Source organism: Copadichromis virginalis, linkage group LG20 (genome assembly GCF_057382275.1).
Source record: "Copadichromis virginalis isolate Kocher_CV1m ecotype Utaka linkage group LG20, C_Virginalis_male_GT1.1, whole genome shotgun sequence".
NCBI lineage: Eukaryota > Metazoa > Chordata > Actinopteri > Cichliformes > Cichlidae > Copadichromis > Copadichromis virginalis.
In genome coordinates, this window is record NC_140637.1 from 1,750,822 (window position 1) to 1,895,000 (window position 144,179).

The window sequence follows — 144,179 nt, forward strand, 5'->3', positions numbered from 1 at the left end:
AAGCTCATTCTGCTCACTCACATTGCACATCTACTGTAAATGACATTTTAAGTGAATGAAGCAGAGTGAAAGGGGATCAGAATAAGGTGTGTCTAGAATGTCTGTAATGTAATTTTAATGGAGCTAACTGTAGTGTAGTTACCGCTAATGAGCTAGACTTATCCAGCGTTCATGCTGCGATGTGAGGCCATCAATTAGGAATGAGGGTGGAGACTGGTCTTTCATGCTCTTCATAGCTTTGAAGGAATTAGTCTGTTTGAACATTTACACCTTTGAGTGAACGAGCGTAACAGACAAGAGGAGAAAGGGTTGAGTTAGTAAGATGCGCCCTGCTGCTCTCTGAGATAAAGGCTCCTCTGCTGAGGGCAGCTCTGTCTGTGATAAGTGATTTGCTGAAACTTTTTTACGCTACAATTCTTAGTTTTCTGAGATGTAAAAGCGCTGCTAGGGGTAAGAAAAAAACGGGTGGAAAAAAGATTCTTCAGCATTTTCAGTTTGAATGCACAGATTTCTGGATTACAGGAAGATTCCTGAAAGTCAGCATAACTCGATTTTTTTGTGCAGACAAAACGGCATATTTGGAGTGTCCAGAAATAATGCAAATATGCTCTATGGAGATTACGCTCATGTGGGACTGTGGAAAGTCATCTTTGGAGGAAAGGAAGAGTATGAGTGATGGACCTAAGGAGGGACAGCAAGAACACAGAAAAACAGCCATCAAAATAGATACCACAGCAAGTAAGAACAACTGCGACAGAGACACCTTCCAGCTGCTGTCTTTCATATGCTAATGCTGGCATGACTGCCTGCCAGTGCAACACAGAAGACAATTTTGTGTATGTGCATGAGTGTTTATTCCATATGAAGGATGCACTCAGCACTCAGTAGTGGTAGTAAGAGTCATTTGAATCTTGCACAGAAGTACAAACATAAAGCTTTAACCTTCATTTTACTGTAAAGAAGTGAACTTTATAGATGCATAAGATGTAATCCACTTTGTGATGACAGAATATATGTAACAGATGGTGTCAGCAGTCTGATCTGATTCTGTTAAACAGTCTTCCTTGACATAGATCGATGCACCGTAGTGTTTTTCTTTCACAAACTTTCACTGATGCCCTAAAACTGGTCAACTTAAATAAGCTACAGCCATGCATGGAGTAACCTGTTCCATCATTCCTTTGAACTTTCTTTTAGCCACATTTTATATTAACTAGCATCATATCAGATGCTTTTAACTTGACAGAGCCAACCATTAATTGCTTGTTTGTCCACTAAAGAGCGATAGTATCATTCACATTAGGAGTTGTGTTTGTATCATTGTGGAAAATGTCGTACTTTTATACTGGTCTTTACCAAATCCAGAGGAAACATCTGTAATGATCTGTAGGTGGACACAGAGGACAAAGGAAGAGAGTTTAAAATAAACAGACTTGAAACTACAAACAAATAAAACACAAATAAAAGCAGCAAAACAGGCAGTGCCAGGCACACAGGAAGACTTACAGTAATAGACGAGTGTAATGACCCATGATACAAGTCGACATGGCAGAGAGGGGGAAACAAACTAAAAACACTCAAAGGGAGGACAGCTACACACGGGCGGAGTAGCTAAAGTCAGGGCAAGAAACACACAGAGGCTGAAAAAAGATCTAAAGAAGAGCAAAGGTCAGAGCACACGCAGAAATGTCGATTAAAAAAAAAAGATAACTCAGGTTGCTCTCATGATTTGGTTCCTTGGCAAATAAAAGCTTCACTTTGCTCACCAGACAGTTGCTCTTTTATCTGCAGTTTGGTGCTGAGCTGCAGTGAAAGGAAACCAAAGCTGCAGGCCGGTCAAAGCTGTTGGAAACAGGCAACCTATGGCTTCAGGAAATAATTCTCTGTAGGTTTATCGCATTAAATGACCATTTTTTAACTATACTTTTTTGAATTGTACACTGTTATGAATTATAAATACTCTAAAGATCCACTTCTTCTGCTGGACCCAATTAGCTGAAGGCTGCAAGCCACAGACATACGCAGGACGTTGAGAAGCAGAGAGACAAACAGCTTATGAACAATAAAATCGTCTTTAAAATCATCGTAAAAAAAATACATTTTCTTTACTGTGAGGTCTTACAAGTGATAAGTGCCAAACGGGACACTGCCGACTATAATTATTGCTCTGATGATTATGAGCAGTACAGAGCCATGTGGCAAACGCCTCATGTCTGCGAGGATTATCTGCTGGTCCTGCAGGATTTGTCTTCTTTTCAGCTGTTTCACTGAGCTGATAGAAGGAAAAGTATGACAAATGAATACGATTAGACTGTTTGGAGCTTTTCGATTATCATGTCCACGTGACTGTGTATGTGTGTGCTCGCATGTTTCATGCCTCGTACACTCACAACATGCAACTTCAAGGCTGTCATGTGATATGTAAAGGAAAGCGAGTATTCTGTGAACAACCACATGCTGAGTTTAACTATGCTGCCAGAACGCAGTACAGAAGACAAATCCCATGGTTGGGCTTTCCAGGTTCCCCGTGATTCACCCGTGTTACTTTAGCGAGCAAGAGAGAAGAAGAGAGAGGAACAAAGAGACAGAGGGAGAATGAGAATTAAGAAGCTAGCATACAAGGGGAGGATTAAAGAATGAGCGATAAAAACAAAAGTTAAAAAGAGGCGAGGAAATAAAAGGAGGGGAGAGGAGTGTTGAAGGTTCAGGAGGGTGACCAGAAAGGAGAGCAGATCAGTAATCTGAACTCTTTGTCAGCGTAACAGATTAGCTCACTGGGTGAAATGATATATGACTGGCAGCAGGCCTCCCCACGTGCACACGTGCACAATCACACCCCCACTATGGATCAATTACCCTGTCATCCATGTGTGCAGCCATACATCATCACCTCGATTACATCTCGCACACACTTGTATGCTCACTCCAATATAAAGTACACACCACCACCAGAACTTCAGTTGTACTTTGTCTCACTAAGTGTTTGTGCGAGTGTAGAGTTTTACTACCAGGTTTCTCCGCCGCCTGATTTCTGTGTCCTTAATACCTATTACTGTCTATCTGTTTCTCCTGCCACCAGAGGGGAAACTGCACACTTTGTGACACACACATACTGTACACATGCACAGTCACACTTTAGAGGGCCAGTGGGGACTACTTCCTCAAATGAACTGCACTGGTCAGAGTGACTGAGTCTGGACAAAGTCATTTGTTGTGAGTAAACTTCTTTTGGCAGTTCAGGTCATTTCGGGCAACGGAACACACATAAAGACGCACACAGACACACACTCGCTCAGGCAGAGAGGCCGGTCAATTTGGACGGTACGGTGTCGATCACCCCTTCGCTCCTTTTGGTGTAGTCTACTGGGAAATGCCCGTAGCTCAGCTAAAGTGAGTTCAATTTAATTTGAACCTCTCACCGTTGAGAGAGGGGCGCGTGTGCACACACAGATACAGACAGAAACATAGACACACACACTGAGACAATAATATTGTTTTGTCCTTCATGAAGTGACACAAACATTTTTGCTGAGACATCTGATGTTGTCTGACTGCACGTGTGCATTGTGTGCATGTGTTTTGTGTCAGGACGCTGGCTGATGCTTCTTTCTGTTTCACTGCCAGCAATAAACCACTAATATCACATATCCAACATGTCTTGGCGCAGCCCATATGGCCCTTCTCCACATTACTGTACAGTATCATTTACATTTGTTGCCCGCACATTGGTGAGCGGTTCTTCCCAAACTAAACCGCTAGGGGGCGCTGCTCCGCTTCAGAGTTTTACACTCTAAAGGCAATCCTCTCCATCTTCCTGGCGGACAAGCAGGAGCGCAGTAACAGTCTGCGTGACTCCCCGGCCGCAACGCATCTCTGTCCCGCCACTGGGCTGTTTTCACACTACATGGTTTAAAGAGGAGAAAAAGAAGGAGACTGCTGCTGCAAAACAGAAGCCAGGTTTCCAAACTGGCTGTTTCTTCCTTCGTGACATGGCTTAATAACTAAGTTTCTGTGCAAAAGCGGAGGACAGGAGCGGAACTTTCAGGAGACCTTTCCTTGCACAGGAGTAGTAGCAGGAGCACCACCCCAGAAGGTCACATCTGCAACCGGCTCCTTTTTTGTGTGTGTCTGCTACCCGGCTTCGGAGGTGGATGGTATGGTATAACTTTTCCGCTCCAGTCGAACTGAGCGGCCGGTGTCACAGAGGAGCTGTTTTCCGCTAGTGGAGTGGGGATGCGAGTCTCTTCTCTGTCTCGGATAGCGGAGCGGCTATGAGGAGAGAGGTTCACCTGCTGGGCTAACAGAACAAGACCACACCGCACCAACAGGTATGGGTCACAGGGTAGCCTTTACACCTGGGCGGAGCTGCTCGGTGTCCCTCACGGTTTTAACGCGCCTTTAGTTAACAGCAGGAGAAGTGAGCGTGATAAAAAAAGACAAAAAACAAAAAAAGTCAATTACTAACCCACCTGACATGCACGGATGCAGCCGTGTCAGTCTACTGGTTAGCACGCCTTAGAAAACCATTTACGCACGAAATGGATTACACTTCATCCGCTCCATTTGTAAAGAAATAGAAAGGGATTGGATTTTAGGAAGGCATTAGAGTTGTGAAAATGATTTCTAGTGGCGCCACCCGTCAGCCTGGTCTGCTTTGGTGTCAGTTTTATTCACGCGGTTGTGATTTTATAGCAAAGACAAATGATTGCGGTTGTTTCAGATATTGCACAGCCTATAGAACCTCTCTCTCTCTCTCTCTCTCTCTCTCTCCCTCTCACACACACACACACACACACACGCACACGCACGCATACGTATGCGCACGCACGCACAAGGGCGCTCAGGTAAAGCTGTGCGTATGCGGGCATTGACGGATTCTGTGCGCTATTTTAGGCAGACCTGCCGTGTGGTGGTTGTCACTTCACGATGATTATTTTTTTGTGATTGATCCTATTAGCTGGATCCACATGTGCCAAATAATTGATAAATTAAAGTAAGAGGTGGCATTCTTAAAGAAAAAGAGCTGATAAGGAACCTTTATGCTTTCCTTATTCTCTATTCCCCATTATTCTCTATTACATGTCTCCTGGTTTAACAGTTGCACTCAGTGTGGAGTGTTTGTAGGCTTAACATGACTGAAATGCAGGCCACTGCTTTTGCATGTTAAACATTGAGAGGCTATGCAGGGGTGGGTGTCTTCTGCACCTGATGTGTGAATATGAAAACTTTACATTGACCATGGCAGCATAAATCATCAGTCTAACAGAGGAGAGGCTGTGAGTTAGGTGTTCCAGGCTCTACTTTTCTTTCCTTCACTGTTAAAAAGAAGAAGGTAGTGCCGGTTTCAAGCCTCTTCATGACCTAGACCTGGTTATAAAGTGTTGTGTGCACACAGGCTTGTTTAATTTAAACAAAGCTGGCCATCCCGACTGTGAATATTTTCGACATGTTACTGCTCCATCTGTCGCTGTCTCTTTCTCTGCTTCCGTTTTCACAAGCCTCCGTGAAGAGCACAGGGGAGGCGAGCCGAGGGGAACTGAGGGAGTTAGAAAATAAGAAGGAAGAGAACTGCCAGCAAGACTTGATGGTAGGAGGAGAAAGATTGCACAGAGGTGATGGTGAGCAAGAGCAACAAGGGAGATTGGTTGGATTGTTGGGGTTTATGGAGCGATACAAGAATGCTCTATAATTTGTGGGCAACGATGGGCCTTAATCTGGCCGCAAATGCTATCTGCATTTATAGTATGCTTTCCATTTTATTGACCACTGACAGATTTGGCAGACTTGGCTTTGGACCTTAAAGCCTGTCATTGCGAAGTTGCCTCTTCACCGTTGCCTATAAGACCCAGTGTTTTGTGGGTTGATGTAGCTCCCAGTCGAGAAATGGTGAGATGGAGACTTTGATGTACTTGTTCTCTGGCTCAGCTGTGTACACTCGGATCTCAGTGAGTGCTCTTCGGTGACGGGAGTAGTACACAACATGTGCAGTCTCTTTATGAGGCTAATTAAACCCATAAAGGCTAATGCTCCAGACACTCAGTCAGATTTCTTCCTTCTTTAAATCAGCAATTCAGCGACGCTTACATATTTGGAAAAAACCCTTTTTTCCCATATTGATGAGTTTTTCTTGTATTAGATAACGCCGTCACAGGTGTGATGGTTGCTGAAAAGGGGCCTCTGCACACCTACATGCCTTAAAAATAAACAATTTAGAAAAAAATCTGTCATTAATCATCATTATTTGCTTGTTATTTGCAAATTCATAATCAGTTTTAATCAAAAACAAATGTGTTCCTCTTTCAAAAGCAAAGACATTTCTAAGTGACCCCAAAACTTTAGGCACTAGTGAACTTTGTTAACATGAAAAGTTTAGTCACAAAATATTCTGGGCTTCTACTCACTTTACTAACTGCAGAGAAATGAAAGATAGAAATGAGGAAAACTAAAGAAAAATGAAGACAGAGCAGAATGAAGTTAAAAGAGGTGGGATTTTTGTTCTGGTTGTCACTTCAAGGAATGCATTTTGTTTGGATTTATGAATCTAAAATAGAAGAACTGTAACCAAGTACCTTCAGGGCTACATAAGTCCCAAAAATGGCACATGAGACTAGCTACAGATGTAAGCCCATCCCAACAGACTTTCGATTTTAGAGCATGATTTTGGTCTCCCCGACTAATTTCCTTCTCCAGATACTCAATCAAGGCTTAAACATAGATGTATGGCAGCTCTGACTGGCAGGAAGATGCTGACAAAGGCATCTGTAGCCACTGGCTGCCTGCTGGGTCTCATTTTAGATAATCTAAGTCGCTGGACTGGACCTCTTGACCAATTTTCTGGTGTTGATGCATCATGGATCACCAACCCGGAGTAAAAAGAGTCTGTGCTTCAGTTTAGGTGTCTGTCTGATGTAAATATGTAATCTATAGATGGACCTTTCTAATGAAATAATGAAAGCTGCTAATCTAACTCTCCAGTGTTTATTTAGATCACGTAAGAATACAAACAAATGGCTGATGCTACAGAGCAGATGTGGACAATTCATTTTCCCAAAGGGTCACATGAAAAACTGGAGCTATTGTGGAGGGACACACCAATAAACTAAACTCGGTTCTGCTCACTAATAATTTTAACTCTCTATAAGCTTATTGGTGCGTGTCTTCATAACTGTCCCCAGGAATTGCCCACCCCTGCCACAGGGGCTATGTGCAACTTTGCACAGAAACCCCCCCAAAACAATGTAAGTGCAGATATGTTTTGCTTAGTCATTTAGGAAACATTTAGTTACTACAGCCTACATCCTGCTACAGGCTGCAGAGCATGCTCAAATTACTTAATATGAATTTCCATCTTGGATGAATCACATTATATCCATTTAATGTGAGGGAGGGAGAGACAGAGAGAGAGGGAGAGAGAGAGTCTCTTCCATGATGTTACAAAGTACCAGATGTTTGCCCTGAGAATATCGTTCCTGGTGAGTTAAATGGTTTGGTTCTGGGTTCAAGGTTATATTAAGTTTAGTCTCCGTGCACTTGATTATTCATTGGTTGGGAAAACAAATGCGTTTTCACAGTCACACTGTTTAGACTGACCTCGCTTGTTTGTGTGTGCATATGCAAATATAAAAATGTGTATGTTTGCGTGTTTTGCATTTTATGTCTTAATTAGTGGGCCAGAGATGCAACAAAGGTCATGGTTGCCATCTTAACTCCTACACCACAGCAGAACCCCAGTGTATATGTGCTTCAGGAAAAATGAATGGCTCAATATGAAGATTAATGTAGGGAATAATGCACTGCTTTACCAAAAAAACAAAAAATCGGTGTCCTGATTTTACTCCTTTTTTAGTATTTTATAAATTCATAACTGAATGTTGCTAGAATATGATTGATGGTATCGGACATGAACACAGTGACAGCAGACTCCTGTCACAGACGTGCCTGAGGTGATTGCAGACTGCAGGACTTGGTCAGATTGGACCATTTTCACCCCGACTTCCTGCAGCCTCATGACCAAAAGCAGATACATACAGATGCTTTCATGTTTCTACATCCCACAATTTTATGTCTCCCTCTGCACCTTTAACACACACTCTACCCTTTCCTGTAGTTTTCTGACTTCTACCAATAAATCCTCTGGGCCACGGGAATAATGTCAGAGCTGTTATCCGGAGAGAGAGAGAGAGAGAGATTGGAAAAGAGAGATAGTTCTAATAAAGACAAAGAGATCAACCAGAGGAAACAAAAAATACACTATGCGGCCTATAAAAGGTGATCTCGTTTTCATTCGTAGCTGCGTGCGATGAGAAGAGAATAGGAGAGATGGGAGGGGGGGTGAACAAGACTGAGAAACAGGAAGGAGTAAGACAGAGACCTAGACAGAGCGAGAGAGAAAAGAAAGCTACAGGGGCTAAATAAAAATAAATAAAAAGCATGTGTCCTATAAAAGAGTGTTCTGTATTTCATTGGCCATCTCCAGTAGCTGTGTGTGGTGAGCTGAGGCCCGGGGGGGGGGGGACAAGTAGCCACTCTAAATGTGTGTAACCCACATAAAGAAATTGTTTCTGGGAGATCGAGCCTCGTAAATTCATTCCTAGCCGTCAGCCCTGTTCTTATCCCACCTCCCAAAGGTGAGCTATAACATCCAAACACATATTCTTTAGATTCTTTTCCCGCTCTGTCGCTACACACTCAGACACACACATGTATTTTTCAGCACAGATCCAGATGCACACATCCGTCAGCAGAACCTCACTTTATCTCTATGCATTTTTTTATTTCCTTCTTTTTGGGGAGGAGGGGGGGGGGGGGTGCACACAGATATACTGTACACACACATCCACTTTTGATAAGCACATTTTTTTTCAACAGAAAATACACATTCACAGAAATGCAGACACACATTGCTTTACTCCCAAATGGCTTGTGTGGGACAGTTACAGTGACAGCTACAACAACATCAGGACCTGCTGTGGAACAAAACAGCGTCAGAGAGAAACAGCACCAGATGCTGAGCTCACAGCTCCAGGATTACCTTAGCCTGAACAAACTCCATTACTGCCTCTATTACGCAGGTATACACAGGCTGGGAAAAAGCACTTTGCAGAACCACTGTTTACCCACCACCTCTCGCCCCCACGCTGCTTCCTTCGACTACAGAGCAAGGAAAGGGTGAAGAGCGGGGGAAGGGGGTGGGTTTCATGGGGGGAAAGCATGAGGTGCATCTTTTCTCCGGCTGTGTGCGTCTAACTCAGGTTAATGTGGAGGGCGGATTCAGTATACACAAGAGGAAAAAAATCATTATTAATCTTTTTGCTAGTCAGTCATTAGGAAAAAGAATCTGTATCAGTGCCAGCATATTTTATAATATTTCATTTACAACGTTTACAATGTTTCTTTTTGTATTTACTGTCACTGTTTATTGACTGTGTCTACATTTTGGCCTTGTTGTCGGACAAAAATTAAAAAATTTTCGACGTTCTCAAAAATGTTTCTGCCGTGTTATGATTACTTTTAAAAAAAATAAAGCTGTATGAAATGAAAATGTCAGCTTCCAGCTTTTCAAAGGTGCTCTTTTATGTGGATTACTGTAAACTCAGCGCCTCTAGGATTTGAAACCAAAGCGCTTTTAGGACAATTTGTCAAAATATCCAACTTCTGCCTGTTCTTATTTTTCATCTGAATCTGTATAAAAAAAATCGTTCAACTCTTGGTCAAAAAAAATCATCAATTTTAAGACAATGTGTTGAACTCGGCTTTTCAGTGAAGGCCATTCCTCATCATTTCTTACATTTTGTGCACTAGCAGGCTGATGAATTCACTGAAAATAACAAGCAGCAGATAGAGACAGTCAGACAGCACGGCGATGACGAAGGAATATTGTGGCAGTGATCGGGGTATGAGATCAGAGCGTTCCTGTGTGTTTGTGCGTGTACATGAGAGCTTTTCCAAGGCTGCTTACGTGATTGCAGGGCCATCAATACAAAGCTGAATGGCTTTTGCAAAACAGCATAAGTGGATGAGCAGAAGGTTAATAAGGGAGAAAAGCAAGTGTGTGATTCTGTGTGAAAATACACTATAAGTATGTGTGCATGTCTGAGGTGAGTGATGAACTGCCATGTATTTGAGCTGAAAGCCATCCATCACCCTCATCAGTGGCTCTTGGGTCCTGTCATTACACGTTTCCCTTCAGTTACACTGTTAATAGCATCTCTCTTGACCAGACTCTGCTGTCTTTCTGTCAGCCTCTCAAATGTTTCTTTTTTTTCCAGCACAAGGCAATGCCATCAACAGATGTAGTACACCAGTAAGTGAATGCACTGATATTTATAATGCTCTGACAGTCAGGAAATATTCGAAGCAAGTATCAAAGTCAGATTACTCATATTACAAGGGCAATATCCAAACCATTATTTAAGTAATGTTTCTGTTGCTTTTGAAAAATAATGAGCCTTTAAATGGGAAATAATGTCGATGCTCCCAGTGGCCAGCGAGGGGAGCTCCGTTCAATCGAGATGTTGTGTTAAAGCCTTGATGCATAATCAAACACTTTGGTTTTAAATGTGCTGAATTTACATGTGAAAATACGAAGAAGTCAGAGCTGGTTATGCAATATAATGATATTATAGTAAACGCCACAAAGGGCATTGTATGGAGCCCTTTTATAATCTCTCACTCTTATCTGGTTTCCAACAACACATTGCTGGTTTTGCCTTGGTGCCGCCAGGCTGCATTTCACAGGTTTAAAAACTGTATGATAGACGCAGTCTTATGTGGTTAAAATTTAAGGAATTTCTAAAGGAAGAAAGTATTGCATACTGCACTTGTGAGTCATTTTTAGTCTTAGCCACCTTTTTGACCTCACCAGTCTTTCTTTAGTGGAAAATGTGATCATTTCTAATTGGGCTCTAAAACGCAGCTACATATTAGTCTGGTATCTCCACAGATGACTGAAAACCACAGACAGCAGTGATGACATACAGATTCAGTGAGTCAGAACGCAGCACAAAAGAAGGCAGGTTGTGCTCTCCACCTGTTAAAGCAGAAACTTCCCGGCATGCTGGGAGAAAGAAGCTGGCTTGTCTGCAAAACATGTACCAAAGACGAAAAACACAGAGCGCTCCTGATCTTGTGTTTGTACATATAAAAGTTCTGAATCATGTCTTACTAAGTAATAACAGGCTGTTCCTGAAACTTGAAGGCTCATTAACAGATAATTGTGATTAATTGAAACATAGTGAAATATAGTGGATGCTCTTGCACCATTGTAGGCAAATCCAGACGGTGCAGGTGAACCATTGTTACTATTTGTGGTAGCCAACTCGCTGTGACATGTTGCATCTTATTAAGGAAGCCGTTTGATTTGTTGATTTTGGCGCCACTATAGCTTCTGCTAATGAGTTTGCAGTGACAGAACTCTCAGCCAGTGTGTGGGCTGGGAGGTGGTATTACTTTCAGCAGCCATTATAAACGAACCGACACAGACACTCTAGCTTTGGCGGTGTCAGAGCTGACTCATTACGGCTGATGGCGAAGAGGAGCTGTTAGCCAGAAGTCTGAACTACACCACACATGCAGCCCTCTGGCAGCTTTCTTCATCAACAACTAGACAGCAATCACTGCGGTCATTAGGCCAGCAAATTAGGCCTTACCTTGTGTGACTGTTTGTGTGTGTGTGTGGGTCTGCTGTCCCTGCTCTCTAGATGTATATTTGTGAGTCTTGTCTTGGTCAGTCTTACGGCGATGATGAGGAGCAAGGTAGGTGGAAAATCACGTCCCCAAAGCTGAGAAATGGAAACCACAGAGACACTTCGAGTCACTGATGAACTGAGCCGCTGTTGATAGATTATAATGAGCGTTGAAAACTCACTTTGTCTTCTTGTTTTAATAATTCTTTTCTTTTTTCTTTTGTCTGGGTGTAGCTCTGGGCTCGTCCTACTGTCTGTCCGTGTTTATCTGTGTGTGCCCTTTTATCTTGTAGTCTTTGATTATGTTCTTATAAGTGGAACCACTAGCTATTTTACAGCTGCCTCATTAGGTTGTCAGGCAAGCCCACAGCACATGCAATTATATCTAATTATGCAATTATGAATTCAGAATGAAGCTTTATATACTGTAGACTGCAATGTTTGAGCTGGAGCACACACACAGCAGTAATTAGTTCAGTTTTGTGGGTATTTGTGCACTATATGGGTATGTGTGTTTGTGTGTGTGTGACACCAATAAAGGCTATAATAACGAAACAGACATGGATGAGCGTGCACGTTTAAATACTTTCTATTACCTTTGAGGACTTCTTTTTACACACTGTGTGTTTAGTCTTAGCATATTTGTCAGTGTAGGGCACACTGTGGGTCAGGGTCCCGGCACAGTAACATTTAGAGGCTGTAACTAAACAACAACACTTCCTTTGACTGTTCAGCTCAGTCTCGTTGCTTATAAAGCAGAAGGATTCGCTAGTAATAAAAAAACAATAACTTAAAGTTAAAAAAAGTTTATATTTAAACTTTAACGTTAACTTAAGCTGAATGTGCGGACATTTCCACCTCCATCTTTAGCTTCCTTTTCTGCTTAATGCTTAAAAGCCAAAAAAGTGTCTGCGTGTTTTAACAAGCAGTGTCGATATAACACAAGAAAAAATGATATATTGATATATAGATATAAGGATTATTTTGTGCAATACAAAGTAAACCCTGCAGCCTACAGTGTAGCATACTGGCCATTCTGCTAAAAGCAACTCCTTCTGCTGGGACCTGTGGAGCTGCTAATGGGTAAAGTGGCGATGGATAGGTTAGTGCTATGCAGGCTGCCATAAATCTGAATAACGTTGGAGCTCTAAATACTGCAATGAGTTTTTGTTTTATCAATAACACAAATATTAGACCTGAGTTAGGACTCAGTCACACAGACCTACAGACTGGTGGGCCACCTGTTAGCAAAAATGTGTGTTCCCTGACCAGGTAGCGACTTAGCGACCATTAGTCACCAGGTGAAAGTAGTTACATATATTGCTGCACTAAAAACCTCATAGCTATTGCTTTGGTTGCTAGCAGATTGCTAGTTTGCATGGAAACTAGCAACTTGGCGAGTAGTTTGAGAACGTCTGCAGACAAGCTGGCGTCTTCCATGCAAACTACTGGCAACAGCTGTAGCCCTACCTGAATGGTCTGCCTGGGGATTCATGCTTGTGAAATCCTGCATTATAAACTAGTTGTTTTCTATGTCACAACCTATGTTGTAACCTGATGTGCACTGTAATTACATGTCCCACTGATGCTGCCATAACTACCGTGATTGGGCTGCTCAGTACCCCCTCCATCAGCTGACGGTGTCAAACCTAGGATCTTCTTGCTATGAGGCAACAATGGTGATGACTGCACTACTGTATTTTCAGATGCATTATGTTCTGAAAATCATAGATTCCGGTCTCCGATAAATCTGCCACTTTTGGCTTCAACCAAAAACGCCACAGTCTGCGCGGTCAGAGGGAACGCTTTGTTAAGAAGCTTGAAAGCAGAGGTCTGCTTCTTCTAATTTGCACGCTTCAGCCTTCCTACACTGCTGCAGCATTTCTGTTTTTCTACCAGACACATTTCACACCAGCACTTCAATAGATGAGATAAAGAAAAAAAAACTCTGGAAGAGGGGAATGAGCTACGGTAGGTGGTGCGCTTCAGTGTGTCATGTTTCTCCACAGATCCTATTGAGGAAAGCAGGCACGGCTGCTCGGCTCCCAATATGTGTGTGAGACGGGCTGACAGTAATACAAGCAGTATCTGGCACCCCCTCCCAGGGATCACATCCTTAAGACGGTTTCTTTTACTAATCCCCTCCTAATATGACTAATATTATGACACTGCCATTAGCTAGAGCCCTCTGAGGGCACATGCAGGAGGACAACTACAGTAGCGAGCGAGTGCATATATACACATGGTGCTTGAGAAAGCTTAATCGGAGGCACTTTATAAATATAGTTATTAATGTTATTAATGAAACAATACGAGAGTGATCTGAACTTTAGATTCACTGTTTTTTTCATCTAAAAAATCAAGTGGTGGTCAGAGGGTTTGGGGGGTGGGCGATGCCGATGCCCTTTATATTTTCTGCCAGCAGCCACAGTTGTTTGTTGAAGAAACTTGTTGCTTAGTTGGATTTATTGATGTTGCCAGAGTCTGGGGAGACCAGGATAAGTGTCAATAGTGAACAAGCAACAGAGAATGGCAGCAGCAACAGCAGAAGCAAAAAGATGATATCTGTTTTCAAATGTAATATCAAGGTGAAGTTACATAATAAAGCTTTTCTGCTCATAAACCTATTAACATATTTTAAAGTGCCATTATTTTGAAGTGTTTTTGTACGATTAAAATCAAATAATGCTTCACACACACGTCTGTCAGTGTATAACACAACATTCTTTCAGGTCGAGCCAGGATAAGACTCAGGCTGTGTGGGAGAGACTGAGAGAGGCTCTGAATGCAGAACAAGAATTCTAATTTTAAAGCCATGAATTACCAAAAGGCTGCTTTCAATTTGATTGAATCCAACTTTATTAGCATTCCGCTTGCCTATTTGTGATGAGGCTGAGCTGGCCTTGTGTCCTCTCCAGGGCTGCAGCTGTGGCAGTGAAGGGCACAAAGAGGAGCTTAATTTGGGATGCTGATGGCTTTAAGGCTTTCGGTGAGAAAGAATTACGTTGTCAATTATTTTTGCCAATATGTTTTCTACATCTTGTCTACTCTTATTGCACACACAGCTTTTGATATGATCGATTGAACATGTCTGTCGTAGTGTGTGAAATTTAGATGGTATGCAGCAGGTTCTCGGTTTAATATGAAGAAGTACAGATGTAGTGAGCAAACTGTGCTATATGACTCTAAATTAAATGGTTCATGTTCTGGTTCTATTAGTATATATGACATTGTTAGATGTAAAATAGCGGTGCAAGGATGATTTTTAATTTTTTGATGAAGTTTGTGTAGTTAAGAAACACAGAAAACAAAAGCCAGATGTCTTGCATTAAATACGATGAGCATTAATTCAGAAACATCTGGCAGATATAAGAATATAAGGATGATATGAGTGTACACAGTCCTTCCTCATACTTCTTCCTCATGATTTGAATCGTTTGTAATCTAAATCTGACAAATGCAATGGACTAAATAGTACACGTCTTGTGTGGATGTACTTTCACTAGTTATTATCAAATTCTATCAATAGCAGTTGACCCATGAATTTGATTGTGCTATCCGATCGTTCAGTCTGACGTCACTAGCCGTGTCTGGGTCTAAACTCCGCTGCAGGTCCATATATCAAACGATCACTGTGGCATTACTGAGAGTTGAAAAACTGTCTAAAGTCTTTCATCTTTAATAAAATGATCAGCGTTCTGCTCTACCAGGTGTAACAACTGAGTTTAACATCCAGGCATCCATGAAAACGGAATTTATGACATTTAACAGAGTTAGAAGTTAGCAGGGAGTTAGCTCGCTAGCTTCTATCTAAATACAATATAGCATGTCCTGACTGCGGGGTTTTGGAAACAAATTCAAACGTACAGCTCTGTTATCACTTCCAGCATAAATGAAGACAGAAAACTAAACAGCAGTGACGTTTGTAGGGTTACTGAAGTTGGGCTAGCTGGTATATAATGATGTGCTACGTGACCGCTAGCGACACAGCTATGTTAGCATAATATAAACAAGCTAACTTTTTTTCCACTCGATAAAAGTTAACGTGAGTGTTCTCGGTGGTCAGGAACAAATGTAATCGCATGGCAGGATGCTGTAAAAGGACCTAACTTCAGCCAGGAGAACAATACGAGGTTAGTCATACTGCTGCATGGGCAACCCGTTCTCACTCCCAAAGCGTAACATTTTACGCTAGGTGACAAATCGTCACCATATTACGTTTCCGGCTACCCACCACGTTCCTAAATGACGACCTCGGAAAAAGAGGAAATATGAGAACCGTCTGGACTGAACCTACACATGTTCGCTCTTTTTCTTCAAATCGCTTAGAAACACGCTATTTAACATCATTAAAGTCCTGGTTAAGGTCAGGAATACGGTTATGGTCAGGGCTAGGGATAAGGTTAGGTTTAGGGCTGGAATACAGGGCTGGAACGTCTACTACCGCGGGAGCGTCATTGCACTGGATTCCAGCCATAACCCGCCGCGTACCATAAGAACGCCGAAGGTCTCCTTTCGCGTTCCTCAGGAACGCCGCGGGACGTGACAAAACGTCGACATGTTACGTCTCGGGAGTGAGAACGCTCTGGCATGGGCTGGGCTGTAGTTACATCCTAAGGTTTTAAAAACTGAGCTTAAATAAATGGTTAGCGGTAATAAAAGCCGAGGGAGGTCAACAGGGATCACTGACTGTTTTAGGAGCTTTTTGAGATTAAATAGAAGAAAATACAAAACATTAAACATGTTAACAACACAAAAGCCATATTAAACGCAGACTACTTTAGACCCGGAAGTAGGATTCGTCACGTCATCACTTAATAATCGGATTGTGATTGTGAGGATAAGAATTAAGTGTCCTCCAGTTCTGCAATAATTTGTGTACTTTAACCATCGCTGGCAGAATGCAACCTGTTTTTCTTGATGTACCCTTAAAAGGAAACATCATGTGATCATGTAACCATCCATGTTGTGTACTGAAGGCATTAGTTGTGTATTGAGCTGATGGGATTCTAGATTAATGCTGTATAAAAAAGTTATTATTATGTTTCCAGTGTGGAGCTGTCTGTGGTGCTGAACACTGCATTGGCGACCACTGATGGAGCTCTCCATGGTGTTGCAAGGGATGACATGCTGCTGGGAACAAATAGCAGAAGCCAAAGACGTTTGAAGTGGTCACTGCTAACCATCCATTTGATTGCGATGTTTTATCAGATTAAATTTATTTTCCCTCTTAGCTGCATGGCCACCCACAAGATGATGGCAGCAGTAGTGCTGAGCTGCTTAAAGAAGAGATATTTTTCCACAGTTACGACTTTCATGTGGAGACATCTTAAGAATCTCTTTGACGCAGCATGGTCCTTCTTACCCCCTAAGGTGTTTGGAAAAGAGAGCTAATGCAGCGAGGCAAGCTGGAGGAAAAATCCACCTGACGTTCATGGGAGGGGGGGTCAGTGCTAAGGGGGAACAGCTGTGGAAAAAAACATTCTTGAAAAGGAAGAACGACATTGGATGGATGGACACTTTTTGCGTGTTCTCTTGGCGATTCATGAAGTATAAATAATCTGCAGAAGGCATGACTTTTGGACCTTTCCTTTAAATGGGAATTCAACATCTTCAAGTGTCATCCTAATTCCATTTCCGCTTTAAAGCATCCTGTTTAAAAATTGAACAACTCCTCTCCGACTTGCTCTCTTTCAGAATCTGCTTGTGAGTTCAAGTGAGCATATGTTACCTATACTGCGAGGACTCTGTATGTGCAAACTTGTGTCCTGCACCTTATTAATAAATCCTACAGAGAGCTGTGCTATGGCACTGGCTGTCCATCCTTCTCGCTCTTTTGTCTCCATGTGTGTCTCTGCTTTGGATTTGGAATAACTGTGAAGACTGAAATGGGAGTTGGGGATAGGGTTGATATGAGGCTCCTGTGTGTGTGCGTTTGTTCACACATGTGTGGGTGTGTGCTTGTGTGTGTGTGCGGGGTAAGCCTAGGGGTAAGCTTTTAGAGGTCTGAGCAGAAGGGTGTGAGTGAGAAGGGGAAGACAGATTTGAGCATTTATCTCTCCCTGCAGACCTCCTGTCCTGCATGCCTACACGTCCACACACAAACACACACACGCACATACAGTACACACAAATATATGTATACCAGTCCCATCTGTAATCATGTTTAGCACAGCTCTCTCACACACATACACAGTCTTGTGTGAATGGACGATCACATCCAGCTAGAAAAGAATGCCTATGCTTACTGAGTTGGCTGCTCTGTATTTGTTGTGCAGCAACAGCAAAATCTCTCCACTGTACCTCCTATTGCTCACCAGAAACAAGCCCTGAGCTGCAAGCAGACAGAACATAGCCTGGGATTGTGGGGTTGATGCTATTTTTACAGCCAGCGTGATGAGAGATGTGCTGAAAGAAAGCTTGGCTCGCTTCCCCCGCTAGATGCTTTAATTAGAAAGCTCGCACTTCTTCCACTCTCACCTGTCTCTTTGTTATGGGAAATAATACATGTTAGGGAGAAAGAAGTAACTGGATAAATGGATAGATACGTTTAACTGAGAATACAATTTGCACCCATTTCTTTATTTTGCAAAGGCGTATTTGCAAGGAAACGGCGCTTCCAGGGAGTTACTGATACACGGCGCAGAGCGTTGCAGTCAAAAGCACAAATCAATGCAGAGAATATAGTGGAAATTACTACAGCAGCCTGCAAGTGAACCTAGTGGAACAAACTAACTAATACATGAATAAATAAGCACAGTGAAATGGAGATGTGTGTGTGTGTGTGTTTGGGAATGTGTGCGTGGCACACAGATCGTGGACAGCGCTGTGCCAGCCAATTAACGAAGTGTGTAAACCGAGCTCATTAAAGAAACACAACATTGGACACACACACTTTCATAAACACGGTCACACACAAACACTTCTTAGTATCCAGCCAGACTCTATTTCAGGTACCGTTCGTGTATCGGAGGAGGAAGTTTTGTTTTTTTCACAGCTGGTATTCTCTGCTTGTTTGAAGACTCTTCTAGTCCTTTTGTTGTGTCCGTGTGTGTGTGTGTCTCTTTGAGTCTGTTTGGACAAGCTGTAAAAGATTGATTTAGAGTTTGTTGCTTTGAACCAACTGCCAAGTGCTGCCTCACTAACACTCCGTGTTCAGAGAACAAAAGCTTTTCAAGGTCCCCCACCTACTAACCGTTCCTCCGTCTCTCTGTCTGTCTCCCTATGACTCGGTGCTTCTTGACTTCTTTTCTTGTCTTACACTCATCTATTCTAATCTGGCTTTGTCTCACTTTGCCCTTCTGTTTTCAAATGTTGGCTGAGCAGCACAAACACAAGCGCTTCGTTTGCTTCTCTGTGTAATAAAAGCGAGTCATGAAGATCCTGTTTTGAAAGTGTTGTGACTGAGTGCAGCATGCCTGTGTCTCCTAACTTTCTCCTGTCAATGAGACTGTGAAAAATAAGCAGCTATGAGATTTAGGGGAAAACATTTTCTCTCACGCTGCTTAATAACCATGATTCATGGAACAGCGTGGACTATTATTAGTCACTCAAATGAGAGGAACCGAAGAGGGACTTAATCAGGCGGTGAGGTATGTGCTATCATTCCAGGGTCTGAGTGTTGAAAGGTGTGTCTGTCTCTCCTGTTTCTGCTCCACGCGTGTCTCAATTTAAATTACGTTAATTCAGTCCATTTTGGCTCAGTGTGAATTAGTGGCATAAATGCTAGTGGAGACAGGTTCCCAAGTTTCAAAATAACATAGCAGTTATCCACGAGATGTACTGTGTCATGGCAGTTTTTTAAATTGGTTTTCTATTAATCATCAGGGTTGGTTTCCAAGAAAAGCCTTTTTTCAAAGATTTTCCTTACTAATTCTGATTAAGATTTTTTGTAATCTACTGATATTAGGTTGTTTTTTAAACTGGAAGTGACATATATAAATATATATAATTTTCATAATAAAAATTTTATATTAAAGTTTGTAGTTTACTTCTGAAAACAAAGTTATATGTTGCTGGTGCGAGTTACAAATACAATTACAAGCTGTGCATTAACCTTTACCTAACTTTACATTAGCAAACAAAAGTAAAAGCAACAGATTTAGATAATAAAAAAAAGGTTACTTAATCATTTTCCAGTATGTTCAAAACATCATCTTATAACAGGACATTCTCTCTCTCTTCTGTTATTGCCATAATTTTCCTTGTAACTGCTTTGATCTTTTTCTAATACCAAGGCTGCTAGCTTGTGGCTCCCTCTGACCTCTGGCTAGCTTTAGCTTTAGCCACTTTGTCTTTGTTAGCGTCTTTAAAATATCGCTAACTAGCTAGGTAATGGGGATTTGTACGTGAATGTGTGTGAATAGGTTTGTTGTTATGTTTTCACAGTTGATTGCATCATGGTTTACTTTGTGCCTCCACTCACAATGAAAAGCTTTCACGCTACCAACATATTAGCGAATGGCCGCAAGTGTGCGTGCAACTGTTTGCCTTCTCATCTTTACATTCATGAAGCGGCTTGTTGTCACTCACACAGCAGGCTGACCAGCTGGTTATTGGTCAGAACACTGCAAAAAATCAGATTCTGGTCCTTGGCTGGTCGATCGGTGGTTATCTAGTGAAAATTGGGCTGTTAAACACATCTGGGTTTTTGTTCGAAGGTCAGATTTTTTCAGAACCACTCAGCATTTTTTTATAATCTGGTAAATCACAAAGGATGAACAGAAAAAAGGGATGTCACATCAATTTTGAACATTTTTCTACTTGTTTTATACTATCAAGTAATGTATCTTTATTTTAATAAATGTTTAAAATATCTCTGGCAGCGTTAAATATTGAATTATAGCTTTTTCTCTCTTTAACAAAAGTACCTCCAATTAGATTTTTTGTTTATTTCACGGATTTTATTCTCTTAAATGTCTAGATTGGATAATTGGTTGTTATTCTGTGAAATGTGACATGTTCATTTAGAGAGAGCTTTAATAGCTGTTATTTTGCTTTGCTAAAAAAGATATTTCAGTGAGCAAATATATTTTAATTAATAAATAATCACGCTAACATTTACTGGTTGTCCTAGTTAAAGTTATGATTCGTGTGGTTAAGTTTATTCACATACATGACCTGAGCACTCACATCAACCCAACATCTGTAGCCTTTTTGATTTATTCATTTATTCTTTTTGCTTGACTGGGTGCAGCGTTTTTCCTGATGTGCAGCCAATCAGAATTGTACACAGTTTACACACATAGATGAACACACACGTATTTGTGCTGGGGAATGAAGCTCAGTGATTCTGTGTGCATATTTTGATTTTTGTGTACTTACAAAGGCCAATCGTGTGCTTAACAAAAGATTTGGAGGATCGGGAAACAAAGCTGCTGTATCCAGAATTTGTCACAGACTCAGCTCGTTTGCAATACCTTCAAGTGCATCCAGTTACACCTCTGTCAGCTGGCTATGCAGAGTACAATCATCACTGCTACACTACGAAACTGAAAAAGGCAAAACATTTCTTTCCTTGTCATTAGCCTCTCTTTGGAGCTGAGTCATAAATGATTAACCTTACACTCCATTCAGAGGCATAAAACAACTTGGCAGCATGCATTAACAACAAGGACAGCCGTGCCAAAGTGCTGAGCCCTCATCCAACAGATGGGGGGATTTGACTACAAGCTACATGTTATATTACTGAAGGGGAATCTAACAGTTGTGTCATTTTGAAAAGCCTGACTGTGAACTGATAATCAAAGACCCGAGAGCAAATCCTCCCCCGAGGCAAATATTCATGTATTCACATGCAGCAGTATAGCTTGTGGGTCACCCACGGCACTAACTGTTCCCAGCACACAGCTGGGCTGATCATAGGGAACGCAGTATATGTGTTCAAAAGGTTTTAAGAGATGGAGGTTCAATGTGAATGCTTCATCCATCCATCCATCCATCCATCCATGTATCTATCCCCAGTTAAGTTCATGTTGAACCCTTCACAATGTGACAGTGGGTTGGCAGATTGCTGGGGCTGCTGGCCTTGGTGTCACGCCAGCAGAGCCAGGTGGTGGGAATCTGTTGCAGATTAAAGTGCTTGGTGACCAGCTAACCAGCTCACCCTGGCTCTGACAGACGTGGCACCCCTAGCTGATTGACCTCTGTGGCAGGTGTCATGGGTATGGGTGGCAGGCTAGAGCTTGGCCTTTTCTCCTGTTCAGGGGAAAACTTTGGCATCCATCTGTAATGCCACATCAAACCTACCTTCTAAAGACTAGACTAAAACGAGTGTTATTACAGTCATATTGTTGCTGACATTCAATCCCTGATCTCCTCATGTCCTAAGGGTTCATTTGCTCATCCTTAAATGTTTATGCCCATACTTGATGCTTTTTTTTTTGCAAACTCACCTAGATCATGGCGATCTCCCAGTTTACAGGTTTCATGTGACGAAGGTGCCCGTTGTGGACTTTTAAACTAGAGTCTCCGATGTATTTGTTTGCCAAGTATGAGCCTTCTTAATCTCTTTCTATCCTAGTTAGAACATATTAGTGCAGTTCTGTGAAGGAAGTAGTACTCACCTTTGTATGAAATCTTCAATTTTCCACATGAAATAACCTTCATTTCTTAGAACACGAATAACAAGTTTCAAAAGAAGAGTTCTTTTTTTGGACATTTTGAGACCACAATTGAAAATATCCAAGCTGGAGCTCCACTCAGCTGCCCAAATGTAATGCTTTTTTAATTGGAAGAAGAGTTCTCAACTTTTGGAAAAGGGAATTTCTAAACATAAAACTTTGCTGTCATTTGGACACTGGAAATGGACTGTTGTGCATCTGTGTAGATATGCAGTTCAAGCTAAAGAAGATGGAGAAGGTGATGTATTCTACTGTCACTTTACTGGAGTGAGAGAGTTAGAAAAAGGCAAAAATAGATGCCCAAGCTTGGGCTTGGGCGTGGGATGGAGTCATTCCTGGGTTGCTCCAATTGGAACCCAGCTTTGGTGCTTGAAGCGCACGCTTTACAGGGTAAGCTACAGGTGGTCCCGTTATACTGACTTTACTGAAGACAAACACTGTCGACTGAATCATCTGTCAAGCAGCCCAGAATCATTGCTTTCACAGATGATGACGAGCGCAGAGAGACAAAAAGACTGCAAGAGAAAATCATTTCAGCTGCTTCCAATGACCTGACAGGAGACTGTGTGTATATGACTGACAGACAAGCTGCACAAACAGAGGATTATTTTTTCCATGCGATTATTTAATTTGGTCCGTATCACGTGACTACTCCTCAACATCCATAATCTAAGTCTGCACATGTGGCTTGTTACAAGAAGGGCTCTACTACTTCCTCCATTTTAATTACACATTAAAATAATGAGGTCATTTGTTAATTACACTATTCAGCAATAGATTCTTGATGTAAAATAGCATTAATGCTGTGGACTATTTTTTTCTGATTAGCTTCTACAGTAATGTGGCAGGATACTTTGAACTTAAGTGTAGTGCCACTAAAGTAAATATACTCTATGAAGCTGGGATGTAGTATGTGCTAAACCTACAGTAACTATGTTATTAAACTTTAATAGAAAAAAGATCGTGTACTAATAAACACACATTTATTAGTGTGTAATTGCATCTCGCAACAGACTGATGTGTTCTCATAAATGTAGAATGAATCCATTAAAACTACACTGGAGTGGGCGGCAGTTTGTGTAAGCCACCACAGCTTCCCACCGTCGTGAACACAGTGGCTGAGTTGGACATTGCCATTCCACTTAACTTTGTTTTATGTATTTAGCACACAGTATGCCTTTTATTTGAAGTTTTATTTGAAAAAGGCCTCAAATAGATCTTTCAAACTGTGTATGACCATTTAACATCTGCACGACTTCTCCTCTTCATTTACCTTCTCCACCACTGCTCTCTCTCCTCCCTGATTTCAAGCCCATCCTCTCCTTACCTCAAGCCTCATTTCCTGAACTGAAGTCAGGGCTCTAACACACGGAGATATGCCTAAACATGAATATTCACTCCCAGTATTGTCGCAGTTACTTATTTCAGTAGATTAGACATGCAACCCTACATCTCAGGACAGATGACAAGAGCTGGCTAAACATTAACAGTACTATAAGCTAGCTTTATGCCTGCTTAGGCTCGAGTGTTTATCTGAAGGAAGAATCACACTCTCCCTCTGATAAACACCTTAATTACAGTCTCGCATCATATGAGAGTTTGCTAAGTGCACAAGTGCAGAGTGAGCCCAACGTCAAAATAAGTTTCACTAACTCCAGCTAACAGCAGCACTTATTCTCAACACCCAGCCTAATGCATACGGGATTATAGTACTGATATAGATGCAGATATTTGGGAATGTAAACATCAAATACATTGGGCAATGCCCTTTTCTTCCAGACACAGAAAAATATCAACAGATTTGTGATATTTATGAGTTCTTACTAAGATAATATTAATTCAATTCAATTTTATTTATATAGCGCCAATTCACAACAAAAGTCGCCTCAAGGCGCTTCATAGATACAGAGAAAATGCAGTTTAAAAAAAAATATTGTGCTTTTGTTACAACAAGTCACAGTTTACTCTGCCCGCCTCCCCTTACATCAGGTGGTTATAAGTGTTTGTGGTGTTCAAAACAGTGTTGCCAGCAGTGAATTTGCTCATCGCCGGTCATCATCGGTCAAAACTCATAACGTGGTTGAAGGTTATTTCTCCCGTCCCTGCTTTACCTTTTAAACTTTTAACTATATATCAGCTGATAGCTAATATTGGCTGGTATATCGGGCAATACTGCTGAAATCTATCAGACGCTAGTTTTGACGAATGGGAGGAGTTCCTTCCCAGAAGCACAAGTAGACGGGGGCATCACAGAAATTCCACTGAGAGATCTGAAAAATAAAATTGAATTAGGTTCGGCTTTTTATTGTTGAGGGCCTCTTCTCAGACCTTTTTGATGGCTGCTCACATTGTGAATGCGTGTTAAATGGTGTCTAGGTTAGGGCAGCGTTTTTATCCTGTTGAGGAGCCTATTGTGTATTTATGAATATAATATATTGAAAACTGTGATACGCAGAATAGTCCAATGCTGATACTCCCAGAGCGTCATACCATTTCAAGCTTTTGCTCAGGTAGTGTCATGGACACAAAGCTCTTTAGAAAAAGATGGGTATCTGAATGAATCCTGAAAGCTGGGTGAGAAACTTACTCTTCTTTGCGGTAAATAGGTTTTTATTCAAGGACTCTCCATTTTTGCCACGGCTCTATCCCCTTCCTCTCTCTCTTTTTCACTCTCGTTCTTCGCTTGCAGTATCAAGTCTATGCAAGTCACTGGGGAGCTGTAGACCTTTACCTGCTCTGGTCTGGCTGTGTTAAAGGTCAGCTATGAGAGGATCTCATATACCGGTCTCAGATGTCAACACCCCCCCCCCCCCCCCCCCCCTGCAGCTTGGATTAAGAGGCAAGGAGACAATGGCTGCCAGGAAATCACTTGTCCTCCATCCTGTCACTAACAGTCTGTGTCTCTGTCAGAGGTGGAGTGTGTGTGCATGTGTGTGTGAAAGAGAAAAGAGAGAGGGGTACTGTATGTGTGTTTGTAATATCAATACCCCGCTGATCCTCTTCTCCCTGCTGTGAGTCTCTACACATCTCTGATTGCCAGATGTGTTTATAGAGAGTACGCGTGTGTAGGTGTGACAACCAGGTGTGTGCCTGAGTCTCTCGCTGGCAGTTAGAGATTTCTGTGTTGACAGCGCTGATGCTGTTTATTTTGGCAATATGCTATCAGGGATGCTGGGACACCAGTGCTGTGTGTGTGTGTGGGTATACAGCAGGGTTTGTATTGCTGGTGTGAAAGTGTGTGTATGTGTGTGCATGTGTGTGTTAAGTTGGACATGTGAACTGCTGTCACGTACAGAAAACAGTCTGTAATCAGGCACAATCAGGTGACGTGAATGGGTGTGTTTGAGTGTGAGTGTTGTTCTTGAAAAACTCAACAGGAATCAGCTTTAATTGTGGACCCGCCTATGCTGACACACACACACACACACACACACACACACACACACACACACACACACACACACACACACACACACACACACACAAAGAAAAGTTTTTGTTCAGCTGCCTCGAACTACATTTGTGGGGATTTTTTCCACTGGCTGACTAACAGATTGTTCTTGTACTTCTTAAATCTCTGTGATCGCTTAATTGTTTGTCCGCTGGTGTTTTTGATGTAGTCCTGTATGTCTGTGACAGCACCCTAGAGCAAACTACAGCTGCTAGATAGTAAAACCAGTGAGGAGGCAAATGTAACACTAGCATTTATTGGTACCACAGGGAATTCCTTAAGGTGTCTGTTGTTTTATGGGTGTCCTTTAGCACAAGTACACAAACACAGCACACATGGTTTTTGCTCTCATAGTCCTGCCTCTCTAAGCTCTCCTTGTTCTGTCTTTTTCCCCTCATCCCCCAACAACTGGTCTCAGTAGATTTCTGCCTCTCCTTGAGCCTGGTTCTGCTGGAGGTTTCTTCCTGTTAAAGGGGAGTTTTTCCTTCTCACTGACGCCTAATTCCTTTTCATAGGGATTGTCTGATTAATGTTGTTTTCTCCGTAATACTGTAGGGTCTTTACCTTGCTGTATAAAGTCCCATGAGATAAGTGTTGTTGGATTTGGAGCTATATATTGTAATTGAACTTGAATTGAAGTGAAGTTTATTGTGTCAGACCCTCTTATTATTCAGGGCTCAGCAATTAAGTTTCCCAAGGGGCTACATAAAAAGCTAAGTCTGCTGTTGAGGTTTGCACCAATAAGTTGAACTCAATTCAATGGAAATATCTCTTTATAAACTGACATTGGTACAAGAAGCTGGTACAAGTAGGCAGTGAAAATGTGAAATAGGCATAGAAAAAGCATACTAATGTCCTCTGCAGGTTTTCTGTCCATTACACTGAGGTTTAGTTCCAGAGGTAGAAATGCGATGGTGGTTCTCCTGACTTAGTTTGAATGACAAGTTGAGAATGTTTGTTCAGATATGAAGGTAGATCCAAAGAGAACCAACATCCTCTGAGCATGTCTCTGTATGCAAGTTTAAATCCAGCGATGATGATGGCTTGAATTGCTCTGCATGTAGTGAGTCATCCAACATCACTGGATGCATTATCCACACTGCAAGTGAAGAAAGATTCAATCGTGTGTATTTCACTCTCAGCTGTTTGGAAGTCTTCAAATGCCCCTGAAAACTCACCAGGCAGGGCGTCAGGTGACGCGATCAGCTGATGGTATGGGCTAAATAATGCACTCCAGTTGGCTCAAAAGAAACAGCAACTTTCTCGTGAAAGTCTCCAGCAAGCTGAACATTTCATGCGCAAATAGGCTCTTGGCTTGTAGTTCAGTTTGCAGTTCATTCATTAGTGCAGTCACATCAACAGTAAACGTGTGATCTGTTTTGCTTTTCTTCTCACAAAACTTTCAATGTTCTGCTCTCAGGTACCTTTTCAGCACTAAGTGCAGCTGTCAGGCTGAGCCACCTGACAGCTGCGTGGTAGCTCATGTCACCATGTTTACCCTCATGCTCCTCCAAAAGTGCAACAAACTGTGCGTAATTTAATTCTTCTGCCCTAATGAAGTTCGGTTCATTTTCAGCACAGCGCCTCCTGTTTTATAATACAAAATACCAATTTCAGTTCAGGGATTATTTCTGTGACATTGTCTTGCATCCTCTTCAGAAGTGTGACATTTTTCAGATTTGGACAGCCATCGGTTGCAGCACCTGCTAGTTTTGTCCTATTAGAGCATGTCGGTACTTTGGTTAACAAATCCATCACAGTTGCATCACCTTTCATTCAGCACAATGCTTCCAACTCCTCCATAATCTCAAACTTTTTCTTTATCCCACGTACAAAGATGAGTAACTGAGCTGTGTCGTGGATGTCACAGCTCTCTTACAAAGCCAAGAGGAAATAGTCAGAACTATCTGCTTTCTTTTTCAACTGACGTTTCAGATTTCCTGCAAGGTCCTCAATCCTGAATGATTGAAGACCTTGGGGGAATCTAAATGCTTCTTTTTTCTCAGGGCATATGGGCAGAGTACACCAAACACTCTTTGATAAACTCCCCATCTGGAAATGGCTTACTGTTTTTTGCAATTTTGTGGGAAATCACAAAGCTGGTCTTAAATGTTCTATCCCTTGATGTGCAAAGCTTAGTAAAAAGAGCTTGTTTCTTTCACTGGAGGAAAGCGCCACCACGTTACTCAAATAATGGCCAAAAGTCAGTGGGAATATACAGAAAAAAACAAGTCACTTGAATCCCACTTTTGTAAGGGCACTTCTTGTTGTTTTCTGTTCTGAATCATTTAATTTGCTTCTTTTTAGGTTTGAGATAATTTAAATGTTCTTTTGACATTTTATTTACATTTGGTATTTCTTCTTTTCAGTGCTACTTTATGAAATTAGAGTCGGAGTTAAACCTAGTCAGGTAACGTTACGTTGACTTCCTTGGACTTTTATATTTGATATATAGCATTGTGATTGGACACCACCAACTGATTTCATCATTTGTTTTAGATATTTTCCAAAGTTGTCTGCCATACCCATATGGAAAAGAAATCGTAAAAACTTATATGTGATTACTCATGAAAGTGGCCGTAAATCATATAAGGCTTACATGATTTACTCATGAAAGTGGCCACTTTCTCATTACTTTCATACATTGTTTTAGGAAGTATCCAAAACATACAAGTTTCATTATATAATTTTTCAAGGGACCTTATATCTGTTTTCACTCTTATATGCTTTTCATACAAGTTTCACACAAGACAGATACAAACTTTATAAGATTTATATATATCTTTTCCATATGGGTAGTACGTGAAGATATAAAATCCATATACGTGACATACGGATATCTATCCACGGTTCTGATTCTTTAGCAGCCCACACCATCCCTCCTCCTATATATGATGAGTAGGAGGGATGCATTCACTGAGTTTTTGAAGACACTTTTCTGAGGCTATTGCTAGCAAAGGCTCCCACCTTATACAGTCTAGTCAGTGCCACTGCCAGTGACTGAAATACAGTCATTTCAATATTAAACAGTGCAATGACTTGTTTGCATTTTATTTCAGGCAAGATACAGTATATGCACCATGTAACCCAGAATATATATTTTGGATCATTTTATAAAAAAATAACTACAGTATTTACCAGCACATCTTTTTAGTGAGTCTCATAATCTTGTAGCCTTAAAAGGAGCAGAATGCCTAATAGTAAGAAATGCCTGAAAAAGTGTAAAAAGTCAGCTGTGTAGGGAAACCGTAACTTTAAGGATGCTTATTATAAATACTGTATTTTTAGTGCTAGCATCCTATTAAACTGTGGGTGGTTGCTTTCAGGCTACACTCACACTCCCTTATATGCCTCCCCATTTCAGGCATGGATTTCAAACAGCTCCGCTGGCACTATTTTTTCACTTTGTTTTCAGTGATAATTATCCATTCTCTCTTCACCCCTTCTCTTTTGGTGCTTTCTCTATTTTAGTAGCACACATCTGCATGTAACAGATAAATTTTTAAATGGTTTTTGACCTGGCTTGAACAAGCCATCATCTCCCGCCTCCGAGTGAAACAGCTTATACGTCTGAAAAAAAAGGAGGTGTTTGAAGTCTGCATCAGAATGTCGAGGCGTTTGACACTGACGCTCGCAGCTATAACCGCTTGATGAAACAAAACCGTGACCTGCGACAAAAGAGAAGAAATAACTAGTTGCTTCAATTACCACACATATCACATGACACAATGTTAAACTATGATGCAAGTGTATCCCTCGGCCTTCTGAGGGATTTCTGCGCTATCTATAGGCAAGACACTCTCAATGCTTTCTGAAAATTAATCCGTGCAAATTTGATTAAAGGGATGTGAAAACAAGTATTTGAACAAGAAGAGCTGTGCATGGCAAGCGTGAAGATGAATAACATGAATACATTACGGATCAGGGGACTGACGCATTTTTGCCTGTGATGTTTGAGAATTATGGATTTAAGTGTTCATCTAATTTATAGGTGCATAGGTGACAGCACAGTCTCTCACAAGAGGTGTCATACCTGCTAATTTTTTCCACTGACTAAAGGCTGCCTGAGATCACAGGGGTGGGCGTGTGTATGTGAACTCGAAGTTTATTCCATTAGTATTTCATTACACTTTTGTTGGCTTGGTTTTGGGAAAGGGTGTTAGTGTTTTTGTGCGACATTTGAATTCCAGTGTGCGTGTGTGTTTGAGTGCTTGCGTGTGTCACACCATGCCATCCTGCGCATGCATGAGGGGCACACGTCAAACCGCTAAACCCCGGAGAGGAGAAGCTGTCACCAGAATGCAAGAGGAAGGGAAGGAAGGATAGATGGATGTGGTAAAGGTAAAGAAGGAAACAAACTTATAGGGTGAGAAATCCCAAGTGAGAAAGCAGGCTGTTCATTAGCAGCACAGGAATGTGTGTGCATGTGTTTGTGCGAGCGTGCAGGCAGTGTATGTTTGTGCGCTGAGCAGCTGGGTATTAACTAGGACACGTTTCCCCAGAATGAAGCAAAGGCAGATTTTGAGCAGGACGCATCTTATCTAAGTCTTTTTCTCATCACTTTTTTACCTCTGCATGAACTGCTCTGTGTGATGCTTTCCTCAGCATATCAGCATGCAGATCTACCTCACTGCTGCAGAAGTGCTGCACTGCTTTGTACCTCATGTACTTTAATTCACTATGCTGCATCACTGGCTTGTCAATTAGATCACTGCTTGAGAGAATCTGTGTGTTTCCTTCTCTGAAACGGATCTGTGGGCTGAAATAGACAAACTCAAACACACCCTTGCAGCCATTTGCTTTTTTCACCCCTCTTACCCCACTACAAATCCTCAAAATGTCGACCTCCTTGCTTTCCCCACTGAATATTACATGTCTTTTTCCTCCCTGGCGCTTTGTATTTGCTGCGGCTTTTTTCCCTTGTCCTTTGTTTTCAATTTTTCTAAGCCAGCAATTGTTTTATCCGTCCCGAGGCAGATTTCCTCTGCTGGTTTTGAGTAAAGGAAAAACTATTATTTATTCATAAGACAGACATACTCACCTCAGATTGTTCCAAATTGTATTCATGTTCTTGGCTGCGCGTGTTTTGGTGTTGCGTTATAAGTTGAAGATTGAATTAGACTCAAGGAAGGGGAATCGCCAGCAGAGAAACATAATGGATGGCTTTCTATGTGTGTGTGTGTGTGTGTGTGTGTGTGTGTGTGGCTACATCGCTGATAGTGTCAGGGAGGGATGTGCTCCATTTGGGGAGACCAGTTTTCTGTGATCACAGCTCTGATAAGAATTGTGGGAAACCACACTCACAACAAGCCACCCTGGAATATCAACTAGTCACACACACACACACACACACACACACACACACACAAATGCAAGCTTATTACGACAGACATTCAAGTCATATATATCTATCTCTATATATATCTATATCTATATCTATATATAAACATCTGATGTGTTCCATGTTTACGTTTCTGCTGGATGTTGCTCTGAATCTGATTAAGCATCTTGACTTGGGTGAGTTTTCCACGGAAAAAGAGAAGTGCGTGTCCTGCAGGCATATGAGTGCATGAGGTGAAGCATTATTAATGATTTACTGTGATCGTACAGGGACATCTGCCCTGATTAAGCGGATATAGAGAACCGCATCATTCTCAAACTTGCAGGAATACTAGTGCATCACTGTGACTTTTTTTGGCAATTTAATTCTGAAAGGAAAACTTTCACATATTCTATATTTATTATACATAAACTGGAATATTTCTAGCTTTTTTATTTTGATTTGAATGATTAAGACTATTTGCTTCTAAAAAAAATAGAAATCAAGCATCTGAAAATCCTAAAATATTTCCTTCAGAAATGTCAAACTGCTGAAAATTATATTAATTACCACACAGCACTTTTTGGGGTCTCATTTAACACGAATTAGTTTAGGTTCCTTTGATAGGAGTCTTCAGGTCATCTGTATTTTTGCTTTGGGTGTTTCTCATCTTCAGGTTGAAAGGCCCATCAAGCTCAGTGATAATGCAGTCACCAACGTGCTTGGTGTTAGTTTTGGGCCTCTGGACAGGCGTTAAGGAAAAGGAAATCAGCATCTTCATAAAGCTTATCAGCAGATGGAAACATGAAGTCCTTTAAAATCTCCTGATAGGTGACTGCATCATAGTTTAACTACCAACACCAGTAGAGGACATGGCAACCTTAATCATTACAGACTGTTAGAACTTCCCACTGGAGTTCAATCACCTTGGATTCTGTACCTTAAATGAAAATTCACTTTCATGTGTCAAGAGGACTTATGATCACTGAGCAACAGTCCAGTTCTTTTTCTCCTTTTTCTCCTTAGTCCAGTTAAAACGCTTCCGATGTTCCTTCCGGTTCAGGTGTGGCTTAATAACAGGAAAGCAGAGGGTCGATACACTGACATGGTCCACTCCTTGCGAAGTTCTTGAATCAAATTTTCTTGACAATTATCTCAAGGCTGCAGTCATCCTCTTGCTTGTGCACATGTTCCTTTCCCTTCATACCACGTTCTATTAACATGCTGTGATACTGCACTCCATGAACGCTAAGCCTTTTCAGCAGTGACCCTCTTGGCTTACACTCCTTGTGGAGGTCTTGATGACACTAACTATCAAGTCAGCAGTCTTCCCCATGATTACGGTTGTATGTAGTGAACTAGACTGAAAAATACATAGTCAAATATTAAACTCAGAATGAAGATTTTAATAATTTGAGATACTCGATTTCTCATTTTAATGTGCTGTAAGCCACAGTTACTACAGTTACTGTAGGCTCTTTACAAAACAAAGCAACTCGAGCCAACTGCTGTTGTGATTTTGCCCTCTATCTAAACGGGCTATGGTTATTTCAAAAGGCCACGGTAATGGTAGCCATCAAGCTAATATGTCTGACTCGTTTACATTAAGGTTAAAAAAAAAGGTAAAGTAAATTAAGTTCAAGTTCTTGTTTTGTTTTCCCTCCCCGAGTGAGGGTGAATATAAATGGTAACAATTTAACCCTCCAGAAAAGCGAAACTGCGTTTGTCCCTCTGTCTGCTTCAGATAATTGCCAGCCCAGCTGCCAATCTGCCTGCCCCAGTGGCTCCAGTTCTCCATTATCATGTCTGATAGACGGTTGTGTGTAGAAGTCAATAGCTCACCCTGATCTGTTGGCAATAACTTCTGATGGGAGTTTTGGTACATGTGCGCCAAATCCTTCATCTGCCGGTTACTGGCAGCAGAAAGCGGTTCCTGCTGGGTGGAATTTGCAATGACAGGATGGACTGTGGACCACGCTCCTCTTTCTCAAATACGAACACAGAAGAGTTTGTGTTACATGCTACATGTTTTGTTGTTGTTGTCGTGTTTTGTTTATTTCTGATTTTGTGTTATTGCAGACTGTGATAAATATTATGTGATATGGTGGATTTGCATGCGTGTGTGTAACTGGAGCCCATCTGTTGTTGTGGATGCTGATATGGCAACTGCACCTGTGGGGAGCTGACTAGCATATTAGAGAAAGAACACACACACACACACACACACACACACACACACACACACACACACACACACACAAACCTGCATGTAGATAGCTAACAGCTCATTTGACACTGTAATTAAGGCCAAGGATCATGGATCCATTCTTCAGCCCTCTTTCTCAGGGTGTCGTCTGACCTCCAACGATATCAGCATAAGATGGATGTAAGAGAGGAAGGACAGAGGGGGGAGAGGAGAAAGAGCGGGGGTGGATAGAAGAAGAAATCAGAGAGGTGAAAAAAGTAATGGTTTGTGAGAAAATACGGGGAGAGTGTGGATGGGGAGTGATATACAGATTGGGAGGGTCCATGTTTATGTGCCTGGAGGTGGGGATAGATTCAGACAGTGTGTACGTGTGTGTGTGTGTGTGAGTGTTTGGTGTATCCAGACATTTCGCTTTCCGTTCAGTCTCTTATGTTGACCTTACTGGCTGCTTCACCGTTGCATTATTAGGATGGCTTATATTTGTTGCCATCTACAGCTGTTGGCTGCAAATGCACACACGTGTACAGACACACAGTGAGTGTGCGCACAGATAACACATCAAATGCATGCATAAGTTATATGCACCAGGCTGGGAGGTGAAATAGGAACAATATGATGAGTTTTCTGGGGAGAAAAACAACAAGTTTTCATTAATTTCCTGCTATTTGCCATAGAGAATGAAATTAACACCCCTGTAAGAATAAATTCCATCATCCACACGCTGTAGGGAAATTAGCTTCATTTTGGAAATATGGCAAAAATCTCTATAAAGCCCACACACATTAACTTAGGCAGAAATTAAATAAGAAATTTCACAGTAACACTAACTACCTCTATAAAAACAAACGAATGAGGAATTTAGTGAAAGACTTGGCAGTGAAAGTATGATGCAGGTGAGTGATTGTCATTCTTATTGGAAGCAGTGTTTGGAATAAAGGACCCAGTTGTCATTTCTATAGTCTCTTGGTAAGAAGAAAGAAAGTGTGGTGTTTGTTTGCATGTCCATAGCCGCTGAGTCAGTGAGACGAATTATGGAGAGAGAAAGGGCAGCAGCAGCAGCAGCAGCAGCAGCAGCAGCGTGTGGCAGTGAAGAGCTTTCGGAAGTTGCCTGGCAATGGAGAAATACGATGAGAGAGCTTTTTATTGGCGACAACAAAGAATCCATAAAGTTGCGTTCCAGCAGCTGCTTTTTATAGGCAAAATTTTCAAGGGACATCCTGACCAGGAGACGAGCGTGCTTGTCAGCAGAGGGCATCGTCGGTGCTGACTTCCCTCCCTAGACACGCCCATCGAGGTGTCAGAGAATGCTCAGGGAAATGGTGGCTTTGGAGGCGACTTTTAAAGCAACTGAAAAATAAATGGAACTATGATTTAAGTAATAATCCCTGGGATTTGGTGATTCACAAGGATGACATCATGGTATTGAGATAATATTCTATGAAGTATTTTAACAGAAAAAAACCTTTAAAGCTACTTTAAATACAGCAAAGCAAAAAAAGAAAAAAAAGCAAACTTCTTTACTTTTAAAAACTGTGAATCGAAGCAGAAGGTTGAATTAAATGAAGATGGAACAAAGATCATTAAGTATTTTTATTACTTTAAACAGACTGAAATTAGTTTCATACTGAAAGAGTTTGAAAATTTCTTCTCCTGTCTCTCTTTGCCATCCACATTCAGAGAGTCTAATTCCCATTTATGTGGTTTCGTGTCTTAGCCATTGAATTGATGCTCACAGCATGGGCTTTCCCCGAGTCTGAGAACTTCATTTTCTTATCTGCTCAGTGTTCATCCAGACACTGTTCAGGTGAAAGCAGACAGTCTTTTTTGGCTTTTTTTTTCTTGGGAGTGTGATAATTCCCTATATGCTGCCCTCACGACACGTGACCCTGTGAGGTTAGACAGCTAGCGAACAAATAGAAGAGGTCTTCCACACAAGGCTTGACTTTCTTGTTTTTATATAACTAGAACATGAGAAAAAATGAAAATGAATCGCTGGTTAACACACATCTTAATAACAACTTGCCGATTAGCCTAGCTTAACATGTACATTACATCAGCATACAGTTCGCTCCATGTAAACACATATAACGACTGTCTCTACACATGTCAATACTCACAAAGACGAACGTTTTCCGAGGTGCGAACGTGTAGAGCACTCTTAGCGTGAACATGAACTAGTCCCTATTTAATAACTGCCGGAGCACTTTTTCACGACATCATAAGCGAAAGGGTACATCAAAGATAGGTTAGTGAACAGGACGCTCCCTCGCTCCATTTCCGCACATAGGATACAAAGATCTCTTGTGAAAATGATGTCTCACTCTGAGCTTATTTATCACTCTGCTTATGTGGCTCAATCAGCACACACACCAACCGCTGACTTTTGACTCAAGGGCATAACACTCCCCGCTTGATATACACACATTATATCACAATAAACATCAATACAACATATTCAAACATCATCTAGCATTGAAGAATATTCATTCAGTCTCTGCAAGCAAAACAACAATCTCTGAAACTGGTCTGAGAAACATTTTAACAGTCCCATCTTTTACAGTCCGCACTTCCACTTTTCGGACCTTCTTGTCGCTGCTGGGGAATGTTTTTACTATTAGTCCCATGGGCCATTCGTTCCTGCTGGCTTGGGGGTCCTTTAGCAGGACCACATCTCCTATTTTGACATTAGGTCTAGTCTCTGTCCATTTTGCACGACCTTGTAAGGTGGATAAATACTCTCCCTTCCACCATTTCCAAAAAGTGTCAGCGAGGAGTTGAACATGTTTCCATTGTTTCCCAAACAGCTGCCCTGATGAGAAGTTCCCAAGTGGGGCGTACACAGCACTCATCTTCTGCGTTAGTAGCACTGCTGGAGTGAGTACTGCAGGACTGTCAGGGTCGGTGGATATGGGAACAAGAGGCCTTGCATTAATAATTGCCATCACCTCGGCCATGAAGGTGCACAACACTTCATGAGTAAGACGTGTTTGTTCAGTCCGTAACAACATTGCATCCAGAATGCGCCTGGCAACGCCTATAAGGCGCTCCCACGAGCCTCCCATATGAGACGCATGAGGGGGATTGAAAGTCCAAACACACCCTCTCTCTTGCAGGTACTTTCCTACTGCTTTGTTTCCTGAGTTTAGGTCTAATTCCTTACAAGCGCCCACAAAATTCGTGCCTCTGTCCGAGCGCAGAAACTTGGCCGGGCCCCGAATAGAGAAGAGCCTTCTTAATGCATTGATAAAACTATCAGCAGACATAGTCTCTATCAGTTCGATATGCACAGCCCTAGTTGACATGCATGTGAATAACACAGCCCAACGTTTGTTCTGGGAACAACCACCTCTTGTACGACGCGTCACAATAGTCCATGGCCCAAATACATCTAGGCCTACAGTGGTAAAGGGTGGTTCAGGGGTGACTCGGTCTGCAGGCAAGTCTGCCATTTTCTGGATCTGCATTTTGCCTCGCAACTTGCGACATGTGACACACCGATGAATGACAGATGACACAAGCCGCTTCCCTCCAATTATCCAGTACCCAGCACCACGGATAGCTCCTTCAGTTATGTGTCTTCCTTGATGAGCCACTCGTTCATGATAGTGAGTTACAATTAGCATGGCGATGTGGCTGGTAGATGGGATAATCAGAGGGTGCTTTTCATTCTCTGTGAGATCGGCAGCGGAAAGACGTCCACCGACTCGTAAGAGACTGTCTTTGTCCACTACAGGATTGAGCTTTTTGAGTGCATCAAATATGCCACTGACCTTCCTTCCTTCTTTAATGTTTTCAAGCGTCCCTTTGTAAGCTTCTTGTTGGACGGCTCGAATAATGACTGCTTGGGCTCGGGTGAGTTCTTGGACGCTCGGTGTCTCACTGAAACCTTTCCATCCCCTTTGTCCACTTGTCTTTTGTGCAAAGGATGTAACTACATGAATGAGTCTGGCTATGACTCTGCAAAGAGTGATCCAGTTTGAGTACTTTTTGAAACGGTCAGAACCCAACTGTGGCTCTGCTACAGTAGTTTTCATTACTTTTATTTCCGGATGTATCTCTCTGTCTTTTTCAGGTTCGATGAGCGTGAAAGGACCAGTGTGTGGTTCTGTGTGTGGGTCAGAGTACAGAAAGGGTGGACCTGAGAACCAGGTACTGTTCTGCAGGTCTGCTGCTGGAATGAACCAAGTGGCTTGGTCAGCATGATTGTTATCCAACATTTTCTGCATGAATTGGATGTAGTGATCATTCATTTCTGGTCTCTTTTACAAAGTCTTTCGAAGAGAGCAGAGGCGTTTTAGGGCTTGTTCTCTGTTGTCAGGGAGCCTCCTTCTCTGTGAGCGAAAGGGTAAAGGTGCAACCCAGCTGTTCTCTTGGTTTTGATAAACTTCACTGTCCATTATTGTCAGGAATGCTCTGTCGTCGATAGACATGGCTTGTTTGTTATCACCCTCAGATCTAACAAACACAGAGTGTCCCAAATTGTCTGTGATGCAGGTTGCATTCATAGTGACCCCATAATTCTCTTTAACGTGAATTGTGTTTGGGCAAGGCTCAAAATAGGATGCACGTCCATTATCTAAGGTGTGTGTTTTATAGACATTGACCTCTGACTGACTGTGCACTTTTCCTAGACACACCTCCCCCACAATAACCCAACCCAGGTCTAGCCTTTGGGCGTATGGTGCATCATTGGGTCCATTGATTTGCTCACGTACCTTATGGACCCTGATGACGTCCCTTCCAAGGAGTAAAAGGATTGGGGCGTGGTGGTCGACAGGTGGGATGTTATCTGTCACTGGAAGAAGATGTGGGTGATGCTGGGCAATCTCTGGAGAGGGTATTTCAGATCTATTGTCCGGCACAGAGTCACATTCAATTAAAGGGGGTAGCTGGATGTTGACTTCTCCATCCAAAGACTCGAGGAAGAAGTTTACAGTTCTCCTACCTGAGGTTTGTTCTCTGCCAGAGCAAGTCTTTAAGGTGTATGGAGTGGGTTTGGCATTGATTTTGAAAAGGCTGAAAAACTCTGACTTAACCAGTGACCTGTTGGACTGATCATCTATTACTGCATACATTTTTATAGCTCTCTCTTTTTGGCCTGCGGGATACACTTTGACCAAACTGATCTTAGAACATGAACGTGGGCTATCACCTTGGCCACATACCTCTGTGCACTTCGACTCGACTGAAGGTGAGCTCTCGATTTGCTCTTCATTGTCGTTGTTTCCTGGTGTAGTACTCTTAGGGGCAGGAGTAGGACCAGGATGCATTGCAGATAAGTGTTTAAGGCTGTCACACTCGATACACTTAACCACTGCTTTACAGTTTTTTGCAATGTGTTGGACAGACCCACAGCATCTGTAGCATATGTGGTGCTCTTTGAGATAGGCTTGTCTTTCTTCAATAGGTTTGTCTCTAAAGAGCTTACACTTTTTGAGTGGATGTGGTTTTTTGTGGATTGGGCACTGGCGATCCGGTTCCTCCATTTTCTTTGGACTGAGATTATTCTGGTCCGACTCTGCCGTAATGTCCATTTTGTGTGCTGACACAGTAGGTTTGCGACTATAAGACCTCAGTTTTTCTGTTGGAGAAGGGACATGGGTGTTGGCCTTGGACATAGCAAAGCTTGGGTCATTCCTCATTTTCGCTTGCCGCTGGACAAATTGTGTGAAAACTGAGAAAGGAGGAAATGACACACTATGAGTCTCCTTGTACTGTGTTCCTACAGTTGTCCACTTTTCCTGTAGGTTGAAGGGAAGTTTTTCCACTATTTGCCTGACTCCTCTAGCTGTGTCCAGGTAAGCAAGTCCTGGGAGTGCACCATCTTGTTTAGCACACTGAAGCTCCAATAAGATGTCACTAAGTTCCTGCAGCTTAACATTGTCTTTGTTTGTGAGTTTGGGAAAGTCCTCTACCTTTTTTAAGAGTGCGTCCTCAATAGCCTCAGGTGAGCCGTAGCACTCTTCAAGGCGTTGCCAGACCATCTTCGCACCTGCAGCAGGATTGAGGGTGTGTACAGCACGAATGCGCTTAGCCTGTTCGGATGATGTTGGACCCAACCATTTTGCTAGCAAGTCTAATTCCTCTCTTGGAGACAAATTTAGGTCTTTGGTTGCGCTGATGAATGAGGTTTTCCATGCCCAATAGTTTTCAGGTTTGTCATCAAATTGCAAAAGACCTGTGCTGACTAGTTCTTTGCGAATTAGGTATTTTGCAAACTGTTGCATTTCACTTGATTCAGGTACGCAGTTGTTAAGGTTGGGGGTGTGCTTTGTGGAGTTGGACCAGTACGTGTCGACTACACATGTGTTCACTGTTTGCTCCTGTTTCCTTTCTCTATTTACAGGTGGTGTTTTCGTCTGAGTGTTGGTTATAAAAGGATTAGTTATTTGTGTACTGTCTTGTGCATCTACTTCATTGCAATTTCCTTTAGGAGGCTGTGCTGAGTCGTGCTGAGTGTCTGGGTAGAGTAACTCACATTGTTGTTGAACATATTCGTTAGTGCGGTGCACTGTACTGATGGGCTCAGCTTCCTCACAAAGTTCTCCGTAGAGCTCCCCGCTCTGAATCTCTGCTTCTTCATAGGCTGAGGCCTCTGCTTCAGCTGCGGCTATTGCTTTTTGGCACTGGAGGACATGTAGATGAGCATCCAGTTCAGCTCTCTGTTTCATTGCATTAGCTTCCTTTTCAGCGAAGGCCAGTTGAGCTCGTGCTGCTTGAGCTTTGGCGTAGGCCCTTGCAGCTGCAGAAGCTGTTGATGAGGATGTCCGTTGAGAACGCCTTGTCGAGGTTCTGGATTGCTGCGACTTGGTGTCGAATGGTTGAGACCGTTGCTGCGTTGTAGCTGGTTGAGTGGCAACGTCTGGTTGCTGTTCACCACCGGCTGCTTCGTCTAGCTCTTCAGCAGCGTAGTCTTTTAGGTAATTTCTTCCTGAGCGTAGACTCATGTTGCTTAAAGTAGCTCTGTATGTTTGAACCCGCTGAGTAGGCGTCTTTTCCTTCGTCTTTTTACTATGCTGCCCTCACGACACGTGACCCTGTGAGGTTAGACAGCTAGCGAACAAATAGAAGAGGTCTTCCACACAAGGCTTGACTTTCTTGTTTTTATATAACTAGAACATGAGAAAAAATGATAATGAATCGCTGGTTAACACACATCTTAATAACAACTTGCCGATTAGCCTAGCTTAACATGTACATTACATCAGCATACAGTTCGCTCCATGTAAACACATAACGACTGTCTCTACACATGTCAATACTCACAAAGACGAACGTTTTCCGAGGTGCGAACGTGTAGAGCACTCTTAGTGTGAACATGAACTAGTCCCTATTTAATAACTGCCGGAGCACTTTTTCACGACATCATAAGCGAAAGGGTACATCAAAGATAGGTTAGTGAACAGGACGCTCCCTCGCTCCATTTCCGCACATAGGATACAAAGATCTCTTGTGAAAATGATGTCTCACTCTGAGCTTATTTATCACTCTGCTTATGTGGCTCAATCAGCACACACACCAACCGCTGACTTTTGACTCAAGGGCATAACACCCTAGATGGGGAATATTCAACTGAACTATATAGAGTTTTATGTATTTTGGGAACAGAAGGTCCTTGAGGTGAAATGCTTAGCATTGCAGGACTGCAGGTTCCCCCCATGCTGTGCTTAAATCATTACTACCTCTGATAGATGCCCCATCTCCTGCCTCTCTGGGGTCATAAAATGCATAGCTTCTTGGTTTGGTGGTCTACTTCAAAGAGAAATTTATATGTGAGAGGTTGAGAAAGCATTGGCCTTTTAGAAGGTATAGAAGGTATCCCGCTGTCTTTGTGTTTATCGGAATGACTCCTCAGCTCTGCCAGCAGTGTCCTCCAACATGGTTAGCAAGTAAGTGAAATAATTTTATTTAAGATTAGTAAGTCAAACAGATGTATACGTCTATTACCTCACACCATCACATTGAATTACTCAGTTCATCCTTTATTATATTTTTCCAGACCTAGAATGGGGTCTCAGTAAGCATGATCAGCCCATGTAACAGCAATGAGTCTATGTTAACTTGGTTATTTCTGACTGTAAGAACACAGATCACACAAAACTCTAAATAACACAATGCCCTGTAGTGATGAATTGCAAGCATAACTAAAAGCGTTAGAAAAGACCAGAAGTGCAAAGAAGGCATTGTGCATTAGTAGAATATCTCAAGTAGAGACATAAATCCACATGGTCTCTTTTTTAAATGAAGATTTTTCCATGTCTGCTTTGAAAAATATTTGTGTCCACATGAACATGTGGCTCAAGAGTTGGGAGTTCGCCTTGTAATCGGAAGGTTGCCGGTTCGAGCCCTGGCTTGGACAGTCTCGGTCGTTGTGTCCTTGAGCAAGACACTTCACACGTTGCCTACTGGTGGTGGTCAGAGGGCCCGGTGGCGCCAGTGTCCAGCAGCCTCGCCTCTGTCAGTGCGCCCCAGGGCGGCTACAATGTAGCTGCCATCACCAGTGTGTGTGTGAATGGGTGGATGACTGGTTGTGTAAAGCGCTATACAAGTACAGACCATTTAAATAACAATGTCAAGCTAAGAGGATGCCAAAGCAACAGGTGGTGATATAAACATGTAGAAATGTTGGCCAATCAGAATCAATATTATGCACAAGCACAAGCCATGTTGATTTAAGCAAAACAGGATTCGGGTCGTCACAATACTAGAACTTCAACCTCAATCTTAATAACCAGGAAAATACTCAACATAATTTTTGAAACCTTGAGTGTAAAACGAAAAAGTAAGAAGCATAAACAAAAAATAAAATAAAGAACAATACTGGTCTGTGCAAAGAGATTAATCTAAGCCATGTTTATTTCCTGTGCTTCTGGCAGGTTTTTCTCAGGTTCACTGTGAGTTAAGAAAAACAGCACTGCTGATGTCAGTGCTGTTACAAATGAGTATGTAATCTGATAAATGTTAGTACTGATTAGGATTTGAGTATAGATTTTTTAGAAACCTTATTCAGCACATACATCATACAGCTACTAAACTAAGTTTGGCATTGAGAGATATCAGTACTGGTGACATCACTACCCTGGAATGGTCACCAATTTATCAGAGCTAAAGCGCTCCGAGTGCTCAGATAGCGTAGAAAAGCGCCATATAAGAACCAGTGCATTTACCATTTATCATTTACAGAACTAGCACCGTGACAGACAACCAAGCATATTTATACCTGCGGCCTCTTTAGAATAGTAAATTGACGTGCTTGCCACCATTTCCTGTTCTGATATCAGCTTATATTTATGTTTATGTCCTTCAAGAGTTGTTTGGTGAACAGCTATTAAACAGGATCTGAATTATTACTGTTATTGTCACGTCTCCTCATCAGTGTGGCACTGGCTGAAACTTGTTGGCAAGCATGCCGAATATTGATCTTTGGAAGGACGACATCGAAACTGAAGAGAAATGATTGGTTTCATGCCAATATACCAATAATTAGTGTTAATCCAGAAACACTTAACACTGTGATTTTGTTTGGATAAATATTGGCAAGTTCTTGCTGCTGGTTATATGTGTGAAAGCTTCCAAATGATTAACTTAACTGTTAGTTTTCGTTTACCTACCTGTTCAGTATCGTGATTGATTTGAATGTAAATAGTTACAGCGTTATCACATTTTTGAAATTCATTATACTGCGTACAGCTTATTTACCCATTGCCATCTTAGACATTAACATACATTATCAAGTTCAAAATCGTAGTCTTGTGCTACTTATTTTGGAAACTGTTAGTAAAACTATTTTTAAGTCAGCCTCAGCCTGATACACATGGGCCTACAGGGACCACCCAAGCAGATGCTTCATTTACAGAATTATGCATTTAGGGCAGAGAAATAGGTCTGAGCTGGGGAGTTTAGGAGAGTTACAGAATGAGACCAGAGAGGACTGAAGCCATCATTGAGACGCTCCGCTTTCAATGCTGTGTTGTGCTTTCAAAATTACATAATCTAGTGAAAGACAGAAAAAAGGAAACAAAACAGGAAGTCATCCCAGTGCTGTTTCCTCTCTTTGGGGTTTCATAAACCCGAGGCAGAGTTTCTGGAGAAAAGCTCGGACCCTAAATGCCACCTCCTGCCCCTCATCTGCTCACATCAGTAATCATCACACAAAACGTCACATGCGTGTACACACACACACACACACACACACACACACACACACACACACACACACACACACAATCGTTCACTGAACTTTTTTACTTTTATCCTGCCTCATCCCCCCCCCTTGTCAAACACTATGTTTTTTGACATTTTCAACTCAAACTAGCGGTGTTGGCAGTCCTCCACTGACACACATGAATGAACCCAGCTCCGGATGAAGGTTTTTTGCGCCCAGATTGAACATTTTTTTAAGGTCCCTAACTGGCAGCAGCTTGTCTTTTAATCTGGCATGACTGAATTTATATTATATATCGGTGTCCTCTGTGGCAGGTGCTGTATTCAGAGAGTGTGTTTGTTTAATCTTTACAGTCTTTACTTTCAACAGGGCATAAAGTGACTGAGCAGTGAAGCCAGGATTTGTGTTTAGATGTATGAAACTATATCTTTTAAATGTCATCAGTTGTTTGATGTTAGGAAAAATATATATCTTCAGAGCCTTATTACTGTTGTAATAATTCAAAGGTTTATAAAAAATGCTAGAAGAATCAAATTCAAATTCAAATTTTATTTGTCACGTACACAGTCATACACAGTACGATATGCAGTGAAATGCTTAGACAACTGCTCGTGACCTAAAGAAAAAAAAGGAAAAGGCTATGAATAAGATAGGAAATAAATATGAAAAATTAAAAAGGGTAAATTTAACTAGGAAGGAATAAAATATAAAAAATTAAGGTTAAAAATGAAATAACTGTACAACACAAATTAGAATTAGAAGAAAGACCTATTTTTACTACAAGTCCGCAGAAACTAGAGGAAGATAGAAATGGACGTGGGGTAGAATCTAAATATGCCAGCTGAGGGCAGTGGAGAAAAGAAAAAGCCCCGGTCTTCTGAAAACCACAGTGTGATGAAAAATTAAGTTGGGAAGCACAGAGAGGAAAGTATAGACAGAGAGAGAGGGAGAAGGAGAGAGAGAGTACCGGTAAGTGCTTTTACTGCCGGTCGCTTTCACCTGTCTGTCTGGGAGACAGACGGATGAAATCGCACTCCCATTAAAGTGAGCTGGAAAAGTAGAACCTGCGTTCTTCCTGTGTCCCTGAGCCCCGAAATAAGCGAAGAGCTGCACCTTTTCTTTGCATCCAACAGCTTAACTGTGCTGGAGGAAGTTATCCTAAAGCCTCTGAGGCTCTGCAGTTCTTTATTGCTTTCACTCTCTGATGAGACTTTAACTGATCGGCCTGTTTTCATTTCTCGTTCAGGTACAACAAAATCCCATTGGTGTCACAGTTTAACTTTGCAAGTGCTCCTATTCTTCAGAAACAAAGCTCTACAAGCTTTCAAGTACTGAATGGACTTCCACCTGTTTCATTAAGTGTTGTAATAATTTCAGCCAAAAGTCTACAAAAGGAAAAAAAAAAACTGCAATTAAATTGAATTAAAGAAGCAATCTTTTCCTTCTGGGTTATTTTTTCCATCCGTGCTCTCCCATGCCTGACGCTTCCGGGCTTCCCACATCAGGGAGCACATAGTGGAGGCCATTAGCATTTTGCTTTAATATATTTCCTCAATTCCAAAGCTTCAAGAGATCCCTCTTTGCATTTGTTTATTTAGTTCAAAGTGTTCTTTTCTGTCATTGCCCAAGAACTTCGCCGGAAATTGAAGTGTAGTCAAAATGTGATAGATAAATATAAAAGTGGTCTGCTGTGTATTCTACGGAGAGAAGGACTTTGATGTTATTTTTGCAGTGTTAAGCCAGCTTACAGGGTTGGTGTAGCTCGCGCCTGTAGGTGAAGCCTGGCAATTCCTTTTTTCTTTTATTGTTTGATGCTGTTGGACTAGTGGCTGATAGAAAGGCTCAGACAACATAACTGCGTTAACCACCTGGATCTGTACTGTCAGCAGCCACACACTGCAGCGCTGTTTTTTTCCTCTCTGTGTATGTGTGTGTGCGTTTGACCTGAGGATGTTTTTGGGGTGGCTGTGCTGTGTGTGGACGATGGATTGGTAGTGACATCAGGATCGTACCTCGTGGTGCAGCGGGCTCTCCAGGTTAGCACAGCATGCGACAAACAGAGCCAGAGCCAAAGAAGGAGAGAGGATGGAGATGGATGGAGTGTGACACCCTTGGGTCGACTCAAGCTTCGGGGATGTGTCGGGGACACACATGTAGCAGCAGCAGGCAAAAGCTGATTTGAGAGATGGGGGATGTCAAGTCTGTGATGTGCACTCTGCTGCAGTCATAGTGTGCTGTTAACTAGTGAACGAATGATAAGAGGTTGAGGAATGGAGGAGGAAATGCCCACTCCTCATTAACTCACTCCCTCTTCTTCCCCCGATCCTTCTCCTGATTTTCATGCGCATTGACTCACACGTTTCAGATATGTTTCCACAATGGTAGTTAAATTGGAGGTTTAAATTTTAGCCACGGGCTTTTTCTACAGGTCACATGGAGGGAGTTTAGCCACAAGGACCAAACTGTGGATTTGATTAATGAAAGACACACATGAATCACACACTCATGCATGCAAATGCACACACACACACACACATGCTTCTGGCAGGATCGGGGAGGCCTAATCAAGCTGAAATCTCCCGAGGTTGCAATTAGGTTTGGAAAGTCCTTGCAGTTCTAACTCTGGCTACAAAACAAGCCCGTCCATTAACTCGCAAGAATACCCAGAATCCATTCGGCAAATCATCATCTCCCAATTCTTGTCCACTGTTGTGTGTAGCATCTACATGCTAGTTTAGTAAGAGTGGAGATACAAGGTGCAGGCGACACACACCAGCAGTTTTTCATACCTTATTATTTTTGTTCTGGTATTACAACAGTGTAATTCAGGCTGCACCAGGATCTGGCCTTAACAGCATTTCTGTTTGAGTCGTGTACCTTATCGACGAAAGACCCCGTGATCTCACAAACGATAAATCAGACTAGATGGAAAATTCAGTATAAAAAATCAACTGTTTGTGAACGTTTTATGGTACATTTTTCCTTTAATGGACAGGCGATGGTGAAGAGGAAGACAAAAGCATTGTGTCAGGTTTAGGTACAGTACTTGGGAACCCTGGTTACTGGTAACCTTGGATTCCTTCCTTCTCTTTCATCCTTGAACCATTCCCTTTGGCTCTTTTGCTTACTTCCTATGCACTTGCCTAATTACCTTTCATCTTTCTCTGCGTCCTTTCCTTTCTTTTTTGCTGCTTCTTGTTGGTATCAAACAGCAGCTTCCATTTTCTCTTGGTAGTTTTCACTTTAAATAGAACAACAAGCTTGCGAGCATCATGATGACCTTTGCTCCTCGGGCGAGTGAGATAGTCAGCTCTCCCTTAAATTATCAGGATGATTATGATTCATATCTATTGTTCTGAAGTCACAGTCATACAATAGCTACTTAATTTCAATGCTCAAGGACAGAAAAAAATACAAGGTAACAGATTGTAGGGATCACAGATGTCACCGCTAATTGGTGCCAAAGAGTTTCTCACTGTTAGAGCTGAAATTACTCTCATTGCAATAAAAGACGATATAACAATGGGGAAATTTTAGGGCCCATAAACACCTTGTGTGGCCCTCAGAAAAATAATAACCTTGGTGGTGTGCGGCACTGGTGAATTGAAGTCAGCAGGACAGTTTTCTTCTATTTGTTAACTAATTACGAGCACAATTTACTCTAACGTGAATATTATTATTATAAATACGACAAAGAGATGAGACAAATAAGGCTTTGTCTCTTTGTCATTAAGCTAGTGGAGTCAACATGTTGTTGATGTCACTGCTAAACAAAAAAATAAATAAATAACCTTTCAGCATATCGTAATTCAAGTGATGTGAGAGGGAACTCGACTCTTACACCTCTTCTTGGCTCTGTTTTCAGGTGTTATAAAATCTAGCCTGTAATGGGAGACTGACTTTGACCAATCATAGGTCTCAGAGAGAGAGAGAAAGCAGTAAAATAAAGTGGTGCTACGTTGTGAGCTGAGGATTTTCACATATGAGTGAAGCCAAATGCCTTTATTAACTGGCGCACTTAGAGCATGTATGGCCATACTTGCTGTTTGTTCTGTGCTCAGAAAAAGAGGGAGGAGCTGCAGGAGGAGGTCTGTCTGATTTAAATGGTAAAAAAAATCTCCAAGAGCTTTTTACTGAATTGGAGAAGCTAATTTCACCACGTTTTTAATGTTTTTGACTATCTCATTATAATAAAATCCCTGCACTCATATGCTGACATGAAAACCCGTTACCATAGTTACAAGCTGCATAAATATACAGTGTACTGTATATTACTTTTCATGTTGCTTACAGACCTTTATGAGCAGATGGATTAAGCTGTAGTTTCGTTTAAAAAAATCAACTAGTTGATGTTACATATACCGGAGTCTGCATACACGTGGGTTGACCACGAGAGACCAGAGCTACTGCTGAAAGACGTGTCACCATTCCCCAACTATAAAGTTCCCGATGGCTATTATTTAAAATAAATGTTGTAAAGAAGCCTTATCAGATGTTTCTGTTGGCTGAACTGTGAGCTCAGCTGTTAAAATGCTGCATTTGATTCGCTTTCACACCACTAATGAAATGTACCTCTACATTTCATGTAGAACTGGACCTGATGCTCTCAGGTTGGCTGGTTTGCACCACAGTTGAGGTGACAGCTTTCACATTGGCCTAAATGAACCACACTAAAGGGACAATTGCGCCTGTATAAACTGAACAGGGGTGTGAAAGCAACCCTAAAAATCCCTTATAGTGTACTGGCACAACTGCTACTTTAAAACAGTTTATTCCCTCTTGTAAATGATGTCACTGAAAGACTGTTTCTCAGTATGCATGAAAATAAAAATGTCAGTTTTTGTGACCGTGGGTAACAATGTGTGTGTTCTAATATCAAAATCGCTTTATGTTAATTGCTGCAGTGACTGATGCAGAGCGCACAGGGATCTCATTTTCCAAATGGCTTATATCTTAAAGAATGGAAACTCCTGGAGTATTAATGTATTTCTACTACATTTTTCTCTATTACCACTGGGAGCTCATCCAGGGCTCATATGCCCGTGAGATGTCTGTCCGGCTTTAGCTAAGATGCATACAAACACACACGCCCACGTGTTCGCACACACAAAAACAGACTGGAGATATGGAGAGGAAACTGATCAGCTGCGTGGAGCGGGGAGGGTATTCCAATGGGACTAATTAAAGGGATGGAACAGACTGCTGAAGTCATTGGAGACCACCGCTCTTTCACCAACTATTTCTTTCTCAACTCGCTTTTACTTTCTCTTTTGCTCCTCTGTGTTCTGTTAAAAAAGCTACATCATCCCGGGTTATGAGATTTAATGCTGTTTTCTCACCAGTGTTTTTTTTTTTTTTTTTTTTTTTTTTTTTTGGCCTGTCCTGTTTGGCTCTTTTGCATCAGAATTATTGTCTAAAGGCAAAGAAAGATGCCCAACGGATTTACTTTACCAAACTGACCATCCCAGCCTTGCCGTAATGGTCCATTTGATTCACCTTTTATTGTTTATTTTATTTTCACTTACTGAATACGGGACAGACTTGACTGGGGGAAAGAAAGAGGGAAAGAGAAACAGCTGAGAAGAGGGACGGGGGAGAAGGGCAAAAGACAAAAACCAACAGAACGGGCAGAGAAAAAAAAATGCATATATCAATCACCTGGATCACCTGCTGAGAAAGAAAAAAGAAAGCAAGCAGAAGAGAACAAGAGTAATAGAATAAACAACATCACAATGATATATGGGAATATGACAGTAAATACTAAATGTTAAACATTATTGTGCAGCACATAAGATCAACAGAACACAGTGTGCTTTGAGGTAGGAGCCAAAAAGGGTGTAGTTTGTGGGTGTGATCACCAGTGTGTACACCTGTGAGCATGTTTTCTCACCAGTGTTAACGCTAAAGATGTGATTAGAGGAGTTTAGGATTTCTGGAGTCTGCACTGCTTGAAGCGCTTGTTTACCAGCCGCTGTGATCTCGAAATTCACAAAGTTCCGAACTCACATGTGGACTTTTGGTTTGTCAGTATAGACAATTTGTCTGTTGCCTTTGAGTGTGTGCAGATGTGTGAGTCACCGTCCTCTGATGAGTTTGATACTGATGGAGAGTCGAGCTGTTTAGAAGCTATTGATCAGAACCCCTTGTTCCTGAGCAGTCAGACACACACGTACACGAACACACACACAACCACAGTGCTCCTCTCCTCTACTCTCTCTCTCTCTGTCTTCTGCTGCCCCTTTCTGAATCCATTTCTATATCACACACCCACTCATTCTGCGGCAGACAGACCAAACAACCAGCCATAATGAAGTGGCACTGCATCATCACAAACACTGCTGTGTATCTAAATGAGCTGGAGAGGAAGCAGGCACTGTCTCTGCTTTGTTTCCTAATTATTTAGTACCAGCAGAAGATAGGTGAGGACAGCAGGAAGAGGGTGAGAGGAGAAGGGAGAGAAGGAAAGATATAGGAAGACTGGAAGAGATGAAAGGAACAAGAGATGAAAAGTACACACACACACACACACACACACACACACACACACACACACACACACACACACACACACACACACACACACACACACACATATATATGATTCTCTCACTCTCTGTGTGTGTGTGATGCCCCCTAACCAGAGAAAGCCTTGGCTCAGCCTGTCTGGCTTTTCAGCTTCTCCCAGCTCTACAAATGCCTGGCTGCATAACCAGATGACTCACACACCAAGCTCAGAACTCGAGCCAGAGCTTAACACACACTTCCTCACGGCAAAAGCGGTCTCACACGTGCGTGCAGATACATCCTTGAATATAGAATATGTGCACAAAATAAACACATCAAATTATGCCCAGATCCAACCAGGTGTGTGCATAATCTCATCTGCACTTAGTTAATCTGCCCAGACTCTCACACAAAAACTGGAGAGCTTGGTTTGTTTTACTTACATCATCACAGATCTTTTCAAAAGTATTTTAGTGATTTAATTTTACTTTTCTATGAAAAGAGCCAAAAATTACACACTTACTGTATCAGTGATAAAATATTACTGCCCCAACAAGGTCATTCTCAAATAACTATTAGCTGTAAACTTGCCATCGTGCCAACATAAGAAAACTGGAAAGTGGAGAATAAAAGAAAAATGATCAGCCCTAAAAATCTATCTGCAGCAGATGAACAGTATCTGAAAGTTGTGTATTTAATGGGAAACATTGCCAAATCTGAGAGATGTATCTGGGCCTAGTTGACCCAACTACTACAGTATTTGATGAAGCTTCATTAGAAAAGATCTGAGTGGAAGGATGACCATCAAGAAGCTGATCTTAAAGAAGGGAATCAGGAATAAGAGGTTAGGGTGTTTCAAATTACACAAGAGCTAGGCTGAAAATCCGTGGCAACAGATCTTATGGAGTGACAACTTCAGATTTTATTTTTTGTTGTCAATATGTACGAATAATATAGGTACAACAGCCAGGTTCTACAGCCATCTGTAAAACAAGGTGGAGGCTCTTTCACGGGTTGGGGCTGTATTTCAACCTGTAATCATGGGGATCTTATCAAAATTGATTAAATTATGGAAGCAGAGAAGTAACATCTGCTTTTGATTCACTATGCATTATCATCTGGAAAGAGTTTGACTGGCAGCGCCTTCATTTTCAGCATGACGATGACCCCAAACACACTGCCAGTTCTTAGAAAGAAAAACATTATCAGTCATAGACTGACCTCCTCAGAGCCCACAGCTCAACATTATTGAAGCAGTGTGGGATCATTCAGTTCAATTGAATTTGATTTTGTTTATATAGCACCAAATCACAACAGTAGCTGCCTTAAGAAGCTTTATATTTAAAAACTGTACAATAATACAGAGAAAACCCCATCAATCAGATGATGCCATATGAGAAAGCACCAGGTGAAAGTGGGAAGGAAAAACTCTCTTTTAACAGGATGAAAAGGGAGGAAGGCAGGGCAAAGAATAATAATAATAGTTCATGCTTAAATGCAAAGTGGTGTATCATCTTGATATAGAACAAAAGTAGAAAGAAGAAAAGAAGAGCTTTGAATTTATTTCAAGAAACCTGGTGAACTATTCCTGAAGACAACAAGAAGAAATGATAAGAAACTTTGCTTAAAAGAGTTCAAGCTCCATGTATGTTTGCACATGGTTCAATAAATAACTGCAGCTATTCCCAGTCTCCTAACAAAATATAAAGAAATGAGGGATGACTGAAGACATTTGCTCACTACTGTTTAGTGTTTGGAGGTTGGAGTTGGAGTACGACCAAGACTAGTAGTAGCATATAGTTGACTTAGTTGAGTTTTGAGCAAAGCTATAGATATTTAAACAACATATGTAAAAGATAAAAAAGAGCTCAGCTGCCTCTTGCATTTGCTTTTGCTTTACCAGCATCCTGCAGTTATTTATTCACACCAGTGCGCAAACACATGTACACAAGTTTACTGACCAAACAGTTTCCTTGGTAGAAAACACACAGCTTGTTTGTCTGTTGAAGAACTTTTTGCGTGTACTTAGTGCCCAGAATGTAAAGTGCTTTAATTATGTGCATCCTTTACTTCAGTGGAAACACCTGCCAGCATTTGGATACCCAGTACTCTAAGTGTTTACTCACCATTGTTGGCCTTGTCCACATTGAATACACACACATAAATAAAATCTGTTATTTGATCAGTATAGTTGATGAATATATTTTTTTAAATCAGAAAAGTTGTTTTTATTAGATTTATTGGTGAGTTGTTTTGTACTTGCTTGCAGATTCCTGTCAGACCTGAGGGTATAAAAGCTTTGTGTTACAGGTTTTTTTTTGCTTTGTTGTTTTGCTTGTTTTTGTTGTTGGCTGCTTGGACATTGGCAGTATCTGTTCTCTAATAGGTCGTTATTTCTTTACCCCAAAACAAACGTGCACCTGTCCTGAGTCGGCTCCGTGTCTTAGTGTGCATTATGCCTTCATCCTGCAGTCTTTTCTTTCTCAAATTTGTGGCCTCGTGACTTGCAACAGCAGCAACAGATTCAGCAGCATATGGGTGGATGTTGCCGACGGAACACAATTTTTCACTCAGTAGCATATTTGAGATGCTGTATTCACATTTTGAAACGTATGCCCCAAAGAGCAATGCGGTTCCTCTGAAAAGCCGACAGTTAGTGCGCCATGACAGGGAGTGCTGTCTTTAAGTGGGATGAAAGTGGTAAAAGCAAATAGCCAACACTGCCAAACCTGAAGTGGATGATGATGTTTTCTTTCCATCTTGTTTCCACACTGTGCCAGGCAAGTCTGGGCACAAAAATGCCAGAACCGTTCTTGGCACATCCCCGGTGCTTTTATTGCAGTGAACAGTGAAATAGCCTTTTTTGTATTTATTAGGGAGACAGAAGGTCACTGCAGGGTATAATTGCCAGTTGTGTATGTTTGACATTAGTCGTAGAGTATAAGGGTTATACATGACTGTTTTCTCAACAATCATGCATGGCAGTGACGTTGTGCTGGCTAAATTCTACAGGATGCTCACAGTTACTACGTTAAGAAGGTGTAACACAGATGATACATCACGGCATTAGAGAAATGACATTTGACGCTCAACGTGACTCAAGTATGGACATAATTGTGCCACAGGCATAAAAAGTTTTAAAATCACAAACACTGTTAGGATTCATCATCTGTCTTTGTACATATTATTTTAGAATCCATGAATTAGAAGAAGAATTATCAAGACCATTTTAAAATAAGTAGATGGATCAGCTAAGGCACCAGATGCAGCTCTTGGGTCCCGTGTCAGATCTTTGCTGGCTATTTTCCTGTACCCTGAGGACATGACTTTCAGATACTAATATTAATAATTAATAATTTAAGGACACACTGCACACAATTCTGACATGTACCAAGTTTTTGGCTAATGGTTGTTTGGGAATCACTTTGTTGGTACAAAACTTCAATTTTATGCCCGACAGAAAAATTAAGGTTTTAAGTAGTTTATTATGTGTAGGTTCTTCCATTGTGTTAGGTCCTTTTTTATGTTTGCAGTAAGTAGTTTGTGGTTCAGATCATCCACCAGTTGGAACTTGGATTTGGATGGATTGATCCCCAGTTCCTTCAATCCGCATATCAAAGTATCCTTAGGGAAAATACTGAACCCCAAGTTGCCCTGGCTCCTTTAGAGAATGAACTTGTGTGCGTGAACTGGGTGAATGAAAGTGTTTTGAGTCCTCAACTTAAGTAGAAAGGTGATATATAAGTAGTATAGTCTATTTACCATTATCATTTATTAAGTGGCTTAACAACAAAAACAAAAAAATAAAAACAATTCAATCAATCATAAATATTTAATCTCTGTAATATTTTAGATATTTATACTAGAGCTATTTGTTATGTTTTGTAACTTTGTAATATATTGTATTATTATTTAATTGAGTTCATTCTGTCACTGCTCTTATTGGAGCAACTGTAACCACATAATTTCCCTTTGGATTATTAAAGTATTCTGATTCTGAAAAAAAAGATTTAAAATGTGACATATGAAAGATGTTAACCAGAGGATCAAAGAATATCAAAGACATCACATGTAATGAAATCACATAAAAAGTGTCTCAAAAAGTGATTTAGAGGTTTACTAATTCTGCACATTTTATTTCCTCAGGTAGGTCATTCCAAAGTTGAGAGGCCCCAAAAACAGAAGCACAATCACTTTTAGATTTTATTCTTGACTATGATTTAGCCAAAAGGGCCCCATGTGAGGATCTAAGGCTTGAAGTTAGCTCATACAGGGTCAACATTTCATCCAAGTAGCTTGGGGCCAGATTGCAACATCATTAAAAAGTGATGATTAAAATCTTAAAATCAATTCTAAATCGTACAGGGAGCCAATGGAAAAAAGCCAGGAATTGAGTGATGTGATTGCTGTCTGCTAATACCAGTAAGAAGCTGTGCTGCTGAATTCTGAACCAGCTGCAGGCAAGAGAGTAACTTTTCATTCATGCCAGACAGGAGAGAGTTGCAGTAGAGAAAATAAATATGTGGATGGCTTTCTCCAGGTCTCAGTGTGAAAGTTTTATTTGTTTTCCACTAGACATACTTCTAATTTCTAGGAAGCAAGACTGAACAGCTTTATACATGTGTGATTCAAACCTAGGAACAAAATCAATTTGAACTTCGCTCTGCAACAGGCTCTACCTTAGTTCAATAAAGAGAAATGGAAGAACTCACTTGGAAGAACTGAACATTGTTTATTGAGAAATTATTAAATTTGGTGGTTAGACTCTGATGACTCATCATGGCAGAATGGAGTCCCAGCGGCGATTTAGGACAGGACTCCCCGGAGTCTAGATGCTGGTGGTGGTGAAGACGAAGACTGAGGCTTGGATACATCTCTGAGGTGTCTGTGAGTTGGAGATGGGCAGGAGGTGGGTTGCACGAATGAGTTTGAAAGGGAAAATGATGGAGATCACAGATGTAAATCACATAAAGCAGAGGTTGATTGGCTCAAAGAGGGCAAGAAAGAAGATGATTGGACTAGAGTAATGATGACAGCATTGAGACTGACAGCGTGGGAAAGTGGGAGTGATTTAAAGAATAGAAAAGCAACCTGACACCCAGAAAACCAGCCAGATGAGTGATTACAGATCTTCCTTACTGAACTTATGCCCAAGCTTCATTAGAGAGAACTCGAAGAGAGCTTTCAGTGATTTTAAGACAGTTTTCTGAGATTGAATATAGCTGTTTTATGGCGTTAGGTTGAAGGTGCAGCCCCACAGCAAAAGATTATCCTCAGGACTTTCTGCCAAAAAGGAAACCCTTTCACCACAGAGTTTAAACGGTAATAACTTCAATCCAAAACCATGGACTCGAGTCCCAACCAGACTTTACCCTAATCATCTGCCAAATAGGAAAAAATAAGTGTAAATGTAAAAAGGTTTGTGTTGAACATGGTTTAACCAGCAGTCTTCTGAGTGATAGTCCCGTGTTTCAGACATCCACCAAGCCCGGCTCTTAATGTGGACTGCGTTAGGTGCTTTTTGTGTACTTGCAGTCAGTTATGTGGTTCAGGTGGTAGAATGAATGTGTATGGATTGGTCCTCTGCTCATCCAGCCCGCATGCCAGTCAAGTATCCTTAGGCAAGAGACTTAACCCCAAGTTGCCCTCAATAGATCCTTTAGAGCAGTGGTTCTTAACCTTGTTGGAGGTACCGAACCCCACCAGTTTCATGTGCGCATTCACTGAACCCCTCTTTAGTGAAAAATAAAATATGATGTTTTTCAAATTCAAGACATAGATATGTTTTTTACTCTGCACAAAATGAGCCATGCATGTCATGGCGGAGGCTCTGCCAAACCCCTAGGGTTCGATCGAACCCAGGTCAAGAACCACTGCTTTAGAGTATGACTGTGTGAATGTTGCTCTTTACACCACCTGACTTCTTAAAGTGTTTCTACCAAAACGCCTAACATGTTATTGTGCGAGAACGTTCTGGTGAATTCATGGGAAACACTGAACTAACCTTTGCGCTTCAGCTGATGCTTTTTTCACTTCATGCATGAACATATACAGCAGTGTGTGGTGCCAATTAGGTAGAGGGGGATAGAGAGTCACTAATAACAGTTCTGCAGTGAGAATCAAATGAATGTTTTTTGCATATATACAAGTAAAGCAATGCATTCTCTAAATTTGTCTCTTCTCTTGTGTCCACTAACAACATTTGTGTGCTTACTTTCCCTTTGACAGAATGCGGGAACGGGGTCCTTGCATTTGTGGAGTAGGTGTGTGGAGTCTGCTGCTATCTCTTTGTCTGGCCTCCCTCACACATGCACACAGAAGCCACACAGGTAGGTAGCTGTATATCTATATGTCCGCTTGTGTACTGTATATTCACCTGTCGGTGGGTCATTGTCTGTTTACAACATCCACAATATTGGCTCTATTGTAGATCACCTCTGCAGCCAATTTCTTTTCACATATTGTAAAGTTATAGTGAATACACCGCGTGCTACCTGAGGGAACACCGAGGTCGGCTTCACAATGAAATACGAGACCACCGAGGCAGATTGCCAGGAAGAACACACAAAACTTCTTTAATAAAAGAAAGGGGGGTACAAGTAATCCAACAAGAAAGGTCTTCCCAGTTCAGAGGCGTTCGCGTGCTCGCAGTCCCATCAGGGTGGATGACTCTCAAAAATGCCTGGGGGTTACAGCACAGACAGTGAGAAGTGAGCTTTTGTGGATTAGAAATCCCTGGTTGTGTGATATCCTTCCCGTGTGATTCAAGTGGCTGAGTCACTACCGTGATTGAGCCCAAAGGCCTCGTACTACTTTTCAGTTCATTTCTCATGTTAAGGTTGGGTACTCGCCTCCCTGGTTCACAAAGATCACATGTGTGTGACACTGAAAATCCCATACCTCTAGGCAACAAAGATTTAAGGCGGAACACGTTATAGCTGCTACCTGTGCTGGAATAAGAGCTTTTTATGTTCCTGAGGTCATGCTGTTCAGTTACATGCACATACAGGCAGGAATGTGAATTCATTCTGTGTGTCGTCGTGAAGCTTTTACAGTTACGATTTTTATTAGGGGTATGTCAGAGTGCTGGACTTACAGGCTTTATTGGCTGTAGGCTTGCAGTGAAGGTCATTATAATGTAAGCTGTTCTTAATCACTTTTAATTCTCAAGCAGCATAAGTAAGTTTGAAAGGCTGGTGCCTCTCAATCCAAGTCAGTTCAGTACAAGTCTATTTTATTTATGTAGCACTAACTTACGACAACAGCCACCTCAAGGCATTTTATATCATAAGGTAAAGACCCGACAATATGACCCTACAAATGTGTAAGCACTTGGTGACAGTGGGAAATAAAAACTCCCTTTTAGCAGGAAGAAACCTCTGGAATCTGCTGTGGTTGGATGACCGGATCAGGGGAGGTAGACAGGACAAAAGACACCCTGTGGAAGCCAAAGTAAATAGTAACTAATTATTAAATGGATAATGAGTGAAAAAGATGGGAACCCCCCAGGAGCCCCTGCCCAAGTGTTGTTCAGTGTAACTAAGGAAGGACTCTGGGCCACCGGATCTAGACTTATCTATATGATTTCTAAAAAAGGAAAGTTTTAAGCCTAATCCTAAAAGCGGAAAGGCTGTCTGTCTCCCGAGCTAAAGGATCTACTTTTAAATATTCCAGGAACCACAAGTATTACCCAGAAAAATCCATTTCAAGATTTGTGGGGCAGATTTGGATGTAACTAATAAAATGAAAAAAACAAGCAAAAACCTTACCCAACCAAACTCAATAATTGAAAATGACAAAATCACCTAAGGATAAAAGCAGGAAGTGATTTTAGTGTCGCGTGTTCGGTTTGACTTCATATAATATGCTGTGATGGCTTGAAAATGTTACGCTGTGCCTTCGGCTTTCATGTTGTGATAAGTGTTGTGCACCAGCTGCCCTTCATCTGAACTGGCTGTCTTTGTCATTTTTGGTGCTGCGTATCTAACGTGAGCGACGTGAAGGATATTTATATTGCAGCCAGTGCATTTACGTCTTAACATCTGCCTCGTGCAGATGTTCCATTAAGGGATGACTGAAAGGGAGAATGATTGATGAGTCTGAATCTTTTCTTTAATCTGGCATCTTAGGTGGACGTGCGCCCCTCCTTTGGCCTTCCTTGTACAAACTGAAAATTTCTCATAATGTTATCGCTTCTTGGAGACAAGAAGGGTTTTTTTTGTGAGATTGTGTGTGTGTGTAGTAAATGTGTGTCCTTGTTGAAATGTGAGTACCTATATCCATGGCTTTGCGTGTGTGTTTTGTGGCTGTTTGTGTGTAAGATTGACTCTCCTGTTCTCTGGCTGCCAGGCATCATCTCCTCTCAAAGAGACATTTTTGACAAGGCAAGGGCAAACATTTTCATAAATGGAAGGATCGTGAAAAGACATTGAGAGGGGACAGAGACACCTTCTCACTGTGGTGCTTCACCAGGCTTTCAGCGAAGTGCTGAGGTCTGCACAAAGCTACGAGAAAAACAGCGAGTGAGGCAGATAAATAGAAAAGTCACAAGATGAGGAAAAGTTTAGAATTTGCACTTTTGTGTTTTTCTTTTGTCACATTTTGCTCTGAAACGGTGGCAGCAAAGGCGGCGTTTGTCTGCCCGTGTGCATTGTGACCGTTCTTCTGTTAATGGGTAATTGATTGTAAAGTAGGTTGTGATCAGTGAGTTACAGCATTATCCAGTTGCAGGGTGTCTGAGTGAGGAAAAACAGACGAGTAATCAGATAATTACTGAATACAATCCTTTAGGTCACCTCAAGGTTGTCGCTCTCACTAATTCAAAACACACCCGCTGTCTCTTTCTCTTTCGCACATGCATTCACAGAGGTACACACACACACACACACACACACACACACACACACACACACACACACACACACACACACACACACACACACAGGCATGTAAAGTTAATTTGATTACAATGTTGGGAGCCACTAAAGCTATTCGGTTTTGCTTTCATTATAAGAGTACCCCAGTGAGCGGCTGTGGTCACTGCCATTACAGCTCCCCGTTCTCTCTTTAAACGTTCAAGTCAAATCAATTCGTGGCTGCCGGTTTCATTTCTGAAGCAATGATTTACATTTTTTTGGACAATCTCTACAGTGAGAATTTGGGATAATCAAAAGCTAATGTAGATTCATGCTGACTATGTAAAGTGTTGTCAGCACAGACTATTTATAATTGGGCGATGTAGCTACTATGACATCACCAATTGATTTGGGCCATTTTGAAGCTTTGACTTGAATATTGGCTATTGCCATTTTTTTCTGTAAATACGGTAGTTCAGATTCAGAGTTCGAGCACGCTACACAGTCATACTGGGTCTGTCAGTCACCAGATGGCTGCCCCTCCCTGAACAGGTTTCTTTAGAAGGGAGTTTTTCCTTCCCTGTGTCACCAATTGCTTGGTTGCATGGGGCGTTTTCTCTTTATTACTGTGGGTCTTTTTAATATAGGGGGCCTTGTGGTGACTTTGGTTGTGATTTTGCACTATATAAATAAAACTGAATTGAATTGAACCAAGACAAAATAATTTGCCAAGAGTGCTGTAGAGTTGTAGTTTTATCTGTGCAGAATAGCAGCACAAATATTTTATTTAACTGCCTGAAAAAACACCAAAAGCTGCAGTTAATTAATGCATGAAAACCAGGAGAAATGATACATTGGAGGCTAACGTGAATCATCCATAAAACTGTACAGCAAACGAGTGTATCCGTCAAATGCATAGGCACATTGAAATTACATTACATTTAAAGATATGTGTTGAGTAAACACGAGTGATGAAGGCTTCAGGAAAATGATGAACATACTGGACAAATGGTACGTTAACCTCTTGGGCAGGTATGTTTCTAAAGTGCACCGTGAGTGAAACCTGGTTATCGAGTACTTTATTCATATCCATCATGCAGGTACAGTGAAAGGAGTAAAAAAACTGATTTATTTATTCAGTTTTTTTTAGCTTCTATTTTTTATTGTTCTTTCTGAAAATTGTCTGAATTTAGGTAATGATTGACCTATTTTAAAGCGGTTATATGTTCAAAACGGCGGTCCGTTTACCTGAGAGACAAAGCAAGGAGCTCGGTTTGTGTGCTTCGATCAGCGGTTCTCTTGTTGCAAGAAGTGAATCCGATTCAAGTTAACAGTGAGTGGATTCCACCTTACCTAACACCAGCCAGCCATGATGGCAATACATCAAATGTCTCCCGGCTAGGTTTTACTTCAGCCAGCATTAACACGTTTGTGTGAATATGTGTGCATGCGCATTCTTGAATTCATTTCACAAGGCATGTAGAGACAAGACAGGAACAGCAACCTCAGGAGAAGAGCTGATGGAACTGAGAAGTGGTTGAAGAAGTCTCAGGATATAAGTGTGTGTCTGCAGGAGAGTGTGTGTGTGTGTGTGTGTGTGTGTCTTTGTAGTTTGTTCTTTTTTGTATCTCTCAAGCCAGAGTAGAAAAATAGAAAATGATGCCTTTTCTATGCCATTAGTGCCTCTCCAGCTGTTAAACCACCAATCCTTCTGTTTATTCTGCCTTATTCCCACATTTTATTATACCGAAATGTGTAACACCTAGACCACAGAGCGCTTACACTTAGTAGACTATAGATCTCCTACAATGAAGAGATCTTATTTGCAGTCTAGGCCTTGGTTAAATGACTCAGTGGTTCTGCCGATAGTCTTGAAGAAACAGCTTGGCTTGGACTTTGAAGTAAAGCGGAACAGCGATTATGCTGATCACTTCACCACACACTGTCGAGTCATTGATTCTCAGTCTATAGGCTGCAATCTCTATACATCGTCACTCATTAGAGACTACTAAGAACTTAAGTTACTCTGAAAGGCATTGTGACTGCCAAGACAGGAAAATACAGATGTAAGGAGAAAGACATAGAAGGCGAAGTCACATGTGCTAAACTACTCTCGCACATGCTCAGAGGGACATGTGCATTCAGTCAGGCACGCCGACAGACCCTCTGTAGATCCACATGGAAGGACACACACAAATAAAAAACCCACGTGCACACACATCTATATGCATACATGGCCAAGGAGGCTCTCTAATGTGATGTGCAGAGACAGGCTGTCTGCCCTCCTTAGTGGCTGCTCCACAGTAAAGCTGCACTCCATGCTTGGTCTACAACACGGTTCCATATGGCTTGTGAAAAATTCAAGCTGAAAATTACAAATGTGAAATTTTTCATGCTGACAAACATCCCAGCACTTCCTTCCACTTTTAAATCACAGGTCACGAGTTAAAGAATTCATGCATGAGAGAGAAAGAGACCAAATTAATGAAATCAGTAATTACTGACAGTGAGACAGACGATCAGAAGAACATTATACTGTCACTTATTATACTTTTAATGTGGCATGCTCTGCTCATACTGGGAAAGAATATTTCCTTCTTTTAAAATCTTCTTCTTCCTAAATGTTTTAAATTAAGCATGTGGCCCAGACTGTGCATTTTCGTGCAGCCGCACAGTTGTGCAGCGGTTAGCAATGTTACCTCCCAGCCAGAAGGTTCCTGGTTCAGCACCTCTGTGTGGAGTGTGCATGTTCTCACTCTCCCTGCGTGGGTTTCCTCTGGGTACTCTGGTTTCTTCCCACAGTCCAAACACCCGCATGTTAGGTTAATAGGTGATTGTAAATTGGCCACGGATGTGAGGTAGATAAAGTGCTTGGAAATGTGCAGAATAAAAAGCGCTGCATGACTGTGTGGTTAAAAAGTGCTTTGAGCAGTCAGTAGGACCAGACAGCGCTAGATAAACGTGAGCACGGTGCTTTGCACATCGTTTCATCTCTGATGAGAATAATAATAAACTCAGCACATTCTAAATCTCTTTGAAATCCAATAAATAAATGCAAATGTAGCAGACGCTTTCCGTCCCTTCCCCTCTGTAAATACAACTTTATTGAAATTGAGACGTGCTGACCCAGGGCAATTAAAAATTATCATTGAACAATAAACACACGAGAATAATAAATATAATAAACACCAGAATCTTCCTTCACTAACTGTGACACAACTCTACAGGATGAGAGCAACAACAAAGCCAAGACTTTCGTCTACAGTTATAAGCTAAAATAACAGTGGGGGTGGAATACGCATGTGTACGAGGCACCATAGAGGGATCACACTGCCAGGAACTTGGCTGGATCGTACTTTCCATCTTTAAAGCCCTCTTACTCCATCATCCACACCTGCTTCACCTGTTGAATGAATATCATTTTTGTTGGGAAATGAAACAAAAGATTGCACATTGCTTGAAACTGAGGTTGTGCATGTGTGTGTTCCCATATAATTACATTGCAACATCTGACTGATGACAGACGTGGAGTCATCGGTGGTGGCGAGTGGCAGACAGGGAGAAAATCACTTTTAATTACCCATTTTAAATATCACTGTCTCACAAATAGCTGCTGACATTAACATCAGTCAGTGCGGTAATCATAAAATAATTATTTTATGAGCAGGAAGCTGCATAGCAATGAATACTGTTCATTAGAGCAGTATTTATGATTTCACACAATTATTAAGTTTCAGTTACATTGTATTTTGTCACTCTGGTTTCCACTGAACACCGACTGTCCTGCTGCCTCACAGCAAGAGAGACACATGTTATTTATGATCTGCCCATTTGTTCGGCAGTATGGGTTTTACGTAGCCTCTGGCTTCTTTTTCTCCCTCGCTCTATATCAGCGGTTACAGTTGACAAATTTCATGACTGAATAACTGAATTAGCATATACTCTCCTTCACCAATCACTGTGTCCTTGGTAATGCGCGTATTGTTTTAAGCCATTAACGTGCCAGGAGTGTATCTGATGATTGGGTACAGGCCTTCTAGACTTTTGGAGTTTGTCACAGGATCATCTTCTGTACTTATTCCTGCTCAAACAAGATTCCACCGATATTCTGGAGAAATGTGTTTCTAATGTCTGTCAGGCAGGCTGCCTGTTTGCTGAAATATTGAACAAGAAGATCAAAATGGTTTTTCTACTGGAGGACAGTGTGTTTATAGCTGGGGTTTTTTCTTTTTTTTTTTTTTTACCAAGTGTAGCAAATGAATATCTATAAAAGCAGAAAGGTGATGCCAGACAGCAAGATGAACTCTGCTTAGAGGCAGCGTGATTCATGGCCTCTGCCTAAAGAACCAGAGTAGCACATAAACAAAAATGGATTGTGAGGCTGTGATTGTGTTACTAAGGACTAGCACCATGCTCTTTATAGTGTATGTATATATGAAAATATTCTGTCTGGTAACTGAAACCCTTCCAGAGGCTTGTTAAAGGACATATATAGAGAAAACTAAATGTTTTTAGGCATGTAGACATGGTTAAGAAGAGTCACTGGAGTTCAAACAAAGCATCAGAATGGGGACAAAAAGTGGTTTAAGGGACTGGATGTGGCACAGGGTTTGGTGCCAGACATGCTAGATTTTGGAAAAATGCTGATTTATATAAAACCATCTCAATCCTTCTGACATATGGGGAATAGTAAAGAAGAAGAAGAAGCCCAAAACAAACAAACAAAAAAAGTGAGAGGAAATCTAATAACTACTTGCCACAGCCAGTTATGCAGAAGCACATATTTAAATTCCCAAATGGAAAGTATCAAAAGTTCAGTCTTGTGGTGATTAGGGATGGGAATCGAAAACGTTCCCACTGTTTCAATTCCTTGGAAGTGTTTGCCATTTTTGCAAACGATTCCCTTATCGATTCCAGTCGCCCCGAATGACGTCACCACGTTGCGGAGCGTCATTTACCTGGCAGGAAACATGGCGGCTCAAACGCTCAAAAGTTTGGTTGTACTTTACGAGAACGGATGAAAACAGGGCAACTTGCAACACTTGCTAAGTAGATACTTCATTTAAGGGAGGAAACACTACGAATATGCAAAAGCTCACAAAACACGCGATGACCTTAAATGAATGTCGTGTTTTTAATTTGCTCCGGACTCGTGAATCTCAACCCAGCAGCAGCGCTAACGTTTGCACGTCCTCTCCCGTTAATGCGGCAGGTAAATAATCAACTAACAGTGCATATTATGTTAGTGCGATCTGCCTTATTACAAACCTGCTATTACTGTGCATTTAGTGACCATGATGAGACAGAGTCTGGCTCAGATGCTGGCAGTTCTCGCTGCAGTCTGCCGGTAGCGTCTCCTTTCAGGCAGGATAGACGAACGTCACCGAGCAGTGACTCAGTTTGTGGTCAAAGGCTTGCACCCATTTGCCACAGCAGATGATTTTCAGTAAGTGAATGTGTTTAATTGTAGGCAGGACATTACTGGATATTCTTGTGTAATTGCTACAGAATAATTTATGTTATACTTTGTTATTGCTACAGAAGAATATTTATTTTATTATTTTACATTTACAATGTTTTTTTCCTGGGGACCCTGTGACACCCCATTGAAGAGCCGTAGGCTGGATCTCTGAAGCTCTCAGTGTTGGGTTTGTAAGGCCATGTTACTCCTAAATTTCTATCTTGTTCAAAGAGAAGATATAAAACAAAGTTCTAAGCTAATCGACCTTAGTGTTCTCCTTTTTAAAAAAGAATCGATAAAGAATCGAATCATTAAACAGAATCAAAAATGGAACCGAAATCGTGAAAATCTTATCAATACCCATCCCTAGGTGTGATGGAAGTGTTTGTTTGTTCTGGCACACATTGAGCCTGTTGAGCAACATTTAAATACTCTCCTTGAATGTAGTTGCTTTGCTTTTATAACCACAGCACACATCATCTCAGAAGTGTTTTTCTGACAATAAATTTACTATTAAAAAAAGTATCAGTACAGCTAGAGCACCTTTTAGATGTTTGAAGAATCACCTCATAAAAACTGCTTTTACAAATCTGCAAAAGGTGTGTGTTGTTTTTAGACCAGCTTCTCTGAACAACGTTAGTAGCACCTTCTTGAATTTATGTCAGAACGAATTTCAGCAGTTCTGAAGGTAAAACTGAGGCCAACCAAGTTTCTTACCAATGACTAGTGCTACCTCAAATTCAAGGATACTGTTCTTCAGCTTGATTGGAACAAATTGTAAACGATAGAGTGGTGCTAAAGAATTATTCACAAATCTTACAGGTCAGCTTCAATGTTTCAAAAATCACTGATGATTGTTCAAATAGCTGATGAAATGACAAAGTCAGGAACTGACTCACGCTGCCAGTTCCTGCTGCGTTTCTATGAATGCAGTGTTATCAGATTAAATGCTCCTGCAAACACACATAAAACACACTGTGCTCTATCATTACCCACGTATGATCTCCTACTTTATGGTGCCTTGCAACGCTGGCAAAACGAGATCTTTTTTAAAAATTTCCAAAAAACTGCAAAAGAGCTCAGATGATTATGAGAAAAACACTAAAAATTAATTAAGTTTGGGTTAAAGTCACACCGTTCAGCTGTACCTGAGCTAAAGAGCTGCTAATGCTGATGTTGTTGTTGTTGGTGTTGTCAGTTCCATTTTTGGATTTTAACGAAGGGTTGCCGAAGCAGGTACTTCCTCATGTTTGATTCAGCCGAGTTTGTGGGATCTTTATCTTGTTAGGTGAACGTGTAAAATGTTTCAACGTTTGAAAGGAGTAAAAATTGCCTAAATCTCGTTCTTTTAGTTTGGAATTTAAGGTTTTGTTTTCCTAAAGTGAACCAAAATACACAAAAATAAAAGTATTAATTTTTCTACTACTAATTAATGTTGAATTAATGTTAATACTTACAGGTGGCAAATATGAGGAATTTATGACAGTATTGAAGTGTTGTATTGGTTACACATGGTTATGTAATAAATCTCAACAGTTACAAATTTGACTTTCTTTAAAATCTATTGAAATCATTGTGACTTTATGAGAACTTTATGTTATGTTCTCACGTCTTGAATGAAACAGGACAGTGTGTGATAGTCGATGCATTTCTCCAAAAACAAGTACTGTGGAGCCTAAAATAATAAACTCCCTCTGTTGTTATAATTTCATAATTTAAAATTCAGTTACATCTAAATAGATCTGTAGATCTAGATGCTAAATTTGAAATAAAATGAAGATAGAATTGATTTCCCCCCTTCTCCATCAACCCTTCCGAGGTAATGTTAGATGGATGCACTGGTGTGTCTCTTTGTGCTGTGCTGATTACGTGTTTGGACTAATTGGTGTAAATAGAAAGTTTCCTTTCCCTGCACAGTGAGATTTCCTCACTGGGGTCCTCTCATTGCATTCATTAGAGGAAATCGTTACCTTTTAGCTCTCTAGCTAACCCTGCCTAGACCCACCTTGGTACAGTTTGCTTTCTTAAGTAAAAGCATAAAGCCTCTATTGACTTTGTTTTAGCCACTGACTGGAACTAGGATAGTTACCTGTTTTACTTATTTGAGGAAATCCAGTTTCCCTTTGCAAAAGACACCCAAGGACGTCTTGCATATGCGCACAGGACAATACAATATCAATATGAATTAGCAGTTTGTTAAGGAAATACTATAAAAAAGGCAAAGAGTAGCTTTGATTGAATTTTTTAGACTTCGCTTTCCATCATGTCCTTGTGTCCGCTGGTCTTTGGTTTTCAAGTCTCCTTCTCTCTCCCGTGTTGTTCCGCCGCTGCTGCTTTCCTCTCTTTTGCCCTCTGTTTCATATTCTCTCTTTCCTCCTCTTCCCAACTTTTACTTTATTTCACAGCTATTAAACCAGGAAATTTCAATCAGGTAGCACAGCGTGAATTTTTGCCGGGGCAGGAGAGAACGGGTGAACTTTTATTTAATGTAGCCGTTCTTTCTTTTCTCCTCTCCACCTCCATCTCGTCTCTCTTTTCTTCCGCAGCTGAACTCAACCTTGGCTCTTTATAGTTTATGATTCAATTTCCAATTTGTCCTCCAGAGGTATTTACCTGGTGGGTGGCGCAGCGCTTTTGTACTTGTGTGTTTGTACAATGCTCGCCTTTGGTATTCATGGGAACACCGTCTTACAGACACATGCATTTGAATTTCCAATTCTGCGTCAGCAGAACTTTTGGCTCTGTTTTACATGAGTCACATTGAGACAGGAATCATCCTTTTAACTAAGAGTCGGGCTGAAATATGTATAACCAATATATACAATTTCCTTTTATTAGAGTCAAGGATGACCAGAGTAGCTTCGAAGAGGCTTGGGTGTTCTTGATTAAAGACACCTAGCAGACAAACTTTTTATGTTATATAATGGAAATCTAGCAAGGAATTCAAGTAGATTTCCAGGTGAAAGGTGTAAATAATAAAGATGGTGAAAGGTATCATATACAAATCTTTTAAACAACTAACTAAACTATAAACTAGCACCACAAAACAATTTTGTGACTTACTGCAGTGATGCTTCACAGTCTTCTGTTGAATACTGATACTAGATAGGAAAATGCTTTGAACAGTATATCTGCTAGTTGTAATGACAAAGTCATATGACCTGGCCCAGAAAATCTAAATCCGCATCCTGATTATATCACTTTCAAAGCCACGTTCATATCCACAGACTGCTAACACAACTATGATTTCATACCGCTTCGTGAAAGTTTAGGTAGCTTTGCTATGTGACCAGGATTTCTTTGCATGTCCCACTTGGACAAAACTCCAAGGCAGACCCAGGACACACTGCAGAGATTACTGCTCTCAGCTGGTTTGGGAAAGCTTTGGTGTCCCTCCAACAAAAAAAAAAAAAATGCAGACTCTTTGCCTCAAAGAAAAATATGTAAAGCATACTGAAAATAATGAAGGTAGGGCAACTTATTCATTATGAGCACCCTGTACAATCTAATTAGTTACAGTATGTAACTATAAATAAAAAATAATAATTAAAAACACATCTCGTAATGCAGTTAAAATCCGCCCAACTTTTTATTTACACTGTTCTGCAGTGTCCAGCATATCCAGCAAGGTGGTTGGTTCTGCAGCCAGTGCTCCTTGCAGCAGCCTCAGCTATGGAGGTGCAGAACATTGTCCCCAGCCTGCTACTGTTGAACTGGGAGTTGAAGATCTCCTGAACCTCTACCAGGCGTCCCCAGTCTACACTATATGTTTGAGTGTGCCAGGTGTGTCCGGCATCCTCCCCCGCCACCTGATCCAACTCACCATCATGTGGTGATAGTTGATAGTTCAGCTCCTCTCTCAGTGTGCAGAACATACAGCCGCAGATACCCAAGCTGTTTATTGAGGTCAGCATCCCTCAACCTCCCAAATGTCCCCACAGGTGATATTCAGTGCCTCGATAGTCCTGACCGCCGCCCGACAAACAATAACACCATAACAGCATATTTTTAAAAAGGGCTATGCAACCATGGTCACTAACTTTTCATTCTGAATGCCTTCTATCTAGATGTAAAATCAATTCATTATTTCATTTTAATGACAAAGTGTCGATATACCTTTCAGATGATCTGCAGAATAATGTGGGTGCAAAAAAAATTGTTCAAAGATTTGCGGACTTCACTATATACTGTGCAGATAGTTTGGTACCTCTAAACTAGGTTTGTGAGATATGATCTTTCAAGAAATGCAGACCAAACTGTTGTTGTTTGCGTTTACTTACGCAGCATGTCTTGTAGAATTTACTGGAGTCAACAACAAGAACTGCTGGAATTCCTTTGAGGACAACAGCATAGTGCAGTCATATCTCACGTCTAATAACAGAAGACAGGAAAAGATCAGTAAACACTCTCACAAAGCACAAGCGAGAAGTAAAACAGGTTGGTCTAAAGTACGATTAAACTTTAGCATGATTAATATAAATGACTCTGAAAATTACTAATATATACGAAAACTAAAAAAAACACTCAATTGACATCTTTCTGTCCAACAGCTTACTGGGAGGAGTGCTGGTCCAGAGCCTCAAACCAAGCGTACAGCACAGAAAGTCGATCGCATACAAATATAAACTGTCAGATAATGAAGTCAAATATGAAATGAGGCAAAGCAGCACGTTGGAACCTATTTAAGTACAGAATAGAGTAAGTGTGCTTAGATACATTCCACCACTGAAAAGCAGCATCTCCAGCTTACTTAGTTGAACTAAACTGAGTTGATCAGCTTTTAGTGCTAATAACAAGTTGATAATTACCGAGTTCACTCTACTTAATATTTTTAATAAGGCACATTATTAGGTTTTACAGTGTATCTGTGTGAGACTATTGACTAGTCTACTGATTATTTGCAGTTTATTTTCTATGAGATTTGGTTCTGTTGTTCTCAGATTGAATTTCTTTTGTGTTAAAACAAAGCTCATAACAGCTACTTTCTCTGGCTTGCTGTTACCATTATCTTGTCTTAGTCTGTACTCATTCATTGTTTTGTATGTTTGTCCCGTCCAGCTTTGAGTTTTTGGAGCTTTTCTCTGGTCTAGAGCACAAGAGCAACACGTACTGCACATAATGCTCACGTTATAGTCAAATTAAAAACTTCCCGTTACACCTCATGTTTGGACTGTAACCAGAAAGCTGAGCCCTTCAAAAACAGGATGTATTTCATTGAGTCAGTGGGTGTTTATTATTTGCATAGTTATGAATTGCCATTGAAAAATGCACCTCTGAATCTTATTGTATAATTTGTAAACAGGCATGTTCAGAGCACATCAAAGCCTTTTGCTTTACCTCCTTGGGGTCCATTTGCTCTCATATCGCTCCCTTTTCTTTTCCCCGTGTACACAGTTTCTGTGTTTGATCTCAGGAGATTCAGCAAATGACCAGGTGTTTGGAAAGCAAACAAACGGCTGGATGTTACCTTTTGAACCATTTACATATTTGTGTCTGTCAGGAAATGCAGGACTCCATCCAAAGCTTTTGTTTTCTCAGCCATGTGTACCAAGAAAGATCTGAATGGATTAATGCTACTAAACAGCAAATCATAAACCTAATTCCTGTTTAGCTTGGGTACATATGCACACTCCCCAAGTGTGGCTTGTCTTCTGCTGGCTGGATGTAAAGTAGCATTGACTGGCCCTTTTTTTTCTGTTTTCCCAGCAGAGCTTGTATGAAACACACTTCTCCTATATTGGAGCTTTGCGTACGTTGACATGAAAAAGAATAAATGAGTTTAAACCTTCATTTAACAAGGCAGCCGCAGAAGCAGATTTCCAGTAGTGTTTGTGTTAGAATGATGCAGATAATGGACCGCCGCTATTAGAATCAAGTCTCCAAATGAAGAAGAAATTAAAGGGTCATCCTGGACCAAGACTAGAACATGTTTTGACATGAAGAATAAATTAAGCAAATAGGAACAAGCTGAAGGGAGCCGAGCACAGAGCAAGTATATATTTTCTTCCAGTTGCGTTTGCTTCAATATAAGTGTGATTTTGTAAAAGGCACATTTTGTGTATTTTCAAGTGAAGCAAACTTTACCGCATTGACAGGGTGTCTATTCTGGTTGCTATAATGCCGATGTTGATATATTGCGCAGTATGCATATGATTGTGCTTTTGTGTGTTTGCGCGGCTGTGAGGAACAGCTTCAGTATTCCTGACAGCAGCTCCAGAGTCATACATTGATGGATGGGGTGCTCTTTACTTTACTGATGTATGTGATCAGTGCTGATGCAAGGAAAGAGAACGAGACTGAAAGAGAGGGAGAGATGGCTGAGTTGTGCTGCCTCTGCAAATTTCATTCTTTCTCTTTCACGGTGCTTCCTTCTTTTCCAGTCTGTCTGCATTAATCCTCTCCTCTCTCGGAGAGTTTCCCACTCTGTTGATTCTGTCAGTATCTGCATATGCTTTATTCTCACCAGCATCATCGCCTTAACTAATATGACACAGTGTCTCCAAGCACAGCATATGCTGAACAGGGCAACTTTCAGCAGATTACTAGATTATAGATTAAGTGCAGAGAGTTGAGTATGTGAGAAAGTGTGTGTCTGTGTGTGTCTGTGCGTGGGTGTGTTTTGCACATCTCTTTCCGGTACATGTCTTTAAAGAGGACACAAACATCATGTTTGTCAAAGTGTCCAGGCTGGCCTCTCATGTAGCCTAAATGTGTTTAAGAGGCTTTTACTTTTAGTCTTTTGCTGTTGTGAGTTAAATAAAACAGCAGTAATGCAGCTTGACTAATCCTCTCATGCAACTAATCCTTGCAGAACACCACTGTAAATACTCTGTGGGCTGCATTAAAGCCCAAATCACTCAATCCCTCACTGAGTGTTTTATACTTATTTTGGTTCAGATTAATAGAAATGCTTCAATTTTTCATCTGTGAGGGAGATATACAGAATCAACACGGCCTCCTGCTGGACTTCTGATATTTTTTGTGTGTCTGTCTGTCTTTGTACTGAAGCACATACAGTATTCAGTGTGAAAATCAATACGAGACTGCAGCGGTCGCAGAAATGGATCCGAGTTAACCCTTTACAAAGAGGTTATGATGCCATATCTGTGGAACATGCCCTGAGATGACTTGTGTGGTTTTTATCTAAGATAAGAGATAAGATAAGATAGAACTTTATTAATCCCTCGGGTGGGTTCCTCTGGGAAATTCGACTTCCAAAAAAAGCACAGCAACGACCAAAGTTACAGCTACAGAACTGTTATATACACACACACACACACACACACACACACACACACACACACACACACACATATATAAATACAGAGACAAATATAAATAAAATATACAAAGGGGATAAATAGAATAAATAGGAATAAAAAATAAAAATACAAGTGAATTGCACATTTCAAGTATTGAGTCTATTGCACTGTTGACTATTTACAAAAAGTATTGCACAAGGTATTGTACAGTGAGGTGAAGAGGCACTACAGCTTAGTTGTTCCCCCCTCCTTTGTCCTCCTGTTTCCCCTCCCTCTCCCCTCCAGAGAGGAGTTAAACAGTCTGATGGCGTGTGGGACAAAGGAGTTTTTAAGTCTGTTAGTTCTTGTCTTGGGGAGAAGCAACCTGTCACTGAACAGACTCTTCTGGTTGTTTATGGCCGTGTGCAGAGGATGCCCAGCATTGTCCATAATGTCCATAATCTAAACTCAGTTGAAATTGAAACATCAGCTGGGTCAATTTAAAGGTAAACAAATGGCTTGTAAAACATCTCTGACAGCTGGAGAAAAGAGTTCTTTATATTTCAATAACTTAATTGTTTGTGTGGAATTTAAATAAAACACAAATTATAAAGAGCTACGATGCACACTTCATTACTACATGCAAATAGAAAAAAGAAAGAACAAACAACCTACTTCTGAGTGTTTCCGAGCCCCGGCCATGGGAACAGGAGAAGCAATAAAAATACAGTTTCGTGTGTGCAAACATATAAATGTGCACACAACACAGCCTTTCCTTGAAGCTTCCTGAATTACAAAAAATACAAATGCTTTTAAGAAAACTGAAGAAACTGTGAAATGTGTATCACGTTTTTACTTCTTCTTCTCTTTTTTTTTCTCAAAATGAAACTTTTCAACTGAGTTCTTTAATATGTCCCCTGGTGGGTCTGAAGTGAGTTACACCAGCTGCCTAAAGCAAATGCAGAATATTTGCCATGCTGCAAACACTTTGCTGTTATTTCCTTTACCAACAAAAAAATAAATAGAAAATGTGGGGCTTTGAGAGCCAAAGAGATATGCAAAAAGAAAAGCAATTTAAGCAGTGTCCTGCTGTTTGAAGTTATTGTGCTGGTCAGACCTTTGTTCAGATTCACACAGTGCAGAGCTGTGCACGGATTGTAAAGTTTAAGGTGCAACGGGTTATTCATAGGCAGTTGCAGTGGGCACTGTCCTGAGGAGAAATCTAATCTGGAAAGATAAGTGGAAACACCTGCGTGGGTGTACGGTAGGCATTTGAGGCCTTTAAAAGCCCCGTTCTATCAAACAGGTGTTTTCAGCCTAATTACACCTCCAGTAAAAGCTCAATGGAGCTGTGATGGAAATTACATGTTAGCAGACTCTTGTTATAGTAATGACAAAGGTGCACGTTGTCCTTTACTACTGGAATGTGTTCATGGCATGCCGTTAACTTGTTATATAAGGAAAAGCACAAGTGAAACCTGTTTCATTAATGATGGTTATATTCCATCAAGTGCCCCAGTAAGTCACAACACTGTGACAGTAAACCAGCGGGAACAGTACCAGATGCTAAGGCGAACTCACCTTAATGGAAGACAGTTGTTGTAAATGTCATTCCTGCTATGCCATGGCAAAACATCTGCTGTGAGAGAGGTCTATTACAGCAAAACACCCACATAGAAGATGAGGGGAGTGTCACTCAAGCTCTGTTTGTACGTTCCTGCAAACTTCCAATATGTCCAATCAGGCAGGCTCAGTGAAAACAAGTGTTTGTGTGTGGACTGTGGATATGACTGAGCTTTAGTTCTGCAAAAAACTGTTTATTCACATTTTGCAATGTTATTGCCGTTATTCCAAGACAGTGTGAGCCCTGTGCTAGCTTTGTAGCCACTTCAGACAAATAGCCTAAAATAGCCTTTCAACCAATCATTTTGCAACATTTAGGCTTGTATTGTGAAGAACTGTTTTATCCCAAACCAAAACATTTCCTAAACAAACCAAGTGAAAAATTAAAGTGAAAAAAAAAAATGCAACAAAACAAAACAAACTGCAACTTTGCTGATCTATGGCAGTGCTGAATTAGCTTCCCCTTATATTAAATGTTTGTAGCACTTTACTACTGAGTGTTGAAGGTCAGTTTTAAGTAGAAAAGAAATAAAACAGAAGTCAAATTAAGATTATATCCATGTAGGTGGAAGGCAACATACGTCTATTTCCATTGTAATGTTATTTTGCATCTCTGGCTCTCTTCCACAGCATCTTTTTCCTGTCTTCATCCCCTCGCCCCAAACAGGTGGCAGCAGATGGCCCCGCCCCTCCCTGAGCCTGGTTCTGCTGGAGGTTTCTTCCTGTTAAAAGGGAGTTTCTCCTTCCCGCTCTCGCCAAAGCGCTTGCTCACAGGGGGGTCACATGATTGTTGGGGTTTTCTCTGTTTCTTTGTTCGTATTATTTTAGAGTCTTTACCTTACAATATAAAGCACCTTGAGGCAACTGTTGTTGTGATTTGGTGCTATATAAATAAAATTGAATTGAATGAATTCGTATAAAAACAATGATGTACATTAGTTAACATTCAGAAGAGCTGAAGTAGATAACGAGTAGAAAATACCAACATGTTTTTCATTTTCTAAGTGACATTCCGACAATAAAGGCAAAATATCTCTGTTACTGTAAGGAAATGGTGCCTTTAGATTAGCAGTTTCATGTTGTGGGATGTCAACAAAAGATGAGCGTGTGAGCGAGTGAATACAGATCTGTACAAATGCAATAACTGCCTCTCTATTCTCACGGTTTCCTAGGTGCATAACACAGACTTGAAACTTCGGTTGTATTTTATTAATTGCCCAACGTTGCTCATTCCACAAAGTCTAATCATCTCTTAACGCTTAAACTCTCCTGCTTTCATATAGCATTTACAGTCAGAGCAGGCTGCGCTTTTACTCCCCTTCCTTTCTTTTCTTTTTCCTTTTGTTTGCCTTTATGTCTCTCTCTCACACTCTCTCTCTCTTCTCATCTTTCCACCTCTGGCTTTGCTGCCAGCCAGCCTCAGACACACCAGGGTTTCCCTTTCATTTGGTAGTGTGAGATGGGATGAGAGACTAGTGAGGGAAGGGGTGGAAAGATGATGAGCTGTCCTGATGAATGTAGTTAGAGAGAAAGTGCTGACGCAAAGGAATTAGAAGCTAGAAGAATTAGAAGAAACAACAAGTTTCACGCAGCAGTCATAGAGACCATCAGATAACCTGTCTGAAGTAAAATATGAAGTAAGCATGTCTATCATAGAAATAAATCGAGTGATTATGTTCCAGCATTATAGAGGATGATACATTTTTAATGACGTTCATGTGTGGATGCTTGGAACAGTGATGCCTAAGTATCTGCAAGAGTGGGAAGTTTAGTGTGTCGTTACTGTTAAATATCTCCAAAGATGCTATTGACTCTTAAGGTGCAAATTCTATATGTAGAGCAACTGGTTTAAATGTGTGGCTTTAACTTTATTACAGCACAGGTGAAGCCAAAGGGCAGATATGCTTCACCATATTTTCTAGTCTTTGGCTTGAAAGGTTGGTTTGGAAACATATTTGGCGATGCTTCATCTCCTGCTTTGCGTTTGTGTGGGAGCCCCGTCAAAAACCTGTCTGTTATGCTAGCAGTGTCCAAGCGTTCTTCTTTTTTTTCTTTTCATACCGCGCCCCCCTAGGGGGCGGGCCCCACACTTTGGGAACCTCTGCCCTATACTCACATATAGAAGTATCACTGGCTTATAACTGGAAGTAAGTACTACGTGTGTGTGTGTGTGTTTAAGTGGAATAGCTAACATGTACATTTTTAGTTTGTAAGGTGCACGTCCATGAACAACCTCAAGGCTGTTTCAGATATTTTGAGTGTGCCATCTTTCCGTTTTCGTATTTTGCAGTAACATTCATACAAAAACTGCTCTGCAGAACTGCTTATTTTCAAGGATAAAGAGCTAAGGTTGATTTAAAAGAGTACCCATGTTGTGGACACAGAGAGCAGTTGCAAAAGTCAAGCTTTATTAACAAAAAAAACCTGATACAGCAAATAATTCATCTGTACGAAGGCCAACAAAAGCATGAGTCTACAGAAATCCAACCATGGAGGACAAACTGAAGAAAGATGCAAAACAAATTTAATGAGGGACAAATAGGGTTTCAGAAAAGCTGAAGAATACAGAGCTGGAATTAAAACGTTACTGAAACAGCAAAGTGATTAAAACAAGACTGAAGGAAAGCTGAACATGCTGTTCATGTTGTGGATTCATCTCTGCTGATGGAAGTAAACAATTTTCTTTCTGTAGGAAATTACATTATTCAGTAAAGTCTAAAGTGTTGTGGTGGCTTGGATATACTTAATCTTTCAATCTGCATAAGCCTCAGTGACTACCTGGTAACCAGCTGGCAACAACTATGTTACTGGGGGAAAATGAGCCAGCTGGTTGAAGGTGGTTAAAAGAGGTTCCTGACAGTCGGTGTGAAACTGATTCAAGTCTAAAGATGGGACAAATGTTGTGAATGTGTATTAGGGAAAAATGTGTATTTCCCAGCAAGTTGGCTGGTGGTTGCAGGAGGGTGATCATGATAAAATGACGGCACTGAAAACAGAACAGGTCTAGTGTGTTGCAGGTTGCCTGCATGGAAGATGGCTGCTTATCTGCTAACACTGACCAGCTAATTGAGAAGTGATAGTGAAAGGCAAAACTTTTACTTTGAATTCAGTCTCTGTCTCCGGTTTGTGTTGCACTTTTTGTTTAGCGATTAGTTGCTGAGTGTTTGTGTTTTCCATGCAAATGAATGAATGCTAATATTCTTATGACCAAAGCATTCACAAGGAGGTTTGTGGTGCACCTCCCTTTAAGTAGCTGACAAATGAAGTAGTGTGTTCAAAAGTTGAAACCAGTTCTCTGAGGATGAAATGGGGTGAAAACAAAGCTCATCAGTGTTGCTTTGCTCTTGATATCACTGGAAAAAATACAGTGGCATAGTTTGTCACAGCTAAATTGAACACGTGCTAAAATTTCTTTCCTGTGCTCCGTGCTGGAATATCTCTGTAACGGTAGCATAACTGTAATACTGAGTTACAGATTATACTGCAATGTGAGCCTGTAAAATGCCTGTGAAAGTCAACAGCACCGTGAATATAGCTCCATTTCTTTGATAATATTTCATGTTCATGTTTGTTTTTCCACAAAGTATGACCGTGCAAAGACACTGTTTCATTCTCAAGAAAGCTTATTTCAAAATGTGTTTTGGGGGATTTTCACTCGTCCCTCCACTGTTCCAAAAAAGCTGCGACAGTCTGTATCTGTCTAATTTTCAAGGTTTGCAGATGACGGCAGCGTCGGCATGCTGTGAACTGGCTGGTGGAGCCTGGTGTAACATATGGGACTGTCCGGTCTCTCACAGAGAGTAAACAGGCCGATAACAGACCATTTATCTAGATCTGTGAAACGACGTAGCTACAGCATTGATATAAACACCAACCATAACTCACACACATGCACACACACAAACGCACGGCTACGTGTTAAAGTAAAATATGTCTGACATTTATGAGTGTCCGTCCTTATTCCTCTGACAGGGAGAGAATTCAGACAGAATGAAATCCTCATCAACATGGCTGCTGTGCTATAAACCTCTCGTTTGCTGACTGACAAAGAGAAAACTGGAGGAGGGGGGGGGGGTTGGACTGAACACAGTCATTGTGTTTCTGCCTCTGTAGTGGTCTGCCAGGAAGACACAGAGAAGGAGAAAGAGAGACGACAGCTTAGGCCAAAGAAATGAAAAGATGTTTGATTTGAGCTCCCCCACAATACACATTTGAAACAGCTGTAGGAGAGGACAAAAAGATGCAAATACTGACATAGGTAGCTTTCCAACCTCCGAGACAGAGTGGGTAGCAGAAAAAGGGAAGCAAATTATACAGATAAGTATGGAAACCCGGACATTCCTGGAGGGCTCTTGAAAAGTCGCCATCAGTCAGCAGTGAACAATTAACCAAAAAGGTTTAAAACTCGAGTGTCTCATGCACACGTACACACACATGCTGCCTCATCTTAATGCTTGAGTGGTAATGGTGTGTTAATACATCCGAACATATTAAGAATTTATATCAAATTCACCATCCTAATATCTTGCCTGGAGCACAAATTAGTACAAATTGTCTGCTGCGGGGTGGCGGCAACGGTGGCGGCAACGGTGGCGGCGCGCTTGCTAATATGTCAGGACATGCCATGTGTCACCAGGCTCCCCCTTTCACATGAACTAATATCCTGTGTGATTTAGCAAGACAGTAGTTGTGCTTGTGGTGTGGAGAGATAATTCCCTTGTTTGAACTGCATTAAAACTGCATGAAAATCAATGATGGAGAACCAGGGATGTGGTGTGGGTGACTAAGAGACAATCTGGCACAAGCTGGTCTCATATCAGTGAGGGTGATTAGTACAGAGATGGAGGAGAGGCGGGTGCTGGATAGGTATGTGGTGGAGGCAGATGGGAGTAGTTTGACAATAAAAAGCATAAATCACTTTGCTGAGGTGTAAGAGAGCAAGTTGCATGACAGAAGTGAAGAGAGAGCTTAATCCAATCAGAGAGCCATGAGTATTTAGGTGATGTTGAGGGTATGTTTTCTGCGTGCTTGTTTTCATGCTGATTGATCTAAAACGGTTGGATGATTTATGGCAAGGTATTTTTTATTTATTTATTTTCTGACAGGGATGAGCCCCTCTGTGTGGACGCCCACGGTATTTTCCTTTCACATTTAAATCCCGACGAGCCAGATGCCAGTGTTTTTCCCTCTCTTTTACACTTGTTATTTTTATCACATGGTGCATGCAGGAAATCCTGCTGCGAGCAAACACTTTCCAATTGCGGTCACTCACTCACTCACCCGCTCGCTTGTTCAGGGATGCTAAGCGGGGTGGGGTGTGGGGGGAACTAGGGACAGAGTGGATGCTGTGTCGAGAAAAAAAAAATCAATCTGCAGGCTGCATTTAGCCTGCACTTTTTCCAAGAGGAAGCAAGTTTTCTGGCTGATGTTTTAATTCTGATCACTTCCATTTGTTCACTTTGTGTTGAGCTTTCCCAAGAAAAATAACCGCATCAGTCATTTTTAGCAAAGGGTCATTAGTGACATACGTGGAAGCGACTCAGCCCTCTAGCTGCTGAAGGAATTATGACTCCAGCTACCGTGTATGAGCAGAGAGATTGAGAGCGGGACAGAAAGGGAAATGAGCAATTATGAGATTATTGTTCTGTTGTCTAATAGTTAATGCATTTCTGTTGAGCTTTGGGAACGAGGAATATTCTCCATAAATGAGAAAAAAGTATCAACCGCTGCTCCATATTCTGATAATTGAATGCATGTTTTGATGGTCATTTGTTGTTACAGTTGTTAAAAATGCTGTATGGCAATTAGTCAGAACGTGTTCTCCAAGCTACCCATGTGGAAAATAAAACCCAACTTATTTTGTTTCTAATTTTGTGCTTTATTCCATTCTGCCTTAAAAAATTGTATTTATTAAATTCTGGTTAGTGGGAAAGATTTATTTCCTCTCAGAATAGCCACGAGGAAAAAAAGCAGAATAAGATGTGTATCTCCCAAAGCTTAGCTACTTGTTTTTTCATTTTACTGATACCTTGGATGTTGCACAAGTCCTAGAAAAACTGCGCTCTGTGAGATGTTTTTAAATCTAGTCCCTCCGTAAATCCATTATACCAACGCTGAAGAAAAAGGATCAAATAAAAATCTTTCCTTCACAAAATGTTATTTCCAGGAATGTTTCTTATCCATAAATATGCAAACATATTTAGAATTCTAAATAAGTGCTTAAGATCAAGCATGTCCTCTATTGACAGCTTCTCTTCTTTCCTCCTCTCAGGTTTCCCCCCCACAGGACTCAGTGTTTATCATAACAGAGAGGGACATTAGTGCATGGGAGGAGTCAGGCTCTTTAGGGGGCTGCCATTGATCAGTCTATTTGTGATCAGCAAACACAATATGAGCACAGCGCAGAAAGTGCAGTGCTGATATAGTTCTTGTGTATCTACACTGGGGCACCGTCTCCTGTCAGGAAAAAAAGCCACTTCCCTCCATCACTTACAACTTCTATGAATTACCATCGCACAGAGATGCTGTGGCAGAAGATGAGGAGAGACGTGTGCTGGAGTCGTCGACACAGAAGTGAATAGAAAACAGGGTTGAGGGGAGAAGACACTAGTGGTCGAGTGTGCGTGCCTCCTTTCTCTCCATGCTAATTTTCTTGGCAGGCTCTTAAACAGAATTTTAATTTGCTCTGTGTTTATGATTCAGAACAAACGCTGCCATCTCAGAGGCCAATATAATCTAATTATTAATACAAATGCATGGACGTACATGCGCTGATGGGCACACACATGCACTAAGAAATGTATTTTGTATGTCTAATTAACTTGGCAAGCTTTCAGGACTAATTTTCCATTTCAAAATATGCTCTTTGTGAATAGAATAATACGAGCCTAAAGGAAAACCTTAAATATTTATACATACTTAATATGTGATGTATAGAGAACATCTAGAGTGTGCTATGGATGCTGAAAGTAGTTTCATGCTAATTTCTTGGCTGGAGCTGTGCCAGAAGGGTCAGAGCAGAGGGAAAATGAAAACACCTGAAGAACAAAATAATAATGATAACAAACATCTGATTTACTAAATTGTTTTTGTGCTGGTCAAACTTTAACAGCATGAAAAGCTCTGGATGCAATTAGAATATCGTGAAGCCCGCACCTAAAAGCAAACAAAACCAGAGGGGACGTTTACCTCGCTGGTATTTCTGTTCATCACGCCAGTACATTAACTATACCTGATGAGGGACTGTCAACTCCTGTTGCTGTTTTGCCAGCAAACCATCTCAGTGTTTAACATGAGGCACCAGATGTTGATGAGTCCAGATATCCCGTTCATTCCAAGAGAGGCTATGCACACAACACATACTGACAGTCACATTAGCCTGACTCTGGCTCTCACATGGAAGCAGTTTCTTAATATAGCTCTTTAAATTGTTAATTGATTAGTTTTGCAGCTATTTTCTTTACTCGTGATGTTACCAGCGCTGTAAATTTGACTGTTACCACTTTACCACCGTCATCATGTTTGCAGCCCTGCACGGTTGCTGAGGGCTTGACATACAGAAGGTGTCAGTTTCGGTATGCCTCACTGTATCAGAGTCAAAGCCGTCTCCTGCTGTGAAAACACAAACAAAGAATAACAGGGAGGAGACTGAGATGCAGCTGAGAACCGAGGATTCAGAGGAAGCTTGATGACTTATGACTACTTGTAGGTTGTAGAGATGAAGGTTACTGCTGGGGTTGGAGAGTACAGCCCGAAGACATCAAAACATGAATTAATTGCATAAAGTGTTGCTATAGAAACATAAGACCTATGATGAAATCTTGCATGTTTGCTGAGTTTTGGACTTTTCCCCAATTCTTTGGTTTGGTTGGTTGTTATTTACTTTAGTCTATCCATTAACAGGTCTATCAGTGCACACATGTTGTTAACCTCTTACTGAACTAGGGTCTCCTGGGGGTAGCAGCCAATCCCAACTGGCTCTGGGCAGTTGGGTTTACAAGGGGTGAGCCTTGCAATAGTGCTCTGATGATGGGAAAAAAAAGACAAATAGCGGTTACAGCTTGCAGCCAGCAGCATTTCTAAGTGTAAGTACATCAAGGGTATTTTCCATCCTCCTTTTCCGATGAGCCTATGGCATTGATTAGAGGTTGCCTCATTCAAAGGATGAATCCATTGCCATGAGGTGCTAGGAGCAGCACTGTAGCAGTGACACAGCATAAATCAAATGTAAGTAGCCTAGATAGTGTTTTCAGTATATATATAATATAATATAAAAGTATAATATTACTACTTTGGGCTACTGAATTTATCTTTTCTTATAGCCATTGGTTCCTCATGATATTAGTTCATTTCTGTGTCCATTCTCCCAGGTCTTGTCTCCGGTCTGTCATGTTTCTATGTATGTTTATCCCCAAGTTCATGTGTCTTAGTCTGAGTCTGTGTGTGTTACTTCCTGTTTTATTTTCATAGTCCTCTGTCTCGGACGTGTTGTGTTTACCTTTTGTCTCTTTAGTCTGACATCCTAAAAAAGGTCAAACATGGTGGTGGTAATGTGATGCTCTGAAGTTCCTTTGATGCTTCAGGACCCGAATGACTCACTTATTATGTAATTTACTTTTGCACACAGGTTCAGGTAGGTTTTTCTTCCCTTAATAAATGAAATAATAATTTATATAAAATCAGGAAGGGTGCAAATACTTTTTCACTACACTGCTCGTTTTCCTGTGGCTCTCTAGTTACAGCTCCAGCATTCACAAAATGTTGCCCAGTGCCAGCTGGGACCTTAAAAGTAGCAGATTCAGTCACCTAAATCATACAGTGTCATATAAAAGGGTAACCAGTGACTTTTTCTTTCTACTTCTTTACAAGTATTGTGTTAACATTTGACAGATCCTGAAACACAAGGGCTTGAACTGTTTAAATATTTACAGCGCTAACTAGAAAGATTTGTGTTTCCATTTTGACAGGTTCCTCATACTAGATGTGCACGTACATTTGTGTCTGTGCTTGTGTATTTAACTCTGTTTGTGTGTGAGTGTCTGTGAGAGAGAAAGCGGGAGAGGTCCCCAGTGGCAGGAATGACATTTGAAAGAGGCACCCCACTGGGACCAAGACAGCTATCTCAGTACTTACACAGACACACACAGACACCCACACAGAGTGCCTGGTTATTCTGAGTCGGGGCAATCTGTCCATCTGTTAGTCTGTCAGTTGCACGTCATCCTTAGTAAATGGGGTTAACAGCCACTGCTGTATTAAGAGAGGCAGGGATAACAAGTCCTCATGCCAAGGAGAAAAATACAGGTGGGGGTTGGGGGGGGGGGGGGGGGGGTTAGAGAGGGAGTGAAATGGCCACGAAGATGAAAAAGCAGGAGAGAGAGAGGACGCATTGTAGAAAGTGTAAAAAATTCTCTGATTTAGAGCCTGTGATTGAGGATAATAGTTTCCTACCCTGCTGAGTTTGCTGTGGTGAGCTACGAGCAAGAGGGAGCAGAGGAAAAATGGGACGCTGAAGTGGCTAAGAGAGGCTGAGAAAAGGAGGGGTCATTTGTGAAATAGCAGTAGGGCGAGGTAAAGCAGATGAAACAAATGAGGAGGAGGAGAAGAAGGAGTAAAAGGCGGAGGGGTGTGTGAGAAAGAGATCGTGATGAAAGTAGGTGCCATTTTTGAAATAGAATGGGAATTTTCAGTTCTAGTAAATACACACACATTATGGTGCACACACATATACACTAAAGACGGCAACATTTCCATTTACATGTTTTTATTTTAGCACTAAATGCACAACTGAGCACAGCTTCTACGTGGATATGTATTTTGTGTGTGTATATTTAAACACATACACTGCAGTGTGTCGTGTTCTGAGTCATTTAGATGAATGTTTATCAGAGTTTATTGGAGGCTGTGGCCCCCTGCCTGACTCAATATCTGCCAAACTGGTAATTATTAAAATCTTGGCATAACACAGCCTCAAACTGTTGACACCTTCAGTTGTATTACTGAGCTAAGGACCCCCACCCCCACCCACATATGGTTTTCCAGAGCTGTTTCCACATGCGAGTACTAAATCCCTATGAAATCCAGTTCTATGAAGTGTGCCCTCTTTTTATTTGAGAAAAAAAGTTCTCAACACTGTAAAGCCTGCAAGTGCAGCAAGCTAACCAAAAAGAGCAGTTCTGCCAACAACATATCCACCATCAACAGCAGCTGTGTGCACTGAAAGAAATTTGTGTGTGTGGTCCTCCACAGAAGAGTCCCAAGCAAACACGGAGTGCATGCTTCCTGTCTTTGTCCACTTTACTTTTCAACACCCAAACCAAACACCCCACCAAGTTCAATATCTCAGGCTACTGAAGGGAATTACCAAACCACAACGGCTAATTAAATGCACATCCTTTCTCTACTGCAAAGCAGACTGCTATGAAACAAATACATTCAACTACCTAAAACAATCCTTAAAAGTATTCAGCAGCATATGTTGATAGTCACTGTTAAATCCAGAATTTAATTTAAAGTCCTTCTTCTTGCATGCAAGGTTTTAAATAATTTTTTAAATAATCAGGCTCCATTCAATTCAATCCAATTCAGTTTTATTTATACAGCACCAAATCGCAACAACAGTTGCATCAAGGTGCTTTAGACCCTACAATAATACATACAGAGAAAAAATGAAGTGCTCTACTTTTATGATTAGGCTTAAAACGTTCCTTTTTCCTGAAGCATAAAAGTCTTTTTGCTGCCCCTCCCTTAGCCTGGTTCTGCTGGAGGTTTATTCCTGTAAAGAAGGAGTTTTTCCTTCCCACTGTCGCCAAGTGCTTGCTCATTGGGTGTTTGTATGATTGTTTGGGGTTTCTCTGTAATATTGCAGAGTCTTTACCTTACAATATAAAGGGTCTTGAGGTGACAATTATTGTGATTTGTCGCTATTAACATAAATTTGAATTTAAATTGAACTGAATTGAAACAAAAAGTTTTAGTATAAGGTAAGGCCCCACCTTGGCTAGGGAAAATGCACATTCTCCAAGCAGTTGGCAAGTGATTGATCCTCCTTGCAACTAGTCACTTGAAGAATGCCACAGTTGCCCGAAGGCTGCAGGAAAGACAAAAACCCGTCTCCAAACACTTGCCCAGAACTCTCTGAGCAGCAGTGGAACTATGAAAAGTACAACACAAACCTAACACGGTGACTGTTTGCTTTTAAAGTAGATGTGGTGCCTTTTTAAAATATTAGTTTAATCTTTTACTTGGAAGGGCAACATTATCATTCTTTCTCCAAGTTTCAGTTATGCTAAATAGACTGGTACTCGTATATTATTCTTCTACTCCAACTGAGCACTCAAAGTGCTTTTTATTACAATCCTCGTTTACTCACATATTCATGCAACAGGCTACTTCACCATGCAGACTGGAGTTGAGAATGATTGGACGACCCACTCTACCTCCCGAACTTGGTGGTTAGTAAGCGACTGTTTGCAGACGAGTCAGTACCTTCCAGGATTACTGCTTTTTCCTTGTGGCTTTTCTGTGGTTTAGCAATTGATCTCACAGCAACTGCCAGCAACCTCTAGCAATCACTCACCAGCTGCTCCTCTAAATGGCGGTTGGCAGATGGTCACCAATCAGTCTCAAGCCCTGTGTGACTGGGATCAAAATCCTATTTTAGGATTTCACAGTGCGAGATAAATAAAGACGAATGCTGCCCATGTTATTAAATATGAAATCAGGACTTACAATAAAGCATCCTCAAAATTATGTCAAATAAACAAGTTATTCCCAGAAGATCTTTAACTTTTTTTCAGCAGTGTTACTACCACCGTTTCTGTTTAAACCACAAATAACTTCAATCAAAACAGTTCTAATAACCAAACTATTCGATCAGGGAGAGTCACTTCATATGTTTTCACCTTTGACGCTTTCTGTGTGTTCAATAAATAATCAGTAATTTTAAAACTATAAAAACATTAATGAAAACATGACTCAAATAAAGTAACACATAAAACACAGCAGTTTAGCTACAAGGCAAAGAATGAAGAAAATAAAGAAATGGCCTGCCAGAAAAAGAAAAAATCACTTCTGTCGTAGGTTTTACGTCAATCTTTATTTTACCATGTGTCTCAAATTATAATAATAACCAAATTAATTGAATTAATTAACATTAATATGTGTGTTCAAGACCCAGTGAACCTTTACATTCCTTCGGTAGAATCCACATCCCGACCACCTTTTACTCCCCTCCTGCTGAGCTCTGTGTGCGGCTGCTCTTACTAATGCTGAGTCAATTACTACTGCAGGTGCCGAGCCTAAAAATGGGCCAAGGGTTGTGTGCGACGGTGGGGGGTTCAGTTAAGGTGTTTACTCTGTATGTGTTCATTTTCCTTGGCTTTGTATCTGTCAAGCTTCTAAGAAGAAGAAAAAACAATTAGTTCTACAAGAAGGAGAAGGGAAAATGGAAAATAAGAGTTATTCAAAGAAAGCTCTAAAGCCCACATGCAATCTATACACACTCCATGTATTCTGAGTTAGGGGAAGGAACTGTGAGGAAAGATGATGAAATGATTATGAACATTATGCAGTTGTTATAGGATATATAATGTAACATTTTAGGATGTATAATTATAAAATAGTTCATATTTGATGAGGAGAATGCACATCATCATGAAAGTCCATATAATTTGTGTTCTGGAGAACTTGACTGCATTGTGCAAATGTCTTTTGTCAACCCTCATTTCTTTATATTTTGCAAGGAAAATGGGAAACAGTCGAAGCGATTTAGTGAAATGTGCAAGCGTAAATGGAAATACAGCATTTTAAACTAAATAAAAAGAATCTCTAAAATGTTACTGCTCAAGACTGTGAAGAAAAGGTTTAAAGCAAACACACCATTAATTGTCTTACATGCAGTCTAACACAATCCAAAGTCGGTTGCTGATGAGGGGTCATGTTATACCCAAAATACACCAAGTGGGCTTATGCGCACACTGTGTGAGTCAACAGAGGGAAGGTCAAGCGAATTGTCCTTCGAGGTGCCTGAATGTCCATCTGTTACTCAGCATTCCAACCAGTAACTACAGTAGTTTAATATTTGACTTGAGACTGAATTATAATTAATTTCTACAGAAGAATTTTTTTTTTTTTGAAAAATCTCCAAATGCATGCAGATATTTCTTCTATAGGAATCGAAATATCAGTGCAATCTGTTCGGTGGCTGGTTTTGCACATCAAAGTGTTGGACTGATGGACAGCCAGATGGACAGATCAGTCAACAATTATCTTTACCCTTTGGCCTAACTCCTAGTGCTACAAAAAGAGAAATCTGAAAGAAAGATGAGAGAGAGATGGGAGAGAGACAGAGTGCTTTTCACAGAGATATTAATTGGACTGGGCTTTGCAGGACTGCTGCTTTGTCTTTTTCTCATCAACAGAGCAAATTAAGAACTTTTCAAATATTTGTTAGCCTGCTTAACATATTCACTGGGTCGTTCACTGCAACTTGCCTCATTTTTAAATGCTCTTTAAACAAAGTCATTGTTTTCTGCTTTAGTTTTCATTGCCATGCAGTGCGCACCCTTTGTTGCACCCTGGGCTGACTCTTTGTAATGGAAATAACTGCAACTTGCAACAACTGTTTGAAAAGCCAAAACACACACACACACACCGAAGTTCACAGCTGAAAGACTGAACATGTATGTGCATTTGCTGCACATCACGCACACGTGAAAAACAAAGTCGAACGCATCTGAACACATGAGCAGATTCACTGTAATTACATATTGCGTGTAAGCTGTCAAACTTGCACACAAACAGTCGCACTGCATAGTTGCACACAGTGCTCCTGACAAGGCTTATTGTTTGTCCTTGACATTTTCATGTATTTGATGAAAGGCTGGTATGAAAGGGCCATGTGTTGGCATCACAAATCTTCAAATGTGGAGCGATTTCTTTGTTCCCTCTCTCTTAGCTGACTCAAGGGACTTCTGTGCTCGGGGTTGACTTGTTAATTAACCACATGGCTGACTGATTCAAATGTGTGTATAGAAATTTGCACACAAAGTGGTAGTTACAGGAGATGTGAAGGGACTTTCCAAATGTACCCTTCATTAGTACTGCAGCAAACTGGAAGTGCAACCAAACAGTATATGGAGAAACACTCATTATTATTCCTTCCTAAGTTACTATTTTAATAGATAGATAGATGGATAGAGAGATGGTCATAAATCTAAGCATAAACTGCATATTTTATGGCTCATCTTTAAATATGTTTTGCTTAATTTTTAAATGGATGGACGGATCAAATACTTAACTTGTCCTACAAGGTCAGAGATCCAAGAAGGTATTCTCAGTGCTGATATTTTTTTAATATCTTGTAATGGTCTGTGTTTGTCTGGGTCAGAGAATGATGTCCTTGTTCCCCAACATAGTTTACAAAGAGGTCATTAAGGGGAAGGGCAGACCAATTGTGATGGCCAGTTGTATTTCCTTGTCTTTTTCTATGGTTGCTTATGCGTTAAAGTTAGCAAACATAAAGCAAAATCTTTGTTTTTCATTCTCAGTGCATGTGAAGGCGGGGACGTGTGAGGTGATTGCTGCCCATCGCTGCTGCAACAAGAACAAGATCGAGGAGAGATCTCAGACTGTCAAATGTTCCTGCTTCCCTGGACAGGTCGCCGGCACTACTCGGGCCATGCCGTCCTGCGTCGACGGTAGGTGTCACTTTATTGGTGTTCGGGTATCTTTTGCGTGCGCTTGCGTAGTGCCGCTGCCTGATGTGCACCTGTTTTGAATGTTGGCTAAAATGCCTTAGTATGGATTTGAACTCATCATATGTTTTCTTTGTCATGCATCTCAGGCAGAGCACTAAAGTTCAGATTGCTTTAATCGACTCTGAAAGAAAAAAGTGAACACTGCATTAGCAGATGAGCACATTTATGAAGATGAGTGCTGACAGTCAGGCCACACGGAGGAGCAGTCAGTATCAGGAGAAGAGATGCTAGAGTTAGCAAGAGGTTATTTGAAAGAGACTTTGTTCAATGCAGGTGCTACATATGACCAAGCCCCCTGTGTGCTGCAGTAAACTGAAAAATCTAAGAATTGATACACGACCAGGTAAACCCTGATTTACGGGCCAAGGCATAGAAGCCATCAGTATTCTCTTGGCAGCGTTTCTGTGTACTGGTAGCCAGAATACTGACTAGAAATGCATGGAAGCAAAGTGAAGCCTTTCTCCCACTGCCCGTTTTCTGTGCTGTTTCAGCAGACTAATTTATTACATACACTGCCTCTGTCTGTTATATTTTTTTGATGAATTCAGAAACATTCTGAATATGATGGATTGCGTGGGGTTATATTCTGAACACAATCAATTCAAAAGTAATTAAATGTTTGCTTCTCAGGTAAACCTTAAAGGTGCAAGAAACAAAAATCTGAACTATTCCAGACAGAAAAGGGAACGTCTTCATCGCAGTAGCTAAAAAATGGAATCTTGTGTTGTTCCACAACTATACTACAGCGCCATGGTCCTGAATTATTGTCTATTAATGTAATGTTGATACTGAATGTACCAGACATATGTTAAACTGCTTTCATTCAACCTATTTATGCATGCATTATTTGCATTATTTATGTATGCACTCACACCAATCAACTAAAGTTTGGACAAATATTAGGGTTTTATCACAGAAAGAAGTCCACGCTGCTCCCTAACTTTAGGTGCTCCTGCTGCACAAACCCCAGTCTTGGTGTGAGATATGAGCATACATATTCGGCACATCCACAATCAAACCCAACCACCTCCTGCTGACTCCGATATATTTCATAAATGTGCTGCTTAATTTCCAAAGGTAATCCAGCAAGTGATTATCTTGCAGCTAAATTTAACAATTTAACTGTGAAGAAACTTAATTTGTAGGAGATGGGGTTGGACAAATTCTAAAATGGATTATAATGAAGCAGCTCAGGAAAAATGCACCATGAAGAGGAAATCTTGTGTTTTTGTTATTACACCGAATTTATCAGTAGTCAGCGTTATGTAAACATCAGAGGACTCCCAACAAGAATCTTGATAGCAAAAGATATTAATCTGCAGGAAGTATTATCTTTACGAAGCTCTTTTGTTCACTGCAAATGAGAAGTTGATTTTTTAGACACAAATGTATTTGGGCATTTTACCCATAAATGAGATTAGTGTTTAGTGATGAACATTCGAAGCTATAAAATATTCCCGTATGCCTGGAAACCCGTCATCCACTAATGCCTCTGTGTTTACAACATCAGTATCCAGCAGGCCCTCCAGCCTCGCAGAGTGGCACTTGATGAAATAACTGACCCAGTCTCCATTTCTCAGTTGTTTCTGGGTTTCGGGTGAGCGCTCAAACATGATGAAAGATTCACTTACAATACAACATGGCACAGTAAGATGAAGGGCTGGAATGGTGGAGTACATCTTACTTACTTATGGCACCACAGATATACAGTACCGTGAAAAAACTATTTACCCCTATCCTTTCTTATTTTATTTTATTTATTTTTTTGCATATTTATCACACTTAATTGTTTCAGATCATCAAACAAATTTGAATATTAAACCTGAACCTGAGTAAATACAAAGCACCGTTTTTAATCTTTGAGTTTAAGGGAAAAAGTCATTACACCCTAAACCTGACAACTAGTTGTGCTTCACTTGGCAGAAAGAACTGAAACCTGTTTGGGATAAACAGCAATAAGGAACTGTGGCCCACTCTTCTTAGCAGAATTTTTGCAGAAAAACCTTCATTTTGTTTTTATTACTGAATTGTTCAAAGGTAGACTTGCTGTGTGTTTCAGATCGTTGTCTTGCTCCATAAACCAAGTGAGTTTGAGCTTCAGGGCATGAAATGATGGATGGGCAGGATTTTTGGTAGAGAGCAGAACTCCACTGTACGTACACCCAGGTCCTGAATCAGCCAAACAGCCTTAGACCATCACACTACCACCACCGTGTTTGACTGTTGGTATGATGTTCTTTTTATGAAATGCTGGGTTTCTTTTCATTTTTAATGGTCAGAATGTTTTGTAGCAAATGTGAGATAAGCTTTTGTGTTCTTCTGGATCAGCAGATTTTTGCTTCCATGGTTACCAGTTTCTCCCAGTCTCTTTCCTATTGTTGAGTCATGGACACTGACCTGAACTGCGGTAAATGAGCCCTGCAGTTCTTTAGATTCTGTTCTGATTTCTTTTGTGACCTCCTAGATCAGTTCCCAGCAGGCTCTTGGATTTTTTTTTGGTAGGCTAGACCCTCCTGAGAAGATTCACTACTGTTTCAAGTTTTCTCCATTTGTGGATAATGAGTCTCGTTTGCTGGAGTCACAAAGCCTTAAAAATGGTTTTGTAACTCTTTTTAGACTGATACATGTGTGTCAGCTGTTTCATTAGTGTGTGGCACATTGTGTTTCTTTTTGAGCTCTTCTGTTTCACTGTGTCAAACTGGTTCTATTCTTTCAAAAGGCCTGGCCTGGTCAACGGCAAAAAACAGTTAATTCATGATTTAACAACAGGTAGGTTTGGCCAATAAATTCAATCATGAAAAACTGGATTTTGTATTTAATTGAGTTATTTTTGTCCTGCTAAACAAAATACTCATATTAACTCTCAGAGTTCTTTAGCAATGATGACAGTCTTTAGAGTCTTTAGAGTGACAGTTAAAGAAAAAGGATTCATGACAACAGCTTTTATGTATTCACACATCCAGTCAGTCAGCTGTTTTTTCCTTTGACATTTAATCATGTTTTGTTTCTGATATGTGTTATATTTTCTGATGGTGTTTCATTATTTGTTTTTAACCTGAAGAATCTCAACAATCTCAGCTGGTTGTGGCTAATTAAATTCACATGATTCCTTTGCCCATGAAACCCATGCCTCGGGTAACTATCAGCATTTTAAAAATCTTTTTTCTATTGCTAAAAGTTTTATTTCACATTAGCCTGAAGGTTAATGGGATCAGTTGTCGTTAACAGCATCTCACTAATTATCTCGTGAGTTTTTATTTGTTCAAAACTGTGTAAAATGTTGAAAAAAATGCTGCACTTGCAAAATCGGTTTTAAAGAACGATGGTGATGTTGTCTTGCATAACATCACCAAATCAGCCAATTCTTCTCTGCAAATCTCTCAAGCTCCTCCAGATTTGATCTTTGGTGGTCTGGCATGGACCCTGATGTTCAGTTCACCGCACAGATTTTCAGTGGGATCAGTCAGAGCTTTGTGCAGGTAGTTTTTTACCAGAAGCGACTTGTGTTTTGGGTCAATGTCATATTGGAAGAAAGAGCGATTGTTTGAAGTTTTCTTTCAATATATTCACATCTCTTTTTTTCTTCCTGATTCCATCCACCATAATACTCCCACCACCGTGTTTCACTGTAGTCAGAGAGCTCTAGTTTCATGTCATCTAATCAAAGGACACTTGAGTATGCATAATCTTTCTCCAAGTTGTCCTTAGTATACTTCAGTGTGGCGTGAAGGTGTCTCTTCTACAGAAGTGATTTTTTGCAGCCTCACACTCCATTCCTGTGCAGAGTTCTAGTGATTCAATTCAATTCAATTCAATTTTATTTATATAGCGCCAAATCACAACAAAAGTCGCCTCAAGGCGCTTCATGGATACAGAGAAAAACCCAACCATCATATGACCCCCTATGAGCAAGCACTTTGGCAACAGTGGGAAGGAAAAACTCCCTTTTAACAGGAAGAAACCTCCAGCAGAACCAGGCTCAGGGAGGGGCGGGGCCATCTGCTGCGACCGGTTGGGGTGAGAGAAGGAAGACAGGATAAAAGACATGCTGTGGAAGAGAGACAGAGGTTAATAACAGATATGATTCAATGCAGAGAGGTCTGTTAACACATAGTGAGTGAGAAAGGTGACTGGAAAGGAAAAACTCAATGCATCATGGGAATCCCCGGCAGCCTACGTCTATTGCAGCATAACTAAGGGAGGATTCAGGGTCACCTGGTCCAGCCCTAACTATATGCTTTAGCAAAAAGGAAAGTTTGAAGCCTAATCTTAAAAGTAGAGATAGTGTCTGTCTCCTGAATCCAAGCTGGAAGCTGGTTCCACAGAAGAGGGGCCTGAAAACTGAAGGCTCTGCCTCCCATTCTACTTTTAAATACTCTAGGAACAACAAGTAGGCCTGCAGAGCGAGAGCGAAGTGCTCTAATAGGGTGATATGGTACTACAAGGTCATTGAGATAAGATGGGGCCTGATTATTTAAGACCTTGTATGAATTCTGGATTTAACAGGAAGCCAAAACAGGAGAAATCTGCTCTCTCTTTCTAGTCCCTGTCAGGACTCTTGCTGCAGCATTTTGGATTAGCTGAAGGCTTTTCAGGGAGTTTTTAGGACTTCCTGATAATAATGAATTACAGTCGTCCAGCCTGGAAGTAATAAATGCATGAACTAGATTTTCAGCGTCACTCTGAGACAGGATATTTCTAACTTTAGAGATGTTGCGCAAATGGAAGAAAGCAGTCTTACATATTTGTTTAATATGTGCATTGAAGGACATGTCCTGGTCAAAAATGACTCCAAGGTTCCTCACAGTGTTACTGGAGGCCAAGGTAATGCCATCCAGAGTAAGAATCTGCTTAGATACCATATTTCTTCTTTGAGACTCATATTCCTAATTAAGTCATTCACGAGTGTCTTGGCAGTTTTTCTGGTGCCTTCCGATGTCTCTCACTAGTTTTCTTTCCAGATTGTGTGAAATCTTTCACTTCTTACCTCTGCCAGGCTTGTTCTGTGCTGTGTGCCTCTCTTTGAATTTCTTGATGATACTTCCGAATCCAGTTTTTGACACTTGGAAACACTGTAATAGATTTATATATCCATGTCCTGCTTTGTGAACACCAACAATTATTTTTCTAAGTCTAAACTGATTTATTTAGTTATTGCCATGATGCCTTATCAAGTGACAGCTCTGGCTGAAGTTCTTAAATAGAACATAATCTTCAATTTTAACTTGATTTTACAAGCTTTGAGCATCACAAAGTTAAAGCACATCATTGTACAGCAGGGGTTTGTGCTGTGGTGGGTGGTAATAATATTGACCATGGTCTTTTTTGCTTTTTCTGCAATACTTCAGAGCAACCTTGCACACCTTTGCAAACCCTGTAAATTCTAAAGTTGCTATTTTTAGAGGTTTTTTTTAATGGTTATTTATTCTAAATGCTATAATGTTTAGAAATTATATAGTGAAAATCCCTTGCTCTTGGAAAAAAAACAACTTTAATTTTCTAGGGTGGCTAATAGATCTGTCCTCATTTGTATATCTAGTAGATGTGAGGATCTGTGTGGTCAACCACATGACAGATTAACTTTAAAAAAACAGAAAACAGCCTTTGATGCCGCCTGATTGTGGTTGAGTGAACAAAGAATGTTCTACTACATAAGAGATGTTTTAACAGCGATGCTCTGAGGCTCACAATGGTCTGCAGCTTGCTTTGTTTTCAGATTCATGAATCATTTATTGTTGGTGTGTTGAGGCAAAATGCAGCAAAGTGCAATAGAGGCAGACTTTTCAAATTAATTAATAATGACCAGTGTTGGGCAATTTACTTTGAAAAAGAAGTTAATTATAGTTACTAGTTACTTCTTCAAAAAAGTAACTGAGTTAGTAGCTGAGTTACAATATTCTAAAAGTAATTAATTACTTGAAAAGGAACTATTGCGTTACTTTAAAAAAAAAGTTTAACCCTCTGGGGTCCAGGGTATAATTGTCCATTTTTAACTACTTTTGATGTTTCCTCCACATCTCACCTTTAAAAACTGTTTACTTGTTTGGTCTCATCCTTTTCAGCACAACCTCACGTGTCTGAATCTACAGTTATGTTTTCATTTTTTACAGACTGTATTAACACAATTGATCTAAAATCAGACAAAAACCATAAAGTCCGAGGAGAAAAAGTGATATTTTTACTGTAACAACCACAAACATGTTTAATGAATCATATTTCATAATGTTAAATGCAAATATAAATTGTCAATTTTAAAATCCTATGCACAAGTTTTGCAAACAACAAAGTTATTTGCATCCATTTACCTTTTACCTTGATTTTTTAATAACCATTTCAAACTATTTACAGAACAATCAGCTGTTCTTCAATAAGATGCCACAAATTATTTGTGCCACTGCAAAAACATCATTTCTGTCCACTATAAAGGAAACATCACAGCCTGATACCTGCAGCTCTGACAGCAGCAGGTGTATCACTGCTGTTTCTACCTGGAGACAGCAGTCGCCTCAACACAAAACTATCCACAACACTACACACTAACTACACAAGACAACACATTAACTACACACTGCAAACACGCTAAACGTCTCAAATCTCTCACATCTCAAAACTCGCTCTCTCTTTTTCTGCTGTCTCTCGCTCGCTCGCTCTCTCTCTCTCTCGCCATCACTCCTAAAACGTCCTCTGTTTTTTGTTTTGTTTTTTGCTCATAAGCAGAGAGGTCTCGCTGCGCTGTCCTTAGACAGTAAAAGTAAAAGACAGCAGCACTCATATCATTGTTTTGCCCCCTTAGCTCCAGGTGTTGTGCCAAAAAGTGATTGCTGCCTGGGGGAGCGCAGCTGCTAAACGCTGTAGCGCCCAGATTACTTACAGCTCCTTCCGTTAGGGCTGTGCGATATGACCAAAATCTCATATCCCGATATAAAACATCTAAATATAAACATACTTAATAAATATAATAATAAATATACTTTATTCTTCCTCAGTCAAACAGCAGCACTCATGTGATTGAGCAGAGTGAAGCTGACCCCCCACCCACTTGAAACGTTTGCCCCCTGAGCTCCAGGTGTTGTGCTAGACAGTGATGGTGATCACCGTCCGCGGGAGCGCGCAGCTGCTTAAAGCTGTAGCGTCCAGATTACTTACAGCTACTTCCGTGCAGCTGATATAAGGTGCTGTGAGCTGAACACAGCTTCAACCATCTGTTTGTTGAAAAATAGTAACGGACCGCGTTTCCTTGTTAGTAACTGTAATGGCGTTGTAACGATAGGAATAGTAATTAGTTAGATTACTCGCCGTTACTAACGGCGTTACTTACTTCCCATCACTGATAATGACTTACATGAATTGAGTAATTTAAACATCCACACCAGTTTTTCAGTGAACTGGGACGATGTGGTCGCAAAAAGCATCTAGATCTGAGTCGAGCGATGAGAGGCCTTTGCAGAATTAATAAATGAAACAAGCTGAAATATAATTTTATATTTTCCATATCATGTTTTCCACATTGGTTTTTGTTTGTTGAGGTTTGACTGGCGCTCTTTTGATTGCATAATCTCGCTGTGGCTTGTTCTGTATGGTGCTTCAATGGGCGCTGATTTGAGAATTAGTGCTTTCAACTGTTTATCTCAAAGCACCAAAGTCGTGTTATTATAACTGTACCGGATAGAAACCCACATTTATTTTCTGGAGGCTCTTTGTTCATGTGAAATTTTGGTGTCAAAATTCACACACGCACACAAGTCTTGGAAACACATGAAAGGACATGATTGCACTTGCATCTTCATCAAAGTTAAAATTAACTCTGTCTCTTCTTCTTGTAGCCTCCATTGTAGCTCAGAAGTGGTGGTGTCAGATGCAGCCATGCATGGAAGGTGAGGAGTGCAAGGTGCTCCCAGATCTGACAGGATGGAGCTGCAGCACAGGCAACAAAGTCAAGACCACAAAGGTTTGTGTGCACACTTTACGCGTCCTCTCTCCCTGCCGTGCCATCCATTCAACACATACATGCATGCACACACCTAGCCAGACCAACCACAGAGTGATCCATTTTCACCTCTATCACGTTAGACTATATCCTTCTCTTCTCCCTGCTTTTCTCTCTTATTTGTCTCCGTCCCGTCTTCTTTCTCCTTTCACCCAATATCACTTTTTTTTTTACCCAGTTTCTCTCTCTTCACTTTTCCTCTGGACTCATCTTGGCTCCAACATCAAACATTCTCTGAAGAAAAATAAGGCCAACAAGAACAAGGCAAATAAAACACACACGCACCCTGAATATGAATATCACAATTCCCTTCACTCTCACTTGCCCTGCTTCCCTGCGTCTGACTGGCATGCCATCTGACTCGATGCAAAAAGAACTCGCCACATTTGATACACTGGAGTGGTAAATGCCCTGGAAAAAAATTTTATGCTCTCATTCTTCCACAGCACGGTTTGTGCAGTGTGTGCATGTGCACATTCTTCCCCCCTGTTAAGTTTCATGTACTGGCAGTCTGTCTGTGTCTTTGTGTGCGTGTGAAAAGGTGTGAATGCACGCTATATATCTTCCTGCTCAGCCTACGTCTGCACCTGTTGGCTTCTCTTCAGTGGCTTGACCTGAGCAGGCTCTTAGCTGTCTGTCAGAGGAGAAAAATTTGTGCGAGACTCACCTCTTGTCACTGTACGCCTCTGTTTCTAACCTCCATCCTTCTCTCTGCCTTCTCACCTTCCATTATTCATGGCTCGGTGCAGACCTTTGTTTTCTGCCTAAATAATTGATTGAAGGCGTGGTCAGAGAGGAGAGATGCGTGCATCTCCGTGGTTGGGGGGAAAAAAGTGAGTGGTGAGAAGCGCTTAAGGCACACATGTTCTTCTCACGCCTTCCCAGACAGTGAACAGTGATGGTTAAGAATTCTTTTGGCACTGCTTCCTCTGCTCACCTCTCACCTAGCTAAGTGGCTCGTGCCCCCTGAAGACCTTTTTTCCCCTTAACAGCCCCTCCTTACTTTTACCTTTTTTCCCTGATATCATTTTCAGTTCTTATCTTAAGCACAGATTTGTGTTGTACTGCTCTTATAAGTGTAACTGATGTTTCCTCGCTCAGTTATGTCAGACAATGATACAAATAGAAAGAAGAGTCGTCTGGTTTGATTGGATAAAGCAGCACATGAGGTTTGATGCTATTTGAAGACAGTTAGATGTGTGAATGTGTGAATGTTGCTGACCAATCCAGCTCCAAAGTGGACATTTATAATTAAAGTAAACCAGTTTCAGGCAGGCACTGCTTCATCAGTGACTCTGTTGTAGTTTTAAGGAGCACAAATATTTGCTGTCTCTTGCATTCAGGTCTTTGATCAATGATCAATGATCTATGTGTGTGTGTGTGTGTGTGTGTGTGTGTGTGTGTGTGTGTGTGTGTGTGCGCATCTGCACTATTTGAGAGCGTTAGCTGATGTGTTCGCTTGATGATGAAGAGTGATTTTTTTTCTCCTCTCGTGTCGTACGCTGAGGTCAAGATTCGCAGGCATCCAGATCAATAGCATCGAACGTTCTCTTATGGTCCCATTAAGACCTGCTCGTAAATTGAAATTGACGATAGAGTGTGTATGAGAGGGAGAGAGAGAGAGAGGCAGGGGGATATGGAGAAAGGAAAAAAGAGGCAGGAGGAGATGGATGAAAGAGAAAAAAATCAGTGGAGAGTGAAAAGAAAGGCAGAGGTGATGGGTAGATAAACGAATAACGAAAACACTTGGGGAAAAAAACAAGCATAACGGTCAGCAGACAGCAGAAGGTAAGAACACACAACAGGATTTGGCACTCTCTGTCATTCCTCCTACCTGGAGACAGGGGGAAGGAGGAGCGAAGGAGGGAAGAGGGAGGAGAGGAGGAGGGGTGAGAAGACAGCTAGATCAATGCCAAATAATATCATATGTATGAATACATGCGCATGGCTCAGTCTCCAAGCTGCAGAGCTGCCATAGAAAGCAAGGAAGGTGTGTTCGTCTTTGTGTAACTGCTCGTGCAATCGTGAACAAACAAGGACAACAATTTAGCAAGGAGTATAGGGTTTACCTACCTATATACTGCAGTGAGTGTACATCATACCGAGTAGATGTGGTGTTCTTTAAAAAAGACATTCAGTCACTTTAAACTTTGATAAGTGACCAGAATGGAAAAAAAACTGTAAATCCCTGAAGTGTGGCAGTCAAGATGTCACAAAACAAAACTGAAACATAAATATTAGTAATGGTACGTTAACTGTCTGCAAGCTAACTAAAGCTTGCATGCTAACTTATATTTAAGCAAGGGCAGTATTTACTTTGTATTTTGTATATATTTGTTTTCTTTTCTTTGTTACTTTTAAAAAGTTCTTCAGGAAGTTTGCAGTGAAGCAAAAATCAGATGTTTACTCTGAATACACGAACATTATGTGGGAGTAGGTAATTGATAATAGGTATTGATTTGTAAATAATTGGACATGGATAACTTGAACTTATTATATAAAAGAATATTGTGCAGGATAAATCTGACTCACTAGGCAGCTCATTATCTTGACAATACTTTATTTAAAGATATAACACATCTTGGGGGTCAACTTGGAAGAAAGGCAGATTTGAAATGTAAAATTATATTTGGATGCATCTGTAATGTAATACAATGAACAAAGGCAGAAGAATTTTAATCACAGTTTTAAAAATAAAATATATTTTATGAAAGTTTGACCTTATGCGACCTTGAGTTAGAGGCAGAGTAATGTGATATTTATAAACCCCGTATTTCATTTCCTGCATATGTTGTCAGTGCAAACAAGCATATTTTTTAGTAGCTCTGTATAACAATATTACGAACAAGATATTTACCATAAAAGAAAGTTGTAGAAAAGTAATAGTTTAAATATTTATATAATAGCTTCTAGGTTATACGGCTTTCGTCAGTTTTTGACCTATAAATCATTGAGCTGACCTTGAAGACCTTGGTCGATGTAAGCCGAATTTAAATTGATTGTTAACATGACCCCACTCTACTCCCCTACAAATTTTTATTAGATTTCATTCAAAACTTTTCAGACAATTGTGTTTGCAGACAGAATGGCACCCACACAGTACACACACAAACACACAAATATAACCTCCTTGACGGAAGTAACCTTAACAATGGTTATTTGTGTTTAAAAATAATAACCTTAGAAACGAAAGAAGACTTTTACCTTGTAATATAATTCAGAAAATGTAAGCTTTTGCTTTTCTGTCTGTCCCAAGTGTGGGTGACACTGCCTTGTAACACCCGACTGTTGGTTTTGTTATGTACAAGGAGACATTAATGAAAGAAAAACCAGAATATTTTAATTAAATTTGTTTCAGTTTGATTTGAAGTTGATTTTGTTCAATTCGCACACAAACTAAATCACATGTTACACAGCTTCTATGACTTGTGTCAAATGTAAATAAATGTACTGCTGAAGGAGACATCTGCCTTGTGGCCATGCGACTACGGTAGGCAGCTAAATCTTTGGACTAAGTACAAAAAAGGCACTCGTGGGTCTAAAAAGGCTTGTAGAAATGACACCCTAGCACTTCTTGTGTGCTTTCTAAATTGAGATCTAACTATCTAAATCCGCCCTTTAATTGGGCACAGAAACTGCAACCTACAGGCATATTTGAACAGGCAACTGGATGAACACCTAAAGGGACTTTGACTTTGCACCTTCAAGTATAGCAGGCAGAGAGATGCCGCGGTGTGCGTGCATAGTGAACTGGCGTGACAACAAACGCCTGCAGACTCTTTGATCCGGCACAGGAGTAGACGCCTGAAGGCAATGGGAGCAAACCCAGGAAGGGTGGCCTGGAGCCATCAAGAGTAGATGCAGTAGTTTCAATTGCCAGCTTGGAAGAAACACTGCTCTGAGCTCTCTTAGTGATGGCTGGTATTTACACTTTGTTAGCTGGGACCCAGGTCAGACAAAAGAGTGTCTGCCCCATGAGGAAATAACAGAGAGACAGCATGTGTTGGGGCTAAGAGGGGAAACCACTGGGAAACTCAATAGGAGGGAAAGGCATGCAGGAAAACAGAAGAACCGTCTTGGAGAAGCACTGGCACTGGCAGTTATACAGCAGTTTGTGCCTGTTTGATCACTGGCTGGTAGAAAATGTCTTCTAATAGCTTGAAATAAACCAGAAGTGAGCGTATGAGCAAAGAAAAAGCGAAGATGGATCGCCGAGATAAGGAGGCCATGTGATTAGTGCAGCCGTCTCGACAAATAGACGAAATGACATGGCAGAGGGCCAAGTGCTGAGGGTGCGGCGGTGTGGGCTGCCTGCCACGATTCAAGCTTGTCTTGTTTACGTTCCAGAAGAGACAGAAACCGTGTTGGTCATGTTTTCCACCAATAAGAGACTCTTCCTGTATTTTTCCACATAGAAGCCAGCACTGCATTATTTAAAGCCTTTCACTGACATGTAAAACCAGCGCTGGCTCTGTTCTCTGTTCTCTTTGCTGTTTCACGCTGTTTTCAAACTTTTTGGGTTCTGTTAAAATGGTGACCTTTGACTCACTTCTTCCCTTTCTTTTACAGGTGACCCGATAGTCCCGCCCATGTCTAGAGGAGCGTTAGAGAACGGCGGTGGAAGTACTTACACAGCACAACGGACTTATAAAATCGTAAGGAAATGGACTCTGATGGACATCAGTGAGGAACCAGTGATTTTTCCTGTGGATATTCAAAAAACGATGACTGCTCGCCATCTTAAGCAGAGCTGAGTGTCCTCGGGCCTTCACTGCGAAAGACTCAGTCACCCACAATTCTTTACTGCTTCTGAAAACAAAGTGAACTCCAACCTAAATGGCACTTGATTAGATGATGAAAAAAACATCTTTACAACAAACTATATTCTTTATCTCTCTTCTATGGCTAAGTTGTGTTCCATATGCATACTGGGAATTGCAGAAACTTGACTCTAGACAGCTATTCTGTATTACAAAACTAGCTAAAAAGAGGGAGTGGATCCAGAATGCTTGCCTCATGTAGTCTGGATGACACATTTAAATTTAACTGTGCCACACATGACACATTTGATGCTGTCAAAATGTTTCTGAAACTGAACCTCTTCTTTATTCAGATTTCACCTCCATACGAATATTTTACCTTAAATAGTTTGTTGCTTACCACACATGCCATTTTTTAAAATGCAGAGACAGTTTGTCAGTCTTCTCTTTGCTTTTGTTTTTTGACAGAGGACAAAATCCTTTCAGGGGTGAGGTTAGACTAATACCAAGTAGATGTTACGGTATATTGAAAAATGTAAACGTGTTTAAACAAAAGAAAAAAAAAAAGCAGTCCATGGAATCAAAGGGGCTAAAAATAAATCGATGCTCTAATGGTTTTAATATCTGTGTTTTTAAACGCCTGTTAACCGCTATTGAGTACATGTGTCAGTATTATATTAAATGAATAAAACCTTTCAAAAGAAAAGAGAAATCTCAGTCGTTTGCTTCAGCCCTCAGGGGGAAGATTATTCAAGTGCTTCTTGTCAGGACCCTCACAATACAGCTCACAATACCAAAGCTCTGAATTGTTTCTCAATGGCTGCACGGACCTGCTAGCAGTGCTGATAACATCAGCATGAAGTTAGCTCCCCCTGAAACCCTGAAATAACAGGAAACGCAAAACCGTGGCTTTGTAACTGCTGGTGTTAATTGAGTTGGCTTGAAGAGATATCATCAATAACTGGTAATTACTTTGCTGTTCACATAATGCATTAATTTTCATCGTGTTTATTTCCTGGAGCAAACAAACAGCTTCTTATATTAACAATTGTTTTGTCAAAGCTAAAAAAGAAAAGAGGAGCAACAAATACAGAACAACTGCTCCTCTCCGCAGGCGTCATCTGTGATCTGTAACTGACAACTTATTCATCAGGTCTACACAAAATCTCTGTATTTAGCTGTGTTTTCACCGCAGAAATTTTAGGCAGGCGAGGAATGAAAAAGGATATTTGTATGCAGCGCATATGAGCCCGGACTGCAAAAAACAAACTGTGCTCATAAACAAAATTCAGTGCTGAGATTTTGTGGCTCTGTTATTTGGCATTTTGTGAAATTCAATCAACAGGTGAGTATTGGCAGTGATATTATTCTATGAACATTATCTTGATACAGCTGAGTGCAACTCAAACAATAGCATAACTTGGCTGTTCTGCTGTATTTTCCATTTTGGCAGTGAAAGCACATCCTAGCCCAAATACCCAGTTCATGATCGTATAATTTCTCTTCTATCTACAAACCTACCATTCTGATACATCAGAAGCACGAGACATTATGCAATTAAAAAAGAAATGTTAATGCCCGAAACAGAGACTTGGATTTATGCAAGTACAACATTAAATTTATTGGAATCTGGTTAAATAATATTTACTTGAATCACATCCATTCAGTTTTTACACACCACGTTTCCTTAATGATTACGATTTTTGAATAAATAAACTGATTTTATAAGCTTCAGTAACATTTTACTTAAAATTATTGCCTCGTGTTTACTGATTATATATGAGGTACTGTGCAAATCTCTTAAGCCACCATTCAATGTCAACAGGAGCTTGAGCATGACATTCTTGAGCAGTAGTTTTCCACAATCTTTGGACACCTTGTTGCAAAAATACATAATTAGCTCATATTTCTGTGGTTGAATCAATGAAAAACATCAAACATGACACAGTTTGACACAACTATCGCACCGAAACGTGTAATAGTCATGCCAATCCACCATCCATGCAGAATAACAGCAGGGAGATATTTTATTTCAAGTCAGCATGGAAACATGAAAAGTCAACATGAAAATAATCACATTATTAACACAATTACATGTAAATACATATTCGCGACATAGCTTCATTGATTAAGGACCCTGGAGTGTACTTCATCCCCCTGCTGGTAATGTAATTTCTGCATGCACGTCCATTTTACGTTTCGGAAAGCCAAAGAAGGGTGGGCTGGCATGTCTATTACACCTTTTGCCAAGATATCAGGTTGTATGACAGCACAGAACCATTCATAAAAGTCTCCTATATGTTCAAGACCTGGATTTGCACATCCTCCTGACTTCTCCAAGTTGGTCACAGCTCAATAAATAAATATATCAGGACATATTTCCTGATATCAGTGCACAGAGAACCGATGCAACTATTAGGACATATCAACACTTTCCAATCACAATGGATTGCCGACCAGATGATTACAGTAACAAGTGTACATACTTGGTCAAATTCACTGTGTGCTGTATATGTGTGGGTGTATTTTCTGTCATTATTTTACTGTTGTATTATCTTATAACAAAATTTACTCATAGGAAAATAAGAAATTCTACTGTCACAACTTTTTAAAGTATTATATTAAGATGATGGTCATATAAGTTTGTAGAACAATTTTAAAAAAGTAGAGTACGCTGTGAGAGGATAGAAGTGTGTGTCCTGCAAGCATGCAAGTCGATGCTGATGTTAAACAGGGCTGAGCGTCTGTTCCAAACCTGATGACTGCAGTGAAACAAAGAAGCTCAGTCCAGGAAAGTTGCAAAGAAATATTTTTGGAGGTTGAGGATATGTACTGTGTGTTTTCCTTTTGTGACAAACACACACACAAACACTCATATATATATATATATATATATATATATATATATATATATATATATATATATATATATATATATATATATACACACACACAATCTGTGCTGTGCTGCATTAAAGCAGCCGTTCTCTAAAACTCTTTCCTGATTTGGCTAATCTCCCAGTGGATCCTCTCAGGGGCCACGGCCTTCCACCGAGCCTTAGTCACAGTGTGTGTGTGTGTGTGTGTGTGTGTGTTCCATGGACTGGGCTTTCTCTGAGCCTCAACGCGTCGTTAGTGCATGTCATTAAAAGATTATAGAGAATAAATCCACAAGATTCTCACACATACACACAGGAAGTGAGAGCTGAAGTGAGCACGGAACAGACTTTTATAATTACAGAGAGAAAAATGTATAAAAAGATTTTGACATTGGAATATGACAGCCTCAGTTTTCCTGTATTCTTGCTAACTGCTCACGAGGTGTTTTTCAAATGGCACGTGAATCCAATCATGAGTCAACCACATGAGGCTTGTTGAAATTCTTCCACTACACCTCTAATATCAGCCCACTCTCACTAACACTGCTGCTGACGGGAGGTATCAGGTGCAGCTCTAACAGTCTCTTTATAGCTGTCTGACAGTTCTGATCATCAGCACGGCTGCAATTCATTAATCTCGTCATCTGACTATCCTCTGAATATCCAGACATTACTGAGATTAGTCGGAGTGCTTTATGGTAAGTGGTGGCGGTGAAATGTCCGCCAGTAACAACAGATGCCGGAGCAGATGCTCCAGCCAGACGAGCGATGAGATAAGCTACCCTATGCTGATACATCACTGCACGGATGGCGATTGGAAAGGTGATGCATCAGAGATTGAATGACAATCATAAACATGCTGAACTGTGTCTGTATGTTGTGTAAGTGTCATAACGACCAGCTTGTTTTTGTAGCAGACTGAGTGGTTAAAACAAAGGCTATTTGAAAATCATGGAGGCCAAACCTAGAAAGGACAGAAAGACACAGGCAGCACACAGGACAGTCCTCCCAGCTTTTTTTGACACGTCAAATTACTGTTTGTATCTCTGTACTTCAGCTTTTAGGTCTCAGCACTACAAGATTTTGGTGGCTGGAGAATATTTGCACAATTCCCCATATAAGAGTTTTCTGTAATACTTTATAATAACCATCAGCTTATGTTTATAACTTTGTATTTGGTCAATAAGTGTTGAGTAGTGGATCTATAAACATTATTGGGAGTTATGATAAATGCTGATAATACCTGTTCTAAAGAGCATGTGAATAAGTAGGCAGGTGGCGGTGGCGTAAGGTGTCGTCATCCTGGAGAATTCGGTTCAAGTCCGGTTTCCCAATGCCAAGGGGTCCTGTCCGTGTGTGAGGAGTTGGGAATGAACCAGTGTGTCACCAACACAGATGTGTCATCATGGCACTGAATCCAAAGGACATCTTGTTCTTATCTACGACATCAGCAGCTCTGGCAAAACAGCAACGATTACACCCTGTCCATCGCGTCATGACCGTCGCCATCTTGTTGTTTTGAAACTGGATGTGATGACTTGAGACTGTGGCTCACGTATTGTGATTGTCAATGAGCATTTATTGGATAGTACTACTGTGTAATTCTTAGAATGAACAAAATGGATTTTAATATTGTATTCAATATGACCCAGAGCCGGCAAATTAACACAAAAAGTTATCAGAAAAAAACATCACTTCTTACGGTTAGTGTCAGTGTTTGCTGGGTAATCTTGGCATTGGCCTCTGGCGTCGTCATCAATGAATTAAACATTCTTATTTATTCATCTTGCTTATCTAATAAAAGTATTACCTCAGTTTTATGCCGGTCAAATATCAATGTTTTTCGTTTGTTTTAAGGTTATCTTGGGATGCTGTGACTTATAAGAGAGAAAAATTTCATTTTTCTTGACAAACTGTGTTATAATTACCAACAATTATGGAATGTTTCAATATATAATTATTATAATTAGGCCAATTTAAATAATTAAAAATGATCACCATTTTAAGACAATTAGGAGGACAGGCACGTCATTTAGTGAATGAAAATATGTCTATAGCGTGACTTGGTTGATAAGTGTAGGATGTGATTCATTTTAAGTTTAATGTGTCAACAGTGTGCAAACCACGTTGCTATGCACCATACTGCACAGCAACAGAAGACAGATGAAAAGATTCACTGCTGTACCTCTGTGCTTGCTATTTTTTTTTTGTTTTTTTTGTAAATAGTAAGGCTTCTTCCTTCTTCTTCTCCAATAATTTTGATCCATTCATTCATCCATCCTGTGCCGGATATCTGGATCTGGGTCATGGAGCAACAGTAAGAGCAGAGACTCCAGGACCACCCTCTTACCAACCACCTCCTCCACCTCTTCCAGGAGGACACCAAGGTGTTCAATCCAACTTGTCATACATGTAGGTCTGCCCAGGGACATGCCCAGAACACCACAGCTAAGAAGAAACATCCTGCCCAAACCACCTCAACTGGCTCCTGTAGATGCTGAGTGGCGGCTCTTTTCCGAGCCCCTCCCAAATGACAGAGCCCAGCCAGCCTTCAAAGGAAGCTCATTTCTGGTGTTTGTATCTGTGATCTTATCATTTCTGTCACTATCCACAGATCACCAAAGGTGATGGCATGAACATACAGTGCTCTGAAAAATGATCCTTTTCCTGATCTCTTATGTTTTTGCATATTTGTCATACTTGCATGTTTCAGATCATCAAACAAACAGTTTGATTACTGCTGGAGCTGTTACAAAGCCATTTCTAAAATGTTGGTACTCCAGTGATTCACTGTGAGAGCTGTTATCCAGGAATTTTAAAAAAATGGAACAGTGGTGAACCTTCCTAGTAGTGACTGGTCTATCAAAGTTTCTTCAAGAGCTCATCCACATCACATGTAGGCCACAAAAGAACCCAGAAATACACCTAAAGAACTCCAGGCCTCAGTCACCACAGTTAAAGTTAGTGTTCATGATTCACCAATAAGAAATAGACTGGGCAAAAATGGCATCCAAGTTAAAAACCACTGCAAACCAAGTAGAACACAAAGGTTCATCTCACATTTGACAAAAATAGTTTTTAAATGAAATATTGTGAGGACAGATGAAACAAGAGTTTAGTAAAACTAACACAGCATTTCATAAAAATAACATTAAACCAAAGGTCAAATATGGTGGTGGTAGTGTAACGGTGTGGGGCTCCTTTCCTGCTTTAGGACCCGGACAACTTTCCATAATTGATGGAACCATGAATTCTGCTCTCACGTGGGTGAATGTCCATCGGTGCAGGACAATGATTCAAAACATACCAGCAAGGCTCCAAAAAACATGACAATGGCTTTGGAGTCAGCTGGTCAAAGTCAGGCCTTAAATCAGATGGAGATGCTTTGGCATAACCACAGACAGGCTGTTCTTGCTCAAAAACTCTCCTGTGTGGCCGAATGAAAACAATTCTGCAAAGAAAAATGGTGCAAAATTCCTCCAAAGTGATATGAAAGACTCATTGCCAGTTATCACAAACGCTTGACTACAGTTCTGTGGCACAACCAGTTATTATGTTTACTCGTTCACATATGCACAGCTAGGTTTGAATAGCTTTTTTTCCCTTAATAAATGGAGCCATCATTAAAAAACTGCACCATGTATTTACTCAGATTATCTTTCCCTAATAGTAAAATGTGTTTAATGATCCGAAACATTTACGCATGACGAACAAGCGAAAATAAAAAAACCAAAAAAATCAGGAAGGAGGTAAATACTTTTTCATATTGACAGCTTCGCCACAACAGACCGATTCAACTGAGCAGAAGTACGAACACAGCTATAGGTGACCTTGGCCGCACACTGGTGATAAGGAGACATGGAGCAGAAATAGTCAGAGCATTAGTTTGGTTTACATATCGAGAATCTACCCAGTCATCTAATTTAGTCTTTACATGAACTAGCACAAACGAGACCCTGTAGACTTATGGTAACTGATACATCAATCATGTGTAAAAGTGGCAAGGCAATAGTAAAGGCAAATGATCAAAATGTTAAATGTTATTTACCACTTATAAAATTAAGGGTGGATGTATTTTGATGTCTTGTTTTTATGAGAAAGAATAAGAAGTGTTGTTGTCTCTTGGAGTTTGTTGATTTCCATTTAATAAATTGTGAAAATGTGTGCCGGGGAGACTAATTAATAGTTACAGCTGTCAAAGAAGTGGCAAACCAAAGCAATTAAAAAGCAATGTCTAATAATACATGAAATGTTTCCAGGGAGCATGTGTTTTTAAAGACCAGATCTGTAGGTGTTATTCGTCACAACAAATCTCTCTGCTTTGCTTGTCAAAGACAAAAATGGCAATAACTCGCCGAGAGTGCACACGTCTCTTTTTTTATTTGTAGGACACCACGGATGATTCAAAAAAGAACTACTGGGAAAAAAAGATTTCTTAGACCAGTCTGAGTAATGACGTTAAAGGGTGTCCCGCAAACATATGTCCTGAAAAAACAAATCTTCACTGCTCAGTTGTGTTTAGTTGTCTGTGCAGTTTGATTGTGCTGTGACACCGAGACAAAGGCACGAGAAGGTGCGGAGGAAAGAGGCAGGGAAGTTGGAGATAGCAATATGGCAGGTGAGTCCTGTGACGCTAGGGTGAAGCGATAACCTAAAAATAATACGGCTTCTGTTATGAGACTTGGAGAGCAGGGCAGATCTGAGCAGGTTACAGATGAACCCAATAGGTCACTGTGACATATAATTCAGCTGTGTGTACGTGTGTCTTTTATGTGTGCATGGTGGATATCACGAAAAGAAAGGGTGTGTGTGGGACTGATAAGAGGTAAAAGCCTAAGGGGTTCTTTACATGGCAGTAACCTGCCACTTTCCTCAAACACACTTCGTGATATCCTCTCTCTCACACACACATACATACAGAGGGAGATAACCCCAACCGTGGCAATCTTGCCGTGGAAAGTTTGAAAGGAGCTGCATGCCTCCCGTCTTCTATGATTTGTTCCCGAATGAGCATTGAATATGAGTCACAGTGATTAACGTTGCACTGATGATTCGCGCTGATAAGATGACCCGCTTGCTGCGTTAAATGCGCGCGTCTACTTATCTGTATGTGTGGTCTTGTGGAATTCATTTCCATGACATCTAGGCTAATTGGTAGTCCACTGACGCATTTGGTCCGCAGACAGAAAAACATCCCTCGCAGAGCCAACTCACAAATTTTATTCATTGTGCTCGACCTCAAGAGGCTTTTCTGAGAGACAGGCAATTGGCACCTGTACTGTGCAACACATGACCAAACACCACCTACACCTGCAGAAAGCACCTCTCACTGCATGCCATTAGTCAGCCTGGCGATTGTTGCTAAAGTTTCCAGTAGATTATCCCCCGAGATGATAAACCAGCAACTCATTCAGGGAAAATTCACATGTTTGACTTTGTTGCATGGCGACCAGGTTAGTATGCTTCCTCCTGCAGAGTTCAGTAATTCACAGTCACACCGTCCCAGATTAATATCTTTTTATCATAATAGGCTGTGAAACTAATGGCTCTATACAACCTCCATTTATCTCTCATCTCCGCAAAGCCTTGTTAATAATCATCTATTATTGAAGATAGAAATATCTAAACCTTTCATGCCTTGGAACCAGATAGGAAATATCATCCTCCTGCTTTTTTTTCAGTGAGTGAGCAATGCATACTTGACACCCGGTGATTAATAGCACTCACTGTTTGGAAATGGATGTCAGGTTTAAGCCGTGTAGTTCATATTTGAAACTCACATGTTCAACAGATAACTGAAAACTGTGTGATTTCTTCTGCCTCGCATTTGTGACTGCTTTCAAAATGCCTTCAGAATTTACATTTGTTCTGCACAAAGACCGACTCTCGAAAAGAATAAAGCAGACCATTTTTATTGTCTTGCCACATCCATGTCTTTTCTTTGAGGATGATAGGGTGTCTTTAGTACCCAGAAAAAGAAGAGTTAGACCCACATGTGGGCTTACGACTACATAAAATAAAACACAAAACAGGTTACTGGGGGAAAAAATACATTTGGCTCTAAAACAGCTCATGAGCCATAACGCAAATGTTTCAATAAGGATGCTGGGTCACAGGTGGCCTCCTTCAAACATATTTCTAAAGTTGCTTTCTTAGATTGAATCACTCAGACAATCTACCTCAGAAGAGTTTGTGAGTACAGTACTAAACTCGCTCTGGGTATTGCTTTGCTCTATAAGCTTATGCATTAAATTAGGATATGCCCACTATGATAGGCTTAGCAGAGAAGGGTCACTGGCCATGCTGTAAACCCTAAGTGGGAAAAGAAGATTTATGTATTCTTTCATAATACCTTTTCCCTGTTCAGTAATTTATCACCTTGAAAATGCCCATAATGTGCTCATTTACAGGTTCATAATTTTATTTTAGGGGTCTAATAAAATGGGGCTACATGCTTTAATGGTTAAGAGCACATTATCTTTTTCATACTGTACACTGCTGCAGAATCTCTCTGTAGCACTCTGTATTCAGCCCTGTTGCTGCACAGCTTCCCCTCAGAAAAGCCTCCTTTGCTTCTGATTGATCAGCTGGCCAGGCAGAAATGAGATGCTGGCTGTGTGCTGCAACTCTGTGAGTTACATAATCTCAGCCCCCTAAGAGCTGAGTCCCACTGTGCACATTTGAACCATAATCCTTAAAAGAAGAAGAGACTTCTGTAGAGGTTGTTCTGCTGCTGTCATGCACTGATGTTGTTTGTTTGTTTAAATAACATGTCAAGAGTCAAACTAGAGTGAAGGTAAAGGCTCAGATGTTGGGAGGCACTGGTTGCCTGTGAGCCAGATCATGAACAGGCAGAATTATGTTACATTTTCTTGAGAAATAGGGAAATTGCTTGGTGGTACTTGGTGGGGTCCTCTAGGCTGAGTCACTTTCTAGTTTTTCCATATGCGCTCCATCAGTGACAATAAAGACTGCTGAATGGCACAAAAGGCACTGTCTACTGGTCAGGTGGGTTTTAAAATGTCTACGAATTGTGACATGTCCAAAGAAAGGCACAGATGATGGCCTTGGTCACACAGGCAACCTCTGCAATGGGAAAACGTTTATTCCCCAACTGGTTGGTGAGCGTTGGGCCACAAACTCTTTTATTTCATTTTCATTTACACCCATAAAACTTGAAAACACAGACCAGAAACTGAGGCCATTCACCCAAGTGACAGCTGTACCTTAAGCTGAAACCAACACATAAGTGCACCTTTTACTGTTATCATGAATTTCATCAGTTTCTGTTTTGTGTCACACTTTTCATAGCTGTGTGGTGGGTGGTGTTGGTTAAGTTACTTGAAAAAAGTAATCAGTAACTAATTACTGATTACTTCCCCAAAAAAGTAATCCCGTTACTTTACTGATTACTTATTTTCAAATGTAATTAATTACTTAGTTACTTAGTTACTTAGTTACTTTTTAAAAACACGATTTACAACCTGAAGAGGTGATAAAGTGATAGATCTTTCAGCCCAATTCTACATTTTCTACATAATCCATCATACAAAATGTAATCAAATGGAAAAGTCTCTTTTTTTTAAACTTGTTTTATTAGTTTTAATCTTTTAACTTTAAGCATCAAGCAAAAATGTAATTATATACAACATTCTCTGACTGGAAGAAATTAGTTAGTAAAATATTTTTTGTGTTTTCACTCACTCTTTCAAATAGATGCAAGTAAAACACAGCAGAAAATAAATAAAGTCAAAGACTCAGCGGTCCTGTTGCTCTATTTTCACCTGTAAAGCAGGACTGGGGGTAGGCGGAGGTTTACCCTGGTGCAGGTGTGCCGCGGTCAGTTGAAGAATCCGCGAGTTTCTCTGTGAGTTTCCCATTACGTCGTAGCTACTCGGTGCTTGCTCGGAAGTTTAGGGGTTTTTTTCGCTGTAAAAAGAAGTTTTCTTCCCACGCACAGCGGACACTAATGTTTTTGTCACTTTTTATGGAATCAAACTCAAAGTAAGGTCAGTACTTCCACGCTTTAAACGCTGCACGCTCATACTCTCTCCCACAATCGATATATGAACCACTGTTGATCTGCACACAGCTGTTGTCACTAACGGTGCACTCGCTTACGTCACTGTCATGAGACATTCTCGCAAAAAAAATCACGGTTTTAGTAACGCAGTAACGCAGCGTTCCTACGGGAAAGTAACGGTAATCTAATTACCGTTTTTGCAATAGTAATCCCTTACTTTACTCGTTACTTGAAGTAACGCATTACTGCCCATCTCTGGTGGTGGGTAGTTTGCAAGAGTTTGCAGATAGGTCAATATCTTCCATGTAACCCGGAGAAACCCGCTAGTGACCAAACCAGTTACAAATAGGTTTTCAGTGCAGTACAGTTTACGTCTTTGCAATCAGTTCCATGCCACTGACAGCCAGCAACCTCCAGCAACCACTCACAATCAGTCAGAAACAGCACAGTTTTTCCTTTTACTGATAGATACCAGGCACTTACCTACCGATCTCTAGGACTGTCCGACTGGCACCGGAGCCAAATTATTCATGCAGCATGGTAACACTGGTGACTGCCCTGTTGTTGTGGGAACATAGCTCTGAAAAGGTAATAGACTGAATCTTCAGTTCTGCAGATGTCTGGAGTGGAAGAAGACTCTTGTGTTTGCAGCCAACAGCAGAACACCTGGCATGCTTTGATTGTGCCTGAAACACTTTAGGGTGAGAAGAAGTAATAGCAAGTAAATAAAATAACATACTACAAGGGAGCTGGCTGCAAATTCTTAGTTTGAGGCCACGCAAAACTAGCTGCTGTGTAGGTATCATACAATTGTGTCACACAGTGATGTACGGTGCATTTGGAAAAGCTTTTCATGTGAAGATCATGCCAAGATCTAAAAAAAGAGCTGAGAAGCAAAGCTAGTAACATCTGTCTGGTGAGGATTACAAAGCCATTTCTAAGGTTTGTAGCTTTGTAGCACATTGATGACTCAATCAGGAGGTCACGAAAGAACCCAAAACAACATTTAAAGAGCTGCAGGCCTCACTTGCATCCGTTAAAGTTAGTATTCGTGTGAAAACCACCACTGACCAAAAAGAACACAAAGCCAAATGTTCGTTGGACTGGCAAGACAAAAGTTGAACTTTCTGGAAGACTTGCATCCCAGCACATCTGGAACAAAGATCAGAGCATTTCATAAAAAAAACATCACACCAACAGTCTTTGGCTGCTGCTTCTTTGCTGCTTGAAGACCTAAACAACTTTCCATAATTGAGCTATGAATTCTGCTCTCTCAGTTCAAACCCTGGAGCTTACTTGAGTTCTACAGTGGGGCAATGATCAGATTATGTTTAAGGGATAATTACTATATCCACATAGGAGCAGATATGTTTGCATATGTTTTTTTCTCTTAAAAAAAAATCATAATTTTTAAAAGAAAAATGTGTTTAATTGGGTTATCTGTGTAATAATACATTTGGATGATGTAACTGTAACAAATATACAAAAAAATACAGCACTGTGGAAAAGTCATTGATAAAACCTTAGACTACAAAAGAAACGTTTTAGACGGTTTGGTTGTTTTCGGCTGGAGAATTCACTTTAGCATCCTTTAGATGCCTTTTAGGACTCTGAGCTTTTCAACTTGTCAGATCTGCTATGTTGAAGAAAAAAATTATAATACACGGGGAAAGAAAAAACAAACAAGAAGTACTTTAGGATATAAATCATCATTTATCTTCACCATTCACTCACCACTCCCTTTCCCCAGCTCATCTTCTTTGAATATAGTAAAATATTACTATAGAATATAGTTGCATGCCTTTGCAGCTACTAAACGGGGGGAAAGCTCTGCTCTCCTTGAGGGTGGAGAAGCAGAATATTGTGGAAATTACAATTCTAATATTGGTAATTGGTAATATTCAAATCTGCTGCTAATCAGTCTGTGAAGGGAGACACACACACACACAAAGCATCCCCTGTCTGGGATGAGATTTAGAGAGACGGTGGGGAGGGGTGTCAGTGCTGTGATGAATATTCAGTTGTTGACATTTAGTGTGGAGCACTGAGGATGTGAGGGTGGGATGATGCCAAGTTCGAGTAAGAGCATTACAGAACATGGAAGAGATATGGGGATGAGGAGAAGTAGAGGAGGATTAGGGGGAGAAGGGGACAACGATTGAAAAAGATACCTCTCACACACTCACTCAGCACACACTGGGAGTTTGTCTGGGTCTGCTGGAAGATGGAGACCACGAGTGTCGCTGCTGTAATTAATGAGACTTGTTGTTGATGATTGTTATTGTCAGTTTGGTTTTTGCGAGCAGCTTAGTGACAGTCTAGAAACTAGATCTGGGCCACACTACCACAGTCTACTCATTAAACCCATTCAGCTCCCTCGCTGCGCCATCAGCTGTTTATTTAGCTATTGAGAGATAGCACGGATGTTTTCTTCTCTCAGCTTCAGACGCCAACACTGAAAGACCACAGTGTTAAACTTGGAGAGGGATGAAGGGGAAGAATTAATAGATGGAGAGATGGAGGGAGTGAACTGACACAGAGAAAGAGGGAAAAGAAAGAAAGCACTGTGTTGTTGTGCTGTTGTTTACAGATGCTGTTTATTAAGTTAATGACCTATTTTGCATAATTACAGTCACAGACAGTGTGTGCTGGAAACGCAGGAGAGTTTCAGTTCCAAACACAGGCTTAACCAAAAAAGATGTCTGTTTCTGTCACTAACAAGCTGAATTTATATGTGTGTGTCAGAAGGTTATTACTGTAACTATGCTGGAGACAAAACTAATATCCTAACATGCTGATGAAAACAATTTAATGCTAAAAGATATTATTCTGGTGATTACATAAGTCTTGTTGAATAAAACCAACCATGAATTCATCTGAAAAACAATATTAAAGAATATTTCTATTCATCCATTCTCTGTCAGGTTTGGGTAGCAGTCTAAGCAGAGAAACTTTCTCTCTCCACCTACCTACTCCAGCTCCTCCAGCAGAGAGATGCAATTTTTCCAGTCTGTCTTGGGTTTGCCTAATCCTGGTAGGACATGCGTGAAACACCTCAGATAACCAGGAGGCATCAGAGTTAGATGCCTGAACCACCTCAGCTGGCTCCTTTTGTTGTGGGAAATAGACAAAGTGCAACAAAGACGGTCTGGAGGGGGAGTGGGGGGCAACAGAAGACGCTAACATCACCCCATCAGCTGATAGTGAGACACTTATTGTCATGGTCCGTGGTCCTGTGTCTGTGGAATGCGTGATGCTCGGGTAGCCACACCCCCGGGCTGGGCCATCACCAGCACACCTGCTCTCCATCCCGGTGATTACACGGAGATCCACTTAATCCGGCGCTGACGGATGCTCCACGCCAGTCCGTAGTCATCCCCACAGTGGTAACCAGACTTCCACGAAAAGTGTGCATTCTCTTCTGCTTGGAACTTTGTTTAACCTGCCTACTTCTGTCCAGGTTTCTACTCGGCGTCTGCTACCTGCCTGTCCTCCGGCTCAACTGGATCTCGCGGTGCTCACCTGGCCCACTCGCCATTCCACGGACTTCCTGCCCCCACGGACTGCCACACTTCCCTCCCGAGCTCCCACGGTTCCGTTCTATCGTAAGCCCCTACTCTAACTCAGTCCTGATATGTTCTCCCCGCTTCCTGGCTCCCTAGTAATCATCTCCCCTTTCTATTGCAGCCCCCCGCCGTCCCGATCCCAGCTTCCTCGTGTCATTGTTTCCCCGGATTTTTAGTTTCTGTTTTGCTCTCTACTTTCCCCGGGTCGCCTTTCGTTGTTTTATTAAAGTGTCTTTTTGTTAGCTCGGAGTCTGCGCCTGGATCCTTTCGTGCCCGCGCACCACGGCGCATGACACTTATTCACTAAAACAGAAGTACAGAAGACTCATAATGAAGTGAAAAGGCGAATAAGGCATTATGCTGCCTGCACTGCAGGAGCTGATGACTGAGATGGGAAAATAAACAAGTTGCTGGAGTAATCTCAGGGTTACCCGTTTGAACCCCACTTGCTGAAGCATCCTTGGATACTAACCCCAAGTTTTCTCCTGGGCCTTGTGTGGGTGTAGCTGGGTGAGTGAGAACAAAAAACTACAAAAAACCTAGTCAAGGTTAATAAGACATATTTTATTTATCTTTGTTATAGCAACTGAAAACATTATTTTTAAACTACCACGTTGATGATAAATACAATATCACAAAGCACAAAGTAAAAAAAAATGATTGAGGCAGAAAATATTTTCTCTGTCCTCAGAAGCAAAGAGGAAAGCGACTTTAGAGAAACTGTTCCACTGAGCAGTAAGTGGTGCTGAGGGTGTCCCATTTATTATCCATAGCCAGAATAATTTGGATGACCTGTGCATTAGAGTATGGAGGTGACCAAAAAGTGCACTGGCTCAAACTGGACTCAAACTCTGTGAATGAAAAGAAGTCATACACACTGGCCGGACACTTTAATAATTCCTTAATTCTTGAACAATGTGCTGGAAATGTTCCTTGGAGACTTTTTGGGGTCTATATTGGAATGTCTGGATCATACAGTTATCTCAAAATCCATGATACAAATCTCCCATTCCACCACATCCCAAAGGTGCTTTATTAGAATCACATCTGGTGTCCGTGGAGTCTGTTTTAATTCAGTTATTATTATGTCAAAGAAACCACTTTGAAATGGTTAGAGCTTGGTGGCATGGCATATTATTCTGCAGGAAGCAGCCATCAGAAGACAGGTACAGTGTGGACAAGGTCAGCAACACTATTCAGGTAGGCTACTCCAAGTATGCTGTGGCATTTAAAAAAGCTCAGTTGGGCAACTGATGCTAAAAGGCCCAAAATGTGCCAAAATATATCACCTGCAACATTTCACTGTCTACAGCAATCTCAGTTCAAGGCAGCACGGACCCAAGCTTTTACGTTATTTATGACAAATTCTTACTCTATCATCTGAATGTTGCAGCACAAATCCAGACTCATCATTTCAGGCAACATTTTTCCAATGACCAATTCTAGATGTCTAAATGCACCGAGTTGCTGCCTGTGTTTAGCTGAGTAGACCTTTGTTTTAATGAGCAGTTGAACAGTCACACTGTACCAAGAGGCCAGTGAGTTAAATACAAACTTTATACTCTATACATTCTTTATTTTCTGATGCAATTGTTTATGAGCAGAAAAGACAAAGCACCTGCGCTTCTGAGTGGCCTTTATCTCACAACCTTATTCACACAGTTAATATTACTAAAAACTTTAAATGAATGTTTGGAGAACAATAGGGCTTTACAGTACAGAGGGAAGATACGTCAGGGTTGGGAAAACACAATGTACTTGTTATTGAGATCAATTGTTTTGGTCTTTTTTTTTTTAGTAAATTTATTGACAACAAAGACAAAAAAAATCTAGAAAATTACCTTTTTTATCCTTGACAACTACACTGAAAAAGGTCCATTATTATAACTTCTTTTGAGACTCAGCTTACAACTACATCATTACAGACTAGTATTATGTTCTATAGTTACCCTCAAGATAACACCCATAACAAGTATTTTATAGAAATATGATGTTAACGTTCAGGGAGACATCTTTTCTGAGAACAGTAGCTGCAAAATATATGAAAAATCTAACTGAAGTCTAGTATATTAACTTGTCCCTCCTCTCCTCCCTTTTATAATCTAACAACAGGTGTAGGCCAATGATGCTCTACAAGTGCATTTCTCCCCACTGCTTGTATTTTGATTTAATTGTGTTTTTAATTACGTTACACCCACATAATCTATTTCACTTGTAAATTTGTCTCTGTATTGAAGAAGCTTCAACCTCAGTTTTTACTGTAATTTTAAGCATTAGCTATGAACAGGAATACAATGTTCAGACAGGTGCACGGGCACACACACACACACACACACACACGCACACTTTATTGAATATAGTGTATACAAGTGCCTATAAAAAAATAGGGAGCGTGCAAAATTGTACACACTTGAGTACCCTTCAGTGAACACTCTCTCTACATGTAGACTAATGAATACATTATAACAACACTTTAGAGTCAGCGCAGATAATGAAGTCTATTTGCATAATGAAAGGGGATGAATCAAAAGGTAATTTTACAGTACCCTCTTGTCCCCTGCTAAAATGTAGGCCGAAAAGAAGGAAGGAAAGAGGATGAAGGGTGATGCATGCACTTACATCCTTACTCCAGAGAGCCTTTTTGAAGTTGTGAGCAAGGTTGAGGTTTTTGTTTCTTTGTTTGTTTGTTTGTTTTTAACAGCCATTAGAAAAACAAAAAAGACCCTTATCTCTCTGCAGGTCACACATATAATATCAGTGTCTCACACATTGACTTTTCAAACACACAATTACGCAGACGCACATCCAAATATGCAAAACCCCTGAAAACAAATGGCACAATTCTTCACATCAACACAAAAACAGTCCAGCTGTTTCTTTCAATCAGTTTTCCCACCTTTCCACCTACAGCTCCAGTCATTTCTCTCTGCATCCACCTATTTCTCCATCCACCCCCCTCCAAAGCCTCCAGTCAGCAGTCAGCTATAGAATTCCATTACAGCCAAGTGATGCAGCATTTCAAAAGAAGCAGCGCTGCACGAGTGTGTGCAGTACTCTGGGCACGAGTACATGCGCAATACAGTGTAAGTGAGAGACATCTATTTATTTTTTGCTATGTACAGCAAAAGTCATCCGCAGACACACAACACTGATGTCCCCAGACAATATTTATGGGGTACTGTGTGCAAGCTGGGTTTTTGCATTTTTTCCTTGATCTGGCACATGCTGTAAGTGACTCGAGTTTTGGCTAAGAAGCACGATTTCTCACATTGGAGACTCCTGGCGACACGGCGGAACAGAATCTAACTGATGAGACGTGGGAACGCAAACTGAACACAACACGTGCAAGACACAGGGCTATCAGAACAAAACAGGAAGTAACAAACACTGTTGACATGGACTAGGACATATGAACTAAGAGAACTAAGCAGACAGAAAGGTAAACAAACATGGAGACAAGACTGACTTCCACAGGAGATGCTAAAGGCAAAACACGGAGACTAGACTTTGGCAGACTGGACATCAGGGTTACAACATTTCTAACTATCAAATAAGGGACACTCTGGTGTACCAGAAGCACAATGCACAACCAGCTGGGTATTGTGTAAATATGCGCTGTATGTGATATTGCAGGTAAAAGTCAATATGCAGGACATTTAAGGTAGAATATAGGACGAACTGATTTTGCTTATTATACGGGATGTCCCAGCTAAAATGGGACAGTTAGCAACTCAACTGGACACAGAAAGGAATTAACATCATCTATTGAGCAACCAAGAAGCAAAGCTAGCAAACCACCATCTTTGCTATCTTTAAACATTTGTGGTAAATGACATCACATATCCAAAAGAATGCATCCACAATACTCAATGGCAGCATGACCAAATTGCCTGTACTTTGCATATCCCCAGTGTGACATTGTTTTTTTCCTCCATATATATTTTGTCAAAAATACTTTTGACTATATATCTTTTTTTCTGTTTTATTTCCATTGTTTTGACTTTCTAATGGAGCAGAAATGCAATCTGGCAACAGTATGGTGGAGCAAACGAAAAAAAAAAGTTCTCCAACTTGAGCGAGTGCAACAATAATGAATACATAAATAATATTTGTATCTTATTTTAAAGCTGCATTCACATTGGAAGCAAGTGTGGCGGCTACAGACCTTAGAAAGTGACTGACAGTCTGTGACTTCAAGTAACTACAGGTAAAAAACCCCAAACAAAGATAAACTTCATGTGCTTCATTCAGGGAAGCAAATCGCAGGAAGTAGATTCTGTTCACCTAGAGGTAGTATTACCAGCGAGAAACGTTTCGTCATTCATTCAAGTGACTTCTTCAGTCTCAGCTAGGGATGGGTATCGAAAACCGGTTCTTGTTGAGAACCGGTTCCCACTGTTTCAATTTGCCATTTTTGCAAACGATTCCCTTATCGATTCCAGTCGCCCCGAATGACGTCACCACGTTGCAGAGCGTCATTTACTTGATAGGAAACATGGCGGCTCAAACGCTCAAAAGTTTGGTTGTACTTTACGAGAACGGATGACAACAGGGCAACTTGCAACACTTGCAAAGTAGATATTTCATTTAAGGGAGGAAACACTACGAATATGCAAAAGCTCACAAAACACGCGATGACCTTAAATGAATGTCGTGTTTTTAATTCCGCTCCGGACTCGTGAATCTCAACCCAGCAGCAGCGGTAACGTTTGCACGTCCTCTCCCGTTAATGCGGCAGGTAAATAATCAACTAACAGTGCATATTATGTTAGCGCGATCTGCCTTATTACAAACCTGCCATTACTGTGCATTTAGGTGACCATGATGAGACAGAGTCTGGCTCAGATGCTGGCAGTTCTCGCTGCAGTCTGCCGGTAGCGTCTCCTTTCAGGCCAGGATAGACGAATGTCACCGAGCAGAGACTCAGTTTGTGGTCAAAGGTTTGCACCCGTTTGCCACAGCAGATGATTTTCAGTAAGTGAATGTGTTTAATTGTAGGCGGGGACATTACTGGATATTCTTGTGTAATTGCTACAGAATAATTTATGTTATACTTTGTTATTGCTACAGAAGAATATTTATTTTATTATTTTACATTTACAATGTTTTTTTCCTGGGGACCCTGTGACGCCCCATTGAAGAGCCGTAGGCTGGATCTCTGAAGCTCTCAGTGTTGGGTTTGTAAGGCCATGTTACTCCTAAATTTCTATCTTGTTCAAAGAGAAGATATAAAACAAAGTTCTAAGCTAATCGACCTTAGTGTTCTCCTTTTTACAAAGAATCGATAAAGAATCGAATCATTAAACAGAATCGAAAATGGAATCGGAATCGCGAAAATCTTATCAATACCCATCCCTAGTCTCAGCTGACTCCAAACTTATTAACACATATCACCTGGTTGTAATACTTCGGCAGCCGGAGTGTGAAATGACTGCAAGCAGCCTTCCTTCAGCTTTGAAGCCATGCACAATGGAGATTTGCTGATTCAATCATTTTTATCCAGCCTGCCCAATTTGTAAACATTAGACTTTGAAATGTTTCTTTCATTTTAATTTATGTTCTCTCATGATAAAAACCTGTGGTTGAAATGTACTATTTTTTTCATGAAGGCCAATGTGAAAAGTTACCGCTGGCTCTGCCTGTCTAACTTTAGATAACAAGAAGTTTTCTACAGAGGTGTGAAAACTGCATTCAGTACATCTCCAATTTTATCTTTTAAAGTACACTAGTGTTAATTGGCCAGAAGTTAAGTTGGGCAACATTTGCCTTGTGCTGCTTCAGTCTCCACTGGTGATGCAAACAGCCTGTGCAGCAGCCACATACTTACTGAAACTACAAATTTAAGGACAGCACTCCCATATTTAACTCACAGAGGTACAGAGTCATTAACGTTGTGGTAATTGCAGACAGCTGCAGAAGGGGAGCTTTGAGAATACAAAACAACAGACAACAGCAGAAGAATCTGACTACATCGACGGGAAAGCATTTATCATACAAGGCGGGGGGTGGAGGGTGGGGTTGGAGGGAGTTTTATCTCCAATGCAGCTCCCTTCTTTTCAATTAGATTGTTCCTGCATTTCCATTGGTAAATAATTCACAGGCAGAACCATCAGCAGATGGGCACGGCTGTATAAATGTTTTAGTGTGTGCGTGGGGTGGGCAGTGAGTGATGTTGGAGATGGTTGGTGTGAGTTCCAACGATGGAAATAGTTTTTAGGCGTTTCCTGTGCTTTCAAACATTTCCTGCTCCGCCTGTCTTCCTGTCGTCTCGCTCGCTCTCTCTCCCTCTGATGGACTAGATGAGGTTCTCTTTCCATGTTGTCCTGAATGTAAATGGAAGAAGTCAGCTCCAATGCATGTCAACTAAAGAGAGCAGAAAAAAGGCACTCACAAACAGTGGGAATGTGGGTCGGACATCTGTAATATGAGAAACAACCTGGAAGACAGAGTATTGCTGTGTGTGTTCGTGTGTGTTTTTTATGTTGTCGCTCATGGCAAGCGCATTTATTTATTCATATTTTGTGTGTCAGAGACGAATTAGTGTACAAGATAATTGGTGAGATAAGTTGGGGAGCTCATTAAATTAATTAAAGTTTTTTGAAGTGTTTAGTTTGTTACTGTGTTAAGCTTCTCTTGGGAGTCTGAAAGCAAAAAAAGAAACAAATGCTTATTTAATTGTTAATTCGTGCATATTCAGAATTTGAATGTGGAGGTTGTTGGCAAAATGAATGTGACATTATGGAGTCATAAAAAAGATAATATTATCTTATTACATCATGTATGTACTGATGTGATTAGATATCTCTTCATAATAAGGAAGTTGGACAAATAATCAATGATGAGTTTTGGAGAAGTGGTGGGATTAAATAAGTAGCACTTCTTCCCCCTCTTTGTCACATATGTAAACTCAACTAGAAATCTACTTTGCTTTACTTTTCATACCATGTTTTTCTACATGACATCCTGAACTAAATGACAAAAACAAAACAAGTCTTCCATCGTGTCTGTCTTTGTCTGTATGAATCCGGAGGAGTAAAATGTTTGTGCCTAAAGAATTCATACCTTGGGTGAGTAATGTTTATATATATTTTATTCATAGAGTACTTTTCTAGGTACTCAAAGATGCTTCATCTCTGTATATACAATCAACCTCATACAAAGAGCAAATCAATATTTGATGTGACCACCGTTTGTCTTTGAAACAACACCAATTTATCTACAGACACTTGTGCCCATTTTTTAGGTACTTGGTCGGCAGGTAGGTAAAAGGATCTTGGGGTATTTTCCATATTTATTCTTCATTCCTCTAGGTGTCTCCTTTCCCTTCAGTCAATCTTGAGACTGGGTCTCTGCGAAGGCCGTACCATCTATTTTGTGGCTAAAAACTATTTTTTGTTTCAAACTAAATTCATGACTCATCAGATGCATCAGGATTGTGATATGGATCTAATCCAAAGCTTTATAAACTCTTGCTTAAAAAGCACAAACATATTCCTTTCTGGGTTACAGTGTCACCAGGCTGTCCAGCTGTCCCTCTCCCCAGTAACATTTCCTGCACCTAATGTGATATCCTGAGGTCCTCTCGGGCCAGATGACATATGTAATCTCTTCAGCATGTTCTTCATATACAGCAGGTTCTCATCCCAGTTGGACATGCCAGAAAAACCTCAAACTTGAGCTTCACTCTCAGCTGCAAACGGCCCCAGTGCACGCTGAAGGTCATTCTCTGATGAAGCCACAGAAGCCCATCGTCTGTAGAGAAATGAGGCAATTTTGAGGTTCCAAAATAAGACACGTTCATGAGCCCCCCTGTCGTGCCTTGAAATTCTGTGCAATAAAACTACAAACTGAGTCAAGGCAACCAGGCGGTTAATGTTGAGAATACAGACCCAGCTCTCAATCTGCTTGTAGGACCAGATGGCACAAACGACCTTAATATTTTCTAGTCCTGCGTCATCTTCCTGAGGGACCTTTTTACATTTGAAAAACACATGTAGACTGATTTTAATAAAGGCACCATGATTTCACCCAGTGGTTTCAACTTCATATTCTGAAGATTTCATATTACTATTTTTGCTGCCATTGTGTTTATTTTCACTAAACGTGGATGACAGGGTGGTCTGCTAAGTTAGCAGCTATTGCTAGCCAGCTCTGGTGATGTGTTATATTCATTAACCGCAGCAAATGAACACACACACCTGATAACTAGCGCTAAATAAAACAGTTGAATTTCAGTCAGCAAACCTGAAGCACAAAGTGTTGTACAATACAGAAGGCTATATCATTTGCCAGATAACTCTAAAAGGCACCAACAACACAAGCATAGCAGACATAGCAGATAAGTGTCGTTCTATGAGTCTAATTAGTGGAGGTGAGGCCTAGCAGAGAATTGGCTCCAGCTCCCTGTGTTGGGATACTGGTGAATCTAAAACATCCTCATTTCAGTTGTTATGAAGGGCAAAGTTATTCACAGAGGAATAAAACCATTTTGTTTTGTACCAGGATTTAAATGTTGGTTTTTTTTTTTAATGCTGTTGATGATTTTAATATGGAAGTCTGTGGGGAGTGAAGTGCTTTTGGAGCCAGCCTCAAGTAGCCACTAAAGCAACTGTTTGCTCTAGAGATTACTGATTGATGCAGACTGGTCAAACTTGCACGTTCCCTCCAGTAACTTTGCTAGGCCAAAGTGCTGGTCCACCGAGCAAGGCTTCCCCTGAGTCTTCAGAGTTTTTCTTCTAAACAACACAGATTGGTTTGCATCATTCACCGCCGGATGATGTTAGTAGTACTTTCTTACTGCTGAACACAGCCTGGGCCAAGACCTTCCATCCCTTTTGGATTTGTCAGATGGTTCAGCTGAACTTCCTTCAGGCTCTAGGGCCAGACTAAAGTCCTTTTCTATAGCCTCTCTGGCTCCAGCACTTTAGCTGCTATTGTTTTCCAACTTTGCTAGCGTAGAGTTTTACCTTCCAGCCTTTAGTTAAGTCATTGACATACTGTCACTTCCTGTACGGACACAGGTTTCCTGAACCAAACACCATTTAGAGGGCGTTACAAATACTATTACTTTTGGCCTTAAAATTGATTCAATATTAAAACTATTGAATTTAAGAAAGAAATGATGACGACAAATAGAAAAGAAGTTTGATTGGAACTTTAAAATCCCCGTTTTTAAGTCACTGTCATGCATTAATGTTAAACATGGGCCTTTTTTATTATTTTAATGTATATCAAAGACATGTCCCAGAGCAATCTTTAGTATTGATCTGGGCCTTCTTTGCTTTTCTTTTTTCATGATATGTTATTTACTGTATCCTGTGTGCCGACGACCTCTTAACCAGCTGGTGTTCATTCGCTGCATCCCTTGAAGGGAACCAAAAGCTATGATTTTTTTGTAGCAGAACTTTTCTTTTGTCTTCCACCAAAAATATAAAAACTATAAATAAATAAATAAATAAAATCAGGAAGCAGCTTCTGTTTTTAGCCAGAGATGACAAATGTCTCATCTAGTAGATCATTTTAGCTAATGCTAATTAACAGTATTCCCATGAGTAACTTAAAGACATCCAAAAATAAAACTCCCCCCAAAAAGTCCAACCCCCCCAGATTTTGGCATCCGAAAATGGGAGCTTTGTGCTCTCTGTACTCTGCCAAAGATTGTTTACGAGGCAAAAGAAGCATTCATTTGCAGAACTGTATTTTCTCTCTGTGATTCATTGTTTCACATCACTTTCAGGACTCCCAGTTTCTTGGATAAATTCAAGTCAAATGTCTCAGTTTAGATTTTTTTGTTTCTAAGTTTATAAATGCAACAGCTTTAAGACCCACAAACCTGTAGCTTGTGAAAAATAAAGTGTGTTACTTCAGTGGTACATATTTCATCACCATTTAGGTAATTTATCAAACAAGTGTATGTGTAAGCCTGGGAGCGTCATCCCCCAGTCAATGTTTTTTTCTGCAGGCTGTGCAAACTGTTTTATTTCTTATTCTGCAAAAATGCTCTTTCACATGGCGAAAATAGATTAAAATAATACTGATAACTTATCTACAAGTTAAAAACTAATTAAAACGATCACAAGTCAAAGCCCTAGGTTGAAGGAAGACAAAATATCTCCTTTTCAGTGCTGTATTCTTCAGTGAAAGGGGACTATGAGGTGCTGAGAACTGAAACTGTGAAGCCAAGATGGCTGACTGAATGCTGCTCTAGTTATTAGGCCAGAAGGCAGAGCAAGTCAGACGGGGCTTGGCTGTAAACGGGGTCCGATTCACGCATTGACAGGAACAACGTTCACCGACACCATTCTTGTCTGATCAGCTGTAGCTATAGGAACCTCACAAGTAGAAGTTTTCTGAAGTTTGCAAGTGAGCGAGTGGACTATCTAATCCAACAAGTAGTTATCTGCATAGTCATAATATACAGCTTTATCTCATTTAAATGTATCTGTACATTTATTCCTGCAGGATATTTCATTAAATGACTAATACAAATAATGATTTATACTTCCTTGCTTTTCCTTTCCACTACCTCAGATAAATAATTTGCTTTATCGCTTAGTACCGTTAAATATATAGAGAGGCCAGCGATGTTCTTCCTTTTAGTAACCCACAGCTAGCAAAACCTTCATTAAAAATCTTCACTGCTAAACCATCACAAAGAATAAACTGCACAAATACAGCAAAAGTAATTCCATATTCAGTGGACAGGGTGAAGGGTTGAGAGATATACAGAACCCCGAATAACTGAATTCATACTGGATGAATAAACCAAGGAATAAAAGATTGTTCAGTCAATTTACTGCATGAACACTGCATGCATGTTAAAAAAAGAAGAAGAAAAATAAAGAGTGTATTATTTTGATTTGTATTAACTTTGTGCCCGAGCATGATCAATTTTTGCGCTCCGAAGACTGAGTGACACCGGCCCTGTGCTCTAGTTGTTTGAGACAAGGCTATTTGTTTCAGCTGACAGGAGCTCAGGGCAGCAGAGACACGGAGAAAAAAAATAAAGGAAATAGAACAGAAAGTGAGAGGACAGAGAGAGAGAGAGAGAGAGAGATGAGTTCGCTAACGTCAGACACAAAATTCACACATTTGTCGGTAATTCGTGCAACGGGAGGCTGACCGAAAAATTAGAAATCAAATTTCATCAGCTGGCACCTTAAAAATAAATAACAGTGTGCACCAGCAGTGAAGAACTGCTGTTTTCTCCAAACTGAGCACAGGGAGCCCCTCAGACTGGCAGATAGTAAAGTCAGTCTGTGTATTGATGCAGTGTAATTAGAACAGGCAGTTAACAGGCTGCAGTTTGATTAGGCAGAGGTGTAAGATGGAGGCACAAATGGCTGTAATTTTCCAATTCTCCTTGTGAAATCTACATCTTAATGTCTGCTAATAAAAGAATAATACTAAAACAGACTATGAAAAAAAGATTGTGGGCCTTCTTAATTGCGTTGTCATTTATCATTACCTACCATAGCTTTTGGAGAATTGGAAGGGCTTTTAGATTGAATCCTCCGATCATTTATCGTGACAGACGGTCCTTTAAGACAGAGACAATGTGAGTTAGAGTCACACTTTTTTCATGTTAAAAAAACATCAGTCGTGACAGATGCGTCCGCGAGTGTGTTAGTAACTGTCAGTGTGTGCAGATCGAAGGCATTGATCGGAGCTGCTATCTGGCCTCGCTCCACGTCGGCTGCCTGTCAAACAGAGATGGAGGGTAGCTGATACAGTGCTGAATGAATGAGAGTCTAACACAGACAAAGTATACACACACACACACACGATCATTTGCAGGAACACAAACAGTCATGAACATGAGTACGTCACTCACGCTGTAACACACCTGTCCCTTTAAAATCAGCCTCACTCATTTGTAAATGTCTCCTGCAGAGGACACAGAGAGCGCCGCTGTTTACCTCCAGCATATTTAAATTCACGCGGTACTGCATGTGTGTTGCTGCCTATATCTTTGTTCCACGCTGGCCTCATTCTTATCTTGTTGACATCTCATTTTCACCCATCAGTTTGTCCCTCACTGATTGAACGTAGCTGTCTGACGGCCTGACATGCCTCCCAACACCTCACAAAAATTTGTCCTTCACGTGTTCTCCGTGTGACTGCAGCAACCTCGACATTTGAGGTGAGCTGGATTTTTTTTCCTACTGACGTCCTCTCACACTGACATTCACATATAAACTGTCAAAACACACAAACACACACACGCACACTTAAACTCACAAGCATTTGTCTGCCTGCTAAAGCCCTGGGGGTGGTAGGTGAGGTGTCAGCAGTGATCTGATAGCGCTGAGGTGGTCCAAATGCATGATTCCTCTTAACCCTGATCCTCTCACTGCATCCACCTTGAAAATGCTTCCTTGTGTTGTCCCTGCAGCTATGGAAGATGAACTCATTACAAGTCTCCAGGCCAGGGACTTAAACATGTTGTGTATGCGTGTGTGTGCTTAATTTGTAATTCACAGCTAACATGCATACTTAAAACTTCAACTACAGACTGAACTACAGGACCTTGCTGAAATAAGTTTTAAAAACTTCAATTAATTCTAATTATTATTCTAGCTGAGAAATTATTGCCCAGGTCGGCCAGAGCCTGCAGGCACGGTCTGTTAGGTCTGAAAAATGCTTTGGATGTTAGAGTTGGGAACAGAGAGGTAGCCTGTCAGGTGAACTCTGAGATGTCGCCGCTGCAAGTTTTAATGAAGAGGTAATCATGCGGAAATTACAGATGAGCAATCATTGATTAATAACTACATGTTTTACAAGGAGGTCAGGGATTGGTGAAGCTACAGTGGATCTCTCAGATTAACCGCTTTGATTGGTTCGGTAAAAACCCAGCCGGCCGAGTGTGCAATGACTAGAGTTGGATAAATGGGCTCATAACTTCCCTAAAGTTCCCTTTTTCTCCACCCTCCCCCCATCCCCTTTTCTTCATTTGTATGCAAAGTCCAATCCCTTAGGCTCCCTTTCCTTCTCTTTAATTTTCAGCCATCTTTTTTTAATCAATTTTCTTTTATCTCGGGGAAGTTATTTTAATACTCCTACATCTTATTTCATTCTCAGCAAGACTGTGTGGGGATATCAATTATTCAATGGAGAGGGAGCTGAGGAATATGTTAATATTGATTAAGCTTTCGCCACACCTAAGAAGATTACACTCTCTTATCACTGTGCTAGAGTGCTGCATTAGCCAGGCAAATTATGGGACACTGTGTTAGATATACAGTGATGTAAGAGCATTTGTGTATCTTCCATGTTTGGATCAGAGATTAAAAGCCTATTTAGGTTATATGACGAGCAGTGAAAAGGAGACATGCTCTGCATTCAGAACAATTTCTGCTTTTCTTTGAAGCTTAACCCTTAATTGCACCAAAGTAATACAACATAAACTCAAAGATTAGCCTTGAGGGCAGGGGAAGTTAAGCACGTTGTACCAGGCTAAATGAGAGAATTACAATCAAGGCGGTCATGTCTGACTCCTAGTTCTGCAGCATGTCGAGAATCTTTTTTTTCAATGTATTGTCTTGTTTTATCTCGACAGTTGTAGCGTTTGTGTCCTAGCAGCTGTTTTATTGCCACGGGCTATGGCAATGGTTTTGGGCAGTGATACCTCAGGCATTTGTATCTCATTTCCCCAGAGCCCTGCAGGGCAGCCAGGAGCTGTATATTTGTCAGGGTACAAAGCAGGCAGTCACAGGGCTGAGGGAAAAGGCACTTGAACAGAGGTGGGCGTTAAGGGGACAAGATGTCATTGTTTGTTTCAACAGGTTTTGGAGAAACGCACGACACTGCCGAATGCAGCTTTGGAAGTCAAATAGCTGCTTCTGATTCAGGAATGCATGCCGTAGTATTTTAGAATATGTGCACATATTGTGGCACAGCGCACAGCCACACATGCAACAATCGATGCAAATAAGGTTATAATCGTGCTTTGCATCAACCCCCTCTGCTGAACCCAAACTCCAAATTAATCCCTCTTCATTCTGAACAGATTTCAGCCAGCAGCATTTTATTTATTACTGTGCACACCTTAGGTTCATAAATACACACACACACCTAAAGCCTAACACTACTGCTGCAGTGCAGTCTTTCCTCCAGCATGTTCATCGGGACTTTAGTCTGCTTATACAGTCAATAAATCTGTGTACAGTGTGCATATTAACGAAAGTTCTGAATAAAGGAGCCCCCGTGTCCTCGCAGTTGCTTGTGTAGATATAGAAAAGCTGTGCTAATTGATAAAAGTTCAGCAGAAATCAAAGGATTGTCACTGAGCCAGTCTGTCGGCCGTGATTCACCAGCTTGCTTGTAGACCTTGCCTTGTGTTGTTTTGTTGTTGCCCACAGAAGAAGAAACAAGGGAGAAAAGGACAGAGAGGAGATGAGAGGAGAGGAGAAGGACATGAGAGAGACAGATAAGTAAAGATTGAGACAGGAGGAGGGAGAGGGGAGGAGAGTCCCCTGCTCTGCATTAATTCTCTGTTTGCCAGTCAGAGCATGCTCTTTCCTATGAGATTAGACTGATACAATGCATGTGTGTGTGTATAAGCTTGCGCATGTCCGCACGCTCACACTCTTCTTGCTTTGTGCACACCTATGTGTCTCTCCATGTGTGTGTGTGTGTGTGTGTGTAGTGGTGTGGGTGAATGTGCTTGTGTGAATCCACTCACGCCCTTCCCTGTGAGATTAGGCTAATTTGTCAGTGATGCAGGAGTTCATCCATGATTAATAGGCCAGCATGTTGGAAACAATGTTATTCTGCATTATCTGCCTGTGGGACACGTTGTACAGCTGGATGTGTGTTTCAGTGCACGTGTGCGATGCACCATGAATATCGAGCCCCAAATCTTCTTCCAGACGCACTGATGTTGTATGTCTGTTGGTACATCAGTAAACTATGTGTCGATACCACAGTGTGTTGTGTACAGACGTGCATGTGTGTATTATTCATGAGTAAGTCCGTTCAGATATGTGACTCTGACAGACCCGACAAACCTCTTAGAAAATGGCATCAAAGGTTTCCACTGGTGTGCCTTTCCCCTCTGGCCTCAGTGGGTAGTAGGGGTTAAGTGATTTGGAATATATAAGACAGAAGCTCCACTCAATTCTTTTTAGGGATGTGAACACAGTCTTTCAGAGAATAGTTGTCAGGTTCTTAGGTTAGCATATCTTTTCTATATCTCTGCAAGAAAAAACGGGGGAGGCTAGACATGGCCAGTAACAATATTCAGGCAGGCTCTGGCATTTAAATGATGCTCAGCAGGTACTAAGAGGCCCAAAGTATTCCAAAAAATATCCCCCACACCATCAAATCACCACCATCAGCTGGAACAGTTGATACAAGGCAGTATGCATCCATGCTTTTGTTTACACCCAATTCTGACCCTGTCAGCTGAATGTTTCAGCAGGAATCGGGACGTATCAGACCAAGCAACATCCTGTTGTCATAGTGATCTGTTGCTGCTGTCACCCACCTGCTTGAAAGTTTAATAAAGTGCTGTGCATTCACAGATGCTTTTTTGCATACCTTGGCGGTAAAAAGTTACCATTGTCTTCCTATCAGCTCAGAGCAGTCTAGCCATTCTCTTCTGATCTCTGATCTCTGGCATAAACAGAGAACTTGCTGGATCTGTTTGGACCATTATCTGTAAACCCTAGAGACGGCCGTGTGGGAAAATCCCAACAGATCACCAGTTTGTGAAATACTGAGATCAGCCCATCAGGTAATAACAACAATGCCGTGTTCAGTGACACTTAAGTCACCTTTCTTTGACTTTCTTCCGTGCAGTTTGAACTTCAGCAGGTTGTGCTATATACCTAAATGTACTGAGTGCAAAGCCATGTGATTGGCTGATTAGATTTTTTGTATTAACAAGCAGTTGAACAGGTGTATATTACAAAGTGGCTGGTGAGTTTATTACTTTACCTTACCTGCTGAGAGGTTGAGCTTTGATAAGGAAACAATATTTTTTACATTACATTTTCCAAACTGTAATTTTATTTCAAATGTTTGTTTAAAAGTGCCAGTTTGTTTTTTGTATTTAATATGATTTCATTATTCCCGAGTCGTCACTTCATGAAAGAACAGCTTGTAGTTTTTTTTCCTATAACATGCATTAGTCATACTCATGTTTTATCCTAAATGGAATTACATTTATGGAGGTTTTATTTGCGATAAAGGATTTTCTTTGCGATTCTCATAAAGTAATGAGTGTGATTTTTTTTCACAGTAAAGTCACACCAAAGCTAATTGCAAAGCAGAGTGATTAGGAAAAACTAAAGACTAAGATAAACAGACCTACAGAATTGTCTGTGACAAATTCTGTCCAATTTAATTTCCCATGGCTTTGCATAAGACTTCATAAAGAGGCACTCTTTAAGCGTTTGTGTTCTCCAGGGTGCATGTGTGCGTGTGTGCGCGCACGCATAGGGGTGCGTGTGATGGCAAATGATAGAGACACAAGCAGTAGATGGGATAACTATGGGAAGCAGAGTCTGTGAAGCCAAGGAAAGAGGATCAATACAAAATGTACTTTGTGGAGACTGAGAGCCGAGAAACTCTGCAACCAATTAATTACAAAGATCAGACAGAGAGAGTGAGAGAGAGAGATTGAGAGAGAGTGTGTAATAGTAGAGACCCTCTGATGAAGGTCCATTATTTTCACTATGTACAGTGCATTGATTCAAGCACGCCCACTGTCATCCTGTTACTGCTGTTTGTGTGTGCTGCGTGTACTGAACCTGTCAGGAGCATCAACCTGTAGAAATCCGAGGTCAAATATTGCAGAACACGTCTCTCAATTATTTATGTAGTTTTAATACACTTGCACATTCACTCAGCAAGCGACTGACGAACCGCATCAAGTTTAATGTTCTTGGAGCCTGCTTCACTTAAATGGCATACATCATGATGAAAAAAATGACACGTATAAGCATCCCATGTATATGTTTGCTGTACACATGCCACACGTAATGTGACACCTCTGCCACGGCAAGCCGTCACGTCATCCACGTTTCCCCGAGCAAGGCTTGACTCAAAGCCCTCTGTCACTTTCATCATGAGAGAATATGTATCAAAACGACTAACTTCTCTCTTTTCAACTTCTGCTCCTTTCGGCAGATGCATTCATTTTTCAGAGCCGGCATGAATATTTCAGGGCTGAGTGACAGATCCAGTGAAGAATGAAAAGAGAGACGAAGTAGGGGGGATGGGAAGGGAGGTCCAGGGAGGTACGAGTAATCACATTTGGTTGTGCAGATCTCATAAATGACTTAAGCCCTGCAGATTTCAATCAGACTACCACTACTCTTCATCATCATCATCATCATCATCATTGATTTCTATTTCTGATTGCTCTCTCTCTGCCTTTACCTCTCATCTCTTGTCGGGGAAACTTTACGTAGTATAGTGGGTGTGTTGCTGCAGGACTGCCAAGTACTGTCTGAGCGGTTTGGGACATTTCACCCCACAGCTTCCATACTATCAGCCAGCAGAGATCCACTGTGCAAAACTTTCTGTGACAAATGAAGGCATGTAAAATTGAGCCAATGGGCTGATCTGTATTTCCCGCAGAAATTTATCTGACTGAATGCAGATTATATATTGCTTTAATTTAGTGCTGGGTGGCGGGTTCAAAGAGACTGATAACTAATCAGGACAGATCTGTGAACAAGGCTGACAACATTTTTATTTTCATCAGTGTCAGGAAGCAGGACATGTTCATGTTTCTTTTTTCAGTTTCTTTGCACTCTAATTGATTTATTCCACTGGAGATATACCAGGTCTAACAGGAAACGTATGTTCCCAAGGCAGCCAGGTAGGAAATCTGAGCAGCTGTAATCTATATAGTCGTGCTTTTACAAATACAGTCAAGGAGATAAGAGTAATACCTCCTACTTTCTTGGAAATGGAGGTCTGATTCACAAACACACAACTGATATAAAATTCATTTCCCTGGAAATAGAGGGAATAATCTCTCATCCTTTAATGCTGCAACGAAGGAGGCTGCGTCTGGGGGAAAGAAAATAGAATCGTTTGTTGGCTGTTGTGATGCTTGGGTGAACGTGTAGGTGTGTGTTTGTGGATGAAATGGTGGGGCTCCAGAGGGTTTTACAGATATTTTGCCCTGGAGATTCTCACACCAGAAGTTGGCTGGACGATTGGTGTATACTTAAATTAAAACACACAAATAATTCTTTGTGTTCATTATGGGGCAATGGTACACTTTATTGGTTGTAAAACACTTAGAGGATTCATTCTTTGGATTTATGCAGACGGTATCTTTCATTAATGGCTGTAAGGAGTCAGCCTCAGCCTGCAGAGTGGTTAGTTTACAACTTTGATCCAAGCTAAAATATCTCAACAGATGAACTGCCCAAAAATTCTGCAAAAGCATTTATGGTCCCAGGTGGATGATGTCTACTGACTTTGGCAGTTCTCTATTTTTTTTTTTTTTTTTTTTTACCTACAATTAAAAAGCTATTTCAATTTTGTGTAGCACTTTGGGTTTTTCACCAAATCATTACAAAGCTAATGGCATTTCTGATAGCTTTAACCACACTACTGTGCAAAAGTTTTAAACCATACCTAATTTCTTTATATTTTCTAGGAAAGTGGAAAATAGATTCTGCAATTTATTTAAACATGTGCAAACATACATGGAAATACAGTACATAAGGCAAAAACAAGCTTGGAAGACAATATTTGGTACGAACACCAGACGCCTTAATGCCAGGTTTCACAATGAGCTCACCCGAAACCCTGGCTGATCAGGACCCACACCCAGTTTCACACCTTGGCTCAGGCGATTAGAGGATCATCAGGGGGTCCTTTGTCCCTCTTTGGGGGGTCACTCCCACTAGGTTTAAATCTGGGACTCTCCACCATTTGACCTTAGAACTGAAGAAGCTTCTCGGATGAGAGGTGAAACGTCTTCAACTTAAAGAAGTCCAGACGCTTTTCTTTGCAAGCTCCTTTGACTACGATGACCTGGATGACTGAGAACCTTCACAGACATATGAACACCTTTATTCTTTAGCACAGCCTTTATTTGACAAGATTTCTTATAATTTCATTCCTTGCTTGATTTCTTGGGGTCAGTTAGGGTTTGTCTGTTGTGTTTGAGACCTGCCACATCTGCTTTTTCCTCCACTTGTAAAGTTTTTCAAGGACACACTGCACACCATGCTGAGATATGCTGAGTTTTTGGCTAACAGCTCTTTGGGAATCACCTTGTTGGTGCAAAAATATTATTTTAATCCTGTCAAACCGTGTCATTTTTTTCATACAGTCAGCTAAGGAAATGTGAACAAATAATGTGACTGCTAGAAACAAAGTGGCCAAAGATGCACTTTAAACCTGGTTCTTTGGTTATTCAGTCGCATGAATAACGTGCTTTTTCATGCTTGATTGATTCATTGTTCAGCATTGAGAGGTTTAACAGACAAAAAATAATTCCTCTACAAATGCTCAGGTACAAGGACTGGACTGAAAAAGAATGAAATTATAGAAAATGTGTTAAGAAAAACTTTGAGAAACCTCCAGAAATCATGGAAAACTATTATTCAAGAATACTTTTAAAAAATACAAGAAAGTATGTCACCTTGAAAATAAAATATAAAGAAATGAGGGGTGGCTCATGAGTTTTGAACAGTACTTTTGTTTTGTAGTTAGTAGTAGAATACTAACTTACTTATTTTGACCCATAGCACACAACGTGTACATAACAGAAGCAGTTACAATGCATACAAGCTTACTGTAAGATGTACATCACAAAATGTTGGATACTCCAATCGGATTACCATCCACTTATAATTTAGCAACTTGCTACCAAAAAAACCCCAAACTGGATTTGCAATTCAATGTGATCTGACAAGGCAATTTCACAAAGAGCACAAAGCCCGCAGAACACTCCAAAGATCTTATTTTCTCTACAGAAGCGATCTCATGTCCTCAAAGCATCAGAATTATCACTTTCATTCAGTTCTTTGATAGGAATGAAAGATCTGAGTGAAAAACAGCTAACAAATCAAATTAAATATCAGATGAAAGGTCCCGAGTTTGTCATTTCACAGTTCAGTCTTGCTGAGCTTTGAGTACTTCAATTTAGATAAGAAAATATTTTGGTGGGTTTGAGAGATTTTTCATTCCCTTCAATTTAAAAGACTGCTACTTTCACCGTCCACTTTTAATGAGTTTCTTGTCTAATAACTGTAGGAATCTCAGTACTTCTGGTAACAGAGAAAGAGAATCAAAAATGTGAGCTGTTGGCCCTATCCTTTCTTTTTAAACTATCAAATGTGCATGAATAGTTTATCTGTAAAACTTTTTCATAATGCTATTGGATCCCTCATGTCATGTGTCAGGGCATGTAAGAATGCTGCTGTGCAGTGAACGCACTACTAATAAAGGTCGAAGACAGCAGATTGCCTTTGATGTCTTTAGTTGAAGCAACTGTTAAACTGTATGACTCAAGTGCTCAAGTGCTATGAGTGCCTAAAATAACAGTGAAAAATGGGGATGGAAAAAACACTCTTAAAAATAGTTGCACAAAATGTACAGTACCCAAAAGAAATAAGAAAACCAGGTTTATAAATGTATGGACTTATTGTGCAATCAGGTAAAACAAAACAACTTTCAGTGGCAGTACAATTATATATACAGACTGATGCGGTTGAAAGTGGTTTAGCCTCCAATAAACATTCTGCACACATGCCAGGGCTTATGCACCAATAAGCCAAGGCTAAAATTCACTTTTTGTACCTGCCAAAACACACTGTAACTGTCAAATCAGTGTTTATCTCTCTCAAAGGAAAAAAAAGTATATTCTTCCTAAAACAACAAGCTTAAGATTTCACAGGAAGTCGAGATGGCAAGAAAATATATGCTCAAATACTAATCGATAATAAAATATATGATCGGATACTCATTTACAACACTATTGCCTAGGGATGTGTGGCTAGACATCTAAACATTGCTGCCCTTGCCAGTCAATGCCATAAATACTAATCAGTTTAATGTATTATTCTTACTAATGCCACTCTTACTAGCCTGCTCTGCTTGTTCGCTTCACTCTTGCTCAGACATGTATGTTTAATTGATGACTCTCTGTGTAGGGTTTGGATTATGAACAGTTTTAATAACATTTTAAATTACTACAAAGGTCGAACTATTAGAAATGCAATAGGAACCTGTAACTTATAGGAAAAGTCAGAATGGCAGTAGATCCATTCTGTATGTGGTACCGTGCAAATCATCGTCTGCTGCTTATGTTTCTGTTATTTGCAGTGTTGGGCAAGTAACTAGTAAAACAGTTAAAAAGTTACAATTAGTAATGAGTTACAGTTACTAGTTACTTCTTCAAAAAAGCAAATTAGTAACTGAGTTACAATATTGTAAAGTAACTAATTACTAGGAAAAGTAACTATAGCATTTTCTTGTTAGTAATGGTAATGGCATTGTAATGATAGAAATAGCAATTCGTTAGATTACTGAAAAAAGTAATACCGTTAACGCCATTATTTCCATCGATGGTTATTTTAAATGTTGATCTACCTATAAATCATAAGTCTAAATAGCCTAATTACTAGATTACTGCGAAATATGATTTAAACTGTGTTTAAAATTACAAGTGTGCACTGTCACTAAAAGTGGAATGGGCTCAACATTCAGCTCTCTAACCCTCACATCAATTTTACTTGTAAACAAAAAATAAATAAAGTGACTAAAAAGCCTAGACAATGATTTACCTCAAAGGAAGGAACAGACACACCTGCCATTTGCAGCCACTACAGCCCTCTGTCAGTCATGGTTCTTGCTAATGTCTGGAAAGACTCCCCTCTCACTGCCATCTGGTGACCATATTTCACCCTCACTTTGTGGTGCGCAATGGTAAAGACATAAGGTAGTAAAAAAAGTACCAATTAAAACTTAAAACCTCTGGTGTCCGTTAAACAATCAGGTGCAGCCCTGATGCTAACACTCCTCCAGTTGACCCATAATTTCACAGAGCACCGTTGCAGACTGAAGAGGTGAGTTCACAACAATAAACAAAACTTTACGAGGAATTTCAAGAAGTCAGAAAAACTCCTATTTTACTAGTAAGTATTAAACATTTGTCTTCCTCCCCTCACCCCAATCAGTCATGGCAGTTGTGCTGGAGGTTTCCTCCTGTTAAAAGGGAGTTTTTCCTTCCCACTTTCGCCAAGCACTTGCTTATAGGGGGTCATTGTTGGAATTTTTCTCAATTTTCTTTGTATTTTTGTAACATTTTCACCTTACAATATAAAGCATCTCGAGGCAACCAGTGTTGTGATTTGGCGCTAATCGAATTACCATGAATCTTACCTTGGCTGGTGCATACATTAACGTTAGCCGTTTAAGTATTAGCAATTATCCACCAGCCACATTAGCCATCTGTGAAGTTATCATTAGGGTAGCTGCTAGCAGCTGCGGCTAATGATAAACCATGACATTAATGTTGGAGCTATGCGGCAAACATTATCAGTCCTGCCAATCTGTAAAAACTGTTGTTCTTAAAGTCAAAGACTGAAGCTGAGAAATGTCTTTGAGCAACGAGCTCACATTGCCAGGTTGATTTGATCTGCAACAAAAACACAGTCACTGAATGTTTAGCACTAGCTGAGACAATCTAAAAACTTTTTTTTCCACTAGCGAAATAAATTGTATACTTACACTTATGTTTTACAACATGTCAGACAGAACATGTGACAACCTTAACAGTAAGTACAGCACAGAAATTTACCAAGAAAACATGGATATAAACTCTCGGAGAAGCACAGCTAGTTAGTTACAGACTGAAGCTTTATGGGCAGAAGTGTGTTTGTGCTCAGCTTAGCTCTCCACTTTCCCTCCTTTCTGTACGTTTATGAAGCAGATTCATCATGCTCAGTGATAAGATATTTTCAGCTCCTGTGGACATGTCCCTGAGGCTTTGTCTGACTTCATCCTTGCACCAAAATGTTAAAATTCACATTCTCTGAAACACAGTCAGAGCATAAACACCAGACTTTCTGTGAGTAAACCATTCAAATCAATCATAAATAAAAAGATGCATAGTAATGCCAACTACAACAATCCAACTGCCCTAGGAGTACAGGGTGAAAGAATAAAGTTACGTTGAAACCAAGCACACCATTGTTTTTCTTGTGACATTACCAATAAGTTTGATGTGTCACATGGCCCTCTTCCTATTGAAAAAACAAAAGTAGCATCCAAGATGGCCGACTTCTAAATGGCCACCATGGTCACCGCCCATCTTGAGGAGTTTGCCCCCTCACATATACTAATGTGCCACAAACAGGACTTTAACATCCCCAATCATTCCCATGTTATTACGGTGTATCCACATAAATGGCCCACCCTGTACTTAATTTTAGGATTTTTTAGAAACATTTTATTTTAAAGGCTAATAGCCCAAACTCTGAAATATGTTGGATTATCGGATTCCCTGTATAACATTAAAAGTTAGTTGTCAACAAGAAAGATTTTTGATTTTTGCGCAGCAACACTTTAGTGTAAGGCCTGAAATGGGCTATCTTGTGAATCCTGCAGCTAAAACTAGTAAAAATACCCAAGACTAGACAATTTTAACGAGATTACATAAGTTTCAACCTCTCTTCATCGGCTCCTTAGCCACATCACATGCCTGTAATGACATACAAATTTCTACATGAGCATTCCTGTTCACACCAGTCTGATTTCAAATCTCAAACCTTGATTTCCATCTCACACTCTGTGGGTCCTGTCTATCCCCACAGTTTTCCTACTGCAACCCTTTCTCTGAAATAGCCTCCTCAGATATTTTTGAATCAATTTTATTTATAGCTTAAAACTGACTTTAAAATTGACTTGTTGAATAATAGTCTTTAAATTTAAAATGCCTTTCACTTGAATGGTAATTTGCAGCAGGGACCAAATCAATGTAGATAACACTGATAACAGAGGCAGAGCTGTCAAGAATTAGCAGCGCTGTGTCCATGGTAACTGCTGAGTGAATTCGACAGTGTTTTCACCGACCAAAGACCTGCCTTTGACATCATGCCCTGTGTAGTTAACCCTTGATCTAAGAAACACAGAGCCACATTCAGATGTATAATCACACACACACCCACACAGGTGCACAGACAGTCCACGCACATCCGCAAAGTGAAAGCTGGGTTGACTGTGAGCCATCATTAAGCCTCTGACATGTAGCACACAACACGCTAGTATCCCCGAAGGCCCAGAGTAAGGTTAACCAGGCTTTTCACACTCAGCTTTCCACTCACACAAAGGGGTAAAAGAAAAGAATAGTGGTGCAAGAACAAATGCTTTGGTGAGTATCAAGAATTGCAAGTGCTTTGGAAAAAGACCTTTTCTGGGTGTTTTTCAACTGAGAAAGAATGAAGATGGTCTCGTTAGCTCAAGCGCCATCATAATGCGCACAGATATGAAAGTGGATTTTACTCACTTTTTGCCTGCTTTGAAATCTCACTGAGGATTTTCTTACTTTTATACATTTAATGGGTATGCAGGAAAAATCAAGTGTGCACAGCGGGATCTGTTTTGAAGGCTGGCTGTGTGTCTCTGCACATCATCTTCTCTGAAAAGATTTTGTCAGGGAGTGATGAGAGTAAAGTTACCTCCAGTTTTGTTTTGTTTTTGTTCTACCTGAGCACACTGGCTTAAAGGGGGTGTGTATAAGCATATATTAGCATGGGATTTAACTAGCAATTGACAGAAGGGGGAGGGTGTTTTGTGGTAGGTAATACTCCATATTTGTGTTATTTAACTCATCTTCAAAGTTCTCACTGATGGAAGGAGGTTTTGGCTCAAAATCTCACGATACATGGCCCCATTCATTCTGTCCTTAACACGGATCAGTCGTCCTGTCCCCTTGGCAGAAAAACAGCCCCATAGCATGATGTTTCCACCCCCATGCTTCACAGTAGGTATGGTGTTCTTGGGATGCAACTCAGTATTCTTCTTCCTCCAAACACGACGAGTTGAGTTTATACCAAAAAGTTCTACTTTGGTTTCATCTGACCACATGACATTCTCCCAATCCTCTGCTGTATCATCCATGTGCTCTCTGGCAAACTTCAGACGGGCCTGGACATGCACTGGCTTCAGCAGCGGAACACGTCTGGCACTGCGGGATTTGATTCCCTGCCGTTGTAGTGTGTTACTGATGGTGACCTTTGTTACTTTGGTCCCAGCTCTCTGCAGGTCATTCACCAGGTCCCCCCGTGTGGTTCTGGGATCTTTGCTCACCGTTCTCATGATCATTTTGACCCCACGGGATGAGATCTTGCGTGGAGCCCCAGATCGAGGGAGATTATCAGTGGTCTTGTATGTCTTCCATTTTCTGATGATTGCTCCCACAGTTGATTTTTTCACACCAAGCTGCTTGCCTATTGTAGATTCACTCTTCCCAGTCTGGTGCAGGTCTACAATACTTTTCCTGGTGTCCTTCGAAAGCTCTTTGGTCTTGGCCATGGCGGAGTTTGGAGTCTGACTGTTTGAGGCTGTGGACAGGTGTCTTTTATACAGATGATGAGTTCAAACATGTGCCATTCATACAGGTAACGAGTGGGGGACAGAAAAGCTTCTTACAGAAGACGTTACAGGTCTGTGAGAGCCAGAGATTTTCCTTGTTTGAGGTGACCAAATACTTATTTTCCACCCTAATTTACGAATAAATTCTTTACAAATCCTACCGTGTGGATTCATGGATTTTTTTTTTCACATTCTGTCTCTCACAGTTGAAGTGTACCTCTGGTGCAAATTACTGACCTCTGTCATCATTTTAGGTGGGGGAACTTGCACAATCGGTGGCTGACTAAATACTTTTTTGCCCCACTGTAAGTAATGAAGACCCATTGATTTTACATGTAATGTGATAAATTCTAAGGAGGTTGGTTGTCCTTTTACAATTGTACTGGCTTATCTAGTTGATTACCATGTGTACATGTTCCTCAACATGTTCTCCACTCTGTGTGAGAAGATCTTCACCTACCCATATATTAATCTGAACTAAGCACAGGAGAGAAATACAGTGCTCAGCATAAATGAGTACACCCCCTTTAAAAAGTATGAATTTAATCAGTAGCTCAACGAACAAAACAACAATTTCCAAAATTGTCACCAGGCTAAGTTTTATCGAACACTTGTTTAACTGCATAACATGAAAATAAAGTTAATAATATAACTTGGATCACAAAATTTCAGTTTTACTCAAAATGATTGAAGCAAAAATGAATACACCCTGCAACAAAAACTACTGCATCTAGTATTTTGTATCACCACCATGATTTTCAAGGACAGCACCAAGTCTTCTAGGCATGGAATGCACACGTTGGCAACATATTGCAACATCTATCGTTTTCCATTCTTCAAGAACAACCTCTTTTAGAGCCTGGATGCTGGATGCAGAGTGATGCTCAACTCGTCGCTTCAGAATTGCCCACAGGTGTTCGATTGGGTTCATATCAAGAGACATACTTGGCCGTTCAATCCCCTTCACCCTGTTCTTCTTCAGGAATGCAGCAGTAGCTTTAGATGTGTGTTTTGGATCATTGTCGTATTGGAAAAATTGCACGCCGACCAAGTGCACGGAGTGATGGCAGCATCTTCTCCTTCAGTATAGAGCAGTACATTGTTGAGTTCATGATACCATCAATGAAATGCAGCTCCCCAACACCAGCAGCACTCTTGCAGCCCCACATATGGACACTGCCACTAGTGGTGTGCGGATCGAAATTGAAATATCGATTCTTCCGATACCAGTAATTTATGTTCTAGAATTGATTCTCATATTAAAATATCAATATTTTAGTACTTTGGGGTAAATTTGTAGTTTTTCATTAACAGGAAAACAGTGGATAGAAACTACATCATTCGGATCGTCTAAATTGGAAGGAACTACTTCCTCTTACGCCTTTCATAGTTAAATGCGATATATGGCTGTATAAAAGTGCGGCAGCCCCTGGTGTACGCACTCACAACAATGGCTGAGCGCAAATGTGTGGACGCATTTTACCTCCAACAAACAGCCAAGACGCGGTTTGCGATACATGTGTCAAGACAGTGAGGTGTTGTGGCAACAGCACTAACCTCATCAAACACCTCAGAGTAAATCATATCACAGAATATGATGAGCTTATGTTGAGGCAAACTGAAGAGGAGGAGAGGGACAGGCGCTGCTAGGGCGAGACAGACGTCTCTAATGGAGTCCTTTAGTGCTGCAGGCAGGCAACGTGTTCACATAGCGCACAACTTCAGGTTTTTTATTTCTATATGATGAACTCTGCATTATTAAGCAATAAGAACAAGTAGTCTGATGTCCTGTAATCATTATGAAGCTATATTATTATATTATCATTACAATTACATAATACAATTATATATTGTATTATGAAATACAATGAAACATGAAGTTTTTGTACAGAGTATCAGTATCAGATCGATACCACCCTGAATTTTACTTGGTATCGGATCGGAAAGGAAATCAGTGGTATCGCACATCACTAACTGCCACCACCACGTTTCACTGTAGGCACCATGCGTTTCTCGTTGAAATCCTCACCTTTACAACGCCATACAGTTTTGAAACCATTAATTCCAAAAACAGTGATCTTCGTCTCATCACTCCAGAGTATAGAGTCCCAGTAGTCTTCATCTTTTTCAGCATGGGCCCTAGCAAATTCTAGATGTGCTTTTTTGTGCACGGGCTTCAGGAACGGCTTCCTTCGTGGACGATACCCACGCATGCCATTCCTCTGCAGTGTGCGCCATATGGTGTCACGGGAAACGGTCACTCCAGTTTGGCTTTCTACTGCTTTAGCTAACTGCAGTGAACTTGCATGGCAATTTTCTTCAACCCTTCTCATCAGAAGACGCTCCTGTCGAGATCTTAACTTCACAGCCTGGACGTCTCTGTAAGATGGTTGCACTTACATTTTACAGTATTTTGACTGATATGTAAAGCTTTGCTAAGCTTCTTGTAATCCTCACCTTTTTTGTGTAACAAAATGGTGTCCTTTCTCAGATTTTGTCACATTTCTCTTCCACATGGAGCCCTTGCTGGCAGCATGAAATGGGAAGGGCTTTTCTTTGTTAAGCCTGCTGGCCACCTCTTAAATGAATCATTAGACTCACCTCTGGTTGAATGCCTGTTAATTCGAATTTTGTAGTCTTAAGTATGGCTTTTCTCCTAAGACCATAATTAGGGTGTACTCATTTTTGCGACATGGGCTTGAATGAATTTGTTAGGAAAATCACTTTTTTTCTGCAAATTAACAAATCTTGTTTGCAATCAATGGCCCACATTTGTGGGAGTATTTTGTAGTAAAGTATCTCATAGAAAATGTTGATTCTGAAAGGAAACTAAAGGTTTTCTGACATGTAGTGGGGCGTACTCATTTATGCTGAGCACTGTAAAGATAGTATTTGTGTTAAAAATGACAAGCTAGTTTTCTGTAAGGCCAGTAAAAACTTATACTGTGATGAATGACTAAATTTGTATTTTGAACTAAAAAAAGAAAGAAAGAAAGAAAGAACAGGTATGCATTTGAATAATAAAGCAACCACAGACAAATAATCTAAAAAAGTTAACTATAATGAATCCAGAAAGATGATAAATCAAGGCCACAGTCAAGCAAGATTAGAGACCGGTTAGCAACCATCTGACAACCATCAATTGTGAGGAGAAAATGTGTATTCCCAGACCAGTTGGCAACTGGTTGCTTGAGGCGGTTGATCTGAAACTGATTGCTAAAGCTCCATTCACACAGCCTTAGAGACTTGTCACTAACTCTCTAGCAGCTACAAACTGGTAAAAATTAGTTTTCCTTAACAGGTTAACAAATGGTTCCTGGAGGTTGCTGAAGGATATCGTGTAAAATTGATTGCAAGGAGCGTGTTGCATTGCAAACCTCAATTCTTGTGGTTGCCATTAGATTGCTGGGCTCATCCTTCGTGGATAGCACCGACTAGTCTGCAAAGGCAAGAACTGCAACACAAACTGGAAACCAAAACCAGCTGCGCCTTTTGAAATAT

The 144,179-nt window shown here is 40.7% G+C and overlaps 1 protein-coding gene and 1 long non-coding RNA gene across 4 annotated transcripts; both read left to right on the forward strand.

The window, feature by feature from the left end:
- Nucleotides 1–3,828: 3,828 nt before the first annotated feature.
- Nucleotides 3,829–100,643, forward strand: LOC146683937 (chemokine-like protein TAFA-2). Of its 3 annotated transcripts, none has more exons than XM_085444162.1 (5): nucleotides 3,829–4,328; nucleotides 56,181–56,281; nucleotides 87,682–87,831; nucleotides 95,715–95,839; nucleotides 100,448–100,643. In XM_085444162.1, the coding sequence occupies exons 2-5, from the start codon at nucleotides 56,182–56,184 to the stop codon at nucleotides 100,457–100,459; spliced, it is 387 nt and encodes a 128-aa protein (XP_085300288.1). In that variant the 5' UTR covers nucleotides 3,829–4,328; nucleotide 56,181; the 3' UTR covers nucleotides 100,460–100,643. The 3 variants fall into 3 exon arrangements, with proteins under 3 accessions (XP_085300288.1, XP_085300285.1, XP_085300287.1); XM_085444159.1 differs by lacking the exon at nucleotides 3,829–4,328 and adding an exon at nucleotides 19,162–19,276; XM_085444161.1 differs by lacking the exons at nucleotides 3,829–4,328; nucleotides 56,181–56,281 and adding an exon at nucleotides 63,729–64,019.
- Nucleotides 100,644–114,757: 14,114 nt separating this feature from the next.
- Nucleotides 114,758–115,348, forward strand: LOC146683938 (uncharacterized). The gene is made up of 2 exons (XR_014917317.1): nucleotides 114,758–115,145; nucleotides 115,228–115,348. It is a non-coding gene; the product is annotated as an uncharacterized LOC146683938 (long non-coding RNA).
- The last annotated feature ends 28,831 nt before the right edge of the window (nucleotides 115,349–144,179 follow it).

Coding starts and splice junctions, on each gene's coding strand:
- LOC146683937 (XM_085444159.1), top strand. CDS start 19,206: ATGGAACAGCGTGGACTATTATTAGTCACTCAAATGAGAGGAACCGAA. Junction 19,277..56,180: donor GGACTTAATCAGGCGGTGAG/GTATGTGCTATC, acceptor TCCCTTTGACAG/AATGCGGGAACGGGGTCCTT. Junction 56,282..87,681: donor TGCACACAGAAGCCACACAG/GTAGGTAGCTGT, acceptor TTTCATTCTCAG/TGCATGTGAAGGCGGGGACG.